This window comes from Perna viridis, chromosome 2 (assembly GCF_037379345.1).
Source record: "Perna viridis isolate PV_CMFRI_1.1 ecotype Kerala chromosome 2, ASM3737934v1, whole genome shotgun sequence".
In the NCBI taxonomy this organism is placed as follows: domain Eukaryota; kingdom Metazoa; phylum Mollusca; class Bivalvia; order Mytilida; family Mytilidae; genus Perna; species Perna viridis.
Genome location: NC_142446.1, coordinates 23,934,085 through 24,055,288, shown reverse-complemented (window position 1 = coordinate 24,055,288; position 121,204 = coordinate 23,934,085). Strand labels below are relative to the sequence as shown.

Sequence of the window (121,204 nt, the reverse complement as noted above, 5' to 3'; positions counted from 1 at the left end):
TATATACTTGTGAATGCAATCTATAAGTTTAGAAATATGCACAATAATAATATAGAGAACCAGTAAAGTACATACAGGTAAAGACGTCTAGCAACTTCATAAAGATGAAAATGGAAGAAAACTAGTTAGTACCATATTATAAGGATCTTTACTTCAGAAGTATGTACATGTGCATGTGTAGACAACTGGATAGCTCTATAAATATGTTCCTCAGCATACAACCATTATTTTTCATCCTGCGTATGGAGTGTTCATATCACAACTCATACGTTATGCCAGAGCTTGCCGAAACTACGCAGACTTTATGTATCGCGCTAGAACTCTAACAAATATGCTTCTGGAACAGGGTTATGTTGCTACAAGATTGAAGTCATCACTACAGAAGTTTTATGGTCGTCATCATGAACTCGTGGATCGTTATGGTGTATCCATCAGCATAATGAAAACTGATTTATTCAACGGGTCATAGTTTTCCTTTCCTCGTTTGTCTACCCCGGACTTGACTTTTTATGAGCAACTCGGTGTAGACATCTAGGAACTTCAGTATTTGATTGTGTGGACAACAAGTAACTTCAGAAGTGTAAAAGAGAAAAAGTAGATGTTAGTCCTTTTTTGGTACATAATGAACTGCCCATACAAAGCAACTTTGTCACAAGACAGCCGCATTATGTATAATCATGTACAAGGTAAACTGTGCTGGTCGTTGACAGTTTAATCTCAACGGATGTCGGTGCACTACTGCATTAAACATTGATCATATTGATGTTCCATTCAATGTTTCCCTGTATAGTATAAAGGCTTAATATATAAGTGCTTATAGGGCATGATTCTTCAACTATGTAAAATTATGTAAAAATGACCCAAACTGTGCAAGACATACATATACTAAGTATATAGAGCACTGGTAAATAATGTAAATATTTTTACATCTTTTCTAATACCTATTACATTAATATGACTTATTTGTTGTACAAATACAATTGGAAACAAATAAAAACAAGTTTAAAGAGAGATGTTATTTTAAGGTAGAAATGTCGAACAATGAATGGGTTTTTATTATTTCTTTAGCTGATCTGAGCATATTTGTCGGGGTCAGGGTTGTCTTAAATTTTTGCTGGCTTTCATACTTCAGCATGTTGATGGAATCATGTGAACTTATAGACATTAAGGGGTAGAGATAGGGGAAATTTGCCAGAAAAAAACAACTTTCCATAACTCGTTATAAGTTTTTCGTTGTTCCGTTTGTTTTCTGTTGTTGTTTGAATTTTCTTTAGCTTATATCTAAAATAAATACAAAAGATAATTTCCGAGGAAATTCGTTGCATACATTGATTTCCTTTGATTCTTAAGGTTCTTTTTTGTGGCAATCCTTGGTTTCGATCACTTGCGGCGAGGTTATTGCTTCACTAATGATTTTAAAGGGAATCCAGGTGGGTTTCTCCATTATCTTTACTATCATGAAATGGCTGCAAAAGGTGATATGAACATATTTTTTGTAAAAATGTGTTATCGATTTATCTTTATACTTATCAAATAACAAAACTGCTACTTAACAAATAAATAAACAAAACGCTACATTGCGTAAGTTTACGACACATCCTTATTATAATGAGATTAATTTAATAGAGAGAGAGATTATTTACTTAATTCGTATCTTTTTGGGAACGATCGGTAATTTTGCATATATTTTCAGCGTTCTGGTTTAACTCTTTCACGGAAAAAAACAGCAAACTATTCCACTGACATAATTGCATTTACTGGTATATTTGAATGTTTACAATATTTAGGTGGTGTGTTCATATGAAGCCTTTCTATTGGCTAACATTGTACACACCCCTTACTCCACGTGGGTTTGAAAGCTATAAAAACATAATCCAATAAAGCTTTTATTAGCCACTTGTTCAATATTCGCGACGTAAAATACAATAATAGAATTTTTTTTATAAAGATGCCAGCAGACGACAACAGAATGTCAAACATAGGACTTGTTGGAATTCCATTTAGCAAAGGGCAGGTTAGTCTTCCTTCTTTTCGCATTAAATAAAATGTGCATTAATTATTCACTGAATACTGGTTATCAAGAGACAGAACAATATTTGTTGTTTTGCCAATACGGAAATAAGATAATTAGTTTTAATGTAAAACCAAATTAACTTGATGTCGTTCTCATATACTATTATTTGTCAACACTGGCTGAGTTTCGAACTCCAAAGGCATATTAAATATCGTCATCTTGTGCGATTTAAGAACCGATATTTGCCTGAATGCTCAATTTGTCTGTACACACAAATCTTGTTTCTATTTACCGTCTTCAATTTATCCGAAATTTCTTTAACAAAAAGATCTTTATAGTTCGTCACCTTTAGTTCATCAGCATATAGAAGCATTATACGTATTGTAAAAATCCAGTCGTATAAAGCTTTATTACCACAACACTATGTAGTTTGTTTAGTATAATCATCAACCACTAAACATCGTGAAGTGGTAAAAATTTTCAAACAAGAATCTCTTTTCCCACTACTATGATATATGTCGGAAAGGTTTGGGTACTCCTTATTTACCAATTACCTGGAAAGTAACTACCGGTTTACGTTATAATAATAATAATAAAACATTTATTGTAAAAGCTAAGTACAAGCTATGGCAAATATCACTGAAATACGTAAGTAAGCAGCAATGACATAAAATAACAATAGAAACAACATAATACATATGATATAAGCTGAGGATAAGTAGTTATATGGCAACATGAGCAAATCTCTGGATCCGCGCCCGTGGTCAAACAGAAGATTTATTGTAATTATTAAATCTTGTGCATTAATTCATTTATCTTTTTGCCTGCGGTCAGTGATAACAACGCGGAGCCCAAATGGGACCGGGTGGTGATTTTTAAACTGTATCTGAGCAGGTGATACGAAATTCCTTTAAAAACATTTTTTTTCATAAGTTATTTTTGGACGTCGACTACTAGTCATGTGATAATTTCAATAACCAGACGCAGTCCATTGAATGCAGACTTTAGTAAAATGAATTTCTGATGAATTGTTATATATTTCTGAAGTTATCACGTTTCTCTGCTTTAAGTTATTGCGTAGTTTTAGGAAAAGTGAACGACAATAATCATACGAATTTTAGGATGAAGGAGCTATTTGTATTAATATAACATTTGACTTTGTTAATCATTAAGTTGGCTCGATCAACGGGGGTGTACAGAACTTCCTATAATACACGATGTGCGTCTGCGTTTAAAGTTCAAATAATGACTTCCTAACTGCATACGTCATCTCCGAGTTCAGTCACTCCGAGATATTCATGTTTCAGAGAATCAACATAACATGATGATTCTCCGTCCCTTTTAGTTTACTGCCTTAGTCTATGAGGGACAGATCTATTTGCATTCAAAATCATGACTATGCTCCGCCAATTTGCTATGGGTGATTTCTCGACAAACGGAAAAAGGCAAGACTTCCTAAAACACCCGCACTCTGCGCTTTTGTTATAGGTTAAACATTCACTTTCGAATAACGTATACGTACGTCTATTAGTTTCAGACCCCCTAAAGACGTCGCTTCTGCTCCGTGCCGTTTAAAAATAAAAAAAAAAGATCATATCAACTTTCTTAACTTGTCATACATAGAGGAGACGCGTTCCACGCCTTAAATTTTGAATACACCCACATTTTAAACAACTGGCTTAATATAGATTTTCACTAGATTCCAACTCCAAACAATTGTAAATCGAATTTTAGGTAGTACATATACAACCGACATATTTTAGTTCATTTTGAATGACTCCGGTACAGTTCTAACTGCAATTTTTAGAAAAAAAATGTGATTGGAAAATGGAAATTTAAGATGGCATGAAAAAGATATTTTTCTAAGTACTTATTCTGAAGCTACTTCACCTCGGTAGGTCTATGGAATCTACGAGCGACCCCCGGCATTTACCAGGTGCAAATGTAGTGAATTGTATATTTTTCAATGATTACAGCAACATAAATTACTACGTGTTCCTCTAATAATATTCTTTCAAGGGACAGACACCTTTAACGGACTCATCAGTACAACTATGGATTTTCAATATTTACACAAATAATTTTCATTCCTTTAAAACGTATTGCGTTAAATAAAGTATATAAAACCTACGGTGTTGTTAAAAGTATTAATTGCCTTTCCTAGGCAAGCCTTGTGGAATTTATTCCCCATTTATTGATATTAATAAATATTTAATAACATGTTAATAAATATTTATCAACGTGTTGATAAATATTTAATAACATATTTGTAAATATTTATCAACGTGTGCATAAATGATTTATTGATGTCAATAAATGGATGAATTAGTAACGTGTTGTAAAATATTTATCAACATGATGATAAATCATTTATTGATATCAATAAATTGAACGAATTATTAACATGTTAATAAATATTAGTTCACGTGTTATTAGATCTTATTCCAGATTATGCATGCTGGGCAATATCCAATAAAATAAGCAATTACAAACACTTTTCTGACCACGATTAAACCACCATCAGTGGCACCCTCTTTAACAACACGTTAATAATTCATCTTTTTATTGATACCAATAAGTGATTTAATAACATGTTAATAAATATTTATTAACGTGTTGATAAATCATTTGTTGATATCAATATTTACCGAAGAATGTGTGAATGAATATGTTGTATTTATTGATTAATGAAGATTTATTGATATCAATAAATGACAATCTATTGATATCAATAATTTACCCTTAATATTAATAATCCAACGGCTTGCCATAGTATGACTTTCCGTTTATCTTTTCATGGTATCAACAGTTCCATTAATAATTTGTCATAACGTTCATCCCAAATTGGGAAAAGGGTTTATTATAACTTTCTACAAACTAGTTTTTTGCTAAAAACTCAAATTTCCTTTCACTATACAATCATCTGACCTGAAGTATTGTTCTAGTTATAATTGTTTTTGTCATAGTTTCTAATCGTAATTTTTATACATTTTTTTCAGCCACGTGACGGTACAGAAAATGGTCCATCGGCTTTGAGAAAAGGAGGTATTGTTAAGACATTGAAAGATTTAGGTGTTGATGTGCAAGACCATGGCGACATTCCTTTCAACTTCACAGAGTCAGACGTACAATATGGAAAGGCGAAAAATCCCAGGACAGTCGGAACTGCTTCAAAAATGGTAAAGTTAGACCTTCGATTACAAATGCAATTTAAAAGGGGAAAAATCAAGAGTCGTGAATTTATTTTGTCCCAACTACAGTTATATTATAGAAGTATATGCATTTTTACCAAGGAGATTAAAAGTGAACTGCTACACGAAACACTGTTTTAAAACTATATTTACCTATATTGCTGAACAGGTTCAGCATCTGTCTAATGATCTGTCATAGCAACATATCACTTATTTGAAAACTATTGTACAAACACTAAAACCACAGAATGAAGGATATATTACAGAACCAAACGGTAACCATTTCTGAAAAATATTTTATCTTAATTAGATTGCAGATAAAGTTGGGGAGGTTGTGAGGTCTGGAAGGACTTGTTTGTCTCTGGGTGGAGACCATAGCATGGCCATAGGAACCATTTTTGGACATTATCAGGTTCAGTCGGATGTTGCAGTACTTTGGGTTGACGCGCACGCTGATATCAACACCCCTCTAACCTCTGACTCGGGAAACATGCATGGCATGCCCCTGTCATTCCTTGTAAAAGAACTTGACCCCTACTTGCCCAGAATTCCTGGATTCGAGTTTGTAAAACCATGGTAGGTTTTTAGTTCCATTATTATATATGACTTTGTGTGTATGGTTTTATTTGCTTTATGTTCTTTGTTGTGTATGTCTGTTTTCCATGTCTGGTCTTTGTCCCTGGATTACATTCTTTTGATTACCGCTATAACCTTGGTTCCCTTGATTATTCTTTGTACGTATGTATGTTATTGCTGATGTTAATGTCATGATTGTTTTTAAATGTTGATGCCCCTTGAGGGCCCTTAGAGGGGAGATAAAAACTTCTTATAGAAATATCGATACTTACATTAGTTTAAAAGATTGAACAAAAATATTTTTTTGTATTATCAAATCCAGATTTTAATCTACACTGCTACGTAATGGTGTTTTGTTTTTTTTATACTTCAGTCTTTCAGCAAAGGATATTGCCTATGTTGGTCTTCGGGATGTCGATCCAGGAGAAAGGTATTTATAAGAAAATTCACTATTCTGTGAATCCTTGTTTGACAACTTGTTTTGAATATTTTAATTTGTAGAAGTCTTCACCATAATTTGGTATTTCAAAATCTAACTCTAGCCCTAAAAGCAAAGCATATATCGTTAAGTGGTAAATCCAAAGACATAGCCTATGGCGGTAGGTGGTAAATCTAAAAACGAAGATTACGACGCTCTATGTGGTATTTATCATTAGACATAGCTTAGGACGCTAGGTGGTCAATCTAAGACAAAGTCTATAACTCTAGGTGGTGAATCTTAAGACAAAGTCTGTGACATTAGGTGTTCAATCTAAAAACAAAGCCTATGACCCTAGGTGGTAAATCGAAAGAAAAAGCCTGTAACTCAAAGTGGTCAATCCAAAGACAAAGCTGCACATATAGGCAGAGACTACGGTGCTGTGTAATATGATAGACAATTTTAAAGCCTTCGACGCTAGGTGGCATATAGCCAGATTTGCAAACCTATGTAATCCGCATCTTTTAATTAAATCTATCTTTAAATAATAGAGATCATATATTGCAGAGGAAAAATCATCTTGTAAAGCATTGATAGTAGTTACATTGGCTGTGGAATAGTTATTTTCGCTTGTTATTTCAGATATATTATTGAGAAACTCGGTATCACAGCCTTCTCAATGCAAGAAGTAGACAAATTTGGGATCAACGAGGTGATGACACGTGCACTGAAAGCCATTGACCCAGAGTAAGTTGATTAAGTTGTCACGAGACTGACTATGTTGCAGACCGTAATAATTCCTTTAGTTCTTCAATAAAGCTAGATATTTCTGGAAATGATAATGTAAATATCAAACTTAATAACTGTATATATTATAACACTTGGTATTTTTTCTTACTTTTAGGGGTAAACGGCCAATCCACATGAGTTTTGATGTAGACGCCTTGGATCCTACACTGACTCCAAGTACAGGTACACCAGTCACAGCAGGACTGTCACTTAGAGAAGCTCTGTACATAGCAGAGGAAGTGGCGAATACAGGTGATGTGAAAACATTACGAATAATCTTTTGTCTGTCAACTCTACTGTATAATACGTAAATGTTAATTCTTGTAAGAATTCATATATTTTTGTTTTTATCGAGTTGTTTGTTATGATAGTCCCCGTTGGTCTGTATATACTTTTTGGAAAAAATTCAATTATTAGTAATGTGACATTATTAAAAAAGGGGGGGTCAAGATTTTACATGTCGCCAGATCTTGAAAACACCAACATAAGTTCAAACTGTACATAGTTGTGTATCATAATTGTTTAAAGGTCTGTGTTTTTGTGACTTTTTTGTTTTGATTTTTGTTTCTGGAGTAATTGAATGTTACCACTATAAACATTGTTTTTCACATGTACCATATCTCCAGAGCGTCATATTTAACTGCTTTATACTGAAGTTGGTTTTAAGTTATTGCGGTCTTAAGATCTGTATACTTTTTTATAAATATGTATCAAAAATTTCGTTTCAGGGTTATCGAACTTCTCTTAAAAATTGGATATTTCTTCACATTTATTGCTGTATATTAAAAAACCTTATTTGCATTGCTGTTAGCTCTCGTAATGATCTCCACTTCTGTATACAGTTTTGGTGAAAAGTTAGATTTTTCGAATCTGAATTATAGAACTTGTAAAAGTCTAAATAATTTGGATGGTTTAATCAAACCTTACAAGGTCTTACGAGGTCTTAGTGTTTTGTTTTATTCACGATTTTGGTAGTTCAGTTTGCTTCAAGGTGAGCATTGACGTATCATATGTAGCTGTTAATTGAGAAGACTTTCAAGATTAACCCACTTTACTCCACTAAAAATTGAAAGTTCCTTAAATACTAGTATACCATATCGATTGTTTCCAGTCATGAGGCTGTTTATGTTTCATATTGCAGGCCGTCTTTCAGCGGTGGACATAGCTGAAGTCAACCCTGCAATCGGCACAGCACAGGACGTGGAAACAACTGTCAAAAATACCATCGAGTTTGTTACCAGATGTTTTGGTAAAAGAAGACAAGGTGTTTATCCAGCTGATTACAATATTCCAATACCTAAATAAATACCAGGATATTCGAACTGACTGTCTCATTGGCTAAAATATTCAAGTAACAGCGAACAGATTACGCATTGTGCTAACTAACTTGTATTCGTGCGGCCAAGAATTGATTGATAATTTATACAAGCCAAGCAAACGATGTGACATTTTTATCCTTGCTGGTTATATCAACATGTGCTACCTAGTACATAGAAGTGTAGAAATCTGAGGAAACAAATATTTAATAAAATAAAATCTGAAAAAAAACTGAACATGTTGGATCATCAGCTAACCACAAAATTTACAGGGCTATGTTGACTGTTAATTTTTAACCATGGCAATATTGTTGTAAATAACTACATATTCTAATTTGTTATATAATGTCATACACTTGTTAACATATTTTTACATTAAAGCTTCTACTAATGTATTGTATTGCTGGCCATCAGTTGGCATGTCCAATAATTTGTCTGATTGGAACAAACCATCACTTGCATAACACAGTAGTCGTCAAAATATATTAAACACGGTTTAACACATGGTGTTCAATGTATGTTATATTTTGGAATGAATTATAATTGATTTGACTTAAACAAAAATAAAAAAAAATGCTATTCATTGACAACCCGTTAATTACACTGGTGACACACTTTGTTCTTTTGAAATCTTAACACACCTACGTGTTTATATAACTATATTGAAATGAGAACATCTCAGTTTTGCAGTTTATAAATATCACTTACGTTTCAACAAATATGAGACTTTGATATCTTTTGAATCATGTAAACTTCATCTCTGAAAGAATTGTTAGTATTTGAAAAAAAAAAAGATCTTTCTATTGGAGAAAAAGTTAGTTTTAACTTTGTCCAAATAAAACTACTGTAATTAAATTGCTTTTGCTGTGTAGAATGCATATACAAACATGACTTGATGCCTGCTATATGATAGCTTATTATCATTTTTATCAGTTTAGATGGGAGATCAGAATTGATATAGCTGTCGCCAGAGCCTTTAGATTTGTAAAGTCTGTTCGCAACTGCAATTATCTTACACTACCGCAGGAAAATAGTCCCATTGACATAACCCATTAAGGTTCAAAATGCAGATAGTTAGGTCCACTTTATAGGTTTGTCTTGTATATCATACTTCATTCTATGCTATATAGGCTAAAAACCACTAATTCCACTTCCCATAGGCTTCTATGCTAATTTCACAATATTCAATGGCTTCTCTGGACTTTACCTTAACTTTAACCTGCAGAGGACTATATATCAGCATGATTCTACTTATGTCAGCTCACAATCCTCAGAATGGCATGTGGGGTTAGCAGACTTGCAGTGCAGTACTGGTCACCGGAAGTGAAGTGTCTGTAAATAGCATGGGAAATCCCATTGTTTTCACAAGATAGGGGTATATTTAGAAATCAGTATGGAGATTAGGCTTCACATCACAAGAAGCAAAATGCACCTATAAAATGTACAGAAATGTTTTTCCTTTCAGAAACTGTTTAAATTTTTTAAATGAGATGAGAACTTTTTTCACAGCACTATGAGGAACAGGGGTAATTTCTGCGTAGGACTATTTTTGCCTACGTTCCAAATGCTCATTGGTTGAATTGGTGGTCTGTAACCTAAAGAGTCACTTTCTGTCTTAGAAAAAAATAAATAACTATACAAGTATCTTCCTATACACATACTGAATGCATTTGCAAATTTTCAGTGAAATGTGACAAGCACTTTTTTAAATATTTGATTTTTAAATATAGAGTAACCAAGTTGGGCGAGCAAAAAAGTGACAATATTCTACCATACTTAAATGCATTAAATATTTGCAAAGAACTTTTTCTGACTTTTCAAATAAAAAAAATCAATCACAACTTGTTTTTTAACAATATTAATAAAGAGATAGCCTTTAAAAGTAGTCATTTTCTGAAAAATTGGTCTGTTTTTAAAAATTTATGTCTGACATGCCTCCCCCTTTTTCTTGATCACATGTCAAAAACCCTAAATCTTTAAATTTTTGCAAAAGGTGATATCTTTGGCTTTAAATTTGTAAATACAGTGTTTTCACAATAAAACATGACAAGTAAAGGGCACCTAAAGCAAAAAAAAGTACTCAAAAATGGATTTTCCATGTTGCCATAGGGAAATGCTTATATGTCCTTAACCGCAGTAATGAAAGTGAGTTTTTCCTCATTTCTAATCAAATTTTTGCTCAAATTTACACAAAACTTGAATTCAAGTGCTGATTACCACCATATTTAGGTAAATATAGCCCTCAAAGTTAAATATTTCATATTTTTACTAAATATTCTACACTTTTCACAAGATAGGACATAAAATTCAGCCAAAAAGACCAATTTTCCATAATTTGGACCTATAACATAAAAAAATGCATATTTTAAAGGATTTTTGTAGTGTATTCCTCTCATAGCAAAGTTTACAAGATCTTCACGTAGTTTAAAGCTATTCCAAGAAACTTTTCATTTTGCCATGGCCTAAACTTAAGGCTAAAAACCACTAATTCCACTTCCCATAGGCTTCTATGCTAATTTCACAATATTCAATGGCTTCTCTGGACTTTACCTTAACTTTAACCTGCAGAGGACTATATATCAGCATGATTCTACTTATGTCAGCTCACAATCCTCAGAATGGCATGTGGGGTTAGCAAACTTGCAGTGCAGTACTGGTCACCGGAAGTGAAGTGTCTGTAAATAGCATGGGAAATCCCAGTGTTTTCACAAGATAGGGGTATATTTAGAAATCAGTATGGAGATTAGGCTTCACATCACAAGAAGCAAAATGCACCTATAAAATGTACAGAAATGTTTTTCCTTTCAGAAACTGTTTAAATTTTTTTAATGAGATGAGAACTTTTTTCACAGCACTATGAGGAACAGGGGTAATTTCTGCGTAGGACTATTTTTGCCTACGTTCCAAATGCTCATTGGTTGAATTGGTGGTCTGTAACCTATATACGCCAATAAACAACTTTTACTGCGAATAAATATGCTGATTGATTTGATTTGTATTAAAAACGATCTATTAAAAAAGTTGACCTCTTACTTCTTATCAGTACCTGTTTATTTCAATGCATTTACCCGTAGAAACCAATCGTTAACTATACAATATTCAATATATCAAAATATTCAAGTTGCCTTCAAATGCTTTAGTTAATTAGTTTAAACATATTTTATTGCTAAAATTTACAGGCAATTGGATTGGACATAAGTTATACCAGCTTACAAAAAGTCCTTTCCACATAATTAATTACAAATATTTTGTGAACGTACGTCAGCAATAAAACACAGTGTACAATGTAAACAACTAATAGTGAATAAAAATTGAATCAAGAACAGTATATATGTATTTATATGTGATGAACTTGTCATTTCAATATCTGTACAAAAGTTGTTCGAACTGAAACAAGAGGCTCCCACGAGCCTGAATCGCTCATCTTCTTGAATTTTGCCTTTCAAAGGCAACAAATTAAACAAGAAGTTGTCCAACAATTTTGACTGAAGAAGCCTTTGGTAGGACTATCACAAGATCTTTCCAACAATTGAAAGTTTCTTTTAATCTATCATAGTTTTCAAGATATTGACTGAAAACTATTAAAAAAAGTCATTTTTCCCCTTTCAAGGGCAATAACTCTTACAAGGAGTCTGAAGACTTTTGTAGTCCTAATAATATGGATCATTTCAGCTATTGAAAGAATTTGGATAAACCTAACGGTTTAGGAGATATAGGAGAAAAATTACTGTCTGACCCCTATGTTCTATTTTTAGCAACGGCGGTCATGTTTTTTCCACGAATCAAAAATCCCCACATTAGTTCTATGCAGTATACCCCAAGGAATATTCATACCAAGTTTGGTTTCAATTGGTCAAGTAGTGTCAGAGGAGAAGATTTTGGAAAGAAATAACATTAAAAATAGCAAAAATCGTTGAAAAAGGGCAATAAATCCAACATGGCTTAACGGATTAAAACCAAAATTTGACCATAGATCTCATCATGCTGAACACTTTTACCCATGTCAGAATTCAGCTAAACCTAATGGTTTTGGGACGAATAAAAAATCCCCACATCAGTTCTATGCAGGATACCCCAAGGAACATTCAAACCAAGTTTGGTTCCAATTGGTTCGGCAGTGTCAGAGGAGAAGATTTTTTTTTAAAGAAATAACATCAAAAATACAAAAAAAAACGTTGAAAAAGGGCAATAACTCTAACATGGCTTAATAGATTAAAATGACAATTTGACCGCAGATAGATCTCATCATGCTGAACACTTTCACCCCATGTCGGAATTTGGCTAAATCTAACCGTGTTGGAGATATATGCGAAAAACTACCGTCTGACCCCTATGTTCTATTTTAGTAACGGCGGTCATATTTTTCGACGGATCAAAAATCCCCACATCAGTTCTATGCAGGATACCCCAAGAAACATTCATACCAAGTTTAATTCCAATTGGTCGAGTAGTTTCAGAGGAGCAGAGTTTTTAAAAATTGTTAAAGACGACGACGGACGCCAAGTGATGGCAATAGCTCACCTGGCCGAAGGCCAGGTGAGCTACAAGAAAAAGAGTATAAAAGGGAGAAAATACGGAAATATTAACAGGATGAAGTTAAAATTGCTTGCTGCGATCATCCTATGTCAAAACGCTTTGATTGTTTGAGGAATAATTGAAGTGATTTAAATATATCTTAATGCTTTATTCTTAGATGCACAATAAACCATTTGATGGTTATCTAGAAATGAAAACCGTGTGAGATTATAAATAGTCATCGATCATAGAAAAAGAATATAAAAAGGAATGCTGAGTATCAATTGGAAGAGCTGCTTTTAGATATTTCATACAGGCCTTGGCGGATCCATGTATATATAAAAAAGGGCAGTGGTTCCGACCAAGAAACTGGTATGAAGAAAGAGGTTCCAGACAGACAGGGACTACACTCCCTATTCCATGCTATTGTTTGCCGCTCATTTTTTGCAACACTTTTAACAAAAGGGTAGCATAAATCCAAAACCATCCTGATACAAGTATATCATTTCAGTTACGGTTACCGCATCGTGATATCGGAAGCCCGGAGTTGACAAATAAAATTGAAACTTTGCTTATAAGCGATGAAATAGGAATTTTGAAAATGCATTTCTCAGGAATGGTTGTCAGTCTGTGATATCGTGATACTGCTTTTTTGTAATACTAGTAATCATTCTATTTGGCTATTTGACCATGCGTTTTTATAATAGAGCTGTATGTGCTCTAGGGTCTTAAAATGTATGGGTAGTGTTTCCTTCACCAGACATAATTGTTGAAATTTTATTCTAAGACTTTGATGTTTATATTAATGTACGTGTCTCTGGAACTAGGTGCCCAGAAACAAAGCGCTTTTACATGTCACGTATGTGATAACTTATAAGATTTGAGTTCTGTAGCTTATCGACTGAGAAATGTAGCTAGTTAAGAGGGACATATATCTAAGGACATGCTTTATTTCAATAATTGTGACTTCGGTTTGAATGATTTGACAGACAGTATGTTGGAGTCATGTGTTCATTCAATTAGGTGTCCCATGTAAAGCAACATCGAACGTGAATATTATGCAAACTGGCGCACTGCTACAATGCATCACGAATTTTGTTGTGTGTTTGTTAAATGTCCGTCACAATCAGAATGGTGAATTTAGGAAATAAAGGAAGAGTTCCAAAGTAACCATTCAAAACAATTAGCTTGTGTTAAGATACATTTGAATTCTATCCCCGTACTTTCCTTTTCTCCAATATTTTTGGAATTTGACGATTATTTGAACGTAAAAATTCAAACGATCGATATAAATTGATTCAGTACGTGAATACTTTGGTTCATTTGACTGTTCCGTGGAAAATTAATAAACACTTGATCAACATTTCCGTAGAATACCTTCACAGATTTTAGGATTGTTTTTAACAAAACTGTAAATGATCTTTCTAATATTTTGGGAGCTCAATACATACATAAAACTTGGGCTGACAAAAGTCAAACAACTTTAATAGTAAGTTACTTGGGATCAAAATATTTAAAAAAAAATCAATGGAGAGCAAACAGCTCCATTCAGCCGCTTCAGCTAATCGTTTCCTGGCTCAACAAATTTGAACACCTAAAAACTTATTATTGCAACAATATCAGACAGACTGTTTTACATCTTTACATCGTCAAACTGTAATAAATAGGTAAACGGTGTCCAATTTCACGTATATTTACAAAAGTTGTTCTATTTCACCTTTTTCCCAAATTTTAAACTTGTTCAAAAGTTAATTTGCATTTACATTCAGAAACTATTTTAACTGAGTATTTATCTTACACTGTAATTATACCTTAAGAAAATTATTTCCGTGGTGAGCATATGATTTTCTTAAACTAGACACTTTTTATCAATTTGAATTTTCCCGCCAATCATAATTGGTTTAAATCACTGTACTTCCTTGCTGTTTATTAATGATGTTGAATTGAACATGCTGAACACATTCAATATTCATTGACACATTACTAAATTTCCTAAATGAATTGTAGTACTAAATATCAGGACTCCCTCTCAAATCTACAGTTGGTTTGAAGAATTGATCTTAATTTTGTTTTGCAGAATTAATAGAATATTAGTTGAATAATTGTCTGAAACATAAAGAAGTATTGAAGTTCCAGGCACGGACAGGTGACATCAGGTATTTTGATCTTGAAGGATAAAAAAACCAAAAACCAAGAATTAACTTCCAAATCGCCAAAAAAAAAATAAAAAAATAAAAATAACTCATTCCCATCATTTTAAAATGCATGAGTTTTAGTTATAACTATACTCTACATGACACATTGAACTTCAAGAGAAAAAAAATAAATGCGGTGCATTTATCGGTCCACGGATTTTATTTGTAAGGTTGGCTAAGTTTTATGATTGATATAATTTGCCTAATCATGGTTTTATTATCTATCACTCACTTTCTTTTTTTTCTGCCAACTTCATTTGCATTTTCTAACAATTTATTAAACGCAAATGAACGATTCTTTATGCAAAGTTGTTTGAGAGTATTTCGATTTTCTGAACTTCGGCGCCATGTTGTCCTATATAAAAGGTTGAATTAAAAAAGAAAGTTGACTGAATAATGCCGAAAATTGAGCTGTAATTTCCTTTGATATTTGATAAAAGTCGCGGCTACATTTAAAAGGGTTGAATGGTGTTCGTGCTGTGCGTTTTTTTCCTGTATGTACGTTTTCAATTGTGTCGTATGGTTTATTCTTCCTATGTTGTCTTTTTGGTGTTTCTAACGTGGTCTTTGGCGACGGTGTTTTGTAAACGTCTTTGGCTGTCTGCAGTTTAACCTCGGTCAAGACGCTCCGGCACAGCTAGTCCTTACGTTAGTTACAAAGCGGGTATAACAGTAGAACGTTCTCATCTTTACTGCAGAACAGAAAAAGTAACTCGCGCAGAGACACTTACGTCCAAATACCAGTCAAAGGGCTATATCGAGATAATGGGTTTTAAGTTATTGACCTTCTGCACGAAACCAATGGAAATTTACATGTCTAAAAATTCTTGTCAAATTGAAAATGCAGAATTTCAAATGCAATTAAAACTTTTGATCCTTTTAAATACATAAGTTGACATCGTTACGTGTACTCTAAAGGAGTATTAAGTCATTTCCCCTATTTTTACTTAAAAAGTTCATCGAGTTAGGGATAATACAAACAGTGACCTTTAACCAATAACACAATTCAGTATTTATTTTTTTTGGATATTTTTTCAGTAACATTTTAAAGCATGGTTACCTGCGACTCTGACTGGGCTAGGCGAATTTGTTTTAGGATAAGACCCAAGACACTTAGTGGATCTAAGTTGTTTTTTTTTTAAATACCAACTGTCATTACTAGTAAAGACAAATAAATTGATCATTCGACAACAGAATATCCTTTACTATTAAAAAGAAATAATTAAATCATTGGGTATTTTAGAAAGAAAACCTATACCTAAGTGTCCGTGGACAAGACAGGAGTAATATATTTAAGTTTAAAATTATTTTATTTGGACTATATTGTAAAAATTTATTGTTTTTATATATTAGAAATTGAATTCTACATTGACATTATAAAATGATACAGATACTCATAAACCATAAATACAGAGACATTACAACTCGCACTTTACCTAACAAATTCACCCATTCATACTCCAGGAAAACATTTACTTCTTAAACGAGGTTATCTGATATAGTTAGTTAAAACAAATTAATGAGTTGAGAGCTGAAAGAAGAGGACATGAGTTTCCGCTGCCCCCCCCCCAAAAAAAGTAAGATTTCTAGGGCGTAGGGTTCATTTCTCGGTCCCTTTGCCACAACAGAGTTAATCTATAGTGCTCTATTTTGCCTGGAATCTAAATAAGAATGACTACTACTAAGGGGGATTTTAACGTCCTTCACTACTCTTACGAGTCTCGCACGGACGGCTTCAAAATAAGAATGATGTCTGTCACCACCATTTATACGTCGACCTCTTGTATTGACTACTTCCGGTTTTAGGCCAAACTGAGCCCAAAAATAAAAAAAAAAAATCTGTATTTTTTTCACACGTGTTCCTTCAGGGAACTCAACTCCTTATCTCCCACTCGAGAATGTAACGAACCTTACTTGGTTTCAGAGGATTTCACGGGGTACAGGCTGTGGGATGAACGTGCTTTGGTTCCTGTTTTGTTCCTGATGAAACCCAATTGTAGCAAACTTGAATTGGCCAGAAATGGACAAAAATGACCATTTTCGAATGAGACCCATTTTACCGCGTTGGCCCACCCATCCTCCCACCACCTCCTCACCTCATCCACCCACCCTGTAATTACCCATCTTCAACTTATATATAACAATCAGTATCGGAACGATTGCGCAACTAATTTGCATAAGTTCACAAAATATCGAAATCACTCAGCACGACAAGGGTTAAGAAGGTTAAAAGGTAAGCCTAGAAAAAATCTGTTTTTGTGATGCATTTTATAAATCAACATAGTCTTTCCAAGCTTTTTCTATTTTGGGAACATAGTTTGTCGTTTTTTTGAAAGATATTAGGTCGTGTCGACAGGCTTTTATTGATAAGTTTGTTTCCTTTTCCACTGTAAAAGGGGTACTCCATAATGAAATGAAATTCGTCTCAAATTTTAGAGTCATTGCACTTATTACAGAGTCGACCACCTCTTCCGATCCCGTTTCATCGCCCCGTTTCAATTTGTGAATAAATCTTTGTCTTCAATAATAACTGTTAAATAATTTTCAAATTTGAATTCTGTTTTAATTAACCTATAATTTACCGCTTTAGGGGAATTTCGGATCATAGCATGCCACTCTTGAATAAATTGGTCACAATTGTCTTCCATATATAATTTAAATAAGACATCAAAGGAAATGCGCGAAAGGTTATCTTCTTTTTCATTTAATAGACGCGCCCAAAAACATAACATTCTTACTTTCACATCAGCATTCACTGGCATTATGCCAAGTTCATCATATATCATATAATTACGTGTTGATGACTAATTGAGTAGGAGTTCGCAAAACTTTAGTTGTACATTTTTTAACCATGATATTGATTTGCTAAAACCCCATATTTCAGCCCCATATAGTATAATTGGTTTAATCGTCTTATTGAAAAGACCGATTTGATACTCAATAGACGAATTATGCCTTCTCCCTCTTATTAGAACTTCATACATTGCTTTCCTAGCCTTTTCATTCTGCTTTTTAATAGCTTTATTGGAATTTCCTGTCTTGTTGATTAAAATGTCAAGGTAATTAAGCTCCTTCACACTTTACAAATATGATCCATTTAAATAAACCTTTAGAATTTGACTCTATCTACCGCATGAGAAAATCATATTTTTTTCAATATTAATTTTGAGCCTCCAGTTTTCATAATATGTATTAAATGCATTTAAAATGTCATGTAAGCCTATGGCGGACTCTGCCATCAGGACATTATTGTCGGCGTACAAGAGAATACAAAGTTTAAGAAAATATCTTATTTGTCGTTAAGGTAATTTTAAATAGTATCTAGTCATGATAATTTAGCATTTTCCGAAAAGGTTTACAAATCGTTGAGGTAAAGTGCAAATAAAAAAGGTGTGAGATTTTCATCTTGTCTGACACCCATATTACACTGGAAATAATCAGACCTGTCATTGTTATATACAATACAAGATTTCACATTTGTATACATATTTAGAATAAGGTTATATACTTTACCATTTATGTGGCTAAATAATATCTTGTACCAAAGTGCATCTCTACATACCATATTAAAGGCTTTTACAAAATCTATAAAGGCACAAAATAGTTTTTTTTCCTCTTTGCTTTAAGACTTAACCTTTCAAACAAGAGGCTCCTGAGCCTAAATCGCTCACGTGGTTAAATTTTGTCTTTCAAGGGCAATAACTTTAACAAAGAGTTGTCCAAACATTTTGACTCAAGAAGACTTAGGTAGTACTCCAAAATCATAAATATAAACTATACAAACTTCAAAAACTTTAAAAAAGAAGTAGGTATTAAAAAGGTTCTCATAAAAAAGAGGGAAAAAAAATCGTTTCGGCCTATCTAAAATCAGATTGCATGTCTCGGAATAAGCTTCAATAAATGTAACATCTTGACACCCTAGGATTTTGACAGGATTTCTACATTTGTTACGAAATGCCCCAGAAACGGTGTTCGAAAGTTTGCATCTAATATCGTCATACAATGGCCATTCTAGCAGGACCGATAATATCGTTGCACACTAAGTCCTGACACCCACCGTTCAAAGCGTCCTGTTTCAATCCTTAGTGGTGCAACTCCACATCTATATTGTGCATACGCTTTGCATTCAGCAGGAGTTAGTATAGATTTGATATAATCAGTTTTGAATGTTCTATATGCTAATACTAACACAACGTCTCGAATTCACTGATGATTTAATTAATTTAAAAAATTGCTTTTAGTAGGGTGATCACACTCAGATTGTGAATGCTAGTGTTGATGTACCAGTTACTGGTGAAGTTTATTGTTTTTGCATATCTTGTAATATGACTTCTAGTCTATTATTGAAATAGATAAAAAATTTCCAGCAAAATAACATGGGATTCGATTCAGTTAAAACTCTTTAAATTAGGTGCTTTTTCCCTCCTTTTCTTTCATTTCAGAAATGATAATTCGTACCTGAAATGCTTGGATAAATATAATTCAAAAGTTAAAAATAATAAAATAAATTTTAAATGTATGAATATATGAAATAACATATATTTTTTACATACTTTGTCAGATTTCTTTTCAGACAATGCTGTGTTATGAAAACCTAATTAGTATTAAGTAGACCATAGTATTTAGTTAATAATCGACCAGAACCAAACTTTATGAGACATTTACACAAATTGAGATGTGAAAGGAATATTTGATGCATTTTAATGACAGAATGGCATCCCAACTGGTGTTAAAAAGACCTTGTATTTCTTTATCACTTTGTGTTCACAGTGTAATAACATCCTGTTTATTACATCTCAGTAACCCTGTATCAACTAATATTGACCTTTTCATTTCATGGTCCAATTACATTTCATTGAATAAATACATGTAAACAAAAATATGAACAAAACAGGTGCAGAGTAAAACCAGACAATTTCTACTTAAACTATGTTCACAAAAAATAATTCTTTTTAGGAGACATTGGAGTTCTCCTGAAATATTATAATTTTTGGGCCATTTGTTCTAGTAAGTGCAAACCAAAGTTCAATAAATGAATTGCATGGTGTACAAATATGAATTCTCTCAGTATCAATTATTCTCAATTTTCATGACTGTTAACATAATTATTACAATAATATTGTTTTTACTCCAGATCAATGCAAAAGGGAAAGAGGAGACACACATAAATACCTATAATGTAGCATGCACAGATTGAACCAGTCCTTTCACTTCTGTTAAATTGGTTTAATCAAATCAACTACATATGGTGACTAACAAATCCTACAAAATCTGAACAAAATTTGCAGAATGGTTTCCAATGAATTACATCAACATAGTCACGTTTGACAAATGGACGGACTCACACATAAACACTGGTATTTCTATATCCTCATCAGCTTTGTGGCTGGGGACAAACAGACTGTAATGGAGACCATATAACAACCTCAAATTGGTAGGCACAACTTTAAACTGTAACAGTAATTAATTCCCATATGACACACTTAAAGTAACTGAATTTCACTTTTTGTTAAAATATTCAAACAAATTTATTACAGAGCTCCTAATTGGTTAATTTAATGTAGGCCAATGCATTTACACAACAGAAGTGCTTTTGTGATGTAGTAGTTGACCTTGCTTGGAATAATGTTATCCTTAATTATACAGATTTTGACAGTTAAGGTTTATTTGAGCCAGAAATCTTTCTATAGAACCAAGCATATCATCATTGCCAAGTTTTATTTGGAGATCTTTATAGGCACTATGAATCTTTGTTTAGTACATAAATGTCAATATAAGTTCGTTGATGAACACAAGTCCTGGCATGTACCTAGAGCAACCTTGATATTCTAGTGTCACTACTTTCAATTACAATATCTGTTGTATATGTTCATATCCTGCTTTCATCAAGTACTTGAAATTAACATCATCTTTCATTAATCCTAGTTCATCGGATTTGAGGAGTAAATTTAAGTCTGGCAGGAAGGATGAGAGGTCATTACCTACAACAAAGTATTGATAAACAGTGAAATAATAACAATTATTGTAGATTATAATAAAAATTGACAATTGCCCTACAATATGACATTTCCTGAAAGTATATGTATCTATTGATGCCAAATGTCAAATTCTCAATGCAGGACACTGTATTCAGTGTTAAACAGCATTTCTTCACTCAAAATAGTACAAATTTTCAAATTTAATTTAGTTTGATATGAAATGCTGTGTTGGTTCTGTTTCTCTGATGACTTTTTTTTCTCCATATGTACCTTATCTTTGGTAACATCCAAAAAGCAAAAGTAATTGTTATGTTTACATTACAATGGAATATATCGAATCAATCATTTGGCAATAACCAGAAAGGCTCCCAAAAGGAGAGCACAGTTTTCTCACATAAGTCAGGGGGTGTAAAATCTGATCAGAAAATAGAACAATGATAATGTATACATTATGAATGAAGCTAATTATTTAATGTACTGTAACAATTCCAAATCATGTTTACTTCAACCTCTGCTACTCTGAAGGACTTCATATTTCAGGTACTTCCATTGGCCTTACCTTCTTTTATTTTCATATTGAAGGCTATTAGTTATTGATTACATTTTTTGCCATTTCAATGGCAGTTTATGTCATACTTGGCATCTTATAAAGCATCCTGAAAGGGGTACAAGATCAACCCTAGTACATAATTAAAAAAAAAAATAAAGATTATAAAGTCTTCTATGCCTCCACAATTTCTGGTTAGGGTCAATTAGAATACTATTTCTATTCATCCTAACATTATAGTTAACAGTACAAGGTTGCATCCTTCCAGTTTCTGTTATTTGTTGAATTCCCTTAAAAAGATCACAAAAATTGTTTCTTTATATTTGATAACTTTTAAGTAATAGTTGGTTCTTAACAAATTGTTAGAAAGTATTATAAATATCTCCTTGCATTATTGGAGTTTACCAAGTCAAGACAAAATAAACAGTCCATGGCAACCCATGCTTCTTCAATAAACAGTCCATGACAACCCATGCTTCTTCAATAAACAGTCCATGGCAACCCATGCTTCTTCAATAAACAGTCCATGACAACCCATGCTTCTTCAATAAACAGTCTATGGCAACCCATGCTTCTTCAATAAACAGTCCATGGCAACCCATGCTTCTTCAATAAACAGTCCATGGGGACCCATGCTTCTTCAATAAACAGTCTATGGCAACCCATGCTTCTTCAATAAACAGTCTATGGCAACTTATGGTTCCTCAATGAACAGTCCATGGGAACCCATGCTTCTTCAATAAACAGTCCATGGCAATCCATGCTTCTTCAATAAACAGTCTATGGCAACCCATGCTTCTTCAATAAACAGTCCATGGCAACCCATGCTTCTTCAATAAACAGTCCATGGCAACCCATGCTTCTTCAATAAACAGTCCATGGGGACCCATGCTTCTTCAATAAACAGTCCATGGCAACCCATGCTTCTTCAATAAACAGTCTATGGCAACCCATGCTTCTTCAATAAACAGTCCATGGCAACCCATGCTTCTTCAATAAACAGTCTATGGCAACTTATGGTTCCTCAATGAACAGTCCATGGGGACCCATGCTTCTTCTATAAACAGTCCTTGAAGACCCATAGTTCTTCAATGAACAGTTTATTGGGACCCATGATTCTTCAATGAATGGTAATTTCACCATAACATCTAGGCAAGGTGCAGAGCCTCAACAAAAATAAAGTTCAATTATTGTTCATCATTTTCGGTGTGGAATTTCAAATTTCAGGTTCAGTCTGCCAAGTACTTTTTGGCTTAAAAAAAGTAGGAAATCATGAGAATTTTAATCAAATAAAAATCAGGAGATTATAAGCATTTTTTGGGGTAAAATTAAAAAAGACACAATTTTTTCGAAACTTATAACTTGAAATTGGCCTTCTCCTACCCCTATAAGTAAGGTTTGCAATAATCTGGTACATGAGTATGATTGAAGACTATAAGAACCTACTAAGGCATCCATGCATCATATGATATAAATTACATGCATGCAAAAATGTACACTTATCATAAATTAAAGTCAAATTTTCATTTTTGGTGGGTGGAAAAATGATCAGGTGTTTACCTGGAAAAAATAAAATGCTTGGCATGGTGCAGCTTGATACTATCACAGAAGTTGAACCCTGATCAGTTGGGACAAGAATGGACACACCATTCAAACTTGACACAGCTTTGAATTTAAATTACAATTAGACATTTGACACAGGATAAAAAATTGATCAGAACTGAAATGGTCACTTTTTGGCCCTTATTCCCAAATGGTTTCAGTCAAAATTTGCAAAATCAATCCAAAACTTCCTGTGAATATACGGCACTTACTGGTACAATTTCAAAGTGAACCATTCCCTTTTACTCAAGTTGTCTTCCAGAAATCAGAAAAAACTTGTATCTGGCCCCTTATTCTTACTTGACTCAAGTCATAAACCCCTCTTCCTTTTGTGGTATGGCACTTTGTAGTAAAATCTATATGGGATTCTATCATTTTGTGTCAAGCTATTATATGGACATAAGGTTAATGCTTGTTTCATGCCCATTTTTGGTCCTTAATTACTATAAGGTTCAGGTATAAAGTTACATAGTTAAATTGTAGGAAATGCTTGTTTTTGGCCCCTTTTTCAGTACCTAATTCTATAATAGTTGGAGCCATAACCCCAAAATCATTACCAACCATCCTTTTGTAGTTTGAAAACCATTCCCTTTTACTCAAGTTGTCTTCCAGAAATCAGAAAAAACTTGTATCTGGCCCCTTATTCTTACTTGACTCAAGTCATAAACCCCTCTTCCTTTTGTGGTATGGCACTTTGTAGTAAAATCTATATGGGATTCTATCATTTTGTGTCAAGCTATTATATGGACATAAGGTTAATGCTTGTTTCATGCCCATTTTTGGTCCTTAATTACTATAAGGTTCAGGTATAAAGTTACATAGTTAAATTGTAGGAAATGCTTGTTTTTGGCCCCTTTTTCAGTACCTAATTCTATAATAGTTGGAGCCATAACCCCAAAATCATTACCAACCATCCTTTTGTAGTTTGAAAACTTGTTAGAAAATTTATATAGATCAACCAACTAATACTCACATTATCACATGAAAACCATGTGTCTATGGACAATGTTAAATTTTATGTATCACTTTTTGTTATTCAACAGAACAGAAAAATCACTTATATAAGGTAAAACCTTTCTTAATAAATACATTTGGAGCACAGATTTTATTTTGGTCATAAGCAATGTCATTTTTTGTTTTTAAAGAAAGAAACTCTCAAATGATCAAAATATTTTTATTGCACATTTCTCAAGTACCTGATAGCTGACCATGCAACCACTGGAATATAATTTGACAGTGGGTATTATGACCCAAATTAGATATTAATTCTGTTTGAACATCAACCTGTTTACATCATGACTAGCTATGACTATTGGTACCCACAAACATAGTACTTTTATAGTAATATTAAAATTCTACAGTTATGTGTGTTCATGGTCATCCTTAAAAAAAATGAATGGAAATCTATATACATGCACTTAAAATATTAGGTACAAACCACACAATCTACCTTAAAATATTATGTATGAACAATGAGAACATGCAATGTAAAATATAATGGTGCACAGGGCACAGATTGGTATGACTGCAGTGCTTGAATCCTGAACAGTTAAGATAAGTATGGACACTATATTTGAATTTGACTCTGAACTTATGTGATTAAATATGAATGTAGCATTTATCTGTCACAGTCTAGAATAGGGTATACATAAGAATCAGAATATATACCTTTTGTTGAAATAAAAACTTTTTTTGAACCTTTGGACACCAGAATTTAGCTAGAAGCCCTGAAGAGCCTGGATCGCTCACCTTGCTCAACTAGCAACATTCTTTATTTGTAAAAGCGGAAATGTTTTTTCTTGGATAAATATTCGTAAAGCTCATACCTATGGAAAATAATATCAACTTTCATTGAATTCTGTCCAGTAGATTCTGAGGACAACATTTTTTATGGTAATTACATTAAAAATTGCAAAAAGATATCAAAGAATGACAATAACTCCAAGATGGCTAACAGATTTTCTTTCCTATGTCACAGTTTGGCTAAACCTAACAGTTTTGGAAATATATTTGAAAAACTTCTGTCTGACCCCTATGTTCTATTTTTAGTAAAGGCAGCCATGTTTATCAATAGGCCAGCACTCCACAGTTTAGTTTAGTTTCGCACTTTTGGCTAGGGATGAAAAATGACATAAATGGAAACCGGTGGTTGCTATAGTGATTAAAAATGAAGAATCTATTGTTGATAAAACATTTTCTGAAAAAAAAGGGGACTTTTAAAAATATTTTGCAATGTTTTATATATTTTCAATGTTGAAGGGGCTTTTTTTCAATGACAATTTGACTTCATTGTGAAAGTGAAAGTAAGTCAATTTTTTACCATGCTAAATTTAATAAGTGGATTACAAAGTGAAATAGCTCAAAATCTAACAGGCGATGCCCATATGAGGAAGGGGTTTTTGAAGGGAAAAGTTTGAACAGTTTCAGGGATTGAAATAAAAATTTCAGATATTTTGCGGGAAATTTGATATTTTTAAACCTGATTTTATGAACTTTTTTGCAAATTTTCGCATATCTTTGCATGGTTTCTATGGTAACCCTATATGCTGTGGGTAATTATTTTCCAGAAAATGTTTACTGCATCCTGAAGGCCATGGCTTGAGCTATTTCTAGATATATAGATTTACAGATGCTTGACAATTTTTTAAAGTGATAAATGTTACAAAGCATCAGATTACAAGACCAAAATTAGGCAGTTCTACAATACTGTGGAGTGCTGGCTTAAAGGGAGCTGCCTATACCCCTACACATTTAAAACATTGTTTTACATCTTAGAAACTAGTGTTTTTATGCTATGCTTTGATACAAGGGTTAAAACAATGTAACGTATAGTATGGACCTATGTTGTTGTTAGCTAATAAGTCCCTAGCAACCAAGTATGCAGATTTTTTGCAAAGTTAACAAAACAATCATTGAACTGATTCATGTGTGAATATGGCTCTTGCCATCACAAAAAATGAAATATATTTTTAAAAGCTAAATATTTGCGCAGGTTACATGTAAAATAGTTAACCGGGCAACTTTTAAGTGCACAATAAGCAAAGGTTTAATAACCTTGGACCTGGAGTGGACTTTTTAGTATTTGGTTTTCAGTTCATTCAGATTTCTGTGATTTTTCATGTGATGAGCTTCAAATGCACTATTTTGGCATAAAACCTGTGTTAAAAGCTTACAAAACCCCAAATTTAGGGTTTATAAGTACATATGGGTTGTGATTTTGTATGTTTTAAGTAGAAATTTTCATTTAAAAGATGATTATAGCAAAACAGTGAAATGCATATCTGCACTTAGGTATAAGGAAAGTTCTCCACTAATGACGAGGAGATAGCCTAGTATGAGAATGCCTCTAAAATTGTTATCAATTGTCCAATTATGATAAATTTGGTATCATTTTACTTGTAAGAAGGTAAGCTTTCAAGAAATAACTAGAAAATTACAATATTTAATATTGAATTCTGTTTAAGCCAGCACTCCACAGTTCAGTTTAGTTTCGCACTTTTGGCTAGGGATGAAAAATGACATAAATGGAAACCGGTGGTTGCTATAGTGATTAAAAATGAAGAATCTATTGTTGATAAAACATTTTCTGAAAAAAAAGGGGACTTTTAAATATATTTTGCAATGTTTTATATATTTTCAATGTTGAAGGGGCTTTTTTTCAATGACAATTTGACTTCATTGTGAAAGTGAAAGTAAGTCAATTTTTTACCATGCCAAATTTAATAAGTGGATTACAAAGTGAAATAGCTCAAAATCTAACAGGCGATGCCCATATGAGGAAGGGGTTTTTGAAGGGAAAAGTTTGAACAGTTTCAGGGATTGAAATAAAAATTTCAGATATTTTGCGGAAAATTTGATATTTTTAAACCTGATTTTATGAACTTTTTTGCAAATTTTCGCATATCTTTGCATGGTTTCTATGGTAACCCTATATGCTGTGGGTAATTTTTTTCCAGAAAATTTTTACTGCATCCTGAAGGCCTTGGCTTGAGCTATTTCTAGATATATAGATTTACAGATGCTTGACAATTTTTTAAAGTGATAAATGTTACAAAGCATCAGATTACAAGACCAAAATTAGGCAGTTCTACAATACTGTGGAGTGCTGGCTTAAAGGGAGCTGCCTATACCCCTACACATTTAAAACATTGTTTTACATCTTAGAAACTAGTGTTTTTATGCTATGCTTTGATACAAGGGTTAAAACAATGTAACGTATAGTATGGACCTATGTTGTTGTTAGCTAATAAGTCCCTAGCAACCAAGTATGCAGATTTTTTGCAAAGTTAACAAAACAATCATTGAACTGATTCATGTGTGAATATGGCTCTTGCCATCACAAAAAATGAAATATATTTTTAAAAGCTAAATATTTGCGCAGGTTACATGTAAAATAGTTAACCGGGCAACTTTTAAGTGCACAATAAGCAAAGGTTTAATAACCTTGGACCTGGAGTGGACTTTTTAGTATTTGGTTTTCAGTTCATTCAGATTTCTGTGATTTTTCATGTGATGAGCTTCAAATGCACTATTTTGGCATAAAACCTGTGTTAAAAGCTTACAAAACCCCAAATTTAGGGTTTATAAGTACATATGGGTTGTGATTTTGTATGTTTTAAGTAGAAATTTTCATTTAAAAGATGATTATAGCAAAACAGTGAAATGCATATCTGCACTTAGGTATAAGGAAAGTTCTCCACTAATGACGAGGAGATAGCCTAGTATGAGAATGCCTCTAAAATTGTTATCAATTGTCCAATTATGATAAATTTGGTATCATTTTACTTGTAAGAAGGTAAGCTTTCAAGAAATAACTAGAAAATTACAATATTTAATATTGAATTCTGTTTAAGCCAGCACTCCACAGTTCAGTTTAGTTTCGCACTTTTGGCTAGGGATGAAAAATGACATAAATGGAAACCGGTGGTTGCTATAGTGATTAAAAATGAAGAATCTATTGTTGATAAAACATTTTCTGAAAAAAAAAGGGGACTTTTAAATATATTTTGCAATGTTTTATATATTTTCAATGTTGAAGGGGCTTTTTTTCAATGACAATTTGACTTCATTGTGAAAGTGAAAGTAAGTCAATTTTTTACCATGCCAAATTTAATAAGTGGATTACAAAGTGAAATAGCTCAAAATCTAACAGGCGATGCCCATATGAGGAAGGGGTTTTTGAAGGGAAAAGTTTGAACAGTTTCAGGGATTGAAATAAAAATTTCAGATATTTTGCGGAAAATTTGATATTTTTAAACCTGATTTTATGAACTTTTTTGCAAATTTTCGCATATCTTTGCATGGTTTCTATGGTAACCCTATATGCTGTGGGTAATTTTTTTCCAGAAAATTTTTACTGCATCCTGAAGGCCTTGGCTTGAGCTATTTCTAGATATATAGATTTACAGATGCTTGACAATTTTTTAAAGTGATAAATGTTACAAAGCATCAGATTACAAGACCAAAATTAGGCAGTTCTACAATACTGTGGAGTGCTGGCTAGATAAAAAATCCCCACATCAATTCTATACAAAACACCCTGTGGAACATTCATACCAAGTTTAGTTCTATTTGGTATTGTAGTGTCATAGAAATTTTTTAAAGATAGCAAAACATTTCAATAAAGGGAAATAACTCCCAACATGGCTTAAAAGATGTACACAAAAATCTGACCATAGATCCCATCATGCTAAACCCTTCAACTCCATGTCAGAATTTGGCTAAACCTTATGGTTTTGGAGATATATGCAAAAAACTTCTGTCTGACCCCTATGTTCTATTTTCAGTAACAGCAGCCATGTTGGTCGACGGTTACAATTGACATAATTTTTAAAGTAGATTTACTAAGGATCATTGTGGCCAAGTTTCATTAAAATCCTTTCAGATGTTTCTGAGGAGAAAATTTTTAAAGAATTGTTAATGACAGACGATGACAGACGCAAAAATGTTGGCAAAAGCTCACCTGGCCCTTAGGGCTAGGTGAGCGAAACATGTAAAAATTGTGTGCATGAATAAAAATAATGCTAATTTTAGCTGATGCTTAACATTCTGACCATGTTCTTAATTAAAACAACCTAACCTTGAATAAGGTGAATAATGTATTGTAACATCTTCTCATTTACAGTTACTTACATGGAAATCCCCTATAGTTGTGATCTAATTTCAGGACAACACACACGTATGGGAGATATTTCAGTCATGTCCTGTTGTTTGTTTTGAACAAACTTAATTTCAACCAATCGATTTAATCCATTATCTTAAATAGTGGTTTTTTTTCACTATTTTTTTGGCTGAATTCCAAAAGATAACATAGTATTCAAGATATAGCAGAGCCAAAAAGTAATAGTTTTTTTTTATGTAAAAGACCCATGTGCAATATAGGATGAAAAGCTGAAGATTTTCAGTCATCTTTAAGAGCAGCCTAGTTAACCCAAATAATCAGTTCTCTTGTCATGAATAAAATTAGATACAAATGCATATATGGCAAAAGCTGAATCAGAAATATAGTGGTAATCATGTTGAAGTTAGTACCAATATTTGACACTGCATTGGTTTCTAACAAATGTCAATATAACAACAGAATTACTCAAATTTTATAGACTGTTTTAATCAGAAATCAGTGCTGCAGAGAAAAAAATATATATCAGACAAAAACTAAAATCATTTTTATTGGTATGTCCCATCTATATAAAGCAACATACAAAATTTGAAATCTATCATTTCATTGACAGTTTAGATAATTCTGACATATTCAGACAGACAGACGGAATTTTTTAGTCACTTGTGCACTAATAACTTTACCTGTCTATATAAGCTTAGAAGTAAGTACACTTTAGTTATATAACAAGAAAAACTGTAAGCAATGCTAACTAACATGATATTCCTTCTCTCACATTTGATAACATTCACCTTTTGACCTCCACATTGATTTGGATCAAAATCTAAAATAGGATGTGCACAATTGGAATTTTGTGAAAGTCTAGGTCAATTCAGTGGTGTAGGAAGAATAATGGATAAGAGTTGCCCCCCATGTCCCCATATTAACAAATGACTAGGTCCATGTTTTGCTTTGTGAAACCACCAAAATTGATTTGGATCGAAATCTAAAATAGGAGGCACACAATGGGAACATGTTATAAAGACTGTAAAAGTTTTGTTGAATTTAATTAAATGGTGTAGAAGGCGTAATGGAAAAAGGATGGGTCCCTCCTGTTAATTGGAATGAAAGAAGGGCAGATGGACGAAGGACAGACAGACACCCCTATCACTTTGAAAGTGGGAGGTATAATAATCAAAACTAAAATGTCCTAAGTGAGGATAACACATTAAAAGGATATCCAATCCACATATTGCTAAGTCATGTAATGTGTACAAATACTTTTAAAATTTCCATGTGATCCTTAAACTTGATTATAAATTCAAAACTTAAAAAATGAAATTAAATATATGATGCTCTAGTGCATCATTAAAAGCTGAAAAATTTCATTTGATCTAAACAGCAGATGCAAAATGACATTTTTTATTTATTAAAATTCATTTAGATTCAGTAAGTGGGTTTATTAGCAGTTACAGATGATAAAATAAGGACACCCATCATCTAACTGATATAATGTATAGTCAATGTCACACTATGGGGAAACCAAAAATCATTTGATCTAACATCTAAATAGCAGGTGCTCAATTACATTACTTGGTATCATTCCGTCCAAGTTTCATTAAGATTTATGCAGTAGTTTATGAGGAAGCATTAGAGCATCTTATAATTAAGTTATGTATTTATAATAAAGTATAAGGATCATATGGAAATTTAATGATGAATTGTGGATACAAACTGGGTGTCCTTCCCATCCATCAATTGCAGTCCAAAATATGCTAAACCCAAATAAACTCAGATCAAAAATCTAAGTAGCAGATGCACTAGGGCTCTACTTAATAATTATTCCATTAAAGTTTTATACATATTCATCAAGTCATTTAAGAGGAGTTGTGAACACCAAAGTGTAATGTACAAATGAATGGAAGGATATAGACATCCAGACCACCCTGATTTAAAGCTGAGTTAAAGCACATGAAACATCCACATGTAGGCTGTAACACTTACATATATTTGTCTTCAATTTGGACATAAACACTAAGCAAATCAAAAAAAACTACAGTGTTGGTTACAAATTTCCATATGTAGCACATAACGCTGAAAAAATGTCTAAGATAAACATGCTAAAAATGTTGGAAAAAAATTATCGAACTTCTTCATTATAGTAAGTGAACATCTTCATTATGTTTATAATTACTGTACAAAGTTTTAAAACTTTTTTGAGTTACAGATTACAAAAAGAAGGCTCTGTGTACAACATAAAGTGACAAAAAATGGACAAGTTCAGTATTCTTAAAATCTAACAAACAAGAGGCTCCCAAGAGCGTGAATTGATCACCTGGTTAAATTTTTAGCCTTTCAAGGGCAATAAATTTAACAAGGAGTTGTCAAACAATTTTGACTCAAGAAGACCTTGGTAGAACTTATCAAAAGGATCATTTCATTAATTGAAAGTTACTATTTATCAATAATAGTTTTCAAGATATTGACTGAAAACTGCTAAAAACATCATTTATTCCCTTTCAAGGGCAATTACTGTAATAAGGAGTCGTTCCAAATCTTGAATCCCTGTAGACTTCTGTAGCTTTATAATCAGGATTATTTCAGCAAAAGCAGTGTTCTCCCCAGGACAATTGGATAATGCTGTATTTAGCGCGCATGACATGACATTAATAGGTCCCGTGTCAAAATGTGTCACATCATATTTTATGCATTATTCAAAAACTTATCTGCATATTCAAAATGTACTTTGCTGTTTATGTTTATATGAATTATCCATAGCTAAATATTTTACCTTTGAACTTGAAGCAATAATAACTTTAACACTGTTTTTCTTTTGTTTTTTTGTTTTTATATTTCACACAAAAATTAACAGGTACTATCTTTAAACAAAATAGACGGTGCATATTTGCTTTGTTAATACCCAAATCTTATTAAGGTTTTATTTGGTAAACTGTGTGATCATTGTACTATGTTTGTATTTCAATTATTTTATTGGTCCAACAAGTAAACTATTTCCAATTATTCAATTTATAAAAGATTACTCAATATTATATAAAAGTGATCAAAAATATTCTGGACACCAATGCTCCGAAAGGTTTTGTTTGTTTGTTTGTTGGGGTTTAACGTCCGAGCAGCAATATTTCAGCTATATTCAGACAATGAACATGAAATGGATGATAAAATGAACATGAAATGAAAAAAAAAGGATGGGTCACAAGGATAATAGGGTCGACAAATTTTGATTGCCACTGGAAAAAGGGGGGATGGGTAAGGTCGGGCAATTTAGCCTCCTGTGGCGGAGCACAAAGGTTCCTACTCCTATCGAATACCACAGCAGGGTTCTTTAACGTGTGAGGAACGTGGCATCTTTCCCAACAAGGTGCACCACTATGGTTTGTGGTCAGGTTTTCCGTATTATAGCCTAACAACCCCAGCATGTAACACGCCAGGGGTACCCCATTCCACCACCTGGGGCACACATCCCAGTTGCTCTGGGCAGAGCGCCTAGCCCCCGGCTAGGTTTCTAAGCACTATTTAGTCGCCTTATACGACAAGCTTAGCGCTGCTGCAGGCCTATTCTTTTAACACCCTGACCTGCACTGGGCTGCTCCGAAAGGAGCCTTAAATTTCATGGTTTCACAGTTGTCCAATGAAATGCAACATTGTAAGCTTCATCTGTTAGGTTGCCATGGTAAAGCATCATGGATGTCACTTTACGTCAAAGCAAAACTCAATACCGATTGTGTCGGAAAAATGATAAGTAATTCTTCATACACATTTCCTCTGATACATACACATCCAGGTTTTTTTTTTATTAATGGTGACCTGCAACTTTTTTCTGACATCAGACCCATCGAGATAACAATCTTTCAATTGTTTAGGGGACTCTTTTGACTGTAATATTTATTTAATTCAAAGTATTCTCTATTAAAGTCTTTTTCTAGTCTTTGTAATTTTTAATATATTTCAAGATTTAGAATTATCTAATAGTGTACATGTTCCAGCTACTCTTGTCTTAAAATTCATGTCGCCAAATAGGAAGTCTGTTGTTTGCAGCTAACATAATTGCAAGGAAAAAAAAACTTATTCTTGTTAAGTACCAGTCCACATAAAATTTAGACACTGCATATGGTTAAGTGATTTATGGTGTAGAAAAACCCACCAAACAAATGATGCTTTTTCAGTCTACATATGCTATACATTGACATAATGACACATCACTTCTGCATTTAGACCTGAACTTTCCAGAAAACCATATATTTATCTACCACTAAAATCAACCAAATGAAACCAAATCAAGAATGATAACTCTTGCCAAAAGCCAATTTCATATACAATCTATATAATTTTTATATCAAAAAGCAAAACAACCAAATGAAAAACTCTGCTGCTTACGATTTAAGACATGTTTTTGTCTCCAACACAGAATTTTTCACTTGTCCACCCTCCTATTCATACACCTTCAGCTAATACCTGAATATATGGGAGCAAACTCAGATGATAGTGATTGTTCATATAAATACTTCTGTCCAATCCCAATGTTCTACTTTTAGTTATGTTGGCCTTATTTTTCAATGGAAAAAAAATTCCTACATAAGTTGTATGAAGAATACCTGAAGGAACATTCACACCCAGTTTGGTTCACATTGGTGAAGTAGTTTCAGAGTAGAAGATGTTTGAAAGAAATAACATTAAATAGCCAAAAGAAAAAAAAACATTGAAAAAGGGCAATAACTCTAACATGGCTTAATAAATTTATACAAAAATTTCACCACAGATAGATCTCATCATTCTCAACACTTTCACCTTTTTGTCAGAATTTGGCTAAACGGTTTTGAAGGTATATGAGGAAAACTTCAGTCTCACCCCCTATGTTCTATTTTAGTAACAGTGACCATATTTTTGGATGGATCAAAAATCCCCAAGCAGTTCTATGCAGAATACCCTATGGAACATTCATACCAAGTTTGGTTCTAACTTGTCAAGTAGTTTCAGAGGAGAAAAGTTTTGAAAAATTGTTAACGAAGACTAATGATGACAGTGGACGTCAAGTGATGGCAATATGTCACATGGCCTTTGGCTAGGTGAGCTGAAAATTAATTAAATTTCTCCATAATAGGAGATGCACATCTTCAATATGTATTTAATCACTGTGCAAAGTCTAATTAATGTTTAACACTTTTTGAGTAACAAAAAGTAGGTACCCCTTAACATGAGGGATAGGGGATGGACTGACAGATAGACCAATTCAAGCAGCTACTAGACCAGTTCCCCACTGGTGATGCAGGTAAAAACATAAAGTGTGAGCACCATTACAATACTTGATTAAATCCCATTATCAAATTTATGATTTAATATGACTGCTGTACTAAAAAGTTAATTAAATAAAACTAGTACAATTTCACGAGGTTTATTTGAATGAAATATTATTTGTCATGTTAGGAGACTATATCTGAAGTACAATGTGAATCACAGGAAAATCATATACAGTCAAGGATAAAGGGTCTTCATCAGCTGTCAATCAATGGAAATAGGTCACGGAGATGTTTGACATATCAACCAAAACAAACACCAATTTATGTCAGACAAACATCAACAGGATAGAAGGAAAAACATATGGTTTTCAGGGGAGCTAGACATTTTTCTGCTGTAATTTATGCCCTTTTTCATTTTTCGCTACAAGTTTTTGTTGCTGTTGTTAAAGTACTAATTATTTGTTTTAGATAACATTAAATAAAATTCTACAGTCCTGCCTTCATATTTGCAAACTGATCCTACCACCCTCCAACAAATGTTCAAATCGTTGCTTCCTTACACATTCCATTGACCAGAAAAAAATGAAGAGAGAATACAATGAGAAACTTAAGTATTAAGAAGAATGTTTTGTACGGCATAATTTGAAATGACCACAGAGGTCAAAACCTAAACAGTGGTGGCAATTATAAACACAACATTCAAGCTTGATACAGCTCTGAATTTTCATTGTAATTTATTATTTGACGCAGGATAAGACAATGACTTGAATGAAAGCAACCCCTTTCAGTCCATCATTCGTCATTCGTTCTAACCCCAAACATCATTCTTATGGTACCTAATATGACAATATTTTAATTAAAATGAGATCCATTCACAGATAATCAAGTTTTTGTATGGACATTATGCAAATGCTTGTTTCTGGCTCTTATATGGTCCCTAATTAATAAATGGTTGAAGTTGCAACATCAAAAATCAATCACAGTCTTTTTGTGGTATGGCACATTTTAGTACCATACATTTTCGTGATCTATTACAGTAACCTTAGACCCCCTATATTTGGCCATAGATCCACTACGCTATGTCAGTTGAAATGGTCGCTAGTGAAACTTTGCTTTGTATTTTTTATAATGAAGGAAAGGCGAATAAAGTAGAACGATGTTAGACATGACAACAGTTTTTGCCTTATAACTTATAAGGTCATGGTATTCACATATGAACAGGTACATCGTTTCATTCATTGACGATTGTTATTGTTTATTTTCATATATAATGGCACATGTGGCACATGGAGAATGCTACTGTGTACATGTGTAAGTGACTTTTACGGAATATAATATAACTTTTCTAAAACATTAAGGTTAATATTTTTATCAAATATGAATGTGGTGTTCAATCATGCTACTGACATGAAGGAAACAACTGATACACATCAGAATGTTACGCGTGTTTGTTTACATGATTTAAGGTGGACAGTAATTTACACATACACAAGCCACAACCAATAAGTCGCGTGCTGCTCATATAGCAATCGAAAATCAACCACATTTGTGGTCTAAAAGCCTTTTAAGAATGCCACATTAGAAGCAGTGGTTCATTTAAAACTTGTTTGACTTAATAATTAATAAACATATCTGAACTTGTTTCTTTTATCAGACCATTAAGTCTATATTTGTTGTCTAGTTTTTTGCTTTCAGTATAACTCAGTATTATTGGTCTGAGTAAATGATATGCAAGAAGAAAATGAACTGATTATAAAGAAATCTGTAGTTAATAAATACTTTCAATCAAAGTCAACTGAATTGTAATTGTACAAACTAGAAAAGGAGGTACTAACCTTCTCTGTATGCTAAATCTACAACTTTAAAGAATATGGTATCTTTGATTACATCCTGGGGATCCATAGCTTGGTCATAAACCCAACTACAAAAGAAAATATACAACTATTATATTCATTATGCTATATCATGTCCTCAAGAATGGAACACAAAAGGATAATTTGGAAGTATGAACATACAAAAATGATAATAAAAGATTGATATCAATAGACAAACACAGACTTGATTATTGCACTTCTTCCTTGTTCATTGTACTGTTTATATACTGCCTAATTTAAAAGATTCCTATGTCCCAAAGAATTTCAGGCAAATAAGTACAGACACCTCCAACTTCATCTTGAATGTGCCGTATCAAAGTTTGAAGAAGACTCATCTAAGAGCATTGACCACAAATCTGTCCATGCCATTACTTCTATCGAGTTGGGCTAGTTAATATTTTCAAATATTACTTACACACTTTATAATAAAATAAAGAATTAAAATAATAGTAGGTGTCTTGACATACTATTTGCCTCTGAATACCATGGATATATTTGGTACATCTTTGGTGAGGGTTTACAAGTAGGAATCAGTAACCCAACAATATCATGTATAATCTTTCTACAAATTAATTGCTATCAGTAGATGCTTTCATCTCTGAGATTATATATATTTTTATTAAAGTACACTATCCATTATCATGTGCTATGACAATTATTAAATGAAGTTGAATTTTTCATTGAATTAAAATTCCTATTTACATATGTATAAACATTTTTTTCTTCTGTTTTTTTGCAATGAATGGCTACAAAAATAACAATTGTATATTCTTTCGCTTGGCCTTATGTTAGAGTAAAATTCCTTCTACTTCTTGTACCTTTAAAAAATAAAACCGATCTTTTATATTTCTAAAGATAGCTTTGATTTTCCATATCAATAAGTTCATCGCGTATTTGATTCTCAAGTGTCCTAAATCAAGAACAAAAAATCATTTTGTGAAATTGATGAAAGCAGACTGAGTTTCAAAGGAGACAAAACTACTCAGATTTCATCCATGATAAATCTTTTCATTCACAGCTGCAAACAAGATGAGCAAATATAAAGGACACTGAAATGAAATATTCAGTGAAACACCTCATAAATTACTGTGGCTCACCTGTTTCCTCCATTGATGTTTTGAATGGAAATAATTATCCAACAATTCATTTGTGTTTACATAGTTTTTTTTTTTTTTTAAACTTGGTCAAACAAACAAAACATCAGTAAGTCAATGTCCTGAGAAGTTACACAATCACATTTTCCAGTTTATTTATTTCAATTTTTTAACACATTGTCCAAAAATATAATGTATTTCATACCTGTCTCTGAGTGCAGCACGTGTCCAAACATACAGTCTCAGTGCCTCAAAATCAATGTTCGGATCATTCTGAAAGAAAACTAAGTCTTAGCAACTTATCTGATTCTTAATAAACATGAATTATCAATAACATAAATTAGGAATTGTTAACATTTAAATTTTTTTTTATCATTATAAGTGATTTTTTGGTTCTAATTGGTTAGGTAGTTTCAGAGGAAAAAAATTTGGAAAGAAATAACATTAAAGAGTAAGCAAGGGAACTAAGGTTATAGTGGTAATCAAAAGAATGTAATCCAGGGACAAAGACCAGACATGGAAACAGACACACACAACAAAAAACATAAAGTAACAACAATCATACATACAAAGTAACAAAAGCAAATGAGCAACTCAAGACTCCACAAAAAATTCAGAGCATGGACCAGGTGCACCGGTAGGGTAAGGGTCTTCTATTTTTCTGGAAACATCCGACGAGTTGCTCATAAAAACTCAAGTCTGGGGCAGACGAAAGAATAAAGGAAAACTATGACTTCAATCTTGTAGCAACATAACCCTGTTCCAGAAGCCTATTTGTTAGAGTTCTAGCGTGATACAAAAAGTCTGTGTAGTTTCAGCAAGCTCTGGCAAAAGGTATGAGTTGTGATATGAACACTCCATATGCAGGTGCTGAAGGGATGTTGCCACAGATGAAAGGAAAGTTGACAATTTTGAATGAAAAGTCATCACGTTTGTCGTAAAGTTTGGTCAACAGTTTTCCTCTACCATCAATTTCTAAGTGTAGGTCAAGATATGAGGCTGACTTCACTGTGTCTGTAGTATCCTTTATCTCAAGTTCTTTGGGGTAGATGCGATGTATCAAATCCCCGAAATTAGGATTGTTAAAAGATAATATGTCATGTATATAGCGGAAAATGAGATTAAAGGATCTAGCCAAACGATATTCTTTCTTTCAGATCAGATCAGCTATAAAGACAGTCTCATAAGAGTGAAGGAAAATGTCAGCAAGTAAAGGAGCAAATAGGGCAAAAACATTGAAAAAGGGCAATAACTCCAACATGGCTTAACAGATTAAAACAAATATTTGACCACAGACAAATCCCATCATGTTAAACACTTTTACCTACATCAGAATTTTGCTAATTCTAACAGTTTTGAGATATATGCAAAAAACTTCTGTCTGACCACTATGTTCTATATTTTGTAACAGTGGCCATGTTTTCAACAAATCAAAAATCCACACATCAATTCTATGCAGAATACCCTAAGGTACATTCTTATAAAATTTTGGTTCCAACTAGTCAAGTAATGTCAGAGGAGAAGATTTTTTAAAGAAAAAACTTGAAAAGAACAAAACAAAAAACAAAAATGTTGAAAAAGGGCAGTAACTCTAACATGGCTCAACAGACTAAAACGAAAATTTGACCACTGATAGATTTTATCATGCTGAACCTAATGGTTTTTGAGATATATGTGAAAAACTTCTTTCTAACCCCTTTGTTCTATTTTAAGTAACTGTGGCCATGTTTATTGACGATGCTGATGTCAATTGACGGCAATAGCTCACATGGCCTTCTGCCAGTTGAGCTAAAAATTGTTACGATAAGATATTTTATAACATTCAAATATACTACAGTGGACGAATAGAACATCCCTTTCCCCCTGGAAAAGGTGATAGAAAACACAATCAGAAATACTAGAATGAAATCAGTACTAATATACATAAATCCTCAATGATGTATTTAGTAATATCTAGCATTCTGACAAAGTCAGAAAGGTTCCAGGGAAAAGTGAATTATTAACAAAAGGCCATTTACCCACTAGAACAAAGTTGATAATGCAAAAATGTAGTTCACTAATATACATAGTTTGAGAGATTTCATGCTCACAAAATCTGATCATTTGGTAATAAACTATTATCAAAAATTAATCATCATATTTAACTGCAATGCATAATTAGAACGACTTTTTGGTCACTAAATCAAAATTCTCAAAATCTGTGATTATTTGTTAAAAATGACTTTTTACAAAAAATATTTCTCATCTTCAAATGAAAATTTCAGATGCAGTTGTCATCAACAACTAAAAGAGGTGACAACTAGAAACACAGTGAGTAATGCTTGTTTACTTAATACCACACTCCTCTATTTAATGTACCTTATGACCTCCATATTGATTTGGGTCAAAATCTATAATAGGAGGTGCACATTGGTGACATGTAATAAAGATTCTGTGAAAGTTTCATTCAATTCCATTCATTGATATAGGAAGAGTAATGAATAAGAGATGGGTCCTTCCTGTGTAACATATAAAAAAACATATAGTAGCTCTGCAGACAAGAGAGAGAGAGAGAGAGAGAGAGAGAGAGAGAGAGAGAGATGAAAAAAAATGTTCATACACATACATCAAGTGCAAGTGTTTTTGAGTTCTCATGTGAAAAGATGCGAGAAGGATGAAAGGACTATGTCCCCTTACATTTAGAGAGAGGACATAAAAAACAGATTTTTTTTTATTAAAATACACACACATATCAAGATGAATGCAGTCTCCATGATGTACCAAAGGGAGATAATTCAATTTGTTTATAGTACCATGCATTTGCCAAGATTTTTCTTTCAACAGTTGTTTTTCACCTAATGAAAACGTTGGTTGGCCTGTAAATCAGCAACTACAGGCCACCATATAAAAATGTCATAAGAATACATTGTAAGTCTAAATAAACAGTGAACAGAAAAATTAATTATAAAGTAATAAGAAATGTCAAAATATAATTTTCTGTGAACCAAAATATTTTTGTAGTGTTCCATTATGAAACACTGAGTTACGACTTGTTATATTAATGATTTACATTATTTAAGTGGTTTTTTGTTTGCAATCATCAGAGTGACTTCAAAGGACTTAAGTATTGATGTGCAGTTTTTGCAGCTAAACATTTCTATTCCTTTAAATGAACATGGAAGGTTTAGTTTCAATGTGTATGTAAAGAATACAGAGGAAAACTTATGTTTTTCATATGTTTAGGACCACCATTAAAAACATACGTTTAGGATTAACAAATTATTTCAAGAAATCATGAAAATAAAAATATACCTTCAATAAGACTAAATGTATGAAAAACTATAGTTTTCAAATAACTTAAGAAATCATTCCATATGTTTAAAAACATACGAAATCATATGCAAATTTCATATGACATGTTAAAAAAAACCCACCAATTTTTCTTATTCCTATAACTTCTCTACTATATGTCATACAATGAATTGTAGACATGAATACTGAAATTATACTAACAAGTGCCATAGTGCAGTGACTTCACAAGTGTGCAGCTCCAGTTTAATTACTGATATGTGCATTACCGGTACTAGCAAAATGTTCTTTATTTTTCACTAAAATTCTACCTTAATTTTGACAAATCTTTGAAATAAAAATAATTCTTTATGTTTGAAACAACAAGACTTACTTTAGTCAGAACTACTTTTCATGATGTCATTTTGACAGATATTTAAGATATTTCATGTGTACCTACATCATTTAAGATTATTTTAGAATAAAAAACTACTGGTTACTTGTTTTTCTATAAATCATTTGTTCATGTGCTGTGGTCCGTGAGTATGTACCCCAGTATCACATCTGGACAGAAGTATAGTACCACATCGTAGGACACCAACCCTAGTGCATCGTTGTACACAACTGATAAGATACGTAATTACTATAATGTGTATTTATATAAACTAATTACATACAATGAATTGTATCTATATCAGAGATTATTTTATGAGGAACAAAGGTAAGCAGAAATTGGCAAAATCTGAGGTAAATACATTGTCAAATAAAGAGTCCTTATGGTAAAATCTGGATTATAAAAAATTGGAAAACCGTCAAAAAGAAAAGAAAAAATCATCCCTGAGATGTAACAATGTGTATTATATCTTGACAGTAGTGTACACCAGTATTGCACCTTGACAACAGTAGTGTACACCAGTATCACATCATGACAGTAATGTGCACCAGTATTGCACCATGACAATAGTTGTGCATACCAGTATCACCTCTTGACAGTTGTTTACACCAGCATCATATCTTTGACAGTTGCATACACCAGCATCATATCTTGACAGTGTAATCAAGGGAACCAAGGTTATAGAGGTAATCAAAAGAATGTAATCCAGGGAAAAAGACCAGATACGGAAAACAGACATACACAACAAAGAACATAAAGTAACTAAAATCATACATACAAAGTAACAAAAGCAAATGAGCAACTCAAGACTCCACTAAAAACTAGGAGCATGGACCAGGTGCACCGGTAGGGTAAGCATCCTCTACTTTGAGTTGCTGATAAAGTCAAGTCCGGGGTAGACGAGGGAAGAAAGGAAAACTATGACATGTTGAACAAATCAGTTCTCATGGCACAGATGAATACGCCGTAATTATCCACAAGTTCATGATGAAAACCATAAAACTTTTGTAGTGATGACTTCTATCTTGTAGCAACATAACCCTGTTCCAAAAGCCTATTTGTTAGAGTTCTAGCATGATGCAGAAAGTCTGCATAGTTTCGGCAAGCTCTGGCATAATGTATGAGTTGTGATATGAACACTCCATACGCAGGTGCTGAAGGGATGTTGCCACAGATGAAAGGAAAGTTAACAACTTTGAATGAAAAGTCATCACGTATGTCGTAAAGTTTGGTCAATAGTTTTCCTTTTCCATCAATTTCTAAGTGTAGGTTAAGATATGAGACTGACTTCACAGTGTCTGCAGTATCCTTTATCTCAAGTTCTTTGGGGTAGATGCAATGTACAAATCCTCAAAATTAGGATTGTTTAAAGATAATATGTCACCTATATATAGCGGAAACTGAGATTAAAGGATCTAGCTAAACAATATTCTTTCTTTCGGATCAGATCAGCTATAAAGTCAGCCTCATAAGAATGAAGGAATAGGTCAGCAAGTAGAGGAGCACAATTTGTTCCTATTGGAATGCCAACCGATTGTTGAAAAAACATGTCCACCACACTGGACAAATATGTAGTCGATTAAAAATGCAAGTATTTTGTAAACATCTTCTGTATATTTGGGAGATGATTTGGAATTATTTATTACAAAGTATGAGGAATCTCTACCAAGAACTATATATTTGTACCTAGGTGAACCATCTTTTTTGGAAAAACAATGATGTATAATATTTTTAAGTCAGGATTTTAACTGAGTATGTGGAATAGAAGTATACAGTGTTGAAAAATCGTAGGTTTTAATGCTATTATATTCTGATAATAGTCTTGAACTGATGTCTCCAAAAGATCTTACGAATTTTTCAGGATCCACATTAAATTAATTCCACTACGGGAGTAACAAGTGGTAGGACTGCAAACCCTCTTTGACAGCTGTGAGTATAGAAGTTTAAAGTTTTGAAAGAGGTTTGGTGGTACATTTTGCAGATCCAGCTATTTAACTTTGTTTGTATGGATTCTTGTGGAATTTAGGAATCCAGTACATAGACGGTAAATAACAGTCATCGTCCTTGGCAGAGAGACCAAAAGAGTATAGCACTACCTCTGATAATAAACATTGGATGTAAAACGTTTGCAGACAAAAACAATATTGTTTTGGGCTTTGTCTGCTGGTACAACATATTTGTCATGTATAGTAAACAATGTTTTTGCTTTATCAGGGTCTTTGAAAACTGATGTAGCATTGGCTTATTGACCTACTAAAAACTTTCATTCGTTTCAAAATTAAAGACCTCACAGCCTTTAACCACACGGACAGAGAATCAATGTCTTCTTGTTCTCATTTTATCCATTTTCTTGCGTAGTCCTCCATGGTCTTCATCAGAACTTTAAAGTTATAATTCCTATTCTGTGGTCCACTGTACTTGGGACCTTTATAAAGGATATTACGCAGAGATTCCTTTTCGATGATGGACAATCTCCCGTAATGACGTGACCGGAAGGACCATATTTGGAGAGTGTTTGCAAGAACAGTCAGGTAACATCCTGACAGTAGAGTACACCAGTATTGCACCTTGACAATAGTTGTGTACACCAGTATCACCTCTTGACAGTAGTGTGCACCAGTATTGCACCTTGACAATAGTTGTGTATACCAGTACCACCTCTTGATAGTATTGCACCTTGACAATAGTTGTATACACCAGTATCACCTCTTGACAGTAGTGTGCACCAGTATTGCACCTTGACAATAGTTGTGTATACCAGTACCACCTCTTGACAGTAATGTGCACCAGTATTGCACCTTGACAATAGTAGTGTACACCAGTATCACCTCATAAAAGTAGTGTGCACCAGTATCATATCTTTGACAGTTGCATACACCAGCATCATATCCTGACAGTGAAGTATACTTGTGTCACATCCTGACTGTAGTGTACACCCGTATTGCACCTTGACAATAGTCGAGTACACCAGTATCACCTCTTGACAGTAGTGTACACCAGATATTGCACCTTGACAATAGTTGTGTACACCAGATATTGCACCTTGACAATAGTTGTGTACACCAGTATCACCTCATGACAGCAGTGTGCACCAGTATTGCACCTTGACAATAGTAGTATACACCAGTATCACCTCATGAAAGCAGTGTGCACCAGTAGCATATCTTTGACAGTTGCATATACCAGCATCAGATCTTGACAGTGATGTATACCAGTGTCACATCTTGACAGTTGAGTAAATCAGTATTATACAGTGTCATAGTTGTGCAGGACAGTATCCCATCTTGAAAGTTGTCTACACCAGTATCACTTCTTGACAGAGACATACAACAGTATCAAAGCTTGATAGTACTACAGAATCACATCTTGGACACCAACAGTAGTGACAATGATGTAAACAACTGACAAGATACTAATTGAAATAATGTGTATTTATATTCACACACTCCAATCAAATTCTTATACAGAAAATTTCATTGTTTTATTGAAGATGTTAGATTCATTTGTTTGTATGTGAATACATCAACAATTACAAACATCATGGAATGGCAGAGACTGAGTATATGAAATATGTTGGAAGTGTTAATTAACTTACATTTGCTAAATAAGTAACATCTATACAATAAAAGCTTATCACTTACCCTGTCTATATATTGCAGTAAATCTAAGGCTTTCTTAAAGTCAAACTCATTTGCATCAATGTTAAAGTCACTTATGTATTGCTATAAAAAGAAGAAAATTTTCATTAAACATACATGTATCTATATCTATCTATCTATCTATCTATCTATCTATCTATCTATCTATCTATCTATCTATCTATATATATATATCTATTTTTCAGACCCTTCTATATATTGTCGGGTTCTGACTGGATTCCATTAGGAATTAGGGGCCAAAAAGGGCCCACTTCTATTTTAGTTGAATGTACGTGAGGGTCTGAATATGATCTGCTGGAGCAATGCAGCATTTTTGAGTTATTGTGCAAAGTGTGAATGATGAGTGGACAGAAAGCAGTATACAATAATGTTATAGCTCATGTTAAAATGTAGGAATTCTGACTGGATAATAAGCAGGGTACATCCCACTATGTATACATCTGTAAACGTAAACATAAGACTTCTCATTTTCCTGTTGTGAGCCTCATTACAAATGGCCACTGCTTTCACACTTCAATTACAAAAAAAATATGCACTGAGTAAATATATGTCCATATTTTTGTAGGTAAATATTTTTAAAAATTATTTCTGTGGTAATTAAATTGCTGATTATTCAATTTTCTTTATGTTTATAATTTCTTATTTAAACCACTTAGAGATACTATTGGTCAATGCAGCCGCAAAGAATGTAGAGGCCTCACACAGGATATTGTTATGGAGAATTAATGAAACATGTACTTCTGTGTCAATTACTTTATGCAAAAAAAAAATTCCCCCCAAAAAATACAAAAAATGTAAAGAATAAAAAGATAAGCAAGAAAGGTGTAAGGGAAACTTCGCCCAATGTATGAGTAAAAACTTTCAATTTTATTTCCCGATTTTTTATCAAATATGAAGATGTTCACTATAATTTAATAGTTATTCCGGTGTCATATGGTATTTTGACTCCTGCAAAATACTGACCCGTTGTTTTGTTTTTGCTCCATCAATTTTGGAAATAAAGTACTAAAAAGGGAGAAAAGGGGTGTTTTCATTAGAATTGATAGGAAAAGTTTATTGTTGATTGATTTTTATGATTCAGATGTCAATCAGTTACTTTTGAAATTCTGTTGAAAAAATTTTTTACATGGTAGGCTTATCATTAACCGTTTAAAAGTCAAAAGGTACAAAAGAGGGCTCTACCCCAAAAAAAATCAGCTATTGCCATCACTTGGCATCCATTGTTGTTGTCCATCGTCGCCGTTGACAATTATACAAAACTCTTCTCCTCAGAAAATTACTTGACTAATTAGAACCAAACTTGGTATGAATATTCCTTGGGGTATCCTGCATAGAGCTGATGTGGAGATTTTTGATTCATTGAAAAACATGGCCGCTGTTACTAAAAATAGAACATAGGAGTCGGACAGTAGTTTTTCGTATATATCTCCAAAACTTTTAGGTTTAGCCAAATTCTTTCAATAGCTGAATTGATCCTTATTATTAGGACTACAAAAGTCTTCCAGGATAAAGTTGACAGACGATTCCTTGAAAGAATTATTGCCCTTGAAAGGGGAAAATGACTTTCTTTTTTTTAACCGTTTTCAGTCAATATCTTGAAAACTGTGATAGATTAAAAAAAACTTTCAATTGTTGAAATGATCCTTATGATTAGTTCTACCAAAGACTTCTTGAGTCAAAATAATGTTGGACAACTTTTTGTTAAATTTATTACTTTTGAAAGGCAAATTCTACCAAAGACTTCTTGTGTCAAAATAATGTTGGACAACTTCTTGTTAAATTTATTGTCTTTGAAAGGCAAATTCTACAAAAGACTTCTTGTGTCAAAATAATGTTGGACAACTTCTTGTTAAATTTATTGTCTTTGAAAGGCAAAATTCAACCAGATGAGTGTTTTATGCTTGTGGGAGCCTCTTGTTTATTTTGGAATAATTTTTTTTTCTTTCATTCTTTATGAAAATCCCTGGCTGTGTTCAGATATCTCAGACCATTTTCAAGTTATAAGAAGTCAAAGGGCCACACCCCCCAAAAAAATCAATTTTTTGAAGTTTTGGAAATTTCCGAATTGTTTTTTATTGGATTCCAGATGAAAATTCCTGCCTGCGCTTTTCAATTTTTGATATATCTCTTATGTTTTTTTAACTATAAGGGCCACCCCAAAAAAATCTACTTTTTAACTTTGTTCAGATTTTGATTTTTTTTTTATTGATTTCTCATTATAATCCTTGCTTGCATTTTTAAATCAGATTCCAGATATCTCTTACATTGTTCAAATAAGGGCCAAAGGGGACCATGCCCCCGAAAAACAACTATTTAAAAATTTTGGTCAGATTTAAAAGAAAATTTAGATATCAGATATCTCTTAAATTTTTATGAATTTTAAGGGGTCAATGGGACCATGCCCCAACAAATCAACTTTTCAGCTCACTCCAAAGGATTTTTGCAAATCTGGCAGTGGATAAAATTGTTCAGTATGATGGGATGGACCTATGCCAATATTTTCAGAAATATTTGTTGATGGATGTTATGAGTCCTGAAAAGAATTTTTTTCTGAATTTTACATTTTTAACTAAAAATCTTATCCTATGAAACTACTGGATGGATTGAAACAAAATTTGGCATGAATTTTCTGAACAACATCTTTAACAATCTCTGTGCGAGTGTGTTTTTGATCCTACAAAAAAAACATGGTTGCAGTACAAAAAATAGACCATTATGGTAATAGCCGAATTATGCGATTAACTCAAAAACAGCTGTGTTAAGCTCAAGTCTGTCAGGGAGTAAAATACATGGAGTTCTGTATGATGGGATGGACATATGCCGAATAAGTGGTGCACTATTGGTCCCCATGGGAATTCCAATAACTTGACAATAAATGGTTTTGCCATTATGTATGAAAATATTGTCTAACAGGAATTCAAGTGCTGTAAGCATTTCAAAAGAAGTAGTTTTCGTTACTAAAAAAGATCTAAAAGTATTGGAACAAATATACTTATGACTTTATGTGGAAGTGTAGTGTATAAAGTTGTAAAATAAAAACTTTGAAAAATTGTTAACGACACAAAAACGAAGAACAACAGATGATGAAGATGGATGCCAAGAGAAAGCAATAGCTATTAAGGTCTTTTAGGACAGGTTAGCTAAAAATGTCAACTTCTCAGTAAGGGGTCAAAGATGTTAGAAACTGTATTACAAAAAATAGAAGCGCATATGAAAGTTACCCAGTGGAGATATCAATACTTAGATGTTTTGATCTCTGATGGGATAAATTACCCCCCCCCACCCACCCCCGTTATGATATTTTAATCCCCCTGGTGCGATAAATTAACCCCACTGCTGCGATATTTTAACCCCTTGATGTGATAAATTAACCCCTCTGTTATGATAATTTAACCCCCTGCTGTGATATTTTAACCCCACCTGTTGCAATCAATTAACCCCCCTGTTATGATATTTTAACTCCCTGCTGTGATATTTTAACCCCACCTGTTACAATCAATTACTCCTCCCCTTATGATATTTTAACCCCCCTGCTGCAATAAATTAAACCCCTAGATTAAATAAAATCTGCTTGTTGTAAATTTTGTAAAGATCAATCAACTAATCTCCAAGTTGTTGCAGCAAAACTAAATATCCATGGACACCTATGATGATAGGGCTATAACATTACATGACCACAAATATTTTGATGTCCTCTATAAATCAGACGTTTTCCTGCAATAGTTTTTAACTTTCATACAGGATAGCTGTTCTTATTTAGTAACAAAATAAGGTTGGAAAAACAGACACAAATTATTTCATAACATTCCTAAACTGTTGAGAAATTTAATATTACTATAGAAGTGTCATTTCATATTTATCATTTTAAAAAGCATCTTCTAGATTTGAAAAGAAGTTTGCAAAAATGTTTACAAAAATAAAATAAAAACTAATGTTTTGACAACACTGTATAATTCTGTGTTAGAAAAATGTCAAGATGATTAACAAAGCTAATTAGAAAGTACTTTTAGGTAAGCTATCATCTGAAATATAACAACCTTTCTTGAATGATGTCATAAATAATAAAAATACATTTGTTTTTTAAATAGCACAATAAGCATTTGCGTTTATGCATATGAAATTTAAACAAGCTGCTTCATTAATATATAAAAACCCAGGAGAAGAATATATTAACTTCTTGTTGATTATTTAAGAATTCAATGTTTCATTTTTTATGTTTCATCAAAAGTGTTGACCAATGCACATTTTCAATGAAGCATGATATCCAAATATGAGTGACTGGCCAACACTTTTGTATGCCAATGAAACATTTGGCCAGGTGAGCTAAAAAGGGAATCTCATATCAAAGGGAATAGCATTGGACAAGAGAAGAAACACAAACTATCAACCCAGACAAAAAGAAAATCAAATTATCTTGTGAATATATGTTAAAAATCTTGAACTTTGTAGGGAAGAACTGATAAGTTCAAGACTAAAATAATTAAAGACAAATAATAAATGTGTTCATGTAATTATAAATAGTGTGATTAAACATTCATACCAAATTGGCAGACAATTCTAAGAAACTATCCAATCTTTAATAAGTCTTGCTCAAGAACACTAATTTGTAGTCTTCGCAAACCACAGAAAAAAGACATTTTCTGTTGTTCAGGTACAACCCTTTTTTTAATTTGAAAATGGCCCCACGTTGTCAATTTCCCCAGTAAATGGATGTGTGATCACCTTTGTAGCTGGTAGAGCCTCCCTTTCCTTCTTTTTATCACATTTAGTTTGCATTTTAATTATATTTAGTTTATTAAGAGATCATTTTGCCAAGTAATTTTATGAACATAATGAAAGTGCTTGTTTCTAACCCTCTTACATCCCCTAATTCCTAAATAGTTCAATTCACACTGTCCAAAATCAATTCCAGTCTTCCCTTTGTGGTTTTGCACCTTGAGATACAATATCAAAAGAGATCTGTTCATACATAGCCAAGTTCTTATCTGGTATTAATAAACATGCTTGTTTCTTGCCACTTTCGTCAATTAATTCCTAAATATTTCAAGTCACAACCCCCAAAATCAATCCCAGCCTTTCATTAGTAGTATTGCACCTAGTGGTCAAAGGAATCCAGTCACTTTAACATCTAATACAACTTCTTAAAACAGCATTCATTTCATGGACCTCCAGATTAATTTCAATGATTAATGAATGTTAAATTTAACATTGAAATGATTCATGGATGTTCTGCTTAATGTTTATTTGACCAAAGGTAACAAGAGGTGTCTATGGGAGACAAGCAAGCTATTACAACTGACCTAATGTAGATACTATATTTGTTTATATTCTTCTAATCATTATGGTTCAGTGTTTAGTATTAGCAAATATCGTTATATAGACCACAGAGCAATGAATCTGGGAGTTATACATAACAATCATGTTAAAAAGCCAAGATCACTGGATACAGGAGTTATACATAATGAACATGTTGAAAAGCCTACAGCCTTAGATACAGGAGTTATACATAATGAACATGTTGAAAAGCCTACAGCCTTAGATACAGGAGTTATACATAATGAGAATTTTAGAAAAGTCTAGATCTGATATACATATAACATATACAATATAAGAACTAATTAAGAAGAGAAATTGAATATCTAACAAACTGAAAGGTAATAAATCAGAGAAGGATTTACCTCTATAATTTGTTCTGGTGGTAAAACTGCCATATTTCCTTCTTCCATTCCTAAATGCTGAAACCAAAAGAAACAATAGTCAAGAGTAAATCAAATTGAAAGACAAGATAACAAATACAAAAATATTGTATAATGGTGGAGAATATTGTTCAGCATTTCTTTCAAAGAATAGTAGATTATAGACATACTTATTTGTTTATAAATCTTTCCTACAAACAAATACATTAAGTCAGTAGTCATGGTTCTGTTACTCCTAAAAATCAACTTTTAGTCGTGTGACTTTAACCCGCAATCTACTGTACTAAAAATCTATATGAGCTTTCCTATAACTCAAAATTCCATATGTGCAAGTTAAAACTAGAAATACTGTGAGTAAGCTCACAAAGAGAAAACCGACTGGTACAAATGGACTCATATGTAAAACCTTTAATTTGGATTTGTCTCCCTTCAGAGTCATCCAACAGTAATTATATTCCTTCATGATTATCTACATATAAAATTACATCAAAGTTTCTTGAGCAGTTTAAGAGGAGCTGTGCTTACATGGTTTGAGAATATAAAGCCTTTAATAGAGAATATCTCCATTTGGAGTCCTCTGACAAAGACTCTGTTTCTTCATGCACATCTATATGATACCCAACCATCCTATAAAATTACTGAAAAAATCCCTAGTATGTTAAAACATAAAATTCTTCATTTGGATTACCTTCCTTTGGGGTCCTCCAGCAGTAACCAAGTTCCTTTGTGCACATCTACATATGATATCCAACCTTCTTATAAAATAACATCAAAATTCTTTCAGCCATTTAGGAGGAGTTGCACTTACAAGTTTTAACATATAAAACCCTTAATTTGAATTATTTCCCTCTGGAGTCCTCTGACAGTAATTATGCACTTTCATGTAGATCTACATTAATGACCATCCTTCCTATACAATTTCATCATAATTCCTCGAGAGTTTAGGAGTTGTGCTTAGGTTTTAACATGTAAAACTTTTAATTTGGATCATCTCCTTTTGAGTCCACCAACAGTATTTTTTATTCCTTCGTGCATATTTATGATATGCAACCTTTTCATAAAATTTCATCAAAATCCCTTGAGGGGTTTTGGAGGTGTTGCACTTACAATGTAAGGTTGTAGCATGTAAAATCCATAATTTGGAAAATATCCCTTAGGAGACCTCCGACAGTAATAATGTTCCTTCATGCAAATCTACCTATCAAACCAAATCTTCCTATAATATTTCATCAAAATCCCTTGAGCAGTTTAGGAGAAATTGCGCTTACAATGTTTTAACATGTAAAACCTTTAATTATGATTTTCTCTCTTTCGAGTCTGCCGAGAGTATCTGTATACCTTCATGCACATCACCATATGATACCCAATCTTCCTAAATAATTTACTCAAAATCCCTTGAGCAGTTTAGGAGGAGTTGCGCTTACAGGGAATGTGGACACAGATGCACAGACAGGGTGATTCCTATATAACCCCACAAACTTTGTTTGCAGGGGTATAATAAAGGCAATGATGGAAAACCTAAGTTGAAACTGAATGATACAGAATGAGGGATGGAGCTTTAAAGGTGTCAGACAACTCCTTGTTAAAAATATTGCCCTTGAAAGCAGAAGGTTTTTAGTAGTTTTCAGCCATTATCATGAAAAGTGTAATAGATAAAAACTGAAGGTATTGAATTTCATGTTTTTAAACAGTTTTAGGACCTTATATAAAGTAATACTTCCACAGTACAGTGAATCTTGCCTTAACAGAACTCTAAATAAACTGGAAACCTGTATAAACCTGACTTTTTCTGAAGTCCCTTTATGTCTGTTTCAGTGCATTTTGACGTAGTATTAACTGAATACCTACCTAAACCAAACAAAGTGATCAGTCTGAAAGAAAACTGAACCCTAGCCTAAACCAAACAAAACATTCAGTCTGAAAGGATTTGGAATCAGACAGGTGTTATTGTATTTGATAAAATTACATCTAACGGTACATGAACCTCAAACTGCTCATTGAAACATTGAGATCATCAAACCAAAACAAACCCTTTAGTCAATAATTAGCACATTTTATCACTACTTTTACTGATATTACACCTCTTTTACATAAAGCCCTATAAAAATCATTATGGAAAAAATGGTCAAAAACATTGGGCTTCCTGACAAAACAAACTATTTTACTAATTTAAAATTACTTCCAAACAGAATTTGAATTTTATTTTTTGATATTTTTTCTAAAAGTCTGCCCAGCAACATTAGGCTCGCTCACCATAACCATCTGTTTTAAGCAAATAAAGATGTAATATGATAATATGACAATTTGTGCTGCATATTTTTTTTTTAACTTTTAACATAATATTTCACATTAATCTCAAAAGTCTCCTTGTAAAAGCAAAAGGCTCTTAGGAGCCTGAATCGTTCACCAGGTTAAATTTTGTCTTTCAAGGACAATAACTTTAACAAGGAGTTGTCCAAAATTTTGACTAAAGAAGACTTTAGAAGAACTTATCATAAGGATCATTTCAGCAACTGCAATTTTCTTTCTATTATAGTTTTCAAGATATTGGCTGAAAACTGTAAAAAAAAAGTCATTATTTATATCTTTCAAGGACAATAACTTTTACAAGGAGTGGTCTGAAAAATTTGATTCCTGGAGACTTTTCTAGGCCTTATAATAAGGATCATTTTAGCAACTGAAAGAATTTGGCTAAACCTAACAGTTTTGGAGATATATTTGAAAAACTACTGTCTGACCCCTATGTTCTATTTTAAGTAACAGCGGCCATGTTTTTCTATGGATCTGAAATCCTCATGCCAGCTCTATGCAGAATACCCTGTGGAACATTCATACCAAGTTTGGTTCCAATTGGTCAAGTAGTGTCAGGAGAAGATTTTTGAAAGTAATAACATTAAAAATAGCTAAAAAAAACATTGAAAAAGGTCAATAGCTCATAAATGGCTCAACAAGTTAAAATGAAAATTTACAAACAGATAGATGTCATCATGCTGAACGATTTAATCCCTGTCAGAATTTGGCTAAACCTAACGGTTTTGGCAATACAAGCAAAAAACTTCTGGCTAACCCCTATATTCAACAGCGGCTATGTTTCTCAATGGATCAAAAATCCCCAAATCCTGTTCTATGCAAGATACCTCAAGGAACATTCATACCAAGTTTGGTTCCATTTGGTTTAGTAGTGTCAAAGGTGAATAGTTTTGAAAAATTGTTAATGACGATGACAACGGACGCCAAAATCTAAATAGGAGGTGCAATATGAAAAAAGATTCTGTGGAAGTTTTATGAATTTCCAATTATTTGTGTAGGAGGATGAATGGATAAGAGATGGGTACCCCAGTGTGTAATTGATGGAAGGACTGACACACCTATTACTAAATACCCCCTCTCAAAGTAGGGTGTATAATAAGATAACATAGATTAAACAGAAGTATATTATTAGAATACCTCAATGACTCTGGGAGGTAACTGTTCTTGATGTGTAATCAAATCTTGTTCTCTGTTGATATCTGTAAAGATACAAACACTACATATAGAGTGTATTCCCTAAAATAAAAATATTCACAGCACCATACTAGCCAGGTTATGTTTGAAAAGTTTGAAAATCTGTCAAGTAAAACACATACTGTGATAGTACTTTTGTTCTTTTGGGGTACCAATTTTTGTGGTTTTCATTGTTAGGCCAAACCATGAAATTTGGTTCCAAACAAAAAGGAGAATCCCATTTATGTGTATCCTGAAAACCTCAAGACCAAGAACTTGTGTTTCTACCCTTATCCAACAAAATTTAGTATCCACGAAAAAAATTACTTTCACAGTAGTATTGTGAAGCTTCTTTCCTTATGTAGCAGAGGATAGATATTACATTGCGAATGTTTCAGTTTACTAATTTAGCACTTTAGCACAAAAAAAGCAGTGGCAAATTTTTTCTTTCATAAATATTGTATTTTTTGTTACTGACAATGACTTATTCATGAATTGCATTGATTGGTAAAACTGTGAATAAAAATGTGACACAAATGTTTCAGTTTACATCATCAAACATCCCTAACACCATAACATCATCAGCAAAATATGATACTGAAATAAAGGAGCAGGTTGAGAAGAAAATTAATATATTTTATGACTTGAATGTTACTATAAGTTTATTTAATATTTTTTCAACGAGAGTGAGTTTCTCATGCTTACCTTGTCGAGCGGCTTTGCAGCTTTTGTTAACTATGATGGTCGGATTTAAAATTTGTGGAATAATTTTGGGATTTATTCATTCTAATCGGGTAAGTTACTAAATTTAATCATTTTCCATTATAGACTAGACAATATTGCCACAAATTAGCCATTACTTCATATGCAGTAAACAAAGAGATGGTTATTTGGATCGTCAAATATTCCTACGCAGTTGCTTGTATGTCATGCGAGGACATACCAGCGATGATTTTCATTCTCACTCGACTGGCATAAGATTGAAAATTATCGTATAGCCAGATCAAAGGGATTTTAAACAAAATAGCGATAAACACTATTATCTAATGTGAAAATAGTGAAGTAACTAACCAGTTATATGTTGCTCTATGCTGATTTCTTGATTAGGATCATCAGCTGCTAATCCTGCAAGTTTACTCAGACTCAGTAAAGTCTAAAAAAAAATAATAACAGAAAAATATATTATTTCTACAAGATTTCAGTAATCAAAATACAACAAAATTTCTGTAATCAAATCTTTAAAGATACAGGAACTCAGAGTAAACAATTTTAATATATGTGCCACAAAAAGTGGTCATTTTCTTTCTCTCTATTCAATCTCTTTGTTGCATGATACACGAAAAGTAAGATAAAGTTGTTAAATAAAATATTGATTGAAGTTAACACATAACACATTCCATGCAATGGTAAAATCATTGTGTTTTTCAGCACTAGTGATGTATATTTTAGTTATTGACTCCTACAATTACCTTCTTCTTTGCCAAACTACCCATTTCTAATTTAGCTAGATCTAATAGTGTGTTGTGAGCCTGAAATAAGATCACAAATAGTATTTAACTTAGAAATGATATAGAGATTCCTCAACTTTACATCTGTAATAGGGAAAAGACGTTTAAGGTAATCAAAATCATTTAAATTTCCTTCAGTTAACTTTTAAGTCACATGACATCCTTACATTATATGAGTAAACAGTTTTAACTGAAAGAACCTTAGTGAGCATGATCACAAACCAAACACCCCACATACTTGACACAGATCTTGTGTATTACTGGTCTCTCAAATTTCGGAATGGAATTGCTAATCTGGGTGATCTGAAACCCTGCCTAATAAGCTCTATTTTATTATTCTTCCGGCAAGATGTCATTTGCTTGCTAAGTTGCAAATCTACAGGGATGAATAGATTTTATCTATTGCTAGTTTACACTTGAGCATGAGGCTTCTGGGAGCCTGAATCGCTCACCTGGGATAATTTTTGCCTTTCAAGAGCAATAACTTTAACAAGGAGTTGTCCGACAATAATGACTCAAAAGAAGACTTCAGAAGAACTTATCATAAGGATTATTTCAGAAACTGAATTTTCTTTCTATCTATCATAATTTTCAAGATATTGGTTGAAAACTGTAAAAAAAACCCGTCATTTTTCACCTTTCAAGGGCAATAACTCTAACAAAGAAATGTCAGACAACTGCCATCTTATGGTGATTTTTGTAGGCCTTATAATAAGACTCATTTCACTAATAAAAAGAATTTGGTTAAACCTAACAGTTTTGGAGACATATTTGAAAAACTACTGTCTGACCCCTATGTTCTATTTTAAGTAACAGCGGCATGTTTTTCAACAGATCAATAATCTCTACATTAGTTCTATGCAGAATACCCTATGGAACATCCATACCAAGTTTGGTTCCAATTGTTTAAGTAGTGTCAGAGGAGAGATTTCTGAAAGTAATATCATTAAAAATAGCCAAAAAACATTGAAAAAGGGCAATAACTCAAATATGGCTTAACAATTTAAGTTGAAAATTTAACTTAAGATAGATCTCATCATGCTGAACACTTTTATCCATGTCAGATTTTGGCTAAACCTAACGGCTTTGGCGATACATGCAAAAAACTTCTGGCTAACCCCTATATTCTATTTTTAGTAACAGCTGCCATGTTTCTCAATAGATCAAAAATCCCCAAAACCTGTCCTATGCAAGATACCCCAAGGAACATTCATACCAAGTTTGGTTAACTTTGGTATACAGTTCTATGCAGAATACCCTAAGGAACATTCATACCAACTTTGGTTCAAATTGGTCAAATAGTTTAAGAGGAGAAGAGTTTTGAAAAATTGTTAATGACAACAGATGACGACGAAAGACGCCACATGAGCTAAAAATTAGGGAAATCAAGATTTCTGAAAATAGTCACATATATCCATCAAGTGGCTTAAGAAGAGTTGCACTTACAAGGCCTTTGTGGATTGTTATGGTGAATCCATCTGCACCAGGAAAACTGATTTGTTCAACATGCCATAGTTTTCCTTTCCTCTTTTTGTCTACCCTGGACTTGACTTTTTATGAACAAGTTGGAGGGTATTTCTAGAAATGCAGAGGGCGCTTACCTTACCAGTGCACCTGGTCCATGCCCCCAGTTTTTAGTGGAGTCCGAGTTGCCCATTTACTTTTGTTACTTTGCACTTTGTTACCCTTTCACATAAACAAATCTTTCTTGCAAATCCTTACAATCTCCAAAAATTACAATATTTGTTAAACTTTACAAATCGTTGTGAATTAAGCTACTTTTACAAGTGATTTACAATTGGTTAGGTCTGAAGACTGAACTATCACTTAACAATTTCCTAAGAATAGATGCGATACATTTATGATAACAGTTCATGATTCATTGTACTTAAACATAAACAATTTATTAATACAAAAGATATTGTTTAGAAAAATTAGAAATTATTCATAAATCAATCATAAATAAATTGTGAAAATTAGCAAACCAAACAGTTCTTGCAATTGCTTTCCAAGCTCTTGGGATCAATTAATGATGCACTATAATTGGTTAAGAGTAGTTTGTGAGCTCGTTATGAATAAAATAATCAAAAAAGATTTGTGGACATTCTTGTAAAAAAATTTGATGTGTCAAAAGAAATTCTTCTCCTTTTGCAAATGGATACTAATGCCTGCGAATGTCTACAAGTTGTTAAAAGTTATTTACAAATGCTGATGAGTTAAATATGAATACTTACGAATGACTTCTAATTGTTCATTCTTAAAGATTCGTGTATGGGAAGGAGGAATAATTACAGGCTTGTGACTTACATCTTCAAAATTATCAGTGTGTATATCATGTAACCAGCTAAGATATCTATTATCATCTGTCTGTAAAAACTTCCTCAATTCAACATGCTGAGAAACAGGCAAGGACATTAATTTTCCTCGTTTTCCTACAAAACAACAATGAAAGTCTTTAAAGGTATAGGAGTAGTCATTACTAAAAAAACTATCTGTAGAGACCATTGCTGTCAACACTTTCCATCATTTTCAAAAAATCTGAGTTACATAAAAAGTTCTAAAAAATTCATTTGTTGAAATATTTTAACTTTTCTACTACAGATCCTGCAGTAAATACAAATGCTAGGAAATATTTTCAGAACTTTATCTCAGCAAAAAAAAATCATAATATACCCCACTTGCACAGGAAGTTGATATTAGAGAGCACCTAAAACTGCTTACAACATATGCCCCATCTACATGAAGCCTCAAACCAAATTTGAAATCAATCCATTAATTGGGAGCCCAAATCTCTGTGACAACAAAAGGCACAAATTTCAGTTTTACATGTTTTTTATTCTTTATTGCTTGCTTAAGTAATGGAAGAGCTATTTGAAAATTCAGGTCCATAACTGAGTCATGTGATATCAAAACATTTAAATACCTATAGATGTCAATTGACCATCACAAAACATGCTTTCTAATCTTGTATTGACATAAAATTATTTGAAGTGACCTAGCTCTGTTATGTAGCCTACCCACCACATGGATTTTTTTTATATTTACACCAGATATTCAATTAGCTTTTCAACATTCAAACAGACAAAATTACAGTAAACTATCTTATATTAAACTGCATTAAACCTAATGGGAATTTCTTAAGACTGTTGAGATAAAATTCTGAAAATATTTCTCATAGTTTGTATGCACTACAGAAAAACAAATGCAATTAAAAAAAGCAGATTTATTTTGTAGGATGAATTAATAAGAATTTATTTTTGAAGATATATAAAACTCAAACAGACTGTAGTTTTAGAAGAGTTTAGATTAAAAAATACTGGTCAATATTTAATTATGATAGTCGCTAGTTGACATCTTAATACACCCATTTATCACTTATGTCAGATTTGGTTTAAATAGGTTACTGTATGCAGTTTTTATGTAGTTGAACAACAGTTTGAAATCAGAAAAAAGTAATGTGGAACCTTTATTTGATGTTGCATCCAAAATATTTTGTGGATGTTAGTAGTACCAGTAGTTGCTGAAGTGTCTCCAAAAAATGTTGCCCATATTATAAATAATTAAAAGTTTATATACAATGGAAGACAACAAATGTAATATTAAGGCATGAACAAGGGCCGTTTGAGCTAATAAAGACTATTAAATGAAAAGAAGCACAGACCCAGAATATACATGTAAATAACAAAAAAAAATTAATATACATGTTCTCTAAAGTATACCTATTCCCTAAATAATTATGATAATAAGGGGGAAAACTGAGAGTTTTATTGTGCTCTAGCAAACAGTGTGCTTTATGGTGCTCTAGCAAACAAAGTGCTTTATGGTGCTCTAGCAAACAGTGTGCTTTATGGTGCTCTAGCAAACAGTGCTTTATGATGCTCTAGCAAACAAAGTGCTTTATGGTGCTCTAGCAAACAGAGTGCTTTACTGGGATCTAGCAAACAAAGTGCATTATGGTGCTTTAGTAAACTGCTTGTTTTATGGTGCTCTAGCAAACAAAGTGCTTTATGATGCTCTAGCAAACAAAGTGCTGTATTGTGCTCTAGCAAGAATGCTTTATTTTGCAGTAACAATCAGAGTGCTTTATAGTGCTCTAGCAAATTATGCATACCTTTCTTTAAATACCAAGCATACAAAAAATCAGCAAAACCCTGAAAAATGGAAACATCTTCGTAAAATATAAATATGTCCATAGTACTTTCATTAATGAAATTGATGCATAAGGTCTGTTTACTCCCCTTTGTTTGAACTCTATAAAAAAACTAATAACAGAATTAACAAGGGATCTGTGATCTACTTCTCACTGAGTATACTGATATTGAGCAAAATTTTTTTTAAACAAGATATATAATAACCACAAAACAAATATTTACAGTATAATGAAAAGATTATATTTTTTCTCAAGTCTTCATAACTTAAGTGTCAATTACCTTGTCGGAGAACTGTGTGAGGTATCTCTCTATTCTATCAGAATTATCTGTGTCATCGCAGAGTTGTACTAAGATCTCAAAATCAAAATATTTCTCTGCTAATGCAGCTGCCATCTCATATTTCTGGTACTCCACTTAAATAAATAAACAATGGCACTAAAGCACATAAAATGCCCATCCCTTTTCGTTATTGTGCTCTAAGTCCCATAACTCTGAGAAAAAAAAGAAATATTTGCCCAAACATTCATGGAGTATACCCTGCTCTACTTAACAGGACTCTGCATTAGTCCTCCAACAGAGGTAGACTACCCACAGATCTAATATTAATTAACACAAAATAGGACACATAGATTAAGTTGCATTCTAAATTTCAAGTAGGTATTTATTGATGTTGATCCTCACTATAAATGTTTGAAAATACATTTAATTGTAAAACAAGATATTGACATACTACAGATTTGAAATAAGAAAACACTAAACTGGACCCTTAATTAACTAAATATCAATAAACAGTGAATGGTTATTACTGAGATATGTGTAGAAAATGTTGCCAATTACTACAAATATGTAAAAAAAAATACAAAGAAATAAAATAAGAAGTAGATGAGAGACAAGTAAGTCAATGGACATCTTATCAATGTTTCATACCAAATATCAAGGGGCAGTGGTTTGTAGTTCTTAAAAAAAATTGCTACAAATACATGGGTCTCTGATAAACAGATGGAGAGAAGAAAACATGCAGTGTACCGGTTTCCCCTTTTAAGAAAAACAAAAGCAATAGCTAATAAAATTTCAACCTACATAAATGTGACAACATTCTGTGTCTATCCTGTTCATATTTCTTATGGAACTGATCAAAATGTGGTGAAAGACACTGTCTCATAGATTCTAACTGACAGCTGTATCCATCCAAGACTATATCAGTTAGATCAGCAAGTTGGTCAAATAATACATCCCGTATTTCTGAGTCTGCCGTCTCAGGCAAGGCTTCATTCAAAGTCTTGTCATACTGTAATGTAGCAATCATAGGGCTTTATCAGATAATACCTTCTAAAATGATTTTTAACATCATAACACTATAAACTATTCATCCTAATTTTAACCATTTATGTGATTCAAATCCATTTCACATGTCAAACAGCTTTACATCCTTGTTATTGATGTTGATGTACATAATTAATACATTTCTAGATTTCAAAAATGTGCACTCAAGATTTTCTAAAAGTTAAAAGTCCAGGCATGTACTGTAAGTTTACTGTTTTGATGAGTGCAAATCTAGCCTTGTTGAATGAGCCATATTCAAATTTACCAGTTTGATAAATACAATTCTAATGCCCATATCTCTAGAAGTTTATGTCCATGGTATGTACTCAAAAGTTAACCTGTTTGATAAATAGATCTAACGCCCATATCTCCAGAAAAAAATATGTCCATGGTATGAACTTAAAGTTTACATGTTTGATAAATAGTTATAATGCCCTTGTCTCCAGAGGTTGATGTCCATGGTATTTACACAAACGCTTACCTGTTTTATAAATATTTTTAATGCCCTTGTCTCCAGAGATTGATGTCCATGGTATTTGCACAAAAGCTTACCTGTTTGATAAATAGTTATAATGCCCTTGTCTCCAGAGGTTGATGTCCATGGTGTTTGCACAAAAGCTTACCCGTTTGATAAATACTTATAATGCCCTTGTCTCCAGAGGTTGATGTCAATGGTATTTACACAAAAGCTTACCTGTTTGATAAATATTTATAATGCCCTTGTCTCCACAGGTTGATGTCCATGGTATTTGCACAACAGCTTACCTGTTTGATAAATACTTATAATGCCCTTGTCTCCAGAGGTTGATGTCCATGGTATTTACACAAAAGTTTACCTGTTTGATAAATATTTATAATGCCCTTGTCTCCAGAGATTGATGTCCATGGTATTTACACAAAAGCTTACCTGTTTGATAAATATTTTTATTGCCCTTGTCTCCAGAGGTTGATGTCCATTTTATTTACACAAAAGCTTACCTGTTTGATAAATATTTTTAATGCCCTTGTCTCCAGAGGTTGATGTCCATTTTATTTACACAAAAGTTTACCTGTTTGATAAATACAGTTTTAATGCCCTGGTCTCCAGAAGTAGATGTCCATGGTATGTACTCAAATGTCTCTGGCACAGCTGATTGGTATGTGCCAGTCTTGTTACGTCTATATTGTAAAGCTTTTGTAAACATTGACTGAAAGAAAGAAATAATTAGCTGACAATTACTGGAAACTTTATTTACACTTTATAAATTAATATTACAATGTATCTTGAGAATGTTCATTACTTTAGTACTCAGTTAATGTTAACAATTTAAGTGATTTTCTTAAAAAGTCTTAATGCACTTTTAATCTACTCTATTGAGGTGAAATGGGATCTCAAAGAAGGAAAATATTTGCTGAAAGCTTACACTTTTTAATGAAATACAAATTCAAGGTTAAGAATATGCAAAATCCCTAAAACCTGTAAAATTTTGTTAAAGCACACACAATACATATGAACTAAAGAACTTTCATAGTTGTCAATTTGAGATAAGGTATTTAATAAAAATCACAACTTTGACTGAGGGAAAAACTTTGATAATTTTTACCTGAAGTACAGCATTTACTGATGAGATGACAGTAAGTATTTCCTGGGTAGTGATGTCTGCTGCCAAGAAGTCCTCTTCATGTTCAATCAATGCCTCTACTATTTCGTGTACCTTAGATACCTATATACAAAGTTTATAAATAATTGCTGACATGTAAGTCACAATAGTACAGTAACAATACTATCTTAAAAAACAGGACATATTTTCTCTTTATACCAAAATCGATTTAGATTATAATAGAGAAATGCGCTATGTTTCATATTTTTGTTTTGGTCTTATATGACTCTGCAAAAGTGAACATTATAGGTTAGGTAAGTATTTTAATTTAGGGAGTCCCATGCAGGTCCGGGTGTTAAAAGAATAGGCCTGCAGCAGCGCTAAGCTTGTTGTAAAAGGCGACTAAATAGTGCTCAGAACCCTAGCCAGGGGCTAGAGTGCTCTGCCCACAGAGCAACTGGGTTGTGTGCCCCAGGTGGTGGAATGGGGTACCCCTGGTGTGTTACATGCTGGGGTTGTCAGGCTATAATACAGAAAACCTGACCGCAAACCATAGTGGTGCACCATGTTGGGAAAAATGCCAAGTTCCTCGCATGTTAAAGAACCCTACTGTGGAATTCTCCCGGAGTAGGAACCATAGGGCTCTGCCACAGGAGGCTACATTGCCCGACCCTAACCACCTCCACCTATTTCCAGTGGCAATCAAAATTTCTTTACCCCGTTATCCTTGTGTCCCATCCCATTTTTCATTTCATTATCATTTTTTTTTTCCATTTCATCATCATTTTATGTTCATTTTATCACCCACTTCATGTTCATCGCCTGAATATAGCTGAAATATTGCTGCTCGGGCGTTAAACTCCAACAAACAAACAAACAATTAATTTAGGGGTAGCTAGGCCCTATTTAATTAACTGAACCTCAAGAAACCATATGTAAAAGTATAATATTTTGTAAAATTTTGTCTTCTTAATTTGATTGATCAAATTGATTAAAATTATTTTGTTTACTTATATATTTTTTTTATTTCATTCTTCCATTACAATTTCTGTAACAAAATTCAAATTCATCTTTTTTGGCAAAGACTTATTCATGTAGTAGAAAATACCAATAAATTGGGGCATCAAAACTTAAGTTCACCTCATCCTCTTAATCATATACTTTATGTCCCTCTTTTTTCATAGGCTACCTTATATCTCTACATTCTTACTATGCAAGTTCTAATTACAAGCAAAGGTTCTTCCAAATGCATTATTATTATTATTCTTTTGCATGCTAGAATCACTTCGTTTTGACCAGGCATGAGAAATGAACCTGAAATGCTCACCAGGTTCATTTTACATCTTTCAAGGACAATAACTCTAGTAGAGAGTCGTCCTACAACTTTGACCCAATTACAAACTTTTGTAGGCATTATCATAAGGATCATTTCATCAATGGAAAGTTTTTTTTCTATCCACATGTATTATAGTTTTCAAAATATCTGCTAAAAACTGCAAAAGGAGTCCTTTTCGCCTTTCAAGGGCAAAAACTCTATGAAGGAATTGTCCTACAACAATTCTAATGATAACTTGTTATTTTAGCTCCTTATTTTCATAAGGAGTGAAGCAAAAACCTCCAAAAAGCTATAGGATCTTCTGCCATATCCCTAGGTAAAATGTATTATTTCAAACTGACCTGATAAGTTTTACTCAAGTTATGGTAAATTAACTAAAGTTAACAGACACCAATAATGAAGATGACAGGGAAATACCATTATAAGGCCGTGTAATAACTGCAACAAACATCATTACCACAGGTGTCAAGTCACCAATTCCTACATATTTCTCAGAAATTGGTGACTTGACTCCTGTGGTAAAAAAAAAGGCAGCTATATTTTATGCTTGATCTAAATAACTGACAAAATTTTTGAAGAAGATATCCTAAGAATGCTAGTGACTATGTTGGATAATAATCTATTATGTGGTTTCAGAGAAGAAGATAATGACAGAAGATGATGGACACCAACTGAAGGTAATACAGCTCACATGGCCTGTCCAGGTGAGCTAAAAAGTAATAAGAGAAGGAAGTATCAAGAACAAACATCAAATAGTATTCAGAAAAAACCTTTTACTATTTTTCCCAAGTTGAGGGAGCTATAAAAATTCCAATAAGTCATGTAAAGGCTGCTCATTTGAAAAAAATGCAAAGAAGTGATTACGAAGAATAAAGCAGAAATTCCAATTGTAACAAATCAAAAACTTTTTACATGTACATGTATATATGTAAGAGTAAGAGTACTTACAAGGCAATTTTAGCAAAATTTTAAAGCAATTGCTTTGAAAGACACTCAAAATATAACTTGGACAAATGGCTATCAATTTTTTACTTTTTTTTTGTATAGTCAAAATAATAATCTGTCAATAATGAGGCTGAGGCTATTAAAATGTATAAAAAGCAATTGTAGTAAAGTTAAAAAGAACTCTATCAATGATGAGAATACAGTACTCCAATACAAAATTAACCTGAGGACATCAGAACACATCAACCATAAAACTTTGAACAAAATCTGTAAAGTAATGAAGATGATATAGCAATCAAAATATTCAACCAATTACAACAAATTAAAAAAAAAATGAAAAGTTGATTACCTCTCTGTAGAACACATCTTGTGGTGTAAGACTCTGAGAGGGATTAAAGTCTCCTCTTTTCTCTAGAACTCTTTTAATGGCAGCATCAACCAAGGTAGCATAGCTAAAAAATGAATGAAGAATTTTTCAAGATTACTTAGTGAAAAGGGGTATTACTTTCAACTGTTTCAAAAATTTCTATTAAAAAAAGAAGTAAGACATTTAATTAGATACATGCCTATCTTGTACAACCCATACGCATTAACCAATTTGATGTGATATTTTATAGATTTGATTTGATTTTTCTCCGATACTTTGGTTTTCTTTGCATTTTCTGTATTAAGCTTGTGAAAAATTTACTCCATCTCAAGTTATGAGTTTTTCATTATTATTGTGTTCCCAACAAATTCATTGGTCTTCACTTGGTAACCTAAAAGAATCTCAGAGAATCCAAATACAAAATTTATTATTACATGTAAAACAGATTCATAAAAATGAAAATATAAAAATAAAATATCTAACAAGAATTAAAGAAACAAATTCTTTCTGTGTGAAAATAGATATCATGTTATCGTGATAAAACTCTAAGAACCTTAACTAAGAAATCAAGATATTTGTAAATGTAGTACTTACCGGTCAGAAATTTTTTTCTCTAAGGTACATATAATAATGTACATATGCATCTAGATTTGTGTTAATGTGTTATAATTTTCATTGGACAGTTACTACACAATTTTATCTAAAGTGTGAAGACAAAGACAGAAAATCTAAATGACTCTTGTCAACTTAGTGCATTTAAGGACATGAATATTTCATTTTTAATGCTTCATCAGCAAGTAAAAGTACTGACTGTAGCACATTTTTAATGAAACACACTAGCATTTCCTGTCCAAAAATAGTGACTGGTCAACACAGCCAATGAAACCTTCAATTCTTATAATTATATTTGATAAGTTTTTCCTATTTCATTTTCACAAATACATAGAGAATAAGCAACACTGCAGGAAAATACAGAGTGATCAATCAAAGTAGTCCCCAACACTGCAGGGAAATACACAGTGATCAAAGTAGTCCCCAACACTGCAGGGAAATACACAGTGATCAATAAAAGTAGTCCCCAACACTGCAGGGAAATACACAGTGATCAAAGTAGTCCCCAACACTGCAGGGAAATACACAGTGATCAATCAAAGTAGTCCCCAATACTGTAGGGAAATACACAGTGATCAATCATAGCCCCCAACACTGCAGGGAAATACAGAGTGATCAATCAAAGTAGTCCCCAACACTGCAGGAAAATACAGAGTGATCAATCAAAGTAGTCCCCAACACTGCAGGGAAATACACAGTGATCAAAGTAGTCCCCAACACTGCAGGGAAATACACAGTGATCAATCAAAGTAGTCCCCAATACTGTAGGGAAATACACAGTGATCAATCATAGCCCCCAACACTGCAGGGAAATACAGAGTGATCAATCAAAGTAGTCCCCAACACTGCAGGAAAATACAGAGTGATCAATAAAAGTAGTCCCCAACACTGCAGGGAAATACACAGTGATCAATCAAAGTAGTCCCCAACACTGCAGGGAAATACACAGTGATCAAAGTAGTCCCCAACACTGCAGGGAAATACACAGTGATCAAAGTAGTCCCCGACACTGCAGGGAAATACAGAGTGATCAATCAAAGTAGTCTAGTAATTGTGGGTTTGGCCTAAATTAATGCTAAAAGATGAGTTGCATTGACTTATGTATTGCCTATTATCAAGTGATATACACAAAGTAATTATTACAATATAACATACTATGAATGTTGTGTTCTGAGAGCTATGGCAGCTTGGATTTTCTCTGCATGTTCACACAAAGCATTCCTTGTCAACATCCTAACATCTCTACTCTGTACCATAGTCAACTGATAGAAAAACATGGAATTTGAACAAAAAAGTATCCTAACAAAATGTCTATAGTACATCATATATAAACCAGAGATCTTATCTATAGGTATTACTGTATTTCCAATATCACTCAGGTAGTTAAAGTATTCAATTCTTACCATAGTAACTTGAAACTGAATTTAAGCCTTCATTAACAAAGGTAGAAGTAATAGACTTAGTTTTTTTATTCAATGAAATTATCTTGTCTTTTGGAATTAATGGGTAAATTAATAGACAATATTTTCTAGTTTTACTTGTCTAGTATTTTCAACTTTATGTCAGTTAGATTTCTAATTTTGCAGTTAAAAAATGTTAATTTCAAGTACTGAAATTAACTAGAATATTAACAAGCACTTTCAAAAACCCTGAAGACATAATAACTCTGTAATACCTTCTCCCACAGTCCAACTTTTTTTAGAAAATTGATAATGTAATCGTGTGCTTTGACCTTATCGTTCAACTGGTTCAAGATGATCAAAGAATTGGTACTGCTAGTGGAATCTACAAATACAAATATCTGTACAATATTAGCATTGGCTGCTCATATACTGCATTGTTTCTCAAGCAGTGATAGAGGTTGTCTGGCAAACTATTTCCTGACTTAGTGCCACCCAAACCTCCAGCATCCGACTTGTTTAAAGCTACTGCAAATGTGAATAAGCTGAACTTAATATTTTAAGTCTTTTATTTACATAAAAGAAGTTTAACTCACCTGAAATTAAGTGATAAAAATCTTAAATTTCTGTTAAATACCTAGAAAACTATTGTAATGAAGACGGTTATCAAAGTGACCAGTAATTTTGAATACGGTCACTAATTTTACGAAAATACATGGCAATTCTTCAGTTAATTTAATATTTTTATTTTGAAAATTAAAATCCATAATTTTATTAACCAGATGTATCCATTCAAAATGCTAAATACCATAAGTGAAGTTCTATTAACTGCTTTTACAAAGGATTTACAGGACTGCTGGATTCTCTCATAAGATAGGTCATTTGTTTTTCTTTAGTCACCTTCTCCCATGTTATGGTAAAGAAACCGTAAAAAATTTTTAAATGGTAAATATTTTTACCATAATTCTGCCCATTTCAAAGAATGTTGCAACGAGCAGTCTGCAATATGGCACTCCGAAGTCAGAGGTTGGGGTATGGAGAAACAGAATTCCAACCTCTTACACTGTAGGAGTAACTACATGGTCAGGTACAAACCATAAATTAAACAACTTTTACCAGTATTACTGCAAAAACTTATCTAAAACTTGCAAATTAGTATTAATGTAGAATTTTGCCCACATACCTTGCCTAGATTCTGCCCATCTTGGATCAGATGCTGGATAATCATCTATCAGGTCTCTACTAAGTGCTGTGACTACTTGGTCAATATCTGTACTACCATCAGGAAATAGTTCATCAACATTACCTTGAGCTTGTCTCTAAATAATATCAAAAAACATCTTCATAAAAAAAAAAAAAAAACAGTTTTCTCTAAGATATAGTCTAATACATATATATTACACACGAAAAATTGGTACACATTTTTTTTTAAAACACCTGAAAAATATACATTTGTCTTATGTTTTTTATAACTTTAGGACCAACATGAAACATATATAAAAAAAAACATTTACAACTATCCAGTTACCTCATGAAAATTGTATATAAAAATCACACAATAATCATATGTTTTCCAAATAATTTCATTATGAAAAGTTTACTGTTTTGTATGTTTTTATGTGTTTTTCTATAAACAAAAACATACATGTACTAAAACATGTTGCAACTTTCCGTCTGTATGAGTATTTTGCTGCTTAATTTGATCTAGTTCACAGTCAGACTTTATGAGTTGTATCCCTTTACTATCATTGTTTTGAGATTTATGAGTTGTATCCCTTTACTATCATTGTTTTGAGATTTGTGAGTTGTATCCCTTTACTATTATTGTTTACAGATTTGTGTGTTTATTCCTTTATTATCATTGGGTCTCATTCACCACATCTAACTTGTTCCATTACTTTAAATGTTAAAAAAGTAATTTTCAAAGTTTCACTGTGAATTCCCAGGACAAATGACATCTTAAAGTTGCATACCATTGCGAAGCTTTGAAAATAAGGCTTTCAAAATCATTATGCTAATGGTACCATGATTGTAGAAATTCTTCTAAAAATTTACTTGAATAAATAATACTGAAAATCCACATTTTTACCTTTTCTGCTAAGTGACAGCATGGAGGCAAATTACTCACACATGTAAATAATATTCATACACTTTTGTAGTAAATTACATATATGGTTTTAAAGTACACATTCTCAGCTTTATTTTGACTACTTTTAATCACAATGCACACAAATAATGCAGTTACAATGCATAGGTCTAGGTTCATGTGTTTTTGGTATTACATAGGGGGGTGGTCAATTGACCCGGAAATGGTTAGTGAGACCTTGATTTCAGATTTGTGAGTCATATCCCTTTACTATTAATGTTTTCATAAGCTAAATAATGACATATTTCTAAGAAATGCATAATTTGATGGAAATTGCCTTTCCTGGTTATTATTTCCACTTTCAAATGTGCAACATATTGTAATAAACAACATAGCAACAAGATTTTTATCAGCAAAACTGACTCAAAACTTGACTTCATCCCTGAAATACCTAACATCACTGCCTGGGTTATTCAAAGTACTCAAATGGTCATACAGAACAAGAATCACACAGTGATGAAATAAGCATTATATCAATTGTAGAAATCTGTCCTTTTTTCATAATGATCAATGATATTAACTACTACAACTTCTTGAATTATCATAGATATCAAACTGGTATGACAAGTTACCTAAAATTATCATTTTAAGTAACTTAGAGAAAATATGAATGAGGGACATGATATAAAAACTGACATTTCTTTGTAGTCCCATGTCTTATTTTGATAGTTTTGGTCTCATTAGACCCACAATACCACAAGCTTTCATAAAATGTAAAAAAAGGAAAAACATAAAAAAATAATAAAAGAACAGCATTCCAATGTCTCCCATGAAAAAAAAATGTGGAAAACTTTAAATTCACTGAAATTTTCTAAGTCGAAGGGCCACAACTTCACAGTGATCAAGCAAAGTTGTCCTCAATACTGCAGGGAAATACACAGTAATCAATCAAAGTAGTCCCCAACACTGCAGGGAAATACACAGTGATCAATCAAAGTAGTCCCCAATACTGTAGGGAAATACACAGTGATCAATCATAGCCCCCAACACTGCAGGGAAATACACAGTGATCAATCAAAGTAGTCCCCAACACTGCAGGAAAATACACAGTGATCAATCAAAGTAGTCCCCAACACTGCAGGGAAATACACAGTGATCAATCAAAGTAGTCTAGTAATTGTGGGCTTGGCCTATATTAATGCTAAAAGATGAGTTTCATTGCTGTCAGTTAGCAGAAAAGGTAAAAATGTGGATTTTCAGTATTATTTATTCAAGTAAATTTTGTGAAGAAGTTCTACAATCATGGTACCATTAGCATAATGATTTTGAAAGCCTTATTTTCAAAGCTTCGCAATGGTATGCAACTTTAAGATGTCATTTGTCCTGGGAATTCACAGTGAAACTTTGAAAATTACTTTTTAACATGTAAAATAATGGAAACTTTAACAGTGGTTTGTGAGACCTCAGCTTTGTGAGTTATATCCCTTTACTATCATTATTTTGGTGAATTTTTATATTTCCCAAGCCTTAAGGACTAGACAAAATATATTTTCAAAAAACAGTTGAAAAAGTGCTGAATGCTTTTGATCTTAAAATGATTTGAAAAATGGCAGTTAAAGGAAAAAATAATGACATAAAAAGTGTATCCATAATTATATATAAAAAGCCAGAATCAATAGACAAATTAAAACCATTAGTATAAAGGTCAGACAAGTACCATATTGCCTTTCATTGCAGCTAGGAATGCAGCCTTCAGTCTAGATATTTTATCATCACTCATGTTCAACTCTTGTATCTGTGTAGAACTAGCAGCTAAAACTGACTGAAAACACAACGATATATACATATATAATCATAAAAAAATCTGAATTCCTCATTAAACTAATCAAAATCTTGATATAAAAACACTGGAACAATTTAATTTAAATTTGTTTTATTTTAAACCTATATATTTACAAAGTTACTACTGAGGAAAAAGATAATGTGTATAAGACAAGACAGTTCCTACAACTAATGACCTTCTTGTGTAAAATAAATTATGTACATCACTCACCATATCAGCTCTTGATACATCATAATTAAGCTCTTCAATCAGACTGCAAAATATGAAAACAGAAATGATCAGAATTTAGACTATATGAAATTAATTGGTTATTTTCATGAAACACTAAACATTACAATTGTCACCTTTTAATAACAGTAGTGAAGGTGGTTAATTGTACATATTTTTTTCCTTCTAAATTTTCAAAAGTTTTGATAAGAGCAATAACAGTTCTAAAGCTTATTAATTTTCAGGAACAAAACGGCAATAATTCTCATGTAGGCATTTTGTTTATTATTGTATAAACCTTCTTGGTTACAGTTAAATTTAACAGTTAACTGGTTTGGTATACATACAGAATTTGTTTTATTATGGAGAATATATAATGTGGAAGACTAAAACAGACCTCTGCATGAATGTTTACATACTTTTCTTTAATTTGTTTCTGTTTTTCTCAGAGAACTTAGATCCAGATTTTCTTTGATGTGGACTTCTCAAATTGATTACGCTCATTTATAAAGGAAATTTAAATAATCGTTCAATATTCACAATTTTCAAATAATCTAGACAATATTTAATTAAAAATCCTTGATATAAACATGTAACTATAGCTGTTAGTGAATGGTGATTCCTCTTCCAAGTTCACAACATGTAAAACCCTTAACGTGCATTACTGCCCTTTTTAAGTATCTGGCACTATTTATCTTGCTTCATGCTAATCTATATATAATGCCAAATCTTCAAAAAAAGTTATGCCTTATTCCACTGAAAGGTTTGTAATCACTTCCAAGGTACATGGATTGAAAGACAGAGAAAATGATTCCAATATACTCCCCAAGTTCTGATTGTATAATAATTATATACCTTTCATCTGGTTTCTGGGTCATTGAGATTGTAAATAATCCAACACTACTTGAAAAAAATACAGCATGATTATCACTGCAACCTTAAAAACAAAGGGTACAATATTAACACAAAAAATGTATATGTGTGAAAAAAAATCTTCTATTTTGAAATGTTGTATAAGAATATTTGTGACCTACAAGTATTTGTTCTACAGTACTGATTGATTACTAAATAGGTTATTATCTTAACAACACTGACTGAAATTATTGATTAAAGGACATATTTAATAAATGTAGGCAAGCAGTGTCAGTGTCAGACGCTAAAGGCTAGGAGTAATCAAGAGAACCAAGATTCTAGCAGAAATCAGAAGAATATAATCCAGGGACAAAGACCAGATATGGAAAACAGACATCTATAATTTTCCATAAATAAATAATAAATTAAAAAAATAAATATGTACAATGTAATAAATGGATTTGATGTCAATATAGCGGAATCCTAGCATGATTTTAACCAATATATACTTACAATGTATCGGTGTCTCTAAAGTAAAATATAAAAATGTTAGATACCTGCACCTAAGACATGTCCGCCAGGAGCCTGAATGTCAACTATTTCATTTTCACCTACAGAAAAATATAGAATAAACACTGTGAGCATGCTCAAAAACAAAGACACCCCATTTTCACTTTATATCGATTATCACAATATGCTACTTTCTATAAAAATTATTGAGGTACCACATTATCATTATATGATTATCTCCCTTTGCAAGCAACCAACAGTAATTTTCTCCATTTTTGTGATCAGTAGAAATTCCATGCTGAACAATTACTGGCTGCTTTTCACTATACTGGAATCTCTAAACCCTAACTAGCTTCACTGTTTATAATGTGTTTTTCACTTAAGTTTGGCTCTTAATGACTTTATTCTATTCTCTATTTGTATTTTCAATGCCAAGATTATGATTACCGCGTACCAAACCAACTCTCTGGAAATAAACCATTTCATAACAGAATCCTCTTATGTCCTGATTTCCGCAGCTACAATCCATTTTTTAATTTCAACTTCTCAAATTCCTACATTCCTTTTTTAAATTTTTAACTGCTCAAATTTAGCAGGTAAAATATTGAAGTAAAGAAAATATATTTCATAGTTTCAATTGGTCAGTTCTAAAAATTCTTCATACAGCTACAACTACATTACTTGTACATAAAATTGTAGAAATATGAAATTGTATGCACTGCCATGCTTGGTATACTCCATTTGTACAGGAAGTTGATATCAAAAAACCATCATTTTTTTTTTACATTTTATGCCCTATTCATATAAAGCCACATGCCACATTTAAAATCAATCTGTCCAGTGGTAGCTGAGATTTTTGTGACTAAAATTTTCACTATCATTCCATATAGTGAAAAATAGCAAAAACCCATGAAAGGAGAGGTTGACATCTCAACAAAGTTAAAATAAGCTACAAATTTCATGTACAACTTATATCCATCCATATAAAGCCACACACCAAATTTGAAATCATTTAATCCATAATCAGATAATTGCAGCAAAAAGTGGACAGACAAGGAGATTCCAATATACCACCCACTTGTTAAGTGGGGGTAAAATATGTAAGTGTTTCAATATTATCTATAACTTACCTGGAACATAGAAGACTCTATCTCGGTTATAGACATAGCCTGAATAGGACAGTTTATCTGGTATGACAAGTTTATAATTCTGTAGCTGATATTCTAACTCTTCCTGTAAAAACAAGAGTGTAATAAACTAACTAACAAAACAGTGAGAAAATGCAAATTTAACCTAACTACCCAAAGAGGTAACAAATTCTCACTCAATGTACCACATACGTCCCTAATATTGCCATACAATATATCAAACTTAATCAAATAAAACACAAAATATCCCAAAACAAAAAATCGTTAGTTAATCATAACATTGATATCACATACATAACATATCATATTTCACTGTATTGCATAGAGATAGTTTTCCCAATGATTATGTATGTATCTTACAGTAATGATTTTACAAGGTCCTCAAAAAAAAAAAAAAAAAGGGAACTGGTAAAATCGGAAACTAATGAACAGTAAAAAAAAAGAATCGTAAATGTAAAATCCGGATTTCAATTAGCAGAATTTCGCTAAAAAGAAGAAAAAAATTATTCATGATCATACATGACAGATGGTTATGGTAATATATGTACCACCAGCATGACCACTTTTAGATTTATTTACTCTTCCTGACTGAATATCCTAAATTCTTCATCGAGTTATATTCTTCATTTCGCATGTCTGGATGAAATTTGTGACTTTACAAATGATAATAATTTATAGAATCAAGGAATACTTCAATTTTACCAACTTACATCATATCTATCTTGATGGTCCAACAAGACTAATTTTTCAAGACCAGATGGTGTTCCCCCAATATCTGTATCAATGAAAGCTACAAAGAAATGTTTGTAAGAAGATATAAAAAAATAATTCTAATATTTTTAGGTTATAAAACAATCAAGGACTGGCCTTCTGACATGCTGTATTTTTAGGTTATAAAACAATCAAGGACTGGCCTTCTGACATGCTGTATTTTTAGGTTATAAAACAATCAAGGACTGGCCTTCTGACATGCTGTATTTTCAGGTTATAAAACAATCAAGGACTGGCCTTCTGACATGCTGTATTAAAGTAGTGTTTGATTGTTACAATCTAACAAATAAATACAACTCCTTAATTATAATCATTCTGCTGCCAATTGGTCAGGGTCTTGAATGCACTTTACATTGTAGTCAAAATCTTACAACATGTCATTAAAAGAATGTTTCTAATTTTTGAACAGGTTATACAAAACACACTGGTTGTGGCAGTGTACAGTAATAAACTGTGGAAGTATAAACTGGCCTAATCCAGATTATCCAGTATAACTTGTTCAAAAATTAGAATCATACCTTGTAATTTAATTTCTCATGAATGACAGCCCAAACATTAATATCTGATTAGTAATCAAAACATTATTTGTTTGGGATTATTTGAATCATGGAGTGTGGACCCATTGACAATAATGATGTCGAAGTACCTAGCCAGGTAATACAAAATAACCTGGTTTGCTCAAAGAGAACCAACCAATCAGAAAGCTTGTTACAAATCAAATTAAATTATATCAGAAAAAAGAACTGTGCGGAACATAGCATGATATGACAGCAGCATGTTGAATTGTTAAACTTGGAGCAAGTGTGAACATGATATTAGTTTTAGACACACTTAAGCATAGGGACTTACAGTTCATTATGGACACAACAACTGGTTTGGAAACCAGATTTGAAATTCTATTAAAGGTGAAATAAGTTCTCATCAAAGACCTTATTTTGATCCCTAAAATAACAATAATAATGTAAGAGATGTAAATCTGATAGATGAATGCAGGCATGGATTTTTATAAGGAATCCAATAAATAAGATCAAAGTCTGCATCTGTATTGCACTGTAGCTGTGATTTTTAGTTACTGAGGAAAGAATGTGACGAAAATAGTGTTATGGATGGATCTATGAAACTACAGAACATAATTCCAATAAAAATTAGAGAGTCAAAATTTCCTGAAAATATGCACAAAAACAAATGGTGTTCTTGCTACATACCAAGTTTTAAGAAATTCTGTCGGGTAGTTTTAAAAGAGTTGCAATGACTAGCTGATACATGATGATTTTCAGTAAATATCTTAGTTCAAAGGGGCAGAACTCCCATAAAAAGTAGACAATCAAAACTTCCTCCACATATGCACAACTACATATAGTGATCTTGCAAAATACCAAATTGGCACTCCTAAAGGAAAACCAGGATCGTAAATAAATAATTAAAAAAGCCAGTTCCAGTATCACAATTCTAAACCAAAATACATTATGTGAATCGTTCACATTTAAGAATGGGTCCTAGTCTTCAAATGTATGGAGATTTGTCATTAATATAGCACTGAGTTCAATATTAAAAGCGAAGTATCATTTTTGGGTAAAAATACTGATTGAAAATGACAATTATCAAGTTCTATGAGATAAAAATGTTTAGAATAGCATAAAATAGAAGATTTTGCATTGTGAAGCAGCATTTGAATTTCCCAGAAGTACACTCTAAAATGCATATCGGTCTTCGGATTTCAATACGTTCTACACCAGAAATTCCGGAAGGGAAACTGAAACTAGAACGAGACTTACAAACCCTATATCTATCTATCTATCTATCTATCTATCTATCTATCTATCTATCTATCTATCTAAATTTAACAAGAAGTTGTCCAACAATTTTGACTCAAGACTTTGGTAGGACTTATCATAAGGATCATTTCAGCAATTAAAAGTTTCTATCTATCATAGTTTTCAAGATATTAGCTGAAAACTGTAAATAAAAAAAAAGAAGAAAAAAACTTCATTTTTTCCTCTTTCATGGGCAATAACTTTTACAAGCAGTCTTTTGACAACTTTCATCCCTGAAGACTTTTGTAGTCCTAATAATAAGGATCATTTCAGCTATGGAAAAAATTTGCTAAACCTAATGGTTTTGGAGATATTTGCAAAAAACTACTGTCTGACCCCTATGTTCTATTTTTAGTAACAGCAGCCATGTTTTTGACGGATCAAAAATCCATAAATTGGTTCTATGCAAAATACCCCTAGGAACATTTATGCCAAATTCTTATCGGTCCATTAGTTTTAGAAGAAAAGGGTTTAGAAAAATTTTTACAACTTACAACAACGACGATGGATGCCAAATGATGGCAATAGCCCACATGGCCTATGGCCAGGTGAGCTAATAAAAAAAAGGTCATATTTTATGATTAATTATGACAACATGAAGTTGCACACATTGTAGTGCTAGGTATACCCCTACTTGTAATAAAATTATGATTAATAATGCGGTTCTTCATTCTATTAACTCTCATAGGTGTAACTAACCTAGTGCAAAGTTGACAGACAAAGAAGCTTCCATGTTTACAGCAGCACCAAATATGACAATACCAGTTCTGAAAAATAGTTTATTTGAAAAATCAATTCAATTGTTTTGACCTGAAGTTTTTATAACATCTTTTATGTTGAAAAAGACAGGAAAATGAAGAAATATATAATAAAGAAAAAAGCACTCAGCTGAATTATCAATAGTTCATCAAATGCTTAATCATTTTTTTCAACTATAGAATATTTTGTCTATAATGATGATAATTCTTGGTCTTATTCAAGTAAATTGGGTCCGCTAAGATAAAACAAAGTGTGTGTCTATTGGATATAGATGTAACATAAATTAGATGTGTTACAAGTATGATGGTGATGAAAGGACAGCAGCTTAATGTTACAATGCCTGCAGGAGAAAGCATAAAAAAATAGCAATCACGTAGGGATGTCAGTAGCATTTTAAGAAGCAGGAAAAAAGGAAAAAGTTGCAGATTAAACTGATGAAAATTTTGCAAGAGATCACCCATTTATGAAAATAGAGTAGCCCTAAAAAATGAGCAAGTAGATGTCCAATTTTGCAGGTTGGCAGCTTCTACTGACATCCCTGTAATGTTGTACATCTGGAATCAATGAAGACCTCAAATCAAGTAAATAAACGTTCACTTTTGCTAGCCAATCATTACAAAACCCAAATATTTATTATAAGTTTTAAAAGACCATCAATTATCAGCTACTCTTGTTTAGATTAGACAAACTTTAACATACTGTGTAGATTGCATGTCAATCAACCAAGTCTTTAGCTGTGTCAAATGTTTAGAATCTTGGTCCTGCAATTAAACATAAAACTCAGGGTTATGTTCTTCATAAAAAGGAACTGATATATCACAGCATTGTTTTACTCTTATAATCATAGTTAGATACATATTTTCCTACCAGTAATGAATCATTTACCAATTTTCTTTGAAAGAAACAAAAATTATAAAAGACTAGCAGATAAAATTTGCAATCAGCGAATGCAAATCAAATGTGATGTCCCTGATGAACAGGATAACATTTCGTACAGTTGTGCAGAAGTGACATCAGTAAAGTTCACAAAATATTGCCCTGGGGACAGATAACATACAGAAAACAACGGCTTTATTACATATGCAAAATTGATGTTATTTCAATGCAATATTATTTAATATTATATAAAAAAAATCTTTGCTTGAAATAATCAATCAAAACACTTTTTATAGTTCTTTTTATTTTTTTACAAATTAGTTTTTTTTACAAATTTAAACTTTTTGTCCACAGCTAACAAACCTAAATGCCATCATACAAATGTGTATACAAATTGTACATATAATGATATAATCAAGCACCACGATACAATAAATTTCAAGAAAAATTACCCATATTTTCCTTGCAATGCTTTCTCTAAACATTCTGTCAGCATCAACCTGGTAAAACAGCTGAAAAAAAAACCCAATTTCATTGGACTTATTAAGAACCACTTTATCTATTCAAAACAATGTACATTTTAAGGGAAAATTGGCGCCATTTTTTTGCTTAGAATAATATTAAAAACAATGGTTAAACAATAGAAAAAATACTGTAGTATTATAAATATTGTTACATGTTTGAATTAAGTATATAATGTATACAAATCTTTTTTGGCCCCTTATTCCAAAAGAGAGCCGTAATCCTCAACATCAATACCTACCTTCCCTCAATAGTTTGGAAACTTAATGTAAAATTTTATCAAGATCCACCGATTAAAATACAAATTAATGCATGAAAACCAAATGCCTACTGATGAACTCAACAGTGCCATACCATTTCATAACTGAAAATTGTTTGCAGACCAAGGGTCCGATAATTCTGACAGCCCATGTCGGTCATTTTATAAAACTTGAGAAGACGTTTGTGTCAATCTTTCACATGCTCAGATCGAGAATATACTTAAAAACAACTTATTTGTAGTTATTTAATGACAAAATATAGGAATTTGTGTTATTTCATCACATGCTATGTCTGTTACAAAATATCTGAACGAGTGAACAATTTCGGTTTCGACCACACATGGATGTTCCAACCTGTACACAAAATATTGCATGTATCTCTAAGACTTTTTCATCTCATCAGCAAACAGCCAAAAACTTCTGAGTGATGAAAAAAATGTTGATAAATAAAATAAAATGGCAAAGACATTTGGTACACTGATTTAAATGGGTTGTTGACTTAATAAATTAATAATTACTAACTACAACTGATTCCTAGTTTCAGCACCACATGCTTTTGTTACCTCTGAATGATCAGCAGGAAAATGATCGATTTGTAAATATTTTTCTTAATTCAATAAATCAAGTAATAAATGTATGGAAATTCTCAGAGTCACTTCAGTTCATTCGTATACACATAATTTTGTGTGCAGGTCTACCGTAAATTTAATTATGCAATCAACTAATCAGTTACAGAAAAAAATTACATAATGCAGGACTCATGCTACTGGGTGATTCTTGGGTCACTCACTTGGCCCTCAGACAACACCAAAAGCGAAGTGAAGTTACCCTCTCACTTTCAGACTTTTGGTCTCAGTATCGTATTAATTTTCCCATAGACCTCTATAGTGAAGTGCATGTTTTTAGGATTTTTTAAAAAATATGTAAATTGATTCAATAAAACTTTCACTTATGTAGCATTTCTAAGGACATGTGAAAAAATAATTTCCTGCAAAGAAAATAGGGTAAGTCCACGAAGATTGGACAGAAAAGTAGTCTTGAACTATAAATAGCCATTTTCCCTATTTTCACTTTCGTTTTGCACTCACCTAACCAACCTTTTCAGTGGAACATTTTTATGATATTATGTTAGATTTTCTTTTAAAAAAGTTCTTCATCTTACAGTGTGATGTTTGCTCTATTTTTTAAGTCATTGTTCATGTCTTTTGACAAAACATTAGTTTGTAGAGAGGCAAAAAGAAAATGCACTATATTTTTATGGCATCCATGTTTTGACGTACACCCGCTCAGGGATATGCAATACGATACTGGTACCTATTACTAATAAACATTTCAATATAATCCTAAAAGTTGTTGTTTTTCTGCTAGAGTATTCATTTCCATACTGAAAATTCAGAATATCATTGCCCTGCTACAAACATGAGTTTTCTATTAAAATTCTTATATAGGTACCCTATTCCAGGCATAAGACTAATATCTCAATGTTAGCCAGAAAATATTACTTTTGATAAAAAGCTGCTGCATTAATCAAACTAAGCAACTTTGTGGTTTATTCTGACATGGTAGATACATAAGCTGTACTATGAGTTCCAAATCATTATTTAATCCCCACTTGTGAGTTCCATATATGGAAATATTAATATCCGAACCTCCTTTTTTGTCTTTAACTCAAGGGAGCCTCTTGTTTAAAGTAAAGTATAATGACCGGTACAACCAACTGTTTTAAACTATAGATATGGTCATTTCAATTATAATAAATCCAGAAAAAATTATACCAATATCATAGTTTTAAAAAAATATAGCTTTTCATATGCAGAAAATACAGATTGTAAGCCATTTTGGTACCCCAGGCAGATACAAATGGACCTCAATGTCACAGGAAAAGGACTTTTTCTTTAAAACAGATAGCTATGATGCAAGAAATATAGTTTACTGGTATAAATATTATAATAACAATTGTCTGCTTTAGATACTTTTTGAAAAAATTCAGTTTTTATATGAAAAAACACCATTATTTTTCTTGCCGCATTAGAATCTGTCCATTTGAACCACTAAAAAAAGTCCACTAAAAAATTGGCTGATGACTTTTGTGACATTTCTGTGTTTAAATCAACCACACAGTTATATGGCAACTCATTTTAGCTATTTATTTGAAAGAAAAACAAAAAATAAAAAAAATATTCATTTTTTCATATATAAGAGGCAATGTATGGAAAATGACTATTTTCAAGTCCTAACCACATACTTAAAATGTGTTGTAACTTGAAAACTATCCTTTATGCAGGAGTATTACTTGCTTTAGGTTACCTGAATATAGATATGCTCATCATAAATAGTCAAGATAATAATTTTATTGAACTGATATCCTACAAATTCATGAAAACAAAATGCATTTCCAAATTTGGTCAAGATTAACCATAAATGCAAAAAACCAGAGCTACCATAAAAAATCAGGTTCAAAAGTTGGCTAATTCATCTTAAAAGTGTTACCTGTATTGGGGTACTACTTTTTCAGCTGGTAAAGACCACTTGCTGAATATCCAACTTTACTTGAAAAACTGGCTTACTAGGTCTCAGTATCGTATTAATTTTCCCATAGACCTCTATAGTGAAGTGCATGTTTTTAGGATTTTTTAAAAAATATGTAAATTGATTCAATAAAACTTTCACTTATGTAGCATTTCTAAGGACATGTGAAAAAATAATTTCCTGCAAAGAAAATAGGGTGAGTCCACGAAGATTGGACAGAAAAGTAGTCTTGAACTATAAATAGCCATTTTCCCTATTTTCACTTTCGTTTTGCACTCACCTAACCAACCTTTTCAGTGGAACATTTTTATGATATTATGTTAGATTTTCTTTTAAAAAAGTTCTTCATCTTACAGTGTGATGTTTGCTCTATTTTTTAAGTCATTGTTCATGTCTTTTGACAAAACATTAGTTTGTAGAGAGGCAAAAAGAAAATGCACTATATTTTTATGGCATCCATGTTTTGACGTACACCCGCTCAGGGATATGCAATACGATACTGGTACCTTTTAGCAATATTTTGATCAGAGTTATCTCTCTTAACAAAAAGACATCAGCAAAAATGGATGAGAAATACCTTTTCAGTTATTCCCTCCCCAACAGTCCATTTCTGTAGCTGTGTACCAGACAACACAAAGAATGGATAATCCTCCTCCTCTTCATTTAACCCAACAGTTATTGCTTGTAAGGGCTGAAGAAATATGCAAAAAATACAGTATCACAAGACAAATACATGAGTACTGCTCACAAATTATATGTCTGATTACAGAAAAAAGTGAAAATGAAAGTGTATGGAAACTAAAGGCTCTACAGAGCTTGAATCACTCACCTTGGTTGATAAGCCACATTCTAATTCTTGTAAAAGCAGCCATGTTCATTCTCAGATAAAAATTCCTTATGCTCATACCTAAGTAACAATCACATCAACTTCCAAAGAATTCTGTTCAGTAGTTTCTGAGTATAAATTTTTTTAAAGTACTAATATTACAAAAAAAGCAAAAAAGTGCAAAAGAAGGGCAATAACTCTAACATGGCTTAACAAATCAAAATACACAAAAATATGACCATAGATAGATCTCTTCACGCTAAATATTTTAACCAGTAAGAATTTGGCTAAATTCTAATTGGTTTAGGAGATTATGTGAAAAAGTGCTGTCAGACCCCTATATTCTATTTTTGGCAGGACTGAATCCCCATATTAATGCTAGGCAGAATACCCTAAGGAACATGCATACCAAGTTTGCTTCTAATTGGTCACAGGATAAGAGTTCAGAAAAATTTTAAATGGCAACAACGATGGATGCCAAGTGATGGCAATATTTTATATGGCCCTTTGGGCCAGCTGGCCAGGTGAGCTAAAAATGATTTTTTTTATAATCATATGAATATGAGGGTATAAATGGACACAGCTGATGGTAATACTGTGAAAGACATAGCCACACAGAAACCACACACACTTAAATACCATACTATATATGAACTATTTACTGATAAGTCATAATAAAAAAAACTTGAATTAAATAGAAATTCTGATTGACCTTTCCTATTAACTGATACCTTAGAATGTTCAAAAAGAGATGTATGTCATGCAGTAAAGGTTAACAAACTTTAGAGGGGAAACTATTATGAGCTCCATTTAAACAAACATAAAAGATTGATGAACATAGCATAGGGATTTGTGCTGAGTACCCTGACCACAGCTGTACATATATGTTTTTTTTTCATTCAACTTGATTAAATTTTCATATTATCTGAATTGTTCATATCTACCAAAGAATCTAATTGATTGATCAGACTTACTGCCCCTGTTGGTTGTAAAGGAGAAGCACCAAATATAAATGATGACATTCTTCTTCCTATCCCAGAGAACATGCCTTGTGATGACTTTAGTGGATGACATGTTAATGTGCTCTGAAAGTAATAGCAAATTAAATATATAGTCAATAACAATTACCAAATACAGCAATATGCATTCAATTTATTCTTATGATATATGCACATTACCAGTATTTGACTAAGGAATATAAAAGAAGTCATTAATATAATCCTCTAATACGTCTTAATGAACATAAATGTGTTGATAGAGTCACAAATTACAATTCATATTATTATGTTGGACATTAATCAAGTTTTCCAGATAAAAAGCAAAACAATTTGACTTACTTGGCAAACATTTTTCAAAACAGTTACTAGAATTATTATTTTTTATACTAATTTTTTTTTCAAATAACAATATCTTGAATGTTTATTATTAAATCAAATAAGATAAACGTCAAACATCTGATAAAACTTACTTTATTGCTTGCTGTGTTTAGAAGTACAAGTGAACTGGTTGTTGTGGCCAACAAACATCCAATAGGCTAAAAATTGATATTAAACATTCCTTAATGATGTACACACTATGCTGTGATATTATATTCTTTTCATTCAATACCATTAACAAAACTTACGTCAGTAAGTTGAAATTAACTCAAGAATAGTTTTATATGAATGAGAAGATCTGCTTACAATATCCTGAATAATTTACTTTTTTTAATATAAAACTCAACATTTAAAATGAGACATTGATACTTTTAAGGGTACTTCAGACATAAAACCATACAGCTAAAAAAAAAAGAAATCTTCTCAATGAGAACTTACTGGAAGATGGACAACACATTGGCATTCTTCACCTCTCAGTTCAGCACTGATCTCAACAGACGATCCTTCATAAGAAATGTTTGGCCAGTATCTGACAATACCCTCTGGAGAAACAGCCACACATGATGCTGATTGGTTATCAGAGTTACTGGGTATGACACAAACTCTTTCTGAGTTGTGAGCTAAATCACTTGGTGGTAGAGTTAACTCCTTACAGAATACACTCTGACAAATATGAGAAAACAATCTTTCCTTATAATTTTCAGCAACTGAGAACCATAAATACTATTTAAGATATACTACTTTCAAGGAGAATTTCATTCATTAAACAACTTCAAAGCAAAGCTTACAGAGCTTGCAATAATACCAATAATTCCATAAATACTTTAACTTTTTCTGCAAATAGCCCAAATATCATTGGAAACCAGTACAATGCATGAAGCAAACATAGTTAATTTTATCAATACTAAAGTTTCATGTAACAAATGTAGATACTCTACCCTCGAATGTTGTCCTTGTTTGTATCTCCATATAAATAGTTTTCTCCCACCAACTAACCATGCCCATCCTGATGGATCTATACTAACACTGATTTCTGTATTTCCTTTACAAAAACAAAACATTATTAAACTTAAGAGTATAAAACAGAAAATTTCATATGATATGCCTGTATAATTTATAGTATTTTTTTTCACTTCATATCGGATATCACACACCTGGACCTTAAAATATTTGTCTAAAGTACATTTAAAACAATTAAATACAAATATATTTTGATCATCTTGGTGAATGAGATGGTATTTTTTCGTCTTTTTAATCTTTGACAAAATCAATAAATGACAAAAAAGTATTAATGAATACACTATATTAATTTCTATCATATTATGCCATCAGGCTAAAACAGGCCTTATGCCAAAAACTGTATATTTTTGTAATTTCAGGTATTTAAAAAAATGTACTTTTATACTTTTATTATTATTATAATTTCATTTGGCACATTATCTAATAGCACAACTAATTCAAACTTTTCACAAGTTAAAGTAAAATACTGTTTAAGAGTTTCTACCTCACCTTGAAATGGTAATTTTACAGTTTATAGAATTAAACAAATCAGAAATTTGACCTGAAAAAGTCAACAAGAAAAAAAAAACACTTGCAAAATCTGATGGATTACATGTATATTTCTACAAGAACACAAAAAATTAAATACATGTATACAACAAATACAAGCATTACAAAATTACATGTATGATGTTGCAAAGTTTTAGAAAGTTGAAATGATTACTGACAATGACCTTGGCCTGTTGATTTTAAAAATCAAAAGGTGACTTATGGACTTCCTTTTAAGCATGCTGTATTCATATATATAATGGCAAACTAAAGTTAATTGGTAGAAACCAACAATGTATACACAGAAGGAGAAGTAGAATGCCAATTGGATAGTCCCCTGCTTTAAAATACATACTATCTGTCAATGTCAATGCTTCTGTGATCAGTACAGGAAGGGGTAAACCAAATGTCTCTACTTTATGTCCACCAGTTTCTTCCAACAACTGAGATGTCTGTAAGGATCTGTTGTTTTGGTTTCTTAAAAAAAGTTTTACAATGTGTGCATGTATATATATTTATTTGTACGTGAACCACAATTAGTTGTTTCTTTTATACTATCAAGATGGTGACTTTCCTAACACAAGCAACAACTAATTTGAACTGTTCTGATTATAAATTATGATGTTATATTTGCCATTCATGTAACTGGTGATAGTTAAGTGAGAATTCATGTATATACATCAGCATTCTAAGTATACTGCTTTCTCCTCTTTACAGTGTTTACACATACTTCATTCAGGTGCACTTGCTGATTTTTTTGTAATAAAGAAGAGGTGCCTGCACATATGGATCATAACTTTGTTTACAAACATATGTAAATCAGCTAAACTTTTCATACATGTACATATTCTTTTTAAAAATTTGCCATTGCGATTTACTGTACATCTTTAAAACTCTTATATACATGTACAGTTCTAATTAAATTCATTTTTTAATTTTGATTTTCAACCCACAATCGATATTATTATTTTTTTGTCCTTTGACCAGTGAATGGGATTAAAATTTTGCCAATGGGACTATGGCCCATTACCTTTCATTTCAATGGGACAATTTCAATGGGTCATTCTAAATTAAACATGGGACAAAATTCGGAATAGCAGCTATTGCCAGCTAGGCATAGATACTGAAGACCAAATGTAGCATAAAAAAACTTTAATTTACACAGCAGATCAAACGTTCATTAAAAGTTGACAATCAATAAATTGTCACATCAGATCACTTTTCTTTTCTGTTGTTTGAGTTTTTTATACTAATGTATTGTCTAGTGCTTTATCAGAGTTCACAGATCTCCCATTAGTCTGACGGTAAGTAGTTTATCACAAATGATAGGTAAGAGCCTATTTCTTTGTTTAGCTACAATCAGATTTTGGAAAATTTTTGGTGTGCTTTAGAACCAGATAATATGCCACCACCATCATCAATATTTTCAATAGGAGACTCCTAATCATATCCAGCTGCCAAGTTAGTTTCTACAACAATTGCAGTTTGATTCCGGTTACCATCATTAATATTTTCTATAGGGTTTGAAAAAGATAAATTTTGTTTTGGGTCTAGCTTAAAAAATGTTTTGGTGGCATTTTCAATTTCAAATGGGAGCGCTTATCCACATTTTCCCGATATTATCAAATTATTTCAGTTCTTTGAAACAATGTTGTTTTTCTTTCAAAATATGTAAAGATCAAGAATATGTAATCTCAACAAATCGACAAAGTACCATTTCATTCCCTGGTCCTTAAATCCCCTAGAAAATAAACACTCTATGCTGTTCCATAATTTGATGGTTCTTGAGAAGAAAGATTGATGTCTGACTTGTAACTGACACTGAGGTATTTGGAAGGATAATGAGTGTATGTTACGGGAATGACGTGGAATTAACCGGTCTGTCTTTGTGATGACAGTAGGCAGTGATTTAGCTAGCGCTCATCATTTTTGCCATTTATGGAACGATTTCATAAATGACAAAAATGTTTTTGATCGTTGTCATTTAAAATTTGAAAAGTGTATAAAAAAAAAATCCATTCAAAAAGTATTTCTGATAAATTTTCATCAACTAAATAAAAATGTTAAAAACTGTCAATTGAAAGTTACATAATTTCACCTGGCCTTACACTCTGACAAGTTTATGACCCCAAGCGTGGTAATTACTTGGTCAACCAGGTGTGAAATACATTCTATTGTTGTAATCCGGATATGTGCATCATTAATAATCATTTAAAATAACAACAATTTATCAATCGTTTGATCATTAGGACCACAAAAGATATCCCAGGGTTCTTACTCAACTTCAGCCGGTCGCTTTCGACTGCTGAAAAAAGCTTCGAGTTGACTTGAGACATTTCTGCTTTTAAGTACGGTTAATTAAAATTTCCCAAAGTTCGTAGAATAGCGGGAAATATTTGTATAAACGTTGCGTAGGAATATTTTATTTTTTGGTCACATGTTCCATCAGAAAGTGCTGGAAAATTTTTCTGTTAAAGTCACTCTCTACCTGACAGTCGTTGTGTCAATTTGTATGTAATTTTCACATAAAAGAATAATATTAATAATATATATATATATATATATTTTTAATACAGTCCAGAGTATTACTCTCAAGGCGACTATTGCATGGGTTCTGGATACAGGTTTCCAATTTCTATTACATGTATCAATAGTTTTCAAGGATTTTCCTGGCCAGCAAAGTGGCCTGTGATAAGAGGTTCATTCCGTTTTAATTGGTTATTAATTGGACACAACTGGATTTTTTCCATTTCATGTAACATTGACATACATTATCTGTTAATTGGTCATGTTATTATATGTAAGATTGTGAATTCATACTGAGAATAAATCCGGTGTCCACTAGCTGTCAGGGTTATCGGCAATATCATATATAGTTTTTTCATGACGCCTTTAGTAAGAAAGATTTAGAAGGTTAGTTTTACACAATATAACTTATATATATCCTTATTTTAAAAACAAACCCTTCACGAACCTACATACATTATCTGTTAATTGGTCATGTTATTATATGTAAGATTGTGAATTTATACTGAGAATAAATCCGGTGTCCACTAGCTGTCAGGGTTATCGGCAATATCATATATTGTTTTTTCATGACGCCTTTAGTAAGAAAGATTTAGAAGGTTAGTTTTATACAATATAACTTATATATATCCTTATTTTAAAAACAAACCCTTCACGAACCTCGCAACATATATATATAGCTATCTATTTTTAGAAATTTAAATGCACACAAAAACGTTTTTGATGTGTGACTGGTCATCTCATGGATTTCAATTAATTTTAACACAATTAGGAAGTATTAATCAACGATAAATATTTATTTTACAATTCTCTTTTGTTCTTGAAATGAAATCACAATGATTACGAACATCTTCAATTCTACTCATGATCTGGGTTAAAGGTCACTAAAAAATTACTACCCAGCAGTAAGATATCACGCAGCAACCGCTTACACAGTGCAACATTCTACAGTTGGCTATGCCAATGTGGCCAACCCCCTTTCTATCTGTCTAGTTTCTGTGTTATTTTCTGGTGACTGAGAGGGGATTTAGTAGGTACTATCTGATGGAGCCCTATCTTAGGAACAGACTCAAGGTTTCTTCAATCAATTCTCTTCTAAAGATCCATCTCCATCCTTCTGATTTGAGGAGTTTTAGGTTGACGAGGGCTTTTGAGTGCAGTGTTTGGCAAAAGGACAAGAGGATTTTCTCTTATTAGTTGAGTGTCAGGTCATACCATAAGAGTAGCTTTTGTCAAATAGTAGCTATTTTCAGACTGAATGCATCAAAGCTTTGTCATGACGTAAAATAATTTTCTATTTTACTATTTTTCTAATAGTAACTATTTTATTTTATTAAGTAACACATGTTTTCATATAGAAAATAACAGTTATTTACTTGTAACATTTATTGTATTTATTGTTATGCCAGTATCTGTAAACTTAAATTGAATATATTAAGAATGTTTATGTCTTAAGTTTATGATACTATTGACTATTTAGCCAATTCCGCTACCCATAATATGTCGTTCGTTCTCTACGCAAAAGTGACTAAAGCACTCAAAATCCTAGGCAAAACCCTGCAGTAGGAGAATGAAAAATGACGATATAAACCGTATATCATTACACATTTTATCAATTACAAAAATGACAGGATTAACGTGTTTAAATTCATATACTTTTTCGGGGGCATTTCAGATTTCATCATTTTCCTCGTATTATTTACCTAGAAAAACTTGTAGATCCTGATTTCCCTTTTGGGGTGAACAAATTAGACACTCTCTTATTTTGCATTCGTCCACTCTGTGATGAAGATTGGGTAAATGGGGATGATCTCGACCGGGTGGACATTCCCCTTGGAGTATACATGACTATACTCTATATATCCTCTCTATCACTGAGACAATATTCACTGTCTATTTTTTTCGTTTTTGCCGCACTTCTGTACGTCCCTTACCAACATAAAAACAACGAATTTTTACAAGTGCATTCTGATAGATTATATCAAAGAACAATAATGTATTTCCTTATATTAAAATAATTCCACAATTGTATGCTTTACCCAATTATTACGGTTATATATGTCTTTATATTAAAGACATTTTTAAAAACTTTTTTTAATGTTATAAAGGGCCTTGCATGATTCTGAAGTAGAGTGTTCATTTCTAGCCCGAGAAAATAAATTTTGTTCTTCTTGGGCAACATAAGCTATTTGCATAACATTTAGTTGATTTATAACAAGCTTTCTGATTGGCTGTCTCTATCTGAGCAAACCGAGTTATTTTTTATGAACCTACAACCCGAACAAAAAAACATTTTGAATATGATTGCATCTATGATATATATAAGGAATGAATTACAAGGATATATTTAATTTTTATCGTGTTCTACGAAATCTACAAATATCTGGATATCTTGAAAAGGGTCTGTAACCAATTGCTCAAGTATAATGACTCCTCCAGGTTTTAGTGGAGTCAGTGTAGCTCACTTACTTTTGTTTCTTTTATGCATTATTTCGGTCGTTAAGTCGCCGACCACAAAGTGGCGGAGACTTAATGTTTTTACTGTGTTTCTTCTTATTATTATTGTCTTAATTCTCCTGTCATAAAAATTCTTGAAAGTGGCCGCCCTTTTTCTCAAATGTGGCTGATCCGATTGAGATGAAACTTATCCGGAAATTAGCACTACTCTTCGGAAGATGCAGAACTCCGAGAAAAATCCAGTTGCCGCCATTTTTTTGCAAAATAGTCGCTGGATTAAACGTACCTTTTTTTACACCGGAAATTTGAATCTCATATATATCGAAAGCTGCTGATCAGTATTTATATATTCATTGTATTTTCATACCTACTAGAACCCCCAAGATAGTTACCACGAACTCGTAAACACATATACAAAAATATCTCTTTCTCAAGAATGATTAAAGTATGGAACTATCTGCCGGTTCAACTACTAGACATTGAATGCCGCGATGAGTTCAAAACACGGCCTACAATTTAATTCGTACTTACCAACTGAGCACCAAGACAACTGCTATAGTCGCACTCAGAATGTTTTAACACAACACTGTATTAAAATGCACCAATTATACCCTCTTTATTATATCCCCACTTTGCAAGTGGGGGCATTTAGTGATAGGGGTGTCCGTCCGTCACGTCCGTCCTTCTTTTCTTTCTTCCTTCCGTTCTTCCGTTACACGGGGGTGGGGGGGGCATCTCTTATCCATAACTCCTCTCACACTACTGAATGGAATTGAATGAAAATTTCACAGAATCTTTATTATATGTTACGATTGTGCACCTCCTATTTCAAAATTTGATCCGAATCAATTTGGGGGTGTCGTGTAATAATAATATGGATTTTGTCATTTGTGAATATATGCGAACATGTAGGGACCCATCTCTTATCACCCGTTACTTCTCCAATACCACTGAATGGAATTGAAACTTTCACAGAATCTTTATTACATATTCTTATTGTGCACTTCCTATTTTAGATTATGATCCGAATCAATTTGGGGGTTCCACATAGTAAAACTTGGACTTTATCTATTGTTAATATGAGAACAGGGGGACCCATCTCTTTTCTTTTACAACTGAATGGGATTGAATGAAACTCTCACGAATTCTTTATTAATGTTTCCATTGTGTACCTCCTATTTTGGATTATGGTCAAATCAAAAATGGGGGTTTAACATAGCAAAACATGGACTGTGTCATTTGTAAATAATGGATGGGCCCATCTCTGTTGAAGGTATCCCTCTTCCTTTACCATTAAATGGAATAGAATGAAACTTTTCTATAACCTTTATTACATGTGTCCCATGTGCACCTCCTATTTTAGATTTTGATCCAAATAAAATGGAGGTCAAATAGTGCCTATGTAAGACATATTACTATCCGGATGAAATCTTATCCTGTGAAAATTATTTCAAATTATTTTTTTCCGGAATATATTATTTACAATGAAAAAATTTCCACGCCTATTAAATTGTTTCTACTACTCGAACAATGATATTTACTATAATTCATAATAAGAAAGTTAGAGGTATTCCTAATTGTACACAGGATATTACTTAAAACTACAGCATTAAATGATGTTCAGAAAATAGTTCACATAGAGTGAACAAAATTATGAAATGTACGTTGTACATAATATTATTTCATACTATTCGATAACACCCTGAATATAATTCACATATGAAGAGTGAACAGAATTCACACTCTTGATACAATGGATAATATATGTCAATTAAATAATATCCTAGATGAAAAACTTTGTGTAAAACATCCCATGAAATAATCATCCAGGATACCTATCAATATCTGAAAACATTATGAAAGAAAATTGATATCTTAAGGCGTCATAGATAACATGTCATATCAAAAACTATCAAAGTTGTTAACACCTATAACACTGTGAACTCTTCTTATCCCACAAAAACCTAGCCCCACTTTTTATAGTACCTCTAAAGAAACGCCTTTATGACACCTTTATGTTCAATCATCATATGGTTGGGTATGGAAACAATTCAATAGCCATGGAAAACATTTAACTATTATAAAATGTCCCCGAATTGAATTCGATATTATTTTTTCGGTGGAAAGTATTCCGCACAGTATACTATTGGATGTTACACATATGCTATCAAATGGGGAGTTGGGGTATCACGTTAGTGGACACTGCTCAGTTTTTTCTAGGTTTAATTTATAATTGAGATGTTACCATGTTGGGAGGGTGACCAAAGGAACAAAGACTGTAACGGATATCAAAAGAATGTAATCCAGGGACAAAGACCAGACATGGAAAACAGACACGCACAAAAGGAACATAAAATTAAAATTTACGTTTCAACGAAACGTGTAGAAGACGCCTTCCGTTTCTGGATCTATTTTTGAGAAACATGTTGTCAATTGAACTGCATATTATTAACTGGAACGGCCTTAAGAACTTAGATATAAATTTTAAACAAAATATAACAACTTTAATTTAAAAAAAAAAAATGGAAGTGCCGACCGATACGTAGTTCAGAATGTCAATAAAGCCGCAGATTATTAATCGGGACTGCTTCCAGAACCAAGATATAAATTTTCATCGAAATCGGACAACTTTGAATTTGTTTACTGGTGTGGCGGCCATTTTGAAAATGGTGGCCGATACGTAGCTCAAATTTCCAACTGAACCGCTGATTATTGATTGGGAGGGCTCAAATAAATATTAATTTTCATCAAAATCGGACAACTTAGGTTTTTTCACGCGCCGGCGGCCATTTTGAAAATGCCGGCCGATACGTATTTCAAATTGTAAATTGAGCCGTAGATTATTAATCGGGACGGCTTAAAGAATGTAAATATCAATTTTCATCAAAATCGAACAACTCTGAAATTTTGGCCGCGTTGGCGGCCATTTTGAAAATAGCGGCCGAGACGCACGCGATATTTTTCTCGGAATTCCGTTTGGATCGTTGAGCTTAAAATACATCAAGGCGTTAAATCTTTGATATACATTTTGTGTTACAAATAGTCACATATTGTAACAAAAACAGGCATATGTTTGGTATCTTCAAAAACATATTCCACGATTATAAAGAGACCTTTCCATATGGATAACAAGAAATCACCCGAAATTTAAAGATTAAAAAAAGAAAAATTGGTAACCTTGAGCAAATCGAAAAGAAATGCATCATAAAAGCTTTAACAATAAAATATCGGCCCTATCATTCAGTTATTTGTACCCGTGTGTAAATTTACATGAATTTACTTTTGGCACGCGAAATTAACCAAAACCCCGTTATCTATGGGTCAACAGACTGTAACTCTCAATATCACCTGTGATCGATAATTAAATTCCGCTACCTATGGGTTAGCGACCTGTTAACCTATAGATAACGCTCGCTAACAAGTTTAAAAGATAACGGAAAATTAATTATCATTACCGTTTGCTATTGATAATTAATTCGTTTTATATATGAATTAATGTACGAAATTAGCGTTATCTATGGATTAGCAAGTGTCAATTATAGGATACCGAAGCTAATTCATAGATAACTCAATTAATTCTTTGATAACACTTTGACCAATCAAATCGGGTGTTACATCTATATTCGGAGTGCTGAAGTAAAATATTTGCTATCGCTTGCTTCGTCGATTCCGTTTTTTTAAACAGAAAAAATCTTAGCACGCTTTAAATGTTCATTTGATATAAGAAAATATATAGTCGTTATTTTTTTTTTACATGTTCTGTCACTGGAAACATGTAAATCTAATACGATGTTATTCTGGGTTGTTACACTATACACAGTTTCTTGTGTTCTGGGAAACGAAGTTTATCAAGTTAGACCGACTTATCTCAAGACAGGGTCATTCTTTTTCTGAACCATGCCCAACAAATACGCGTTTAAGTACCCAGTGTTTTCACACATTGCTGTTAAGTTCTAGATTGGCGTAGAGCATGTAGGTTTGAGATAACGAGTACAGAGTACATAGCTTTGTCGAAAAATAGTTATGACATTAGAGCGGTTATACTAAAAAGTGTCCGGGGCGTCACAGTAGGGTAAAAAACGCTCGGGGATTTTTTTCTGGTCCAAATATAAATATAAAAGCAAGTAGATTTTTAAAAAAAATAAACCACAAAGCTTATACAGTACGATCATAAAAACATTTGAATAAAAAACATGACTTTTTACTTGAAATAGTGACATTGGCCGACTAGAACATAGGCCTCAATATTAAATTTGCTACCATGAATGAAAAACTCCTAGATTCTCAGCCAGATGGATCCAATTTTCACGGTCGCCCTGACTTTGTCTACTTTTTCATTTTTTTTTTAATTTTTGGAAATATTTCATGTCTTGTCTGGACCCACTTTGTTAGTTGTAATTCAATTATTTCTGATTCATAAACAAAATAAATAGTTCTTATTCTATTACCTCTTTGAAACATTGTTCCAAATCGAAGAGAAAACTGGTATTGGTGTAGCATCAGAGGCATATATACTTTGATAGAACTGTAACTAGACTTGGGGTGGTAACCTCTATCCCACAGATGATGATAACAACAATACTAGGGCAGACCCAGGATTTCAGGTTATGGGTTTAATGCCGAGTGAAGGGAGTCAATGAAATAGCGGGAGATAGAATTTTGTAAATAATCAAGATAAAATCCTAACAAAAATGATGTCCCAATTTTAGCAGGATGAACGCGGGGTTTGAATATAGATAAGTCTTTAAAGAAGCAGGCATTAAAAATAGAGTTTTGTGAATGGTTTGGTTTTTCACCCCAGACATTCCCACTTGCTTTTTACTTAGCATGATCTGGCTTTGGGATTGTATATCTGTCGCAGTGTATTTGGGACCAAGTGATGAATTGACAAAATGGCTATACAACCGCTGTAAGTCTTGATAGGATGATCATATATTTTTATTTTCAATACTGAAAATACAACAATTTAATTCATAAACAACAGGTAGAATCATTTAAACACCTGCAAATACAATTTTCCACAGCGAATATTACAGAAAAGACAATATGAATAATATGACCAGACCGTAAATATAACTGACCGTAATTAAATATTTCTCCAAATTGAAATAACAACCTCCGAGAGTCAAATAGAATATTATAGTATAAATACCTGAAAATACAACAGCGACCTTATACAGTATAACCAAAAGTAATAGTGAGAAGTTAGTACATGTAAAACTACAACTTTTCGCGGATGAAAGCATGCAAAGTTAGTCGTGCATATAGATTTTACTACGTGTAAGGAAACGCCAAGTCATTGCAGGTCATGTCAGGTCAAATCTAATGAGATATGAATGTGTATGAATATACATATATGAAACAAACATGACAATGATTGTGAAATAATATAAATGAATAAATGAGAAAAATATATGAAATAAATCATCTGTGACATACCCCCCCCCCTCCACAATACGAAAAATCAACCCTGATTTTTCATTTTGAATACAACAAAAAAATGTATACAAATTCTAATCATGAAATACTAAAAAAAAAATCGAACACATGAAACATCAATCAAATTAGTTTCATTTTTTTTCAAACAATCCATCATACTGGCTTTCCATACTTCCAGACAATTCAGGAGTAGGGTGGACTCCATCAATCAGCTTAGAGTAAGAATATTTAATCTTCCCCAATTTTCGTTGCCTTTGAACAGGATTATGTAAAAATGGAGTAACAACACCATTACAAGTGTTACGTTATACAATAAAACTATTTAACTTGTGTAAAATGTAATTCAAACGATCTTGCATCTCATCATATTTCTCTTCTTTAGTTAAATATGTAGTTCTACCTATGCTTAATCTATGATGATTCATCATACGAAAAATTGTTGTTGCAATAGTTGCAAAAATAACTTTACAATCTATTTCTTTTGACTGAAGTTCAACGTCTAATATTTTCTCTTCAAAGCAACTCAATTGGTCTTGTTCTAAATCAAGAAAATTCTCTTCATATCTCTTTATCCTATCTCTACTGAGTGTACATAAATCTGGTATACCAACAATGAAATAAATCAGTTTCGGTCTACGTATATGACGCAAGTCATGTAATGCCATACTAAAATACTATAATTTTGAAAGCCTCCCCCCTGGTTGAACTTTGAAACCTTTGTAGTCAATGCCAACCAGACTCCTTCCTCTACTTGATGAATATATGTAAGAATGATGATGCATATTTAAAAATTAAAAAAAAATGTCATGCGTTTATGAACAAATAAATCTTTGGTTTAATGATATTTAATATCTATACTTAAAAAATAATAAAGCATTATGGTATTTTCCGTAATGAGGTTTGTTTTTCCGCACACCCTGTTTGCCCCGCTTTGTTTCCTCCCTATTCCTGTTTGCACCAAGTCTTTTCCCCTATTTGACTTGTGAAAAGAGTACTTTGTTTTTAATTATTATGGAAAATTTCTTCCATCTTTCCCAATAATATCACCTACATTATCATGAAATGGTATTTTTTTTAATGGTACTTAAAAAAATGACACTGATTAACTCAGGGTAGGAAACTCACTCAAATTCTAATCAGTCCTGAATACAATTTTTCAATATATTTACTATATGGCTATAAAGATTTTGTTAAAATTTGCCAGCCCTGCCAAAAAAATAGCCAGACTTGGGCTGGCGGGCAGGCTACTATTTCTAACTCTGGATTAACTACGTTAATTAACTGTTCATTAAAATTGTTGAATTGTGCAACATATGTATAATCTTTATTGCATTAATAGGGGCGAAACGACCGGGCAAAAATCAACTCAGGTTGAACATTTAATGGGGCAAAACAACTCAATACCTCATTGTACTAATAGAAAACATTAAGTCTAAGTATTTGTAAGAATACAAATGGGAAAAATCAGAAACATGCATGTCAAAATCCCACTGATCTAACAATAAAATATTACTCAAGGATGCTTTCTTTGTTTGAAAAGATCATTATTTGGTCTCTACATCATTGGATTTGCTTGAAATTTTTCAATAGAATCTTGGAAAATTGAGGTTTTTGACTGTTATCTGCCCTTGACATCTTCATTTTCAGTGCATCTCAATGAAATTGTAATTCAATGGTCCAGCATGATGTGGACAATCTTGTCTGTTTTCAGCTTTCAAGATGAAGGCTGTGAAGTGTAGAATAAGTTCAGGGAGATGATTTAGTGTTTGTTTGTTTGTTTGTTTGTTGGGGTTTAACGTCTGAGCAGCAATACTTCAGCTATATTCAGACGATGAAAATGAAATTGATGATAAAATGAACATGAAATGATGATGAAAAGAAAAAGGGATGGGACACAAGGACAATGGTCGACAAATTTTGATTGCCACTGGAAATAGGAAAAGGTGGGTAGGGTCGGACAATTAGCCTCCTGTGGCGGAGCCCTACGGTTCCTACTCCGGGAGAATACCACAGTAGGGTTCTTTAACGTGCGAGGAAGGTGGCATCTTTCCCAACACGGTGCACCACTATGGTTTGTGGTCAGGTTATCCGTATTATAGCCTGACAACCCCAGCATGTAACACGCCAGGGGTACCCCATTCCACCACCTGGGGCACACATTCCAGTTGCTGTGTGGGCAAAGCGCCCTAGCCCCCGGCTAGGGTTCTGAGCACTGTTTAGTCGCCTTTTACGACAAGCTTAGCGCTGCTGCAGGCCTATTCTTTTAACACCCGGACCTGCACGGGACAATGATTTAGTGACATAAGTCATAAGGAGCACACAACTACAATTGTCAGCATCATTAATGAAGTTATTACTTTTTTTTAACATCTTTCCCTTGTTACAGGTTTCAAAATCTACGAATTTCAAAAAGTTTTGGTGAAAATACAACATGAACCACCTACTTTCTCTGAATTAAAGTGTAGAGAAAATAATAGATAATCATTTTGATCATAGTGCGGTTTGTTTTTGTTTTTTTGTTTTTTATCTCAAATGGCAATTTTAGATACACGAATAGATGTAGTTCATGGATTTAGACACCATCTGTCTGTCCGTCTGTCACGCTGGATTGAACTCTTCGGAAACTGTTCGTTGGATTGTGTTGAGATTACTTAAAATAGAACATAGGGGTAAGACAGCTGATTTTTGCATATATCTCCAAAACCGTTAGGTTTAGCTAAATTAATGACGCGGGTAAAAGTATTCAACATGATGAGATCTATCTGTGGTAAAATTTTGGTGAAAATCTGTTAACCCATGTTGGAGTTATTGCCGTATTGGATTTTTTTTTGGGGGGTATCCTTAACAAAATGACCATTTGGATTTTTGATCGGTTAAAAAACATGGTCAACATTACTAAAAATAGAATATAGGGGTCAGACAGCAGATTTTTGCGTATATCTCCAAAGCTGTCAGGTTTAGCCAATAACTTTCTATTGCTGAAATACCCGTATTATAAGGCCTACAAAAGTCTCAAGAGATCAGAGGTGTCAGACGATTCCATGTAAGGGTTATTGCCCTTGAGAGTTGAAAATGTGACTCTTTTTTTTTTTTTTACAGTTTTCAGCCTATATCTTGAAAACTATGATAGATAGAATGAAACTTTCAATTGCTGAAATGATTCTTATTATAAGGCCTACAAAAGTCTTCAAGGATCAAAGTTGTCAGATGACTCCATATAAGTGTTATTGCCATTGAAAGGCAAAAAAAAAAGTTTTGCAGTTTTCAGTCAATATCTTGAAAACTATTATAGATAGAATGAAACTTTCGATTGATGAAATGATCCTCATGACAAGTCCTACCAAAGTCTTTATGGAGTCAAAATTGTTGGACAACTTCTTGTTAGGATTTTTGCCCTTGAAAGGCAAAAATTTAACCAGGTGAGCGAGTCAGGCTCCTGGAAGCCTCTTGTTATTTTACAAATTTTACAGGAGTTGTTGGACTTTGTTTAGTATGTACATACTTCATATAGAAATACTTAGTGGTTGCAATTCCTCATTTACTTCTAAACGGATTCTGTTCAAATTTTGAAGGATTGTTGGTCACCATATGTACCGGTAGTTGATCATATTGAACCAACACTTTAATACTGTTCTCACTAACCACTTCTAACGTTTCCATTACTTTACATGTCCAAAAAGTTATTTTCAATGTGTCACCGTGAATTCCGAGGACCAATGACATCTTAAAATTGCATACCATTGCGAAGCTTGAAAATAAGGCATTGAAAATCATCGTGCTAATGATACGATGGTTGAAGTAATTCTTCACAAAATTTATTGAAAATCCACATGTTTACCTGTCCTGCTAACTGACAGCATGGAGGCAAATTACTCACACATATAAACAAATTTCATACATTTTTGTAGTAAATTACAAATATGGTTTTGAAGTACACATTATCAGCTTTATTTGGAAGCCCCGTGCAGGTCCGGGTGTCAAAAGAATAGGCTTACAGCAGCGCTCAGCTTGTCGTAAAAGGCGACTAAACAGTGCTCAGAACCCTAGCCGGGGACTAGGCGCTCTGCCCACAGAGCAACTGGGATGTGTGCCCCAGGTGGTGGAATGGGGTACCCCTGGCGTGTTACATGCTGGGGTTGTCAGGCTATAATACGGAAAACCTGACCACAAACCATAGTGGTGCACCGTGTTGGGAAAGTTGCCACGTTCCTCGCACGTTAAAGTACCCTCTGTGGTATTCGATAGGAACCTTTGCGCTCCGCCACAGGAGGCTAAATTGCCTACCCTACCCATCCCTTCCTTTTGACTTGTGGCAATGAAAAATTGTCGACCCTATCAGCCTTGTGTCCCATCCTATTTTTCATTTCATGTTCATTTTACCATCCATTTCATGTTCATCGTCTGAATATAGCTGAAATATTGCTGCTCGGACGTTAAACCCCAACAATCAATCAATCATTCATTTTGAATACTTTTTAATCAGAACACACACAAATAATGCACTTACAATGCATAGGTCTAGGTTCAGTGTGTTTTTGGTATTACATGGTGGGGGGGGGTCATTTGACCCGGAAGTGGTTAGTGAGACCTAGTTCTACAAATTTTACAGGAGTTATGGGACTTTGTTGAATTTGTACATACTTCTATTATTCAATGGACCTCAGTAATTCTCAGTAATTCTTCAGTCTATATGGTTTTTGGGTGAACACTTAGTGAGTGTGCAGTAATAAACACTAGCCATATGTATTCATAAAATTATTACTTACTCTGGTTTAAGCAATACATTTACATGTATTGTGTCTGAATAGTTGCATATACATTTGTATCACTACTGGACTCAGCTTCTCCAACTAGTATGGATGTACATGTACACAACTGTTTTGGTGTAATACAAGTAGTCATACCCACAAATATTGAACATATTGTATATGTCTATAGTATGTAAGAGTCATGATTTTGGGAAATATGTTCCAGTGAATTACGATGAGTATATATATAATAATGAGAATGATAATTTTTTATTATGTTATTACTTTTTTTGGCTATGCTAGTCTTTGCAGTTGAAATCCGGCTGCATGAAGTCATTGTGATTGGAGGATAGACCAATTTGGGACTAGTGTACACTGACTGTGAATGGCATTTTCAACACAGGATCAAATAACTATGGAATGTTAATGTGTATGGAAAAAAGAACAAAATTGTTTTTTCGTTGTTTTAAAAAACGATATCCATGTTGACGATAAATCAAGGTAAAAAGGAGCAGTTTTATAAAGAAGATATGTGTAAGGGAACTGTGCCTCCTGTTATTTCGTGGATAGTCATATAGCATGTACAACATGTATGTGTACGGTATATAAAATATACATGTACATGCATATGTATCAAATGTAACTACAAGTTTTGAAAGAAGAATTTGAATGTGTCTTTTACTGATGGTAAATAAATCTTGTTTGCTATAATTTTGTCATTAATATTCTATAGAAGGGCAGAAGTGGATTTACAAATATCAAAGGTCAGTCAAATACTGGTCATAGAAAAACCAGACAGGTAAAGACAGGGGGAAGTTATCAACTGGGCTCAGGAGGTGCTGTTCTAGTGATTATATATAATCGAACTATCTGTTGGAGCAATGGTGGGCGTCGGGCACCAACTTAGATCAATAGTAGGCAAAGAAATATACATTTGAAGAAAATCTAGTGTACAAATACATTTAAAACTCAGTTTTGCAAAAACCTGCATTATCTTGAATATCATTAATTACAAAGGTAATAAAACATAACACTAAAAATGAGAAATTATGAGATAGTAGATCAGAAATATGAAGTGGACAAAAAGCCATCGGTCATCGGTCACCAGTTACCGGTCAGTCATCGATCCGTCAAACCGATCCATTAAGCCGGTGATCGCATCACGTGACCACAGAGCGGTCAATGTTTTAATTGTTTTCTTTGTCAATTTTACACATATTTACATAAAGTAATAGATTTAAACATCAATTTATACTTTTATTTGACATTTCTTTTATTTCAAACAGATCTTACGCCATTTTACATAACAAAAATGCGATCAGATCGGTAACCGGTCATCGATCCGTCAAATCGTTGCGCGGATCGGTTCAAGGACTGTATAATATTAAAGGGATTGGTAGGAAAATATATGGACCGCCTTGACATCATAATTAATGGCTTTTCCTCACAGATAATGAATAGTAAACTACATTAGTTTGTGATACTGCAGGTGAAATGGCAACATATATGGACCAGATGTCCACTACAAATTTTATAGACCTCAGTAATTCTTCGAACTATATGATTTTCGGGGGCAACCAACAAGTCCATATTTTGTTCTTATAATATGCTAAATGAGGTTACAACCCCAGCCCCCACCCCCATTTTCGTGTGCAGGATTAAGCCAGTTTTTTACTGGATGCAAAAAGTTTCTTAATTAGACCCAGAGTTGTGAATTGTACGCTTGACTTGGTACAAAATGCCGTACGCTGGACTCAAGGGGAGGGGGTCATACTCCCTTATATATTTGAAAAAATGATACTAACGAACAAAATTTTTTAAAGAAGTCCAAAAATCCTTGTGTGTAACAAAATGTTTTAAAGAAGTCCAAAAATCCTTGTGTGTAATTTTTTTACCACTGGCTTGCCTTATATGAATGCATAATATCTGAAATGGTGAATATTTGCATAGTGGAGGTAGCCGAGAGGTCAATGGAATTAAAGGCAATTTGAAATTGGCTGGAGATGAATCATGATTTTTTGTCTCAAACTAATTCAATTTAGGCAGGGAATATTAATAGAGACATAGAGCAGGCGCGGATCCAAGGACTGGCGTACTGGCGTACGCCTCCCCTATATTGGTAAGAAAAAAATTTCACCACAATTTTCACACCATAATAATTTTTGCCTTGCTTTGCATGGCATTTAATTCAATTAACGCCTTCCCCTCTAAACTCAAATCGTTGATCCGCCCCTGTAGAGGATGGTACTGGCTCGTGGCTACTTGCCATGGGAAGGGCGAGGTGCTCCTTATATTACTCATCACTTTTCCTTTAGACTGGCTTTACTTTGAACTTCCTTCCCAAAGTAAAGTTAATGGTTTAATTTTATTCAAAGAAATATGTCAAGATCGATATTGTGTTAAAAAATTATGTACACCCTTGGCAACGGATACGCACAGCGAACATTTAATTGGTTGCTCACACCCATTCTTACCCAAAATGTCCGTAACACGTCATTTGATTTGTCAAAGTATTACCAATGAATTGATTAAGTTATCTATGAATTAGCTTCTTTAACACTTGCTAACCCATAGATAACGCTAATTTCGTATATTAATTCATATAAAACAGTGTTTTAAATGAATTAAATCGAATTAATTATCAATAGCAAACGGGAATGGTAATGAATTTTCCGTTATCTATGGGTTAGCAAGCGTTATCTATGGGTTAGCGAGCGTTATCTATGAGTTAACAGGTTGCTAACCCATAGATAGCGGAATTTAATTATCGATCACAGGTGCTATTGAGAGTAACAGTCTGTTAACCAATAGATAACGGTGTTATCCTATAGATAACGGGGTTTTGGTTAATTTGGCGTGCCATATTTATTAGTTAGTAATTAGTTCACAATAAGCAACGTAATAAATAAGCGTTTTTCGTGATTTTATTTAATTGAAATGAACGGTAGATGTAAAGTGAAATTACATGGATCCAAGTTTCGCTCTAGAGTACAAATTTGACTACAAATAATTTGCGGTGACACCGAACATATCTACGTGCAGGTAAAGATATTTTGATATTGCACAAAAAAATGAGTGGTTCTAAAGGCTTATCTATAAATAATTTGTAAAAAAACATCGCTAAGATAAAAAAAAAAAGCTTAGTTGCAAAGTGTCATAACCATATACTTTGTATTTAACATATAACTAAAATGTTAAGAATTGAAAAAGAATAATTTATTAAGTAACTATCGTAACGCCAGAGGTGTCACACAGGAAGGTGTCATTGAAAAAAAACGTGAAAAACCTTTGAATTTTATTCCATTTTCCCACGCGTATTTCTTAACTTCAGAGCAACAAAAGTGTCCAAGAAATCCTCTATGACTTATATCAAAAATGACAGCAGTTTTTTTATCACAAGACTCTAGTATTTTATGTAAGTTTTCTTTTTTTTGGAAATTTTGTTATATGATTGAATTGACATCATATATTTTGAAAAAAGAGGTCGGAAACAAGAGGCTCTCGAAAAACCTGACAAACCATACCCTATTAACTAAGTAAGTAAAGGTATTATACTTTGTTACAATGTTTGACAAAGAATTGCGGAAAAAGAACATATATTGATAGATGCTGTGAATTCAAAAGAGTACCTACGGCACTGTACTGTAAAATGTTGGAAATGTCTTCAAAGTGTTTTTAGAACCTCGAGAAAAAAATTGGGCAGGGGCCCCCTATGCCTTGTTATTCCACTAGATGTGAAGGGCATTACCCCAGTATACATTTGTTGAAAAAAAAAACAACATAAAATTATGTTAAGCCATGGCTATCCAAAATTTTCATCACCATTCATATCAGGAGACCATGTTTACTATATAAACCAATCATCATTGAAATCAAAGCAAGTATAAAATTATTGGAAAATGATTGCCCAGAACGATCTTCCGTCATCACCATTCAACTTTAAACACATAGTTTCATAAAGATGGTTATGAGCGACTGGTGAAAAGGGTCGTAAAATGGCATGGTTTAAAATATTCACCAACAGAAGATGGATATTTGCCGCAATTTTCAAAATGATTTGTCACCCAATGTAGGAGTTACGGATATGGAAATAGATTTGTTGTTGTTTTTATTTTCACATGTACAACTTTGAAAATCTTCTTCTCTAAAACCATGCTATAAAATTGAAATAAAGTTGGCATAACTGTTTCTTAGGGTATCCTGAACAAACTGATTTATTTTTTTTCATCGGTTGAAAAACATGGCCGTCATTTCTAAAAATAGAACATTGGGGGTCAAAATGCTTTTTTGCTATTTTTTCCTTAACTATAGAAGAATGAAAGATGAAAGCTACTCATATGAGAAACATTATATTCTGAGTTGACTGGCAGTATTGAATTTTTTTAGTCGAATTTTCAAAATGGCCGCCAATTTGCGCCCATTTTTAGCAGTTGCGGGGATTGTGTGAGTAGATGTCTGTTAGCAGTTGGAGGTAGCGAAGCCCAGCCTTCGCGATACCTGACCGAAGAACTCAGTCAAAGTATGTCCTACTAGTGGGTGGGCTGCTTTGTTGACGCTCTGGCCTACTCCCCGACCCCACGTGGGTCCAAGAGCGTTTCTCCACTCCAATTGTCAACGTGAAGAGTGTGTGCTTTAATTTCAATGATATTTGGTTTATATAGTAGACATGGTCTTCTGAGTTGAAGTGATGATGACAATGTTGTATAACCATGATTTAACTTCATTTTGTTCTTTTCCTGCAAATGTACAGTGACCCAATGCCCCCCTCACACCCGGTGGGTTATAACAGGGCATGGGGGGCTCCTGCGCAAATTTTTTCCTGAGTTTCTAAAACAATTTGAAGGCATTTGCAACATTTCATAGTGCCTTATGTACTCAGTTGAACTTACAACATTAATTAGTAAATGCTCTTTTTCAGAATTTTTTTTTCAAACATGGTTAATAAGGCATTATACCTTTACTTACTTAGTTAATAGGCATGGTTTGCCAGATGCCCCGTGCAGGTCTGGGTGTTAAAAGAACAGGCCTGCAGCAGCGCTAAGCTTGTCGTAAAAGGCGACTAAATAGTGCTCAGAACCCTAGCCGGGGGCTAGGGCGCTCTGCCCACAGAGCAACTGGGTTATGTGCCCCAGGTGGTGGAATGGGGTACCCCTGATATGTTACATACTGGGATTGTCAGGCTATAATACGGAAAACCTGACCGCAAACCATAGTGGTGCACCGTGTTGGGAAAGATGCCACGTTCCTCGCACGTTAAAAAAACCTACTTTGGTATTCTCCCGGAGTAGGAACCATAGGGCTCCGCCACAGAAGGCTAAATTGCCCGACCCTACCCACATCTCCCAGTGGCAATCAAAATTTGTCGACCCCATTATCCTTGTGTCCCATCCCATTTTTCATTTCATTTCGCTCTCGGACGCGTTTAGTTTAAACATTTTATTTGCTCAAAAACAACATGGATTGGACGTAAGTAAATCAAACTTATTTAGTCCTTTCCTAAAGACAATACATTCATATAGAATGAGCGAGAATGCTTTAACAATATACGAACTATACATTACTGTTATGAGTATTGCCAAGGAGTTAAATATAAACCTTTGGCGTAACTAAAAGTCAACTGGAGAGAAAAACAGTTTGGGGTAGGGGGTGTGGTGGTGACTATCTATAACACAGCAAAAACTCACCAAGAATACCAGCTTGATTATACAACAAGATATCTTTTTGACCCTTTTATATACTGAAAAATATGGCAAGCCAAAGTGGACAAAAATTAGTGTTTTCTAATATTAAAAAAAACGATTGTTTTGATATTACAAATTCATTTTTTAATATTACAAATTTGATTTCTGATATTACAAAATCCTATTTTAATATTAAAAATCATTTTTAATTGTCCTTTTCTAAATACAATACATTCATATAGAATGAGAGAGAATGCTTTAACAGGGTGATGAGTAAATGGCAAAATGAGAGAATCCATTTTCTTATTGATAATTCTGATAAATTTACACGACTTGCGGAGTGCAGACATTTTTGTGGTATTCATTAGTTTATTGAACTTTAAAACATTGCAATCCACCAAAACTTTCTTATCTATATATATTTTTCTTTCCATCATGAAGGACCTGCATTTTAGTATATAATGATATTCATCACCTATATCGCCACCCCCGCAAAAAGGGCAGATTCTGTTATATCCTGATATGTTTTTCCACCTCCCGCTTTCAACAGGAAGTTTATGATTTATGAGTCGAAATTTACATAACGTTGCAATATCTTTATAATTAAGTATATCAAAATATTTTTCGATACCATGATCTTTTTTTGAATAGTCGATAATTTAATGTTTTAGCACCATTTTCAATATTTGAATACCAACTTTGGATAAATTGGTCATGAACAGTTTTTTCAACAGTGCTTTTTAGCCATTTACCATTGTAGACAAATTGATAACGCCACATGTAATGCAGGCCACATTCATTCACAATGTTTTTAAGCCAAGATGACGAAAAAGATGTCGTGTTTGGTAGGTTTATTATCAGCTTATAAGTCATGGTACTTAATTTTCGCTCTGGACCGTTTAAGAGTTTCATCCAAAAAGAAAGCATTCTTACTTTAATATCTAATACTAAAGGACATCAAATTCAATTGAATTCTAATATAAAAAATGATGTTTTTTAATATTAGATATTGATTTTGTAATATTAGAAAATGGATTTGTTGTATTCAATTATGATTTTTTAATATTAGAAAATTATTTTGTAATGTTAAAAAATGTGACTGATTTTGCAATATTGCAAAGTGATTTTTTTATATTCGAAATTCATTTTCTAATATTTCAAATTCATTTTCTAATATTGCAAATTCAATTTGTAATATTACAAATGTGTGATATTTTATAATATTACTAAGTCGGGAATTTGTAATATTAGAAAATGAATTTTGAATATTGAAAAATGAATTTTGAATATTGAAAAATGAATTTATAATATCAAAAAATATTTTCTGATGTTAAAAAATTATTTTGTAATGTCAAAAAAGCATGTTTCTTAATATTACAAAATAAGTGTTTTCTAATATTAAAAAATGATTAACAAAACCCTTTTTTACTACTGAAAAATCATTTTTTAATATAAAAAATTCAAATGAATTTCTATTATTAAAAATGATTTTTTTAATATTAGAAAATGGATTTAATGTATTTAATTACGACTTTTTAATGTTAGAAAATCATTTTGTAATGTTTAAAAAATGTGACTGACTTTGCAATACTGCAAAGTGATTTTTTAATATTAGAAATTCATTTTCTAATATTACAAATTCAATTTGTAATATTACAAAATGTGGGATATTTTATAATATTACTAAATCAGGAATTTGTAATATTAGAAAATGAATTTCTAATATTAAAAATTATTTTCTAATATTAAAAATTTATTTTCTAATATTACAAAATATTGATCTTTGTCCAGCACCGAATCCCAAAAGGGATTACAATTTGGCAAGCCATAGAAAAAACTGTTGAAAAGTACAAATGTTATCTTCATATGTTAATTCAGGGCTTCCTGATACTGTAATGTTTGCATTAAGTGGATAAGTATCACAGAGCCAGCTTAAATTATTAAACAAAGCTTTTGACTATATAAAAAGGACAATGAAAGAAGTAGTGGTCAAAATCTTCCATGTTAGTACCACATCTACATAGCGGATCAATTCTTTGATGATATTTACTCGGTGCAGGTCATAATTCAGAAAAGATGCAGAATATTTTAGTTGGGCTTTCTAGGTCCGTATGAAAAATATTTTGCTACAATGGATCGATCCTTATTCCAAGTTAAAACCGACTTTAATTTGGATAATGAATCAATATTTTTTATTGTCATGTCGAGATTTTTCCATTCCATAATTGTAGCTGGAAGGAAGGATTTCCTTGTAACAGACAATCTACAATACGCGTCCGGGTACCTTTTAGTAAGAGTATTTAGTAGACCTGTACCCGGCTAAGCGTGACGGCAGACTAACCGACACAGGTAACTGCTGATACAGGTAACCAACTAAGTAAATCAACACTTTAACTAAGGAAACAAAAATAAACTTCCGGTGTTAAAATGAAACATTTCCAATTCGGATGACGGAATAACAAGGATACAACTTACAGGTGACAGTTCAAGATGATGAAGCGTGTGGGTTATTGGATGAGTCAAAAGAAAAACAAAAGACTTAATCTTGAAGATCACAAGGAAACGTTCAGGTTTGGTACCATATCATTGCTCTCAAGTATTGTACTACGTTAATGTACATGTACTAATAATTACTAACTATGTAATTTATACACTATATAGATCAACTTTACTTTGTTCGTTTGTCGATCTAACATTGATCAGCGCTCAGTTCCATGATCAGTGCTTCCACTGTTGTCTGTCTTAAGTTATTTCAGCTGTCAATCATTCTTCCTAATCAGGGTAATGTCAGTACGACTTGTTCTCCTTGGCAAGTTTCAGATGGTGCCCATACAAGGGTCTGGCATAGTAAAAATCAAGTGAGCAAGCATTTGTAATGGGCCATTCATATACAGATGTATTGATAAGTTTCTAGTAGATCAAAGTATGTTTGTCTATCTTCGAGTGATTGTCAAGAGAAAGTTTCCTGAGACAGTGATACACATTACTTTGCATCTTTTCAAGGGTGTTAATATCAGATTAAAGCCAGAGACTCAACTTGGAAGAAGCATATTTCAATTTTGGTCTGATAATGTTTGTAAAGATAGTTATAACTTTCTGTTCTGTGAACTGTGTAAAGAATCTTTTTGCTAGTCAGATTTTTTTATAAACCTTAAGTTCAATGGTAGATGCATGTATGTGGTCAGATGGTTTCAAACTGTCATTTCATGTACATGTATATCCCCTGCAAACAAAGTTTGAGGGTATATATAGGTTTCACCCTGTCTGTCAGTCTGTCTGTCTGAACATATTTTCTTAGCAGCTTGTAGCATTGTTATGAAACTTTGTGGGATGTAATACAACCACATGGAGATATGCATACTGTCAGGAATTTAAGTTTGGACAAAAATTGTAGAAATGGCGGCTGTTTGACTTAAGCATTTTTCAGAAAAAATTTGGTCTCATGTGTTGTCCGCAACTCTTTCAACTGCTTGCAAGATTGTTGTGAAACTTAATGAGGTGTTAAATTACTAAATTGGGATGTGCATATTGCCAGGAATTTATATTTTAAGTAAATTTGCAGTCATATTGTGTCATTGTATTGTCAACAACAAAAAAATAATACTGACTGTGGTTTGGTGTTTTAGAAATGTCAGCAGATAGTGTGTTAAAAGTGCTTAGTCTATCCACCATAAAAATTGTTTTTTTTTTTTTTTTTGACACCATAAAAAAATTAGGGTTGGCAGGGAAAAAATAGGGGCAGTTGGGTTACAATAAACACAGATTTTTTTAGGCCTAACAGTTTCATTCATTGTTAGGTTGATGACTATATTTTTGTTTATACATTATTTACATTTTTTACAGCTTGCTCACACAGCCTGCATGGAGATATAATCTTCTTCCTTTATTTTTTGAATGACAAACATTGAGCTTGAAGGATAAGCATCTATAACCAATTTCATACACATACAATTTGTTAAATCTACATTTTTTTGTAGCTGCACATTTTATTTGACTCTTTATCTATTTGAAGTAACTGTTGTCAAAAGCAATCTACATATAATAAAAGTGCAGCTGGAGAAGCTCGATTTTTAAAAATTAAATACTGTATTTTTTCTACTACCAGTAAGTACCAGTCTTTATAAAATTTAGATACTGCCTATAGTTAAGGACTAATGGTGATTCATGTTGTAGAAAAACCCACCAAACAAATGATTCTTTTTCAGTCAGAAAAAGGCATACTGTGACTGAACACCAGCATAATGGTTCTCCATAATTTTTTCTATAACAGATTTTTTGTTACTTTCTTTTGTATTGTGAGTGGTAAGCTCTACCAATTTGAATGCAGAAAAAATATAAAAATATCTCCTAAGATTAAAAGGATATCAACTGCCATTCCAAAAATGATACACCACCTTGTCTGTAATTAGTCACAGTACATGTATGTCTCATTCTGTACTGTATGCTACAATTACAGTTGCAGATCCAGGGGGTGGGTGCCGGGGGACCCAACCCCCTTAGAAAAATTGTTTAAAATTGTTGAAAAATTGTTCAAGATACCCTCAGAATGCAGGATTTGTGGTTTTATATTTCAATGTTTTCTTGCCCCCAAACGTAGCAAATTTGGATCGCTTCATGATCCCCACCGTTGCTCCTGTCAAGAATTTTTTTTGGGCCACCCTTTACCTAAAGCCACTGCATTTTCAGGTAACAATAGTCCTTTTTATATTCAAATCTCTATTTTTGAGAAAACCATACATTTATTTCTCACTGAATTCAACCAAATCAAACCAAATCAAGAGCGATAACTCTTGCAAAGTACAATTTCATACATAAACTACATAATTTTATTACAAAAGTGCAACAACCTGGTCTGTAAGTGTTTCTTAATAAGAAATAAAAATGAATTTGGTTGGTTTTTGACAGGCATGAATTACTTACTGTCTGAATTTTATATGCACTGGTACTTCAGAACCTTACAACATGTACTGCTTTTTAAACAAATTCCCAACCCTGTTCACAAACTGTCTAATTTATTCATTGATTTTTTCTGCCTTATTCCTAAACTTAAAATTTGTTTCCTTATTATATTTAAACCTTCAAATTTAACCAATAGTCAAATTGGTTCAGCTTCACTACTTCTCCAGTTGATTGGTTTTAATATAGTTAAGTTTTTTAGCTCACCTTGCCAAAGGCCAAGTGAGTTTATGCCATCACTTGGCATCCGCCGTCGTCATGGACAAATCTTAAAAAATCTTCTCCTCTGAAACTACTGGACTGACAGGTTTTAAACTTGGCTTGATTGTTCCCAAGGGTGTTTTGCACAAAATGACCTTTGGGATTTTTGATCCATGAAAAAACATGGCAACCGTTACTAAAATTAGAACATAAGGGTCAGATTGCAGTTTTTTGCAAATAACTCAAAAACTGTTGCCTTTAGCAACTTTTTGGCTGGGTAATATTGTTCAGCATCATGAGATGGACCTATGCCAAAATTTTCAAAACAATTGGTCAACTAATGTAGGAGTTACGGCCCCTGAAACAGTTTTTTTGCATTTTTCGCATGTGCAACTTTGAAAATCATCTTCTCAAAATCCATTGCACAGAATTCAATGAAAGTTGGCATTTATGTTCCTTAGGGTATCCCACACAAATTGATTGTTGGAATTGTTGATTCATGAAAAAACATGGCTGCCGTTACTAAAAATAGAACATAGGGGTCAGATGGCAGTTTTTTGCAAATAACTCAAAAACTATTGCCTTTAGCAAATTTCTGTCAGGGTTAAATTGTTAAGCATCATGAGAAGGACCTATGCCGAAATTTTCAAAACCATTCATCCAAAAATGCATATATCTTATAAATATGTTTATTTTTTTTGCCATTGAACATGTCCCCATTTTTTTTGTCTTTGAAAAGTGAGGGGCATGGCTTGTTTTGCTTTGAATAATAACTCAAAAAATAGTTTTTCCCCTTCCCCATAATCCAAAATAATCATATTGCAGACAATGTTTTACAGCAGAAATGTTACAATGATTTAAAGTCAAAATATGTGAGTGCAACTGACTGCATAACTTTTTTTTATGGTCTTTGGTATAACATTGATATACATTCAATAAAAAACTAAATTAATTAATTCTTATTGCTGCAATATCACAATAAGTGATAGCAATTGATGATATGTGATTTTTTTATGAAGGGTGCAGTTATTTAAATATTGAATGGAAATTATCTTATGTTTGTTCAGAGTGTAACGATCCTTGGTGTAACAAGAAAAAATGTTACTCAAAGGACTAAATGCATTAGGCGAAAGACTTTTTATAAATTATTATATATTTAAAGATGGAAATGAAATGTACAAAGAAACAATACTTTATAATAGATTACACCGAACAAATTGAAAAACTAAAGCTGATACAGTAATTTTATATTATTTTAGTTTGTGTTTTATGTAAAACAATTATTGTGTATGTCCATGGACATTTATGCAGTAATAATCCATTTTGGTTTATCAAAAAGTTAATAATTTTCAAAGTAATTACATTTTTATCAATTTACACATTTCTTATTTAAGAATCAGATATTCCTAACACTATGTCAAGGGTACTAACGAAGGAAAATTGTTGCATTTGTTGCTTTCACCATGTTCATGAATTTTTTTTTCCATTGGCAAAAGCCTACCAAAAAAAGGCTAGTACATGTATGATTGATCTCCCTCCTATTTAAACTCCTATACAATTTGCTTATGAATAACAATGAAGTTTAAAGCAAACAAAGATGGGTGTAACTATCTAAATATCAACTTCGTGTCATTACAGGTAAGAAAGAATCAGTTCAATTTTGACAAAAAACCAGTACATGTATGATAATTCATCACATATTTTCAACATGGTTAATTCTTCCACCCTTAAAAGTCTTTTATTTACATTTAAGTCTAGTCTCAACTGGCTTTATCTGACTGTGTTAACCTTGATATGGACCACATTTACAATCTGTAGTAATACATGTTATTGTATTTACACATCATTATATGGTAATCAGTCATCTAAAACAATTGTTAACAGCCCCATATAAATAATTTGTCACCCTTAGCATTCTACTCTGTATGACAGCACTTTACCTGTTTATTTGCTGTGGAGAGCCTTAACAATGGGTCTATTATATTTAAGACTGCAAGATCAATATCATTGAACTTAATTTTTTGAAAGAATTCCATAAGTACCACTGGAAAAACCATATAAAACTTTTCGCATAAAGTTTCCAGTTGAAATCAATTTACAATGTACATGCATTACATGTAGAAAGTCAAATGGTTGAGGTTTAATGTATTTTTTGTACATTTTATTTATTGAGTTGAAAAATAATTTGATATATATGGTACAGTTGTTTGGTCATCTCTAGAAGATTTCAGGTTTGTTTAAGGATCTAGCACTATTATTTAGTGATGCCAAGTACATTGGCTTGTCTCACAATCTGTAGCCTTAATGTTTGGGAAAACAGCAGTAAATATCTTCTAAGTTAAACTATATATTGTATTACATGTGTAGTGATTTATTCATTGTTCCCTGTATAAAAAATTTCATTAATTCACACTGTTAAATAAATCAGGTAATTTCACTCTCAGATTTTCTCCCACCAAAAGGTCACAACAGGAATATCAATCTGATCACAAAATTAAAAACTGAGAAAATTTGTATAACAAGATAATCAACTGGTTATCCTGAATTACCAAAACTTGTTGCAATGAATACTGTGAATTCAGATATAATTGTGATATTTATGTTATTGCAAATAATCAGACTTTAAAATAGCAATATAATGGCATTATGGAACTTTAAACATAACTGATGCTGTGATTTTTCTTCAAATTGCATTTTCCTCTAAAATGACAAAATCACAAAAGTTAATGCATGCAACAATTTCTGAATGAACAGTAATTCTCTGCTTCAAAGAAGGTTATATCTTTGGCATGTGGATGTATAACCAAGAAGTCTGTCACATTTCATGAAAACCTATGTAAGGCCTTTACCTTCGACCTTTTTAAGGGAAAAATTTTTTAGACTGTACCATTTTTGTCTGTTGATCTGTAGCATGTGGATGAATAGACCATGGTGACCATCTTGTGATCTTGATTTTTGACCTTAATATGAGTCAAATGTATGCTCTCATAATGTTTTTGTCCTTTGATCTAGGCCTTATACCTTTAGTATGTAAATGTACAGCACAAGAGGACAGTGAGTCACCTGCCATGATGACCTTATTTAACCTTGAACTTTGACCTTAAGGTGAACTTTATGTGAATTTCCCAGGCCATAAATTGTCTTTGGACCTTTGGTGTGTACCATGAGATGTTGTTTTATTACCTTGGGGACTTCCATGTGATTTTAACCTCTGACCTCAAGGTCTGTGTTCTGTGATCACATTTCTTTTAATATTTTATGCATTCTGAAATTGAACATTGTTAGATCAACTTTTTATGTAGATTCCTTAGACTTTTAATGGTTAATTCTTATGTTTTTCAGAAATGCTGGTATAGACTTAGTACAGGTATGTACATATTACAGTGAAATTAAGATAAAATTCATTAATTCATTAATGTTTGCAAATGGCTTGTGAGCAACAGTTCTAATATATTTGATTCTCACTCTTAATATTACGCACTTCTTATCCTCACTTCTACCAAGTTCTGTAAATAAGGCCTTTTTGAATGACATAAATTGTAGTTTAGACATGCTGGATTCAAAATTTGTATGCATGCATACAAGTTAACAATCTCATTGTAAAAGTGTAGTCTGTTCTGTTTGAATCAGTCAAAAATTAAAACCTTGTTTAAGACCATAAATATTTTTGAAATTTTGAAATTTAGACATACTGGGTTATGTTGACAGAAAACTAAGTACATTGTATATTAACATTAATATCAATATTTCTGCACCTTTATTTTGGTTTCTGTAATATTTGTCTATATCGTAAAAACACTTATGTCATGTTCTGTGGTTGGTTTACCACTTGAGATTGATTAATAGTCCAGTACATATCTGAAGTTATTGTGCATTTTTATCAGTGATGACACTACATGTAGGTGTGGTCTCTTGGTTACTTACAATAAATTGCATTAAGGTGTGTCGTGTAAAATCAGATCTCACAAAGCTTTTGGTGTTCTCTACCAGTAAAGCTGACCTTTAGTAAATTGACCATCATTGTCTGAACAGTCATATGTAATAATTACAGGGGTACATGAACATGTTCTATCGTAGCCCAGAATTTTTCACTTATAGAGAAGCTACTAGTAACACCCTTAAATAAAATTTGGAAGATATATAGGAGCCATTCTGCCTGTCCACCCATTCATCTATCCATATATCTTGTTGGTGCAACTCCTTTTAAACCTTGTTATGGATTTTTGAGAAAATTCTTTAGAAAGACATCAGATGAAGATGAGCATGAATAAAATGTGTTTGATATAGAATGCAAACAAGATACTTTAACTGAAATGCTTTAAATGTCGAAACCAGCACAACTCCTAAACCATTCAATGGGTTATGATGACATTTTATAGTAAGTTTAGGCATTTTATGGAGATCTTCTTATAGAGATTATCCAACTGAATGGTTTAATACATTAAAACTGCTAGGCCAAACTGCTTAATTGGTTTTAATAAAGTTTTGCTGGAAGTTAAGGCATCATATTTTATATGACCGCAAAAAAAATGTGATCATATATTGGTTTGGGCTGTCATCCTCATCCACAGGCTTTTCATCCAATTACTTGAATATTTAAGAAATAAATCACAGAAACTCCATATTATCATTGTTTTACCATGGGATGGCCTGTGGTATTATGTAACCCTTCATTAATGCTAGGGGTAAAACAATATGGCATAAATTGCCAGCCCATGGTAAAACTATGATAAAATGGATTTTCTATGATTTATTTTAATTCAGTTAGGACTAGTTTCTTCTTATATTTGAATAGACACAGCCTATGTGTTGCATGAAAATATTGGTCTTGTGTTTATCACTTTTTTACCATGGCTGTGGTCTAAAACATATCATATAATAATAGTTGGTTGATCTTTTAAAAATTTTATTACAAGGATCCAAACAACAAAATCAAGGTTGGTATTGATATTGGGGTTAAAGACCCAACCATTTAAAAATAAGGAGCCAAAAACAAGCATTTCTGTAGACACTTGGTTTTTGTGCAGTAACTTGAATATTAGTTGGTCGATCTTTATAAAATTTAATAACAAGGTTCAAAACCAGAAAAGAACGGTTGGTTTTGATTTTAGGGGTTATGGTCCCAACTGAATTAGAAAAAGGGGCCGAAATCATGCACTTTAGAGAATTTACTTATACATATACATGAATAACTTCAATAAAAGCTTAGGAATGTCTATGATATTATTTTACAATATTCTATACCACAGACAATTCTAGACAAGTACTTGACTATTAATGAATGGATCTCTTAGATGTTGTGTAACAAGGTGCCATACTGCTATAGGAAGACTTATGATTGATTTTTTTGAGGGGGTTAAGACAATAACTTCTTTTTAATTAGGAGCCAAAAGAGCCTGAAGGTAGCATTTTCCTTGTGTTCGGACAATAACTTGACTCAAGTCTTGAGTATAAGTTAATGGATCTCATATTAATTTTACCACATTGTGACATACCACAAAAAGAAAGACTTGGAATGATTTTTGGTGTTTATGACATGAACCAAGAAAGAATAAGGAGCTAGAAACAAGTATTTTGTCTGATTTCTGGATGATAAATTAATTTAAAGGTGATGGATTGCTTTAAAGTTTTACCACAAGTTGCCATACTCCTAAAGGAAGTTTGGGATTGATTTTAGAGATTTTGACTGAACTATATATGAACTAGGGGTAAAAAAGTGACCACTTTGATTCCAGTGAAATTTTTATCCTGTTATATATATCTAATGAAAATCAAAATTCAAAATTTGTATCAAATTTGAATGGTGTGGTCATACTTGTCCCAGGGTTCACTTCTGTGTCAAGCTGTACCATGCCAAGCATTTCATTTTTAGATTTGCATTAATGCTGATTAATGTCAGGTCACACAATTGGGATTATTCAACTTAAGGGTAACATGATGTACATTCATGAATTGGGAGTTACTGGTATTTTCTTTGTGAGCGTACATGTTCTAAGTATAAAAATAGGAGATGTGGTATGATTGCCAATTATATGGTTATCTACCAAATGCCAAGAAACTAACAATTTAGTTTCTACAGGTCACCACATGGTCTTAAATGATAGGCAAAGCCCATACCATAAAGCAAGCTGTAAAAGGCCCCAAAATAACTGACGTAAAGCTATTCATAAAATAAAGAATTAATATAATCTATTGAACAAATGTAAAACAAATACTAGTAACAATGAACATAAAAATCCACTGGACTACAGGTTCCTGGCTTGAGACAGGCACATTAAGTATGTGGCATGGTTAAACTTGTTAGTGAGCGCTCAACCCTCCATCTAACTTGGAACAGTGGAAAATACAACAATAAAATAAATATTCTTTATGTTATTTTGGCAGAAGGGGCAAATTTGAGTTAGGGCATTTTCCTAATAGAAAACAAAATCTGCATGTTCATTTCTGCTCTGTTGAAAGATGCTTTTGTTAGGAGTTGTTACAAGAACAGGTGCACTTTAACTGTTGTTTTGTATTTAATCATTTAATGAACTTAATATGTTGCCAATTATAAGATGTACATGTATAATGTATGTTTTAGACATAAATATCACCTGATGATATGATGTATCTGTTTTTGTTAGAACTAAAGTGTTTTTCTCATAAGATTTCTAGTATTTTAATCATCTTTCATAAGAATATCCTGATTTGATAAGTTGATGCATGTGTCAGGGCCTATTATTGTATTTGTAGATCAAGGCTATGATAAATACTTTATTTTGGCAACAATATCAATGACCCAGAAATTGACCTTATGAAACAATGCAATGGTATTTTGTTGTTTTTGATATGGGGTATAAATTGAAAGGGAGTTATTCTGTAAAGTTTTCGTGCTGAGGAATTAAATTTGACAGAATTTCCATTCATTTAATGATTATTGCACTATAGACATTTGTTATAGTAGATAGGGTTTTGAAAATAAATCTGTCTATCATGTCAGATTATTACTTTCCATATCATGTATTTTGTGATGCATGTTTTTAAGAAGACAGTCTAATTTGGCTGAGCTCTCAGTTCCCATTAGTGAATAAAAAATTGTTTAATTTGATGTACAGAAACAAACTTTGGTTGGTTCTCCTTGAGCAAACCAGGTTATTTTGTATAATATGACTTGGTACTTCAATGTCATTAACGTCCATAGGTTCACACTCTGTGACTCAAATAATCCCAAACAAAATAATGTTTTGAATATTTGGGCTGTCACCCATTAGAAACATTCCTTTAATATTCATTTTGAATATATAGAGACCCTTAAAAAGGACAGGTGTATCATGAGCCAGTGGCACAGCTCTCTTTAACTGACCTATAGTATGGGATAAATTGGATTCCTTGCCTTCTTTTATTTATATTGATGCTTTATAGATATTTTTGTCTGTGCTAAAAATTTTCAGCTGTTTCTAGACTATTCATTTTTTAATTAATTTGTAACTCTGCATTTATTCATCATTCGTCTTGTGTGTAATTTTATAAGCAGTCTGACTGTTTTGAAAAAAAAAATACATGTACAACAAATTGTTGTCTTCATTTTGCTTATTTTATTCATTTGTATTTTGTATATCATCTGGTTTTGAAGATTTAACACATTTTGATCCTACCAGTATATGAATTGACATTTTGGTCCCACCAGTATATGAATCGACATTTTGGTTCTAACAGTTCATGAATCGACATTTTGGTTCTAACAGTACATGAATCGAAATTTTGGTTCTAACAGTACATGAATTGACATTTTGGTCTGACCAGTACGTGAATCGACATTTTGGTCCTACCAGTATATGAATCGACATTTTGGTTCTAACAGTATATGAATTGACAATTTGGTTCTAACAATATATGAATTGACAATTTTGTCCTACCAGTATATGAATTGACATTTTGGTTGTAACAGTATATGAATTGACATTTTGGTCCTACCAGTATATGAATTGACTGAATCAGATGTGTAAGACACTGGCTTCTTCCAAAATTTATTTTGCTGTGAAATGATCTGTTTATTCAATCATTTTGGTGTGCTGTATGTTAAATCATTATAGAATTGCCAGATCCCCAATTTATGACTCTCTTTACAGCTGGACATTGAAAGACCAATAACAGACCAGGGACCATTTAACCTTATCCTTCATAAGTTTACTGGATTGATGGTAGCGGCTAGAGATGGTGATATTACTGCTGAAATACGAATCCAAAATGTCAAAGTAAGTATTTCAGATCAGGCTAAGTAATGCCTTCCATTACTATGGTAACAATTTACGCAGAAATTAACTTGAATCTTTGACCTACCCTATGAAATAAAGTATTTATGTGTACCCTATGGTTGTAATACTAAAATCTTAATACACATATATTTAATGTCATCTGTAATCTCATGGTTAATTAGTGCACCTGATTCAATTTTCCCCCATTCCACCTATTAAGTAAAATCCTAGATCTTTCCATAGTTATGTATATTCATGACTGACTTGTAATTTCACAGTATTATAATATAAAAACATGTAAGGTACATTGTGTAGCATTTTCACATTCTTTTCAGAAATAAAAAAAAAGTATTGCACTATTCTACTAATTCAGAAATTATCGTGATATTTTTTTTACTGCATAAAATACAACAAAATTAAAATTGTAATGATAAAGATTATAGAACATTTAACATTATTAATGCAGGATTTTGTTGACTAAAATAACGAAGTCAAAATAGTTATAAATGCAAGTTTGGTTACAGAAATGATGACCCAAAAAGATTTTCTCCATTTTTAAAAGAAGTGTAAATATTTAAGGAATTGTTTGTTTTAGGACTACATTGCAAAGAATCCTGACTGTAAACTTATTGATAAGTTTGAGAATATTACCCACTTACTTGACAGGCAGCAGCAATACCAACTATTATTAGAGTGCCATTTACTGGAGTCTGGTAAGTATATTTTTTGTAAGGAAAATAGGATTCTTACTACCACTAAGCTATCAACATATGGAGCTAGTCAAATTTATATTTTGCCCCTAATCTTACATTTGTATCATTTGTATTTGACATCCTATGGAGCCTTTAATGGGAGTCGTATAGATATCTTACCATTCCTAAATGACATCCTATGGAACCTTTAATGGGAGTCAGATAGATATCTTACCATTCCTAAAATGACATCCTATAGAGCCTTTAATGGGAGTCGTATAGCTTTCTTACCAGTCCTAGTTGACATCCTATGAAGCCTTTAATGGGAGTCGTATGGATATCTTACCATACCTAAGTTGACTTCTTTTGGAGCCTTTAATGGGATTCATATGGATATCTTACCAGTCCTAAAATGACATCTTATGGAGCCTTTAATGGGAGTTGTATAGATATCTTACCAGTCCTAAGTTGACATCCTATGGTGCCTTTAATGGGAGTCAGATAGATATTTTACCATTCCTAAAATGACATCCTATGGAGCCTTTAATGGGAGTTGTATAGATATCTTACTAGTCCTAAGTTGACATCCTATGGAGCCTTTAATGGGAGTCTGATAGATATCTTACCAGTTCACATCCTATTGAGCCTTTAATGGTAGTCGTATAGATATCTGACCAGTCCTAAAATGACATCCTATGGATCCTTTAATGGGAATCTGATAGATATCTTAACACTACTCAGCTGTCACCATGTTGAGCCTTTAATAGAAGTCTGATAGATATCTTAACAGTACTCAGCTGTCACCCTCCTGAGCCTTCAATAGAAGTCTGATAGATATCTTAGCAGTACTCAGCCATCACACTGCTGAGCCTTTGAAGGGAGTCAGATCGAGATCTTAGCAGTACTCAGCTGTCACCCTGCTGAGCCTTTAATGGGAGTCAGATAGAGATCTTAGCAGTACTCAACTGTCACCCTGCTGAGCCTTTTATGGGAGTCAGACAGAGATCTTAGCAGTACTCAACTGTCACCCTGCTGAATCTTTTATGGGAGTCAGATAGAGATCTTAGCAGTACTCAACTGTCACCCTGCTGAGCCTTTTATGGGAGTCAGATAGAGATCTTAGCAGTACTCAACTCAACTGTCACCCTGCTGAGCCTTTAA

General features: G+C 32.7%; 3 protein-coding genes across 4 annotated transcripts in view; 2 read left to right on the top strand and 1 right to left on the bottom strand.

Moving 5' to 3' along the window:
* Window positions 1-1,881: 1,881 nt before the first annotated feature.
* LOC148624167 (arginase-1-like) lies at window positions 1,882-8,695 on the top strand. The gene is made up of 7 exons (XM_088566715.1): window positions 1,882-2,014; window positions 5,014-5,193; window positions 5,516-5,781; window positions 6,155-6,211; window positions 6,842-6,946; window positions 7,104-7,240; window positions 8,130-8,695. Exons 1-7 carry the CDS (start codon window positions 1,949-1,951, stop codon window positions 8,291-8,293), a joined length of 975 nt encoding a protein of 324 aa, XP_088422841.1. The 5' UTR covers window positions 1,882-1,948; the 3' UTR covers window positions 8,294-8,695.
* Window positions 8,696-20,717: 12,022 nt separating this feature from the next.
* LOC148624166 (nuclear pore complex protein Nup133-like) lies at window positions 20,718-89,587 on the bottom strand. 2 transcript variants are annotated; one of them, XM_088566714.1, is made up of 34 exons: window positions 89,339-89,586; window positions 85,465-85,586; window positions 84,500-84,603; window positions 84,000-84,224; window positions 83,654-83,719; window positions 83,160-83,270; window positions 81,937-82,050; window positions 78,501-78,560; window positions 77,872-77,933; window positions 77,113-77,180; window positions 74,539-74,618; window positions 73,811-73,913; window positions 72,728-72,781; window positions 72,174-72,255; window positions 71,322-71,364; window positions 70,986-71,090; window positions 68,366-68,501; window positions 67,458-67,567; window positions 66,938-67,044; window positions 65,153-65,255; window positions 62,526-62,645; window positions 61,992-62,129; window positions 60,700-60,907; window positions 59,899-60,032; window positions 59,580-59,619; window positions 57,776-57,900; window positions 55,430-55,489; window positions 55,032-55,113; window positions 53,925-53,986; window positions 50,460-50,516; window positions 44,764-44,844; window positions 37,667-37,734; window positions 36,329-36,414; window positions 20,718-20,995 (listed from the first exon to the last, which is right to left on the bottom strand). In XM_088566714.1, the coding sequence occupies exons 1-34, from the start codon at window positions 89,479-89,481 to the stop codon at window positions 20,862-20,864; spliced, it is 3,393 nt and encodes a 1,130-aa protein (XP_088422840.1). In that variant the 5' UTR covers window positions 89,482-89,586; the 3' UTR covers window positions 20,718-20,861. The 2 variants fall into 2 exon arrangements, 1 of the variants encoding a protein (XP_088422840.1); XR_015919635.1 differs by lacking the exon at window positions 20,718-20,995 and adding an exon at window positions 41,229-41,352 and having other exon boundaries at window positions 36,374-36,414; window positions 89,339-89,587.
* An 18,755-nt stretch (window positions 89,588-108,342) lies between these two features.
* Window positions 108,343-121,204, top strand: part of LOC148624165 (inositol-tetrakisphosphate 1-kinase-like) — a 23,125-nt gene continuing 10,263 nt past the window's right edge. The window contains exons 1-4 of the mRNA XM_088566713.1: window positions 108,343-108,530; window positions 114,460-114,484; window positions 119,226-119,351; window positions 119,947-120,064. Coding sequence (XP_088422839.1) covers window positions 108,451-108,530; window positions 114,460-114,484; window positions 119,226-119,351; window positions 119,947-120,064 — 349 coding nt within the window. The 5' untranslated portion in view covers window positions 108,343-108,450. The remainder of the gene's footprint in view (window positions 108,531-114,459; window positions 114,485-119,225; window positions 119,352-119,946; window positions 120,065-121,204) is intronic.

Coding starts and splice junctions, on each gene's coding strand:
- LOC148624167 (XM_088566715.1), top strand. CDS start 1,949: ATGCCAGCAGACGACAACAGAATGTCAAACATAGGACTTGTTGGAATT. Junction 5,194..5,515: donor TCGGAACTGCTTCAAAAATG/GTAAAGTTAGAC, acceptor TATCTTAATTAG/ATTGCAGATAAAGTTGGGGA. Junction 5,782..6,154: donor TTCGAGTTTGTAAAACCATG/GTAGGTTTTTAG, acceptor TTTATACTTCAG/TCTTTCAGCAAAGGATATTG.
- LOC148624166 (XM_088566714.1), bottom strand. CDS start 89,481: ATGTATACTCCAAGGGGAATGTCCACCCGGTCGAGATCATCCCCATTT. Junction 85,587..89,338: donor GGATCTACAAGTTTTTCTAG/GTAAATAATACG, acceptor ACTTTTTTTAAG/AAACCAAAACAACAGATCCT. Junction 65,256..66,937: donor CTCAGAACACAACATTCATA/GTATGTTATATT, acceptor TTCATTTTTTAG/CTATGCTACCTTGGTTGATG.